This window comes from Spodoptera frugiperda, chromosome 25 (assembly GCF_023101765.2).
Source record: "Spodoptera frugiperda isolate SF20-4 chromosome 25, AGI-APGP_CSIRO_Sfru_2.0, whole genome shotgun sequence".
NCBI classification, from domain to species: Eukaryota; Metazoa; Arthropoda; class Insecta; order Lepidoptera; family Noctuidae; genus Spodoptera; species Spodoptera frugiperda.
This window is the reverse complement of record NC_064236.1, coordinates 5,789,967-5,899,612: the sequence shown is the minus strand read 5'-3', so window position 1 is coordinate 5,899,612 and position 109,646 is coordinate 5,789,967. Positions and strand designations below refer to the sequence as shown.

Here is a 109,646-nt window from a genome sequence, read left to right as displayed (position 1 = left end):
CAAAGTTTCAGAAACCCGCGATCCAGCGCAAACAAAGCATTGACCTTTTTTTTGAGGGGGCGATAATCGTCCAACGGCTTTTCCCGCCTAGGGTGAAGTGAGAGGGAGTGTCAGTGTGTAAAACCATGCACCCCGTTGCACCCCGTTCCTACCTCTGCTCTTCGAGCCGGAGCTCCAGCAACAGCTCTAGTGGGCCCCATCTATGGTCTTCTGAAGGCTCTAGAGCGCGAGCGCAACTCATCAGCATACGCTCTGTTTTGATTCAGGTGGTGAAATTTCGTAATCTTGAGTTAAAAGACTACACCATTGCATCAGTATTGCATGGATATTGAATGAATTAGATGGTATTGCGTTTAGTTTTATATTCCACTGAATGCTACTATAATAGACATTATGGTTGAAGCTAGCCAGGTTCGCCGTTTGCAGATCTGCACTTGCAGTGGTCATGTGGCATGATCCCGGCTGCCCAGCCAGGAGTGTCCTCCTGTGACGGCGTGAGGAGGTTCGTTCCCACCATTTCAGCTTCGCAGAAGGAGGAGACAGTATTCCAGTGGCCGTTACGGGCACAGCGGCTTTATAGTTTATGTTAAGACAAAATGTAGGTACTTAGACAAAATAAATAAAACAATGATAACAAGAACGATACAGGCCCAATTTGATGATGAAACTAATGATGATACTGGATAAAAATACGATTTTGTGCTTTGCTAAGTATCTTACTCTATGATGACTACATAGGTACGTCACAGGTTTATTTCCTATACGATATGTAGAAAAGATTAAAGATCCTATCGAATCACGGATCACACATCCTATTTTCTTGTTCATGGTGATACACAAACATAATATTGGTATTCTAAATAATGTATGGATCCCTACAGGAAATAATAAGATTGTAAATTTAGTATGACGACAATAAAACTGGACAATATACTTTATATATTTGTTTCAGTAGGTTACATTCATAAGCTCGGGCGATAAGGCCCCCCTACTGTACAATATAACGCTGAACGTTTCATTTCTCTTGTGCAAGTGATCTAGAATAAAATTTCCGTATAATCATCACATCAACAGCCGACAAGTGGCCCTTACTGACCAAAGGCCTGTTTTCATATGGAGAAGGTCTCAGCATTAATCACCACGCTTGCTCAATGCGGGTTGGCGATTTCAACTTATAATTTGATATTAAGTATAAGCAGGTTTCCTCACGATGTTTTCCTTCACCGTTTCTCAGTGGTGTCTAAACATGTTTATAAAGTACATTGGTGCTATATATAATTAGAAAAAAATCATTGTTCTAGTAACGTAAGGTAACGTAAAAGAAATAAATATGTGTTTCAATAATTTTAATTTCGTGTACTTTAATAAGAGATGAATAAGGATTTAAAGGATGTTGTATAATCAAAAACGAGCAAATCCGCGGAAAACAACTAATAACTAATCTTTACTAACATACATGTAAAGCTGAACAGTTTGTTTGAACGCGCTAATCTCTGGAACTACGGATAAGAATTAAATAATTATTTTCTGTTGAATAGTCCATTTAACGAGTAACGTTGGGGCTATATAACTTATATAACACCACACTACGAACAATACGGGCGGAGTAGCAGGTGGAACCGATATTTTGCAACAAACATACAGATTTTACAATAAGTATTTTTATTTATGTAGGTATAAAACGGCATACCTAGGACCATTTTTCTATGTGAAATGGAATATAGAATAACCGTCTAGTTAAAATGAAATAGAAAAGTAAATGTAACATACCAGTTTACATTCCTATTCACTAGATGACGCTAGTAGTATATTTTTGTACATCGCTTTATTTTATAACTAGCTTTCGCCTGCGACTCCGTCCGCGCGGATGTCGGTCTTCGCGTGGATTTTTTTTTCTCCATTTTGACTAACTCTGACAATGACATCTTATAAATATCTATTGGACCCAAATATGGCTAGGCCCATAATAATTAAGGAGATCCCTCTATTGACTTACTGCTGTTGAGCTTGCGTTCTGTAAAACTGAAAAATTAAGATGTTTTCTACGTATTTCTCCAGGAAAAAAGTATCCTATTTTATGCCCAGGATAATTGGGGTATATACCAAGTTTCATCGAAATCGAACCGTTAGTTTTCACGTGATACATACAGACAGACCGACAGACAAAAAATGTTTAATCACATATTTGGGTTTGGTATCGATCCTGCTATTTATTTTTTCAATATTTTCAATGTACAGAATTGACCCTTATACAGATTTATTATAATTATTTCTATGATTCTTTTTTTTATTAAATAGGTAATAATGTTAACATTTTTTAATTAGGAATGAATGAGAGTGTTATAAACGTAAGAGTAGACAAATATAATCAGAAAGCTCCGAACTGCTAAGCTATCGGGAGTTATACGTGTTATTGTGAGTTAACCATAAGAGATAGACATTTGCTGTCGTAGAATATTTTTTAAACAATTTTAAGGAGAATATTTCCGTCGTATATTATTTCTGTGTAGCTTTAACCATTAAGGCTGCACACGCGACGGAAGCTTAAAAAATTGAGTAAGTTCTCCTTTTTTCCTAACATTTCCCTTCACTGCTCTGCTCCTATTGATCGTAGCGTGATGAAAAGTATACTATAACCTGCCCAGGAGTATGAAGAACAATTGTACCAAGTTTCGTTGAAATCTGTCGAGTGGTTTTTATTTCTATAAAGAACATACAGACAGACAAACAGACAGACAGACAGACAAAAAATTTTCTGATTGCATTTTTGGCGTCAGTATCGATCACTAATCACCCGCTGATAGTTATTTTGGAAATATATTTCATGTACAGAATTGACCTCTCTACAGATTTATTATAAGTATAGATGTTATGTATGTAGCACATATGTTATGTTAAAGTATATTGGTTTATATAAAGAAGTTGTCCTATAATTTGTATACAGTATTAGAGCTACTTTCGCCTGTGATACAGGAATATTATACTACATAGGCAATACATGCAACATCTTCTGATTTGTTTCGTTGCGGGATCCAAGAAAGTCATCCATTCCCCTGGGACGCGCCGGATTTCAGTGTTCCGGTGTTTTCATGTTTTTATCTACTGTAGATCCTGGCTTACAGGAGTTCCAGCGGTATGGGAGGATGTCCCAAAAAAAAGTACAGGCAACATCACGTGATGTTAAGATGTGCATTATTGCATGTCGTGGTGGCCCAGAGGCTTTTGACGCCCGTTTCTCATGGGTGCCGGTTCGAAACCTACCAACGGCTAGTACTAATTTGACTTTTTTCGATGTATATTTACTTTCTAAGCATATTGAAACACCACTGACAAACGGTAAAGGAACACATCGTGAGGTAACCTAGGCTTATAATTTCTAATTATTTTGATATCGCCAACACGCTGTGAACAAGTGTGGTGATTATTGCTTAAATTTTCTTTGTATAAGAGATGCCTAGATGTCAGCTGTGGTTATTTACAGGCTGTTGATTTATGTATGTAATAAACAAATAAATAAAATTAACAAGCCTTTTATTTCTTACTTAGAAAATTTGCGTAATGCACCTATGTGTGTAGGAGTGATGTAACGAATATTCACATTCGCATTCCCTTATTTGGTTATTTTTAATTTACTATTGTTTTGATTTAACCTGACTAGAAGTTGATGCAAACAATTACAAATGTGTGTTGCGACTCGCGCGTCTAGTAAACTCTCAAAAGAGAGCCATAGAAAAATTAGTCTAAATTCTTAGGTCAATATTAGCATTCGCGTTCCCGAATGACTAAAATATGACTTTGGTTACATCACTAGTAGATAAGTATGCATAATTGCACATTGCTTATTCATTATGAACAAGGATTATTTTTTTTAAATAAATATATAAATATTATTAAATTTTAGTGAGTGCTCGATCGGGATCGATCCTCCTACATCTTGACTAGTCCCTAAGCGATAATATTTGCATCAAGTTTGAAACCGAGGGTCACGAAGACTCACGCGATATATAGAGTCATTCAATAACATAAATATACGATGAGTATAATATATATAATAAAGACATTTCACAAAAACTAAAAAATTGACCCGCTGGACAAATCTTTTGTTGCTCGGGCACCTAGCTACTTACACGTACCTATTTAATTAGGAAGGGTAAGTACATAAATCCTAAGTAATTTCGTTTACAGTTGATTCGTCGGATTAGCTAAGGCACCTGTGTAGTTCCTCTTCTGTGGACAGATGTTGAGGGCTGGAGCACGACTGGCGCGGTGCTAGCTGCGCGGCCGCGGGCTCTAGTGAAAGCCCACTTTCATTGGAGTGGGGCGCCACCACAAGCACAACAAAAGTGAACGGCGTTGCGTGCGCAGACGACGCCGTAAGTCGGCGAGTGGCCGTTGTGACAGTAGGTTTCGAAGCGTGAGTCGCGCGTCTCGTGCATATCGTGCTCTCGTGATGTCCAGGTGGTGGATGGTGGTGTTGCTGGCGGGCGCGGCGGCGGCGGGTGGCCGCTTGCCCCGCACCTGTTGCTGGCGGGCGCGGCGGCGGCGGGTGGCCGCTTGCCCCGCACCTCTCCGCCCGCGCCCCAAACCCCGCCGGCGGCTTCGTCGGCGCCGCGATTACCCCAGAGGAATCTCACCCTCGCATCAAGATCTTCCGTACGAAACAGGTCAGTTCCCTAATTAAATGACTACGTTATTGTTACCCATAACTTTGCAAGAAAACTGTTCACCATCAGGTGACTGCCGCTACACGATGTAAAAGTTTACAAAACTTTATAATAATTAATCATAATATGTTCCTATTTCAATTTGCACAACTTCACGTTTCTTAAATTCCAAAGTTAAGCGTTACCCTTTACTTTTCGTTGCATGATAGTGATTGCACATCATCTTGGGCTTAATTTGTAAATGATTGTATTTAATGTCATGGCACTTTATATTTGTTAAATTTGCTTAACATTGAGGGAGTATTATGTGATACTTGACAGAACCGTCCCTAGTTAAGCAACAGTAAGTTCGTAGCAAGCTTTTGTGCATGAGTCGTCAAGTACAACAACTACGTATGGCTCTGGTGCGGCACTAGTGGCACTACGGCGTCAACTCGCTATCAATGAGATAAGGTACTACGGCATCGGCCCAGTTTTGAAATTATTGGTGATATAACTTTTTTGTTCGCCTAGTTGTTGTAAGAACGGTTACAATCTCGGATTAATAATCTATTATTATGAACCTCGTATGAACCTCGGGCTTATCTGTTTAATGATGAGTTGGATTACTGTTTATAAAAATGGTCTACATAGTTCTCTATTGGAAATGGATAGTGGGTGCTGTGCCGAAAATGGTTACCAAAATTACTTTTCTTTTCATATTTACTCAATATATCTTTTATTGTACTGTTTAGGTACGAAGAATACAATCAATTTCTTGGGCCCATTAACCCTGATACGAGTACTCAAAGATACAACACGGAAACCTCCTTTCCGTAATTCGATTATTAATACGCAACAGAACAAAACAAGAACCAATTCTATTTAGGATATTTTGCAACGATCGTAGTCATAGCAAACACTGTTCGATAAGAATTTCCATAATTATGAAATGTATAGATATCCAATGTATATTGAACATCGGCACATCTAGTTATATACTTTTGAAAAGTCATTGAGAATATAATAAAACTATGTTTCAAATTCAAAAAGACTTACTTCATAATCCTTATTTTTTTTTAAATTGGTTAACAATTAAATCTGTTAATACACTTAATTCTGCTACTAAGTGTAATAAATACATTTCCGAAAACTGCATTAAAATCGGTTCAGCCAGTCGCGAGATAATCGTGGATAATCAGACATATTAATTACAAACACATAATAATATTCTGTAAGTACAGGTCAAATTGAGATTCTCTTTCTTTTTGTAAAGTCGTTTAAGAATATTCCATTACATGGGATTTCGGTTGACTAAAATAGAAGATAGTTGAAACGTTTAATGGAAAAGCACGATGTAAGTCTTAAAATAATAGAATACCTACATTAAATATAAATTTCTAAAAGGCCGATTTGCAATAATTGTCGCTGAGCTCTGTAATATACTGGTAACACAAGAAAATCTATCTTAATAGATTTTCTTAACGTAAAAATATATATCACAATTTTCTATGCAATTTTTAAGGGACATAAGATAATAATCCTTTTATATTTAGTGTTACAATACAAGACTGCCTCGTTGGCCGAGTGGTTGCAAGTGCGAGGGGTCTCGGGTTCGATTCCCGGGTCGGGCGAAGAATTACTGGGCTTTTTTCGGTTTTTCGAAAATTTCTCAGTGGTAGCACGGAGTCTGGAAATGTGCCCGGTATATGGCAATAGGCTCACCACCTATTACGTGGGACTTACAACATAAATTGTGAAAAGTGGGTGTACACAGTGGCATTACGTGCCATAATGTGCACCTTTGCCTACCCCTTCGGGGATTAAAGGCGATATGTATGTATGTACAATACAAGTATATTGTACCACTTTATAAATACTTCGGAAACATTATTGCAAACAATACGTGTTTACAATGTATTTACAGTACATAGTAGCCAGGTGCTGGCAGCAGCCAGATATCAAAGCGTCTGGCTATTTACTACATTTCCATCGGTTTTCTTTATTATCACTGTGAGTGACTCAATGGTGACTAGAGCTGCGAATTCCAATAATATGTACTATTTCTATGTGAGCCCCATGATTAGGAAATAGGAATACATAAGTGATATGATACCTATGCTTTGCCACAATGCTCTTGAAGAAAATGTATTTTTCATTTGATTTGGAAAGGAAAAGTCCTTTTATATTCTTTACGAATTGTGAACGTAGATGGTACAATTGAACATCATTGGGAATAAATAATTGTTTGGAGTAACACTATCTTCGTTGATACATACATACATACTTGTATTATATGTATGTCGTGATCGGACAGAGCCGCAGGCGGATTGCTACAAATTAAATAAGCGCCTACGTTTAATGCGATATTTTGTGCTCAAAAGGTCTACGAGGCAGTTAAGAGCAGGCAACAATACAATATGAGTTATTGGGCCAATTTGGTTTTTTATACAATTTCAGAAACCAATTTATTATTAATAGAGCCAGTTCGAAACCGACAAAAAATTTGCTCAGTCGCTGTTTCTTGATGCAAATGCAAATCGGATTATTTATGTGGAATCCGACCCGAAATTATCCTTAAAAGTGTTTTTCTTTTTGTTTTACTATTACATATACACATTCGTAATTATATTATATCATTATAATTAAGTTGTATTATGCACTGCACTGAGATCGAGAGGTGCACATGCACCTCAAGCTGCATAGCTTGCAACCTTCTAAGATATATATTTTAACAAACTTAAAGATAAATCAAGCAAAATTGTATATAGGTACAGTACATTATGACAGTTACAGAATCTTTGTTATGACTTGATATTATTTCGTTTTTCGTTAGTCGATTAGGTAATTCAATAATGTAGCTATGGCTATTACCTCCGTGTTTACCTGAGCCTAGTAATATTACAATAATTGGTTCTTAATACACAAATAATATAAATAAACAAATAAGCAGTTGCTTTTTCTACTTCATATTTTTTTAGATCTGGTGTACGACGTACACACGTAACATAGGTTTATAATCTGTAACCTAAAAATAAGTCGGTTTTCCTTCCTGACACTATAATTCCATAAACCGATTTCCACGATTTTGCATTCATTGGAAAGGTCTCGGGCTCTGTGAGGTTCATAGCAGAGAAAATTTGGAAAAAAATTAACATTGGTTTGGAGTTCGCCGAGTTTGCTAGTATAGAATATAATATATATAACCACAATTTTTTTTAAATATGCTTAGTACTTACATTTCATGCAACAAAATTCCCTGACTTTTCCCAAAGCTTTCATTTTCATTTCAAAGTTATATTGTAATTTTCCTCATTTACGTTATCCATAATAAGTGTTTCTAATAGAGAATTGACTGAAAACATTGTATCCAACTTAATTTGAGAAAACAAATAATCGAATTCGATTATAATGATCGTTCAAAATATATTTACTGTAACAATGAAACAGAATGCAGATTATTCAATAAACTTCGTTCACATTTACAAAATGTATAAAATGCATCTGCGGAGAGAAATGTATAAAAGAGCACATAGTCAATAATTACATAGGTACTACATATTTGATAAATACTATCCATGTACTTTTTCGTTAATGTTCAGTTTTTAAAACATTTCGAAGTGCTTAAATCTATATCTAAAATTCTACATTTTCATTTCCATTGATCTAGAATAATTATATCGTATCAAACGTATAGTAAGTAAGAGATGCCCAAGTTGAAATAGTTCATGTATATGCGTGCTGCAAACAAGCCGGCCGCTTTCCACATTTTCTCGCGATATCAGCCAATCGTGTTGATTCATTGGAAACATATTTCTATAATAAGTATCATTTACTTAAACTACTTATTCGTGCTATACTCATTCTGACTTGCACTATATCATGGCCACATTTACTTCCTCTACCGACATATAAACCAATTTCTGGAAGCTCGTTGTTTAATTTCGGTTTTATGTAAAATCAATCCTAATCACACGCTTTAAGTTTTATAATCACAATATCATCTTCAATTAGTCTCTCTACGACATTATATAATTGATTGAAGCTTATTATAGTTTTATTTGTTCATATTGTAACTTTTTCTTTATACTTTTCTTTACACAGAGATTTTATATTATGCCGGTATCGTTTGCACAACAATGTATCATTCCTAAATGATAAATGATGGTGTACCTGTAAGATTTACCCGTTGCCCGTATAAATATAATGCAGTGCATATACGCCTTCAAGTAATACGACGGCGTTACTTAAAGGCGCGGCGTCAGACAAACGCGGGGCCGCCTCGGTACTCAAATAATTATGAAACTTCGATTTTGATCGCAAACGAAATTGCTCTTAATATCGCGAATAAACACGATGTGTAATTTAATGAACGTAAATACACTTATGACCCGCTAGTAACTTCAACTCCAGTGACACTAATTACATGTTCACAATCCGAGTGCATACATGTACCGTGTTCTATAATACTCAAAATAAGGCAGTAGTTGGTAGGTAGTAACCTTTCTAGAACGAACTTGTTGTTGGGCGGTTCCTTCTAAGCTCCAAGTACAAACAGGTGGACGCTAGTGGCACAGCTTGCGCTCGAAACGAGATCAAGGTCAGGAGCCGTATTGTTACTATTCCGGTGCTAATTACGAGCTCTAATATGTACAGATACGAACACTGGTTAGAAGTACTATGTCGCTCCTTGCCAATAAGGCACAAAACTAATAAATAATTAATCGATACTTAGGCATCTTCCATTCAAGTACTAATGAATGGATTTGATACACAGGGGCATGTCGCGACGGCATCTCCGTTCGCATAGGGACAGTCGACCGGCCAAGGACGGTAATCGAGCGAATGCATGGCATGCCGCAGGTACATAAACTTTGCAACTGGTCTAAAAATATATTATACAAAGACCATTTTTCAGTCCAAGCGGCCTTTCGTTACTCGTTGGCGGAGCAGTGTGTAGAGGTGCGCGGCTGCACGGGCCACTGTGCCGTCTAAATGTCAATGTCGGCTTACGTTGATGCAGGAAGAGGTCTGGGCGTGTGACGAGGTAGGCGACCAGTGCCGTATCTATGTATAACAAGGACATAGGCCGTGACAAGGATATTGTTTTGATTGTATCACCTTTCGGAACAATTGCGTTCCGACCGGCTTGCGCCTGTCACTAACTTGTAACATATACATACTTTATTAATCTGTTTATTCTACCGCTAAGTACCTGTAGAGCCTGTTGCCACTACGGCAAGGGCATTTATTTATTTAATAATTAGGAGATCCATACTCACTAACCTAGATGCATGTTAAACATTCAAACACGTTCAACGTTCTCCAATAGAACGTGTATAAATGTTATATCATTAAGATATTATGTTGTAATTTTAGTATTAGGTTTGAACGAGGTGTTTTTAACAATAACTCTGTTGCCTTCTATATGAAGTTATGATTTACGAATTTGACAGTGCACACTAGTGAAAATGTCATTATGACACCATGAAACCTACCAAATATCAACGAATTTGACAGTGTTCAAAACTAAAATTTACGCGATGTACGCCATGACTACGCGACAGCCACGCTACGGCTACGCGATGGCTACGTAGGACTACGCGACAGCTACAGTACGTCTACGCGATGGCTACGCCATGACTACGCGACGGCCACACTACGGCTACGCTAGGACTACGCGACAGAGCTACAGTACGTCTACGCGATGGCTACGCCTTGACTACGCGACGGCCACACTACGGCTACGCGATGGTTACGCTAGGACTACGCGACGGCTACACTACGTCTAAGCGATGGCTACATAGCGTTTTAGTTTGAGATGCAATCCAGCTACGAAGTTTCATGGCATAAAGACTCGCGGGTCTTTTTTGTCCCTGTTAGACTGAATGGGAATGCTAGCCTTGAAATGTAAGCCTTTTTACCACGTGCACTCGTCCAATCATGACCTATGCATGTCCGTCATTCATGCATAATAGTGATCTAGGATTATGATGCAATTAGCCTAAAACGTTTTTCTCCGGAAGGCTGTAGGTGGGCCTTTAATAAATAAGCGTCACTACGATGACTTGAAACTGCCAATAGAAAACTGTTGAAGGTAAATCCTCCGCTAACGTCGGTCACCGGTGACCACCATGGCGTTCAATGTGTTAATGAAATGTCACCAACATGAATATTCCAATATGCACCTGAATCCCTTCATCGTAGCGGATACTCGATAACGAAAATAAAGTAAAACTTTCATTAATGAGTCTAACCGGAGTTCGCAGACGTGTTACAACATGAGGTCAGAGAGGCTTTCAGTAAAGGGTACGGATCATTATATTGTGGCATCATGATGCGACTGAGTGAGTGGAGAGAATTACTACGACTTGCATAATCAGGATCTTGTTCTGTAACTTGTGCCCGGTCAGAAATTTGTTATTAATCGGATTATACCATACCTAGTAATAATAATTTCCTTATCATTCAAACAAACTTTGACCAAAACTTGCAGTGCACTATTAAATTTGGATAATACAAATAAGTAATATTTAACCTCCGTACTGCGTTAGGGCTTGTAATGTTCTCCATGGCTCGTGTATATATTTGCTCAAAATATATAGGAGCTAGGTACTTCTAACTTTAGGTGACCCTTGGCCTTCAGTACCCTTAGTACGAGTTTGCTTTACGTTAGACGTAAATAAAACCAGAGCGCGTTCGGCGCTCTGATTGGCTGGCTCGAACAAACCAACCAATTAAAGAGACGAACGCAAACTCGTGCTAAGGGTACAGATTGGTACCCCGTACCCAAACGGTGCATTTACTCACCTAGAAACAGAAGATACTACTAGTTTTTATGTTCTGATCATTAAATACCTATTTAATTTAACTATTGAGTAGAACATGCTATCATTAGATAGGTTTTGATAGATCGGTCGCAATAAACTATGTAATAAAACACAAGAACCTGAATTACACATTCTTTCACCAACAACTTAGAGTTAGAACTAGGATATTACTTTGTGTTATCTACATATTTAAAGCTGTTACCACTTCTCTACTGAATGATTTTGCAAAAGACAGTTTTTTTTATAACACTTTTTAGTCCAAATTCTTCACCTTCTACGAGTAATAAAGTCAGTGTGTACGTATGTGTGTCAGTCGCACACGGAAAAACACAATACTTAGTTACAATGTAAGTCTAAATTCTCATTTGAAATTCGTTTCCTTTTTTTCATTTCGTTTCGCGATTGTTTTTGTGAGAATTGTTTTACTACAAGATAATAAATAGCAAAAGAAAGATTGTACGAAAATGAATCTTAGTGCCTAGATTATAAAGTGCGTTTGCGAGTGAGAAGCTAGTGTCGTGTCTATTTTAACGGGGGAAATTCTCAGTTTATTAAACACATTGTTATTTTAATTGATGTAGGTAGAGACAAGAAAACAATACCTACTGATTATTTTTTTAAGATCAAAACGAAAGTTGTCCTAAATATTATACTATACCTACTATATTTTTAATCTTTCTTTAAGAATATTACCACCCTTGTGTTTTTTCCTGAGCCATGGTTATGTTTACATGCACATTACACCCGATCCGAACCAAATTTGTGCATCACACAAAGAGCATATATTAATTCATTTATTCTATAATTTAACAACAATATAGACTTACAGTAACCACCAAATCGTGTACATCTTTGTTAAAATTACATTGAAGCCTCCCGGCCCAAGTCGTAGATTAAAATAACAATGGAATATTATTAACTGCATAAGAGAAACGAGATAAAAGCAAGTCAGTTCACATTCAATCAACAATTTATAAGATTACATAAAACAAGGAACCTAAGTGACCATATTTATTTACAATTATGTATTATGGCAACAACTTAATCGTAATAGAAGTGTTACAAAGAAAGTTATTCAATCTAAGATACTGAAGTTATGTAGTTTATATGTATTACAGACTTATAGGTTCTACCAGCGGCTTGGACGGTGTTCCTGGGTTGAAAATTACCTCGTATGTGTTATTGTACACTATTATATATCTTTGTATCAAATTTTATCTAAGTAGGGTTACAAATATACCGACATTGTCACAAACATTCGTATTTATATATTAGTAGGATAATGTCGCCTGTGAGTATGTATTTAGTCGTCATGTGGGTTTTGATGCGGTCGTTCCGCATCGTTTACTATCGCGCAACTCATTAAGCATTACGGGGAAACAATGCGTATAAGTGTGTTATTTTCTTTATTGTCTACTCAAATGTAAATACTTTCCAGTTATTTTTATTCTTCTTTAACAATTAAGTATTAATGTCGTGTTCGCAATACAGTGTGTTACATCTTTATTGTCAGTGCATACCTTAGAATGCTTTCAACGAAGCGAACTAACAATAAGTTGAAGCAAACAGTTACAGTAAACAATTGATTACACAATAATAAATAATTGGACAATTATGTCAGTGTGAACAATACATAACTGGAAACATCCAGTACAGCTAGTTTCAAGCATTTGTGAGTCTGGACACGAATCGAGTCAAAAGTGCAGTAACAAGTCGATGTATTGCACAGTCGGTACTAATCGCTAGACTGTCTCTTTACGTAACCGCCTCGATTGTAGGGCGGAAGCCTACTTATGGTAATATTCTACTCTTAGCCGTATGTCTATTTTCATTGACATGTTTCGACGTAGAATGACATGTAGAGCCAGCAAGTGGGCAGCAATAGTCGTTGAACACAGATTTAGGAACGTTACTTACATAAATGGAGCGCAGCGAATGTTTTTGTACGAATCTAATGTGTATTTATTTGATAGTTTGATACTAAACCAGCTGTAAGTACATGTGTGGTCTAGTTTCCTGAAGTATTTACTAAATTGCTGGTGCTCTGGTGTGTCCTTATCCAAAATCTGTTCTTAATACTAAGATCATATACCCACTACAGTGGAATAATGCTATCAATGTGAGACAACTTAGCATTGGTTTGGCATAACCAGACGTGGAATAAGTTCCATCATTCTATTAGGGGTGAGCCTATCGCATTTGGATCTACTAAACAAATAAATACAACTTTGGTCGTAGCCGGGCCCAAGAACAATGAGACGGTGACTATTTTGTAAAACTATTTTTTTTAATTAATTTAGATATTATGTTATAATCAGTACTTAATATTATAGATGCGAATATTTGTGAGTTTGTATGTTTGATGTATAAGTTTGTTATTTACCCAATCACGTCAGTAGGGCTAACGGGATTGGAATGAAATTTAGAACAGGAGTATATTATAATCTTGAATAACATCTCTACTTTTATCCACTACAGAAAAACGCGGCAAAAACTAGTTACAAATATTCAATAGAATGTTACTAATTAAAACTAATACTGAATTATAATCTGAATTAAGTAGTTGCATCCTGCGACCTGCGAAACATTTCGTATTGACGTCTTACTTATTATAACTCTTTCTGTTCATAAATTAACATACCAATATAAATATAAATATTTAATCTTTATACTCTTAATGAATGCAAATAAATGAATATGCTAATATTGTTGATTTAGCCATATTTAAGACAATACGTTTATTGACTTTTAATAACTGATAAAGTACATACATATATTTCGACCCTCGTTCATTAGAAATTTGAGCGCCTCCAATTTAAAATATTCCTTAGAATTTATGTTACCTCTGCAAACTCTGAGATCTTTCTGTCTATCTCTCTGCAACTTCGAATTATCGAGAATTTGAAGCCGATGTATTCAAATTACCTTATTTAAATCACAATTAGTTATTACAAAAATTGATTCAGTTACATAAAGAGATTTTTAGGGACCTCGTGATAACTTCGGATTACCGAGATCCAAATTATCAAAAGTTTGAATCATCGAGGGTCGACTGTATTTGCTTTAGACAGCAAAATAAAGTGTACTAAAACATTATGGATAACATGTGCGGTGTTCCTATTAGTATTGATATACATTGTATAATAATTAGCTTCAGAAACCGAAACAGTTTATATTCATTACAAATGAAAAGAACGTCATCTACATAATGTAAACATTTGTCGTGTGATACTTGAAGAAACTGCAACCTCCAACTCAGCAGGGGTCCTTAAGTAAATGCGTTTGTACAGCTTTTGTTTACCAAATTCTTAATTATGTTGTTTGTTTCTTTTAGACAATTTCAAACTCTAACATGCTGGTCGACAAACCTACGTTTTTTCTTTGTTTGTCCGTGTCAAGGCCTATTATGTGTTCATCTTAAATAGGGAATTAAATTAGTAGGTAATTGAAATACCTAATTACTTTAGGTTTTTGTTGAGTGAAGATAGTAGAAGTAGTAAGAATAGAGTGGACATTATAGAATCTGAGGGCCTAGTAGGAGTTTGTTGTACGTTTACCGAGATCAAACAGTCACTGAGTTTAGCTCTCTAATTGGTTGGTTCACACGTTCATACTGATATTATTTATCAATATCACAGTGTTGCAATAAAATTAGTTTGATAACAATTCTCATAATAATTTCGTTTGTTATTTTATACACAGCAGCGTTAACTTTTTATAGCCTATTGATAGAACAGTTTATACAGGAGAACCGTTGAGTCATTTCTGTAAATAGTAGCCGAATACAGAATAATTTATCAATGGCGTAGGCTATTCCAAGACAATATACACAGACAGCTATACATACATCCTTATGGAAATATGGAAGGACAAATACACATAGACACATACATTGTGTGTGTGTCTGTTTATTTATCCGTTTTAATAATCGTACATTATGTTTTTAAATAAAAACCTCATACTCGACCTATAGTAGCCGAGCATCAGGTGCAATTGCGCTGGAGTAATACATACAACAGAGTATCATAGCTATGTACTGTACTGTAAATATTATGCACATAATGTCTTTTAATATATTTTAAATTAATTACCCAGTAAATTTTATCCTGTGTCTGTTTTCTTCAAGATTATTGGCTTCATTTAATGGTATTTCAACTATAAAAGGAAAAAGGTATGACTTAGGTATTATACTTATATACGTCAGAGTTCCACCTAGATAAGAGTGACATTTACGCGCACCGTCACTACGAATCCTAAAATACTTTTATATATTCATAAATGTTGCAAATATTTAGAATCTCGTTTCGATTTTGTTGTCGATATTATATTGTTTGAGATAAACGAAACACAATGGAGGTTGGTAACCTTGGACGAAGAATGCAAACGTAGACGATTTGTATACGTACTATAACAAATAATAATCACTATAACTACTGTATTTCCAGCTTCAGTCAATATTATCAATATCCCTCGGTCACCATCATCAATCCACCTTAATTAATAATTAATCAGTCTCTTACATCCTACTCTATGAACCATTTTCTTAAGCATTCTTTTATATCCTTCGTACATTGCAGAACAAAAAATTTGCTCCAATCTTATAGTAAAGCAAATTAATAGCTTTTTTAACCTCAAAATTAAAAGTCATAGTGAACGGAAACATTGATATCGTTCGTTTTTTGTAACAAGCCATATTTAATTACTCAATATTTTAATCTGAGTATAACATCTTGTTCAGACTCATTGGCCTCGACGGTTTGCTTAGTAAAAATGTATGTTCACAACAAGTCAGTTCCTTGACAACACGACATTAGCTACGAGTTATAATATCGTAAGCAATTGCGAGCAAAAAATGTTATTGAAACGGTATCAGTAGTTGCACACTCCATTGTATAACTTTATGATATTTTATTTTTCACATTATCGCCGTCCCTTCTTTTCAATGTTACGATTTAACTGCTCTTTCAAGGCTCCGGCCGGTTAAATATCAACCAGGTTAGTCCAATCTGTAGATGTCGCATTGCGTAAACTGACGTAACTTCAGTAACCATTTAAATCCTTTTAATAATTTTTAAAATGAAGATTTAATTTTACAGAAACGCTTATTCTAAGCTAGTACGCCATGACAAAGGGACACAATGGCCAATATATCATAAAATTGACGACAATATAAAACAGTAATAAAAAAAAAATCTAAAGGAATATTATGTTGTGAAAACATTAAAACATTAGATGCATTATAGGTGTATCTACGATAACCAAGTAGAAGCGAGTTACGAGTACACTGTCGAAACGATGTCGAATATAATTTCTTAAATTGCGTTCGACGAAAGGTAATTTCGACACTAGTGTTAGCTTACAGCTTGAACACGACAATTCGTGCCAACAATTGTTTAAACACGCGTTTCTTGTTCACAACGAACCATAACAGTAAGACTAATTGTCGTAACAGCACAAACATAAGTGCAGAAAGTTGGTTCGCCGTGGTCCGTGGGCAGTTTGGCAGACATCATACATCTTTCATTCATTTGTCACAAGACTCGCAGTCCGCTATCAGCCGCAGCAGTCGCAGTATCAACGGTTGTTAATACACACATAAATCACAATTATACGAGCAGACCGGCATATAACCGAGCTGCAGTCAGGTTTTATAAAGCTCGAGGGGATTACATTTCAAAACTGACGACCTTCAAACATCAGATTATCTAAACTTTTACATTCGAGAGACCGACATCTGACTGAATAGAGGCTGCTACAGCAAATTAAGTTGACATTGTGTGACTGACCCGCTTGAGTAACTCACGAATGTTAAGCGTTCTTTCTTCAGTATTCGTTCATAATTGATGACAAAGGACTGATTCATCCACTAGGTCTTCTCCGCAAATAATAGTTACAATGTATTTGCTTGCACGTACTAATTTCTATGATTTATTACTCTATCTTGTTTGCGAAGAATGCGTCGAAAAACCCCGACAAGGTTTGATCAATTTATTTTTAATAATAGCTTATAATGAACTCTATCTATTCCCTCGCACAGCTCATAGATAGGCTTGTTCATTTTGACATCACAACCTTGTGGACGCAATACATTTTTAACAACACTTGACATAGTAATTGAAATCGGAAAGCCGGTGATCCATGAAATTCTACGTCGAATTACAATATTGAAGAAAATGTTTGTCGAATGTAAAATAATGTGGTGTTTACAAGCGCCGTTAGAGCTCGAAAGTCAACGCTCTGTCTGCTGTGACCTTTGATCAGGGGTCAAGAGTCGTATACATATATATTGGTTTTTTACACAATATTCATTAGTATCGTTAGATGAATACTATTTGGGTTAATATCTCATTGGCAGAAACTCCTCGTGTCAGAGGGTCACCAGAGCTTCACCATAGTTCACGGAGTTCACTGTTGTCGATGCAGGCCGCCTTGCTTTACACACCAACCGCGACCCACCCTTGACCTCTTATTGATGACGCTGATTTCTTGGTTCGTCACAAACGTAACCAAACGCATCGTTACCTAATGTTTAAAATCTTGTGGTATTTCATTAAATCGACAGCATAGTAGAAAGAAAGGTGACTAGGTGTGAAAGACTGACTGCATGATGACTCTGCAATTGGGCATCATCATCCAAATTGGGTTGCGAACATATAAACAATGTTACTTATATTGGTGCCTTATTAAACAATTATAGCTCCTATGTTAAGACAAATATTGGAACTGTGTCCTTCACAGGGTTATGTCTAGTTGGCCAAACAACATTCCCCGTGCTTGTAACTATTAGATTAATAACAGCCACACAATAAACATTACTATGCGACTTCGGCCGTATTGCTGAAGGCTGTAATTGTAGCAAATTAAATTTTAGTATTGTTCATAATAAAATAAAATACTAGTGGTACATACAATGTTACATTGGATACGATTATCCAACACAGAAATCATTTGCATGGCTATCAACTTGTTGTGATAAAAGTTAGTTCTAAATGGGTGATATATTATGACACAAAAATTCGATAAAAAAGTAATAAAAAGTACTATTCTATTATAAAAATGAACTGCTTAATTAAGCATTAGCAATGCTGAGATATTTAACGTTTTACATTGATTGCTAACTTTCCTATTGGTCTGGGATATGAACCGATTAGCTGCCATTCGAAATAATTCGGATAACAACTCAACACCAAGTCAACACCTGGGCCGACTAGTCCGTTGTTGCTTGTTGACCCTGTTTTACATATTATATAATTATTGGCTGATTCGGCTGATTAATACAAAACATTACATGAACAAATGCTCACATCACACGTATAAGAGATTGCGATATTCTTAAGTGTTGCTGAATAGTAATACATTTCTGATAATTGTACAAAAAGTACAATGTGTATTGTTTTATGGCATGCGATGGTCCGGCAGCGCGCCGGGCTGGCCTCGGGGCCGGTCGGTGGCGCCCTCTGCGCATACATTCGATAACAATACGATTGTTGAAAACTTAAATTATGTTCTCTAAGTTACGCCAAGGAAGGTTATTTTGATCGTATCATTGTATGAAAATTGTTGGCTCCGTATACGACTGCTTATCAACCTCCGCTTAGAACTTTTAATTATAATGCACAGCTTATTTTTATGTTCCCAGATAATTATCTTACTAATAACCCTATTAATAAATATTTTCTTTTGTTAAGTGGTTTATTCAACACGTTTATCTTTGAGTGCTTGAGCTAAGTGAAGGCAGCGCTCAACTTGCTGGGTTAGGTATTTGTCTCATTCTAGGTAGCCGTGCAGTATGTGATTCAAGTCGATAGTCGTCTGCGATTCCAATCGAAATGATAACGACCTCTAGTTGCGAGAGCCTGGCCAAAATACAAGTTTCCCGATAAGGTGGGAAGCGACTAGTATTTATAGGTTCATTCTACGTCTATGGTTGACTGACCTTGCCAGGTACGAAGACGGCGTGGAACATGATGAGCTTAGTGATTCAATTAAAAGATATAGAAAAAAGTAGTATTAGGTTATTCTGTCCACATCATCACTGTTATGTAACATTCGCTTACCCACTCCATGTATACTGGAATGCCGTTTATAATAATGCACAAATTAGCAATTTACCTTTAAAAGTATACAAGCCGATACTAGTATTTGAAACACCTACTCAGTATACATAATGCGACAATAATCAACATGATATGTATAACTGCATGTATCTGTACAATGTTCGCATACGCATATATTCTCTAAAACAATTTCTTCAAAGTATTCCCGTGTACCGATGTAAAAGGCAATGGGTCAATCATATATCATTTAAATGTTGATGTCACTGACGCCGGATAACTCTTAGATAATCAAACCATACGCCATGCTTAAATTATACCGTCTTGTTTTATTAAGTAATGTTCCAAATCACTCGACCCTTTTCCCTACTTAATTTCAAGATACAAGGCAAAGTTACAAAGAGAAATCGAATTCACTCGCTTCAAATGCTTTCTGAGTGTTACAATTAGCAGTAAAGTACCACTGTCACCATTTCCTCAAAACAATAGGAATTAAATAATCATTGCGTAAAGAAAACCGTTTTTTCTACTATCTTAGGTGTACAAAGTTCAATGGGACTTTCGTTGCTACATTGAGGTGTCGCTGTTTTACTGAGAAATGTTCGAATTTTTTGTGAGAAAAGACGACTGCATCAGATTATACTGTTGCAAGAGTGCATCTTGCCTAAACTTTGAGAAACAAATATTTCGGGTGCAGTTCGTTGCAGGCACCGCCGCGCAAGCGCAGCCAGGCTATGCGGCCCCGGCGCTTACGAGACGGTTGACGGCGACGGTTTTTTGTGCCCTAAATATAGTCATTCAACCTGCGTAACCGCATCAGTAGTCATTGAGAGGAAATCTGTTTAGCTGTAGTTTGGATCTGTCACCGTTGGAACTATTACACGGTTTTTCTAAACGTGTATCAAATAAATGATTTGACATTAATTCTCGATCGAATTTTTGTAATTCAATTTAGTCCTATTTTAAAGTAATCGGTTTATTGAAAAAATAACGTTTGTCCATTTCCCACGGTAGTACATACATATACATAAACTAGATGATGAATATACAACTCGATACAGATTTATAAACTGATATACTTGCTAGAAAAACTGATTGAAATTATATTTAATGCTCGACCTGATTCATTTTTGCCGTAATAACTATTACTTGAGTGTTGTGGCGGTATGGTTAATTGTGCAACAGGGCGATTAGCTAATTACAAGTAGGTATTGATTAGCTGTAGAGTAACCGCGACAGTTTAGTTTCGTACTGAGGCCGGTTCTGATGCAGGATACGAGCCGGTACTTAGCCACCAGACCACCATGTTCGGTATCAGTTCGACTAGGCGACGTACTTACAACTTCAAAAAACATATGCAGAAAAAGGTGTACAGTATAACAATGTATAAGTAGGTATGCATGTTGCACGACATAAAAAAAACAATATTCTGTAGGTATTCGTGATTGTCTATATTGTAGGCATGTAAAGGAAATGGAAATGCTTACTAGAATTTTCTTTTTATCCACAATGTGGTTACAATATATGACAACGCACGATAGGGATATTACTTAACAAAACAAAAAGGAATAATAATATAATTGTTGTTTATGATGTTTCTAAGTATATTTTATTTATAATTTGTTTTCCTACCTTCAATTAAGTACAATAGAGTCAGATGATAAACTTCTTAAGAAAGCAGTCACTTTTCTTTGGACAAGTAGTATTACGCCATCAACTGGTTGTTGCTCTAACTAAATGTATATACACAACGTATTTACTCCAAGAGGTAGGAAGTTTACGTAAACATGTCCAGGAAATTCTGTGCATTTATAAGAATGGTTACACATTATCTAATGCTATAATAATATTATTGTAAAGTTGTTACAAGGTGTTAGACATGATGTTTTGGTCTCTAGTCGTTTATATACGCAATTCCCCTGTGAGTCTGTGACCGCGACATTTAAGACCAGAGTCCACAGGAAATACCTAGTCGGTCTATCATTACATAGGAACCAGTACTTTAACGTTATTTAAAACTTTAGTTGAATAGGCAGGATGACAGAGTAGGCAAATTAAAAATCTATTAAGTTCGTCAGTTAGGTTACCGAAAAAATATTAGACACACGTATCTTTTTATTATTTTGTTATATAAGATAACAATACTTAGATATAACGAATCAAAGTATAGGAATGGGAGGAAATACGTCATTTCTACTTATAACATGTACCTAGCAATAACGTCACGCGATATTTCAAATCAATCTATCTTCGAAAGTATTTGTTTATGAACGAAAATAAAAAATACGTGTATAACGTTTTAAAAGAATCTACAAGACGGGCATTAAAATAAACATTAGTCATCTAGCTTTTTTATAGTAATTTTCTTTTGATCACTCACTTATGTATACTAAAGAAACAATTATGTATGTTTATTGTAGTTGTCATGCTCAGTGGGTTGTAAAAATGTTTACCACTGGTAGTAGTGGTGTCAGACTGTCAGTACGAGTCTGAGGCAACATCGTGGGTGCGTCTATGAAAAATGTATTAGATCGAACGCAACTGACACAGTGTGGCAACTTTGACAACATTTTTTTCGCTACATAAATGTGGATTTTCTATGGCGACAAATCAATTCTTAGGTATCATATGAAATATATTGGTATTACATTTCATAAATAAGTTAGTTATTAATTTTAATTACATTAGTCTTACTTTATCAATTCAGTAATAGCTTTCTTGATTGCTTACAAATATTGCAGTAGTTTGAATTTTCTATAATATTTATACTAAAGAACATTATTAAAAGACTACGGTATTTAAACAATACTCTTCATACAGTCAGGTAAATTTATTGCATAATTTATGCAAATATACTACCTGAATTAAATTAAAGAGTTCTACATAAAATACCTTAAAATGATATACAAGTGTAAGTGCTCTGTGCTACCATAATGCCGGATGAAGCTGCGAAATATTAAGAAATATGTCCGATTCGTGTGAAGGCTGGGTGCGGGGCCCTGCGCGTACGCACTCAACACGTGCGACACAAGGCTAAGGTGATATTTACTTGCATGTCAATATTTCGTAAATTGCCTATTTTAAGCGCAATTTACACTTGGCTACTGACCAGTCCGGCCCGGACTGTTGTTTCCTCTTGATGTTGTCCTATGTGACGTAAACCATGTTTTGATACGGCTAATGTTTAACTATGCTTTTGATTATTATGTGGTTGAGCCATCGTCTCTATGTGTTTTGTGTTAATTCCGTAATTCAGTTAGTTTACATACGACATGACTATACCATCTTTTTAATTGAAACTTGCAACTTGTTTAGTATCTGGTTCTACCGATGTTAGTGCTACATTGTGTCTACATGTTGCAATATAAAGATTATAATTTTGTAGGATGTGAACTTCCTGTCGCAGGTGCCAAAGGTGTCTATTATCTCTCCCGGTGCTTAGTCACCAGTCAACAATGTGCTGTACTCGTACAATCTCTTTAAGCAAGGTTTGTATTGTAATATTAATATCCGATTTTTTAAATGTTGTCACAAGTCCTATGTTTAGTTTTACGATTAGCATACAAAGCTACATAATATTATATGTGATGTGCTCGTATAAAGTAAGTAGCGATGCTGCTAGCATTGCTACTGGCGTTACGTAGTAAATTCTTATGGTAGTGTACCAATATACCAATTCCACTAATACACTAAAAGTGATCTAGTTACATTCATAAAGGCAATCAAACATAAGCAGGATAGGAAGATATATATAATTGCACAAAGAACATGGAAGAATTGAGTGGACGAGGAGAAACGTTTTTTAGCTAGAAGCAGAATTATTTATACAAACATGTAATCAACTGCTAGAAGACTACAATCCAAGACACAGTACGAATGATTAAATTATACTTAACAGTTTTGATCTGAATTTAATTTCAAGTGTCATCAGGTGTTATTAAGTCACAAAATCAAAGAGCAAACAGCTAGTGACAGCAACTTAATTTGTTAGATATGTACGACAAAAACGTTAAACAATTTTAAACCCTATGTACAATAACAATTGACGAAGACATATTGCACCGTATGACATAAGTATTTCAGTAACTTTATCTGTACGTATCGGTGTTACCATCTCGGGAATGTACGAACAAAAGAAAAGCATTACATAGTAGGTAATTAGTTTGTGCAATATTTTTCTAACTTCCTTACTTGTTGAAGATCTATACTGTGAAATTATATGCTTGCGATTTTTTATTAATTTGTTTTGTAACTTATGTAGGCCATTGATGTGTTCATTCAAGTGACTTATTGCCGTACTCAGAGACGTTTAATCATTACTCAAACTATTCCTTCGTAACGATTTTGTTCCAAAAATAATTGCTAAGGACTATCATCATCATCATCATCAGCCGAGAGACGTCCACTGCTGAACAAAGGCCTCCCCCTTAGTCCTCCACGTAGAACGACAAGCCGCCACCTGCATCCACAATGCAATGGCTAAGGACTATATTAAGTAGTTAATAAATGACTCTGAGTACGGCGGCTAGACATTTTTTTGTCATTATGTTTTTGCTAGGAATATATAGGAAGCTCTCGCTAATACGAGTAATCCAAGATTATTTCACAGAAATATGTCTTGTAATGTACGGTAACTGTTTCGCAGTACTAACACTTTCCCATATTTGTAATTTTCTTAAAAGGTAAGGTAAGCTAGCCTAAGAGACCTTGTTTAATATACTAATTTACGTTAAATTAGTACCGAGAATATACATAGGCCGCATGCGTACTACAACAATTTAAGCAAACGACTTTCATTGCGATTGCGATAGTAAATAGTGACTAAAGTATATGCCAGTAGTTATCTACAACTGTATTTTACAAAATTAGAGTAATTTAGCCTCATTTTAGACTGTCTTTGATCATAAGTATATGCTGTAACGTTGGTAGGTACTTAATTGAGATTGTACCAATGGTGTTTCTATTTATGTACGAAATTGTTTACTTTTTTTATTTGCATGTGGTTGTTACTTAGATTTTTAATTTTGAGCTCTATATTTCTAGAATTATTGTTCTCTTATTACCATATACGAGTATATACCCTTAGAAATAAATAGGTAAGAGTACTTTGTAAAGAGTAAAGTCAATACATTTACCAAGTCTTATTTTCTTAATGAAAAGAAACTGACTATGAGTACCTAAGTGGCCACCTAACTTCACTTAATAATAGTATTGACAAATTCTTTGTTATCCCAAATTACTAGGTATTGAGGGTAAGAGCAACAAGATTTCTGTTGTAACCCTATTTTTAGAGCATTAAGCCTCGTCCCAACTAGTAAAATAAACCACGCTAATTCACGACATTGTTGAAACTGTTCCTTGTCGCACAGTCAACAATGTCGCCCGACATCGCCTGATGTCGCCTGGGGACACATGTCGCTCGACAGATGTTCCTAGTGGATACGAGGCTTTACAATATCTCCTATACTTTTAATTTTATTTAGTAAACTTATGTTCTTAATAATAGACGAGGACTTACTCTGTGTTATTTGCGTGCGTGTGGCTACACATAGCACATAGCTTGTAAAGAACGTGCATATGACCTTTCCGTGAACTCGACTATACATATCGAAGTACATAATCTTCACATGGTCAACAGTAATCGAATTCGTGATACGTTTCTTTCGTGCTTCTTTGCAATGAAAACTAATGACACGTACATACGGCCAAATGTTTGCTGCTAACATTGTTACGATGAGTGATTTAGAGTTTCAATTAAGTTAACAAGTTATGAGATTACTGTGACTACCTAGCGGGTTACCGGGGATCCGGCTCGAAGGGGAGGAGTAAGAACGGGTGGTTTTTAGTCAGTAAGAGTCTGACACTCCCTCTCGCTTCGCCCAAGGCGAAAGAAGCAATTGGATGATTGTCCCTCCTTAAAAAAAAGTTATGACATTAGAAGTTATGCAAATGGTTTAACTTACGTTTAACTATAGATGCGTTATGGACTATGGTAAACTACGATGTTAGTATTACTTTTGGTAAATTATATTATAGTTCTTTGCTTAAGATACCTAATGTCTATTGTTGGAATAAAATACCAAGCGACATCATGCATTTGTTTTGCCGCTCTGCCAAACTAGAGTCTTTAAATCTTTCGTAATGTTTTGACGGAAACTTTATACGTTTCACAATACTTTCCGTGGTTCTAGATAAAGTATAAAATGCGTCTAAGTTTCTACATAATTTAGAAATTAAAGGCGTTTTATTTTTCTATTTCTATATCTTACCATTGAGATATACTACTGAGAGACAGGTATATGTTAGTGCAGGATATACGACCAATTACTTTTTAGATATCGTCCAATTAAAAATGTTTATATTAATTACTGTTAATTAGAGATAGTTTATCTGTCAGAACAGGAACAGTGGATTACATATTTCTTTAATAATACGTTCTACCATCCTTGAAGAATAGACAATTTTGTAGCACATAGACTATTCATTTGTAAATGACCCTTAGATTTAAGCAATTTGTGGAGACTGAGAGGAAAATAAGGCACTGCAAAAAATGCATTATTTTGATTACGTACAAACATTTTCTATTGTCGGTATTGGTAAAGGCAGGTAGACACGTTTGCGTTGCCTAATGGTATAGTTGTCGCCTACCCGTAGACTCACGTTTCTCTCCATTTAATATCCATAATGTGTAATAACGTAAGTGCCAATTATGTATCAGAACAATCTCGGTTTAATTAAAGTCTACTTGGTAAATTTGCGAAGCTTATTTCGCGTTATTGTTAGTTGGAGAGACGTAAGAGAATGTTGCTTACCGCTGAAGCTGCGTACATTAATCTTGTTGCATCACTTTGGGCTATTTTCATAATGTTTCGAGCTAAGTGCTGCAGGTTGATATATATTTAATTCAACAGCGGATATGCTATTGCGTTGTTCATATTATATCCTATAGCATTATTTTATACTTATAACACTAAAACTGGATATTCGTGAATCAGAAACAGGTTCTATAAATTAGATAGTTGTGGGAAATCGTATAGATAGGTAGGTAATAATACTTACAACCGATCATTCATAAGTGTTTGTTACAAAACAAAGAGTTTGTTATGTTACCATGTACTTATCTAGGGAATGTGTTTATTGTGGGTACATACTATACAATATTTTCGAAAAGTGTCCACACTGTATATTGTGCGACAAAGACGTGATAAAAATTAAGAATGCACCAATGCGGTAATTGGTCGTCGAATATACTAAATATCATTACCTATCTGCTTTAGATTCTATATAATTTAAAAATATATAAATAGGTTATTAGTAAGAAATAAAATATTTATCATTTTCCTTGTTACCCGATAGCATATTACCGTTCCCCTTAAATTAACCTTTCCTCATTATTCCATCATATATTAGGGAAAATCTTAACAAAACCCGACACGTGGTTTGACAATTTGTAATTGGGACAAATTGGAAAAAAATCTTGCCAGTTTATAATACCAAAAGATCTGATACATATTGCTACATAATGAATAAACTTACAAATTATTTTCGTATGGATATCGATACTAAAAATCTTGTTTAACAGCTGAATTGAGTTAATTAATCATAATAGACGCGAGATTGTTTGTGTATAAATATTAATTTATTCACAAATCTTGTTAATTTATAATTTAAATGTCGGTTGGAAATCAGTAACTTATACATACTAGCTGTGCATATGAGTGGAAGAGATGATCGAATGTCTAGTAGTTGCGAGAAATGGCGACGTGAGGATTTCGTCACTAAATTCAGTAGGTATGTAGGTACTAAGTCCCTGCTCAGTTTCCTTATATGCATCGTCACGCCTTTTATCCTCGCAGGGGTAGACAGAGGTGTACATTACGGCATGTAATGCCACTGCACAATGTACACACACTTTTCACCATTTGTGCTATAAGTCCCATGTAATAGGGGGTGAGCCTATTGCCATATACTGAGCACAATTCCAGACTCCGTGCTGCTACTGCGATGTTTTCGAAAAACCGAAAAATTACCCAGTAGTATTTTGGCCTACTCGGGAATGGAACCCGAGACGCCTTGTCCGGCAGTCGCACTTTCAAATCACTCGACAAATGAGGCCGGTCTTATAATGTAATCCAAATATCTTACTACGAAAATTAAAGAAAACTAGATTTTGTTGTTGTTTTGTTACAAAGATTGAATAGAAAAAAATATTGCATAATTTAGTCCTTTTATTAGCACTTTTAAAGTACGGTACGGTATCTATTCTAAAAGGATGAACATTTGTATGTAGTTAACGTGTAAACAAAACCTGTCTAACTTCCTAACTTCAGATGTTTTTCACCGCGGACGTTACGTTCTATCACTTTCCACTAGTCTTTAATGTTTAATTAACATAATGAGCCAATACTGGCTTTACATAAATCATTAAGGTTTTATAACATTCCATGTATACGGTATACACGTAACTTAGTGTAAATAAATACATGGAGAACGTTTCCTTATAATTAGATGTTCGCCTTATTTTTATCAAGATTTCCTTCATGTTCTTAAATCTTACGTGATGTAAACATAAGTTATGTTACGTCTTCCTTCAAGCCTATTAAAAATGGAAAATGGAAAGATAGCGCGTTATGAAAATATTAAGTAAAATACAATATATTAATAGTATTGTAATTTTCATGCACATTCTTCATGTCTTATCACAATTAGGCTCACTGAACCACGTGCACGCAACTTAAACAAGAACGCAACGTTACGGTATCATAATTACTACGGTATAAATAATAATATGCATATATCAAAAATTCAGATCATAAAAGTGAATTCATTTGCAATTAAATGTAATCTCACCTCTTGAACTGTAGATGATGTCGCAATACCGTTTCGTATTATTTGCAACAGAAACAGATATTACAAACGACGATGCAACAGAGACATAAATTAGTGCGTTGCATTCGCATAAAGAAAATTAATTCGTTACAATGAAAACCGATTCGATGGCAATCGTTATAATGATGATGGGGATCGACCTTCGACGAACATCAAAGACAATTGCTGAGATGTTCGCAATAAAGAGGATGATTGTGGAACCTCGCGGAGGCAGTCACGTTTCCTTCCATTCCCATAGAGAACTACCGCACGACCGGCGCCCGCGCCGCTCGCTTCCTCACGACTCGCCACTAGATACGCCTAGACGTAATTTGCTTATCTTGTTTATGAATTGAATTGATATATTTTATGAATATTCTTCTCAAACATTTGCTATTGTACAGCAACTCTTAAACGGATCTGTTTACATTTAAAACGGTTTCGTAACTTTTAAATAAATATTTGACAACATTAGTTTTGTAATTGCAAGTAAGCTGCTAGGTATGTAAACATATTTTTTATAGTCACTAACATATAAGTATAGAAAATTATACAGATTCCGGGAATTTTGAAAGTTTTTTTAAAAATGCCAAGTCAAAAGTCTGTTGTTTTATTTTATGTGCACTCTTTCTATTTCATCTCAAACCAGGGCAATTAGTAGTATTTTTACACTTATTTTGTGTGTACAATGAATCTATCATCTTATATTTGGTTAACAAAATACCCCTGATAAGTAGATTTTATTTTCTTCAAATATGATTTGTTCGTGTTGGCCCACTCGTTAGTCACCAAGCAATTATTTTTATTTTCTGTGCAAAAACAACGCAACTGCTTTACAAAAAGATCTATTGCCCGCCATTGCACTATTTTATGCAAATGAGACTGTTTTTTGTTCTACTTTTAAGAGCTGTGAGCCAAGAGACAGGCATGTCAGGCAGACGTGATCCGATCACTTGTATGATCACAATGTACTTAGTTAATGCTTAGATATCTAGTTCAATGACGATTTTTTCTAATTACCTTCATGCAAACACTAATGACAGTTGGCATATAAATGTTTACACATGTAGGCACTACAGCAACGCACAGTCAACAAGGAAATCGACGTCATAAGGTCACTCGTTCGGTAAAAGTAAATTCAAAGTGGTTTAGGATATTATTTTACTTGTGGTTGGTTGTACAACGCACAAGGATTAAACATACAATAGAGGGCATTTTGTGAAATCGCGAGAAAACATAAAAAAAAACAAATGAATAAATTTTATTTTGAAGAAATTATTTGCTAACTAGCTTTTGCCCGCGACTTCGTTCGCGTGGAATAGTGACTTCCGGCAAATTTTTGGTTTTAACCACATAATTCCCGATCTCGCGGGATCTCTTCAAAAATGAGATGTGGAAGATATTCCAGGGAACTCTTCAAAAATCAACATAATGAGCTCTGCGTTTGAATTTATTAGATGTATACTCACTTAGGGCATTGAAAAAATAGTTTAAAAACTGACTTAAACTAACTTAAAACTAAAGAAAGCTACGAATTACGAATTTATAACAATTAAAAAAGAAACTATATTACAACCTATCCTCTATGCTATAATAACCAAGCTTAAACTAAATAATTTAAAAGAAACGACTTAAATCTAATTAATTTATAAATTATAGACTTACAATTTTATTAAACAAACTAACTACAGTAACTACTAATAATCGATATCAAACTAAACCTACGTTAAATAATTTAACCAGGAAAACCCAACTCTTTTTAATAGACAAATACAACGAAACCAATTTAGAATATATGAAACAGCAGGACCACTGCAGACAAATAATCATACGACTTATAGTACACTATTTCCACAACAGTACCGAAGCGCTCGGCCGATACCCAACAAATACTAATAATAAAAACGATAGAAAACAAATAAAAATCCTCTATCCTATCCTATGTCCTTTCTAAGGTTCTAAACTATATCTGTACCAAATTTCAACCAAATCCGTCAAATAGTTGCGGAGATTAATGGTATAAGCATAGAATGTTCGACGTGATTCTTTAATTTGACATAACTTTTTTATTTATGAACCGATTGACATGAAACAATCACTAAATGTAAATTTAAGCATCCCACAATATATTCGTGAAAACCGCATCCAACTCGGATCAGCCGTTTCTGAGATTAGCGCGCACAGACGAACAGACAAACAGACAAACAGACAAACAGACAAACAGACAAACAGACAAACAGACAAACAGACAAAAAAAAGTTAATTACATTTTTGGGTTCGACATCGACATAACAATAACCCCTGCTATTTTTTTTATTTTTATTTTCAATGTACAGACAGCACTTTTCTACGATTTTATTATATGTATAGATAGATATAATATGCCAATAGCTCTTCATGTGAAGTTAAGCTTGTGTTGATGTGTTTGTGAATGCGTAACCATTGTTAACATTTCACGATTCTTTTTTATAAATTACTTTCGGTACAGCTTTCGGTTTCAATTGTCGTACAAATATCTTGAAGCTTGAGTTGTCGTGGTCAGTTCTATTCTTAAAGATACAGTTATCGATTTGGAAAATTTTGGTAGATTTGTGAATAAGTCTGATGCCTTTTTATGGTAACTTTAGCGAATAGGGTTAAGATTTCCTTCCAAGTTCCTTCATGTTACAAATTGTAAAAAAACTAAATCCAAACTCCTCTATCTACTATACACCTGGTGAAACAAGAGCTCTCACTTTAATGTCCAAGAGTTGGTCATTTTAGATTTATCCAATTTCAGATGCTTCACAAAACAAAACGATAAAATAAAACAAGTACTTAAGTATAAAATTGAAACACTCGAGTATTTGAAAGTTAATCCAAGACAATTAGAATGCATGCTTTTGTGCAAACTATTAGCAATTTAGTGTGACTTAAGCGCTACAAATTATACATTAGCTGCTTATAAAGTCCGTAATGACTTTTGTAATAGCTAGGATAGAAATATTTACAACAATGCGGCAGTTTAATTGTGCAGTAAGTGCATTTAATGCGATACTGTTTCATATTAATACGTACTAAGTAAACGTGCTTTATTCCCCGCTAAAGTGGAACACAGTGGGCACTTATATACAATTTAAAATTCTGCACAACCTCGATTAGGTGGAGAACGTAAACACATACTAGTCAAACTAAAGCTCGTTTATTTGACTTATAAGGCCAAAGAAGCGTTTTAATGCTTTAAATGATTCCAGCTAAGACCAAAATGTTTAATTACTGCTCGGTGCAATCAGTTGAGATGTACGTAGACATAGATTGAATTCGGGACATAAGCTAGTTTTTTTACGAAACACAGCCGGTATACGATCTGACGCATCACCTGATGGTAAGCATTCGCCGCCCCCCATGGACACCAAACTTTTTTGGGGGTTAGGAAATTAAGGGTTGTTGGGGAACCGGGGATTGAAAAGATTGGGAAGGAAATTGGGCCTCCGGTAACCTCACTCACATAACGAAACACAACGCAAGCGTTGTTTCATGTCAGTTTTCGGTAAAGCCTTGGTAGTGTAAGAACATAGTATAGTATCCTTCAAAATATACGCCTTTATGACGTAAGTAGGGAAGGACCAATGAGAGGGACTTTCTGGTTACCCGCCTCAAAACACTTTTCCGGTATTAAATAAATTATAAGCTGTTGCATGCTTAATTAAGTATCTGTGTAGTACCTACATGTAATTAAACATTGCCACCGAAATACACTTGTTCACAAGCCAAGTAATTAAAGTAAATAGCACGAATTACATGCAATCCAGGTGATTAAATAAATACTAGGAAAGTGGTACTGGTCACTTCGACCCGACCCGCTTCTTAGATCAATATTGCATACAATTATATGCAACGAAACTAATTTAATAGTTGTTGCTGCAACACGAAAGGTCCGCGTAATTATAATGATTTGAGAATATAACGAAATATTACCCGCCTACTAATATACGATTTCAAATATCAAAATGTCTCACGAAAGTATACTAAATAATAATATTTTCTTATAAAGTTACAATGCGTTTTAAAATGCATTTAGGTTTAAACCAACTAAAAATAGCAATCATACGGTCTTAGTACATGTACGAATGATTGTTGTTTTTTTAAATTATTTTCCTTTTTTGCAGGCTGTAAAAATAGACAATAAACTTTGTATTTTTTAAGGTTTTATATTGAAACCCGGAATATACGTGTGGCATAATACCTAAGGAAATCAAAACTGCGACACATTGTGCAGTGGCCCATAACCAATTGAAGTACTCAAAATGTTTTAAGTAGCATGACATGCATACAGAGGTGTATATAAAGTGGTCATAAAAGAGACTGTTTATTTTTATTAGCAAAAAAATGACGTAGCTATATAATAATAACGTTCGTTTTTTATTGAACTTTAATCAAATTGGGTTTACTTCCTGCTCGATCACATACTATTTAAAAGACTACCTATAACTACCTATAACTGGATTTTGTACCTAAATGGCTAAGTGTTATAATATTTACATTCAATAGGCCAAGATATTTTTCTTCTATGTTAAAATGTACAAGATTTCTGTCAGCGCAGCGCACAGATCCTTTTAGAATATTGACATTTATTGTATCCTACGTTATATATAACATATATGTTCTAATCGTAGCAATTACAGGAAAAGAAACAAACAATCAAATATTTCCTGATTACTCGTTACAATACATTTGTAAGTATAGATTTACATTGAATGGCCGAAGACATTTTATTCAAATATATCATTCATAAATGCACTTTTTTTCTTATTTTCTCGATATGGTCTTGTTATGATTTAATTGTCTTGGACAGACTTGGCTGTCGAGGTGGCAGTACTGAACAAGCGGCTTCGGATTTTGAATCCTTGCTAAAATGGAGATTCTATTTTTATTGAATAATAATGTCTAACCATTATAAGCACAATTCGTAGTAATAAATTTCACTACAAAAACATGCAAATGTACAGCCTATTAAGTCACAATAAAACAAACAAGAAATTAACTCGTTAACTAAGGGCTTGTCGACATATTCGCTGCCTTGTATGTAAACTGGTGACCGGTTGCGTTAATTGCCGCTCTAACACTATATGGCTAAACCACAACGGTCAGAAAATACACTTAGAACAAGCCAATCAATTAAATATATCAAAACATACGTCCGTTTCGAAAATGGTTACCCCAATTTCGGTGGGACATAATAAATTTTGTATCCTTTATTCATAATTTTGCCGCTTTAGGTTTTGTAAAAGTAAAGTAGATTATGTTAACGCGAGTGTCGGCCGTGGCCTGTGGAGCAGTGTGGACGCCATGTCGTGACTCACACCTGTCAAATGACACTCTGAAACTGGATTTAAGAGCAAGTGACGAGTTATTGAGCTGTTTGTAAAGTAATATCAGTACATACTTGTAATGTAATGTAAAGAGTTCGTATGGTAAAGGCAAAAAAGCTGTAGTAGGATGGATAAGACTAGGTAATAAGTCTTATATTCTATATCTAAATGTACTTGAGTGATATCAATGCGGTATCATCGGCACGTCAATTCAAACAGTTCGACAGCTAAACATATATCAATATGTTTTAAAATTTTAATTTAATTTTAATTTTAATTTATCAGATTTACGTAAATATATATATGTAGTATGTTGACTGCTTACAAACGCGCATTGATCTCAACTATAAATACTCAATGTAGTACAAACTGTGCCCTTAACTAAGTTAATTGAAATCGAATCATAATTTTCCGATTATTATGATTGGCAACCAATTTGTCCGAGTTGTTCCGATGCAAATCGAACAGTTTTATCACCGACCATCTGAATACATAATATCATTACACGAACGAAACTATTGATGAAACGATTACTATTAACTATAATTGTCTATTTATAGTAATGATAAATTCATAACTTGCTTCAAATTATCCGTCATTATTTTCTTGATATTAGTAGTTCTGCTAAGCCTCGTATTTACTACGTATTAAAACTAAGATATAATTATGTGTCTCCTGATCGATTACGACGATGAATCCGATAAACAAAATCCATAAATATCATCACTAAAATATAAATCAAACATATTTTACGATGTTCCGTGAATTCATCGTCAACCGGACTCCATCAAACCTATTATAGCTCACAATAACTATATAACAAAATGATGTATTGAATTAATTCAGATCACTCAAGGAAAACTAATATATTCAATCTAGTTTTGTAGCGGAATTCGGAGGTTTTTTATTTAGAACGGACTTCCAATCTAATATGATATTATAATGTTCGATTATTGTATTTAAATGTAACATTTGCACATTAATGAGGAGTATGGCATATGGATTATAATCAAATTAAGTATTCATTCTTGTCCTATCAATCAATACTGGCTGTAATGGACATACGCAATGTTACAATATAACATCGTAACATTGAAGTCACGTCATATACATTTCGAAATAAACATTTCAATGGGCGCACGTACCACCAATGTACATACTCGTACATAGTAACGATCGATGTTAAGGACAGTCTTTTACTATTCATGTAGTAGATGCCAACCGAAGATAAACCTAGGACAATACATCGAAGCAGCTGCGTTAACAGTAATTGTAAATAAATTAATCTAATCTCATCACAATTTGCAGAAAATAACTTTAAATATTCTAAGATAAATATACAACAAAAATGCGCATTAAGCTATTCAATTTTAATCAAGATGTTGGGAACAAAGCGTTTCCAAGCAATCTTCATGCTTTGGGAACTCATTACTGTGCTAGGTATCTATCTACCATCAGGCTTAAGGCCAAGTGCGTAGTTGAGGCAGTGCCGCGCCCGCAGCCGCCCCTTGCATAAGCATGCAGTCACATTGTCACGTCTATGGTCATGCTCGGAACACTAACTGACTGCATGACGCCCGACATTCACGAAAATGTACGTCACATTCCATTCATAATCACTTACCGCATATTGTACGCATTATTATCGTTATTATGCAGTTCAATGCATAAAAGGATATATGCAATTATACACTAGGTGTGTATTTGTTAATCCATAACATATATGTAAGCCCAATTAGCGGTTTCACACTTTGTTTTATGAACCGCAGCTCCGTAGTTTCTAAGTCCCCGATCTAATGATACCCGGTGGGATTTGAAAGCCTAATTAATAAAGTTTTAATTGCATTTCACAATACGTTATTCATAATAACTGCGATTTAATGTCCACAATTATAATGTACTTTCTATAGCGGTCTGCGTACAGAACAAGATTGAGTGGAGCCGACAACTGTGCGAGGTACACAAAGCTATATTTATGCAAAGTTCAGAAAGATTTCTCTAGATGAAGCGGTAATGAATTCCCAAGCCATTGTATGATGAAAATGAACTTTCGCTTCGTGGTCATTGTCGCGATGATGCTAAAGGCCCCAGTAGACGGCTCACTGCTGGTGTTGCAACATTTTAACGAATAAATTACCAACTAAAACCAATGTCAAGTCGTGAATGTTAGTTCGCGTGATTGAATCTCTGCTCTGATATTGTTTTGTTAAATTGAATTCACTTCGAGATGAATTATTTTAGTTTTTGTTTACCGACTTGCGAAGCTTTGCTTTGGCGTTGTATTGCTCAGTAGGCAGTAGCTGTAGTAAAGGCCAACCTGCGGCCTGTGCACAAACATAGCATGTGACAGAGCCACACGGCTATCGAAAGTGTTTGTTTATAAAGTTTACGTAATTATGTGCACTCACCCACACACGCGCAGACAGCTTAGCTGTGTGAAGTCATTACATTAAGCACTTACTTACCACTAATACTGAAATAATTACAATAAGTTACGTCGGCACAGATTACAAACAGCGGGTAACTGCGCGTGGCAAATAATTGTATTTATTCATTGTGTTACGTTTTGTAACGGCATTTCATGGTATGATATATTTACTTGTAAAGTTAAAGATGTCGATATAATTTATGTAAATAATAAAAATTAAAAGAATATGAATAAATAATTTTAAGCCAATAGCGTAACCTTTTCGAGCTCATCAAAAGACGTCTTCTCGAAACTATTGGTTATTGTATAGTAAGGTTCTCTTTTAGCGAATCAATGTTCGAGGTTGCCTCCGTGGAAGGTACTTCTAATTGTCGATGGACAACTGTAATAAATAACTCAGCTCACGATTTACTTTGAAACTATTTGATGTAGTGGACGCTTGTAAGAACAAGTGCGACAGTAGCACGGTTCCCGTGGCCGTGCCAGTGCAATGCGCTGAGTGCGCCTACTGCAGGACAGACAGTGACGGTGTTTGCCAACTGCACTCATACCAGTAGATTGCGCAAACGAGCTTCCACTCGACTGCAACTGATTTGTGGCCACTAAGATGTAGTTCGCAGACGCGGAAGCGGTACCTGGTATCTTTGCACGTTAGGTAATATAGGGCACTGGCGAATTACTGGTGCAGCTAAATGCCACGCAGCGACAGAGAATGCTTTTATATAAACCTGCTCTGTTTTCATTAAGTAGAACGCAACTTTATCTTCCTAGCAGAACATGACTAGTTTGCGATACAATAGCCCGTAAATATAATCGGTTTCCTAGGCACTGTGCGATAAGGTTGCGCCTCGCTGAGACTCATGTAAGAGGGTCTGTTAACGGCGACCGCAATGTCTATACGATAATGAATGTTTGCAATACGTTAACGTCAATCCCTTTAAAGAGTAATCGCCTTGAGCTTCACACTTCACAATGGCCACACACTTGTGAGTCAATTAAATTTTCGTCTGCCTTAATGAGAGTTTAAGAGTCGGCCAATCGCCATCGAGAATACAAGTGTTATGATGTTTACAAAACCATGTTGAACATAGAAGATGAGTGCGTGTTCCACGTAACGTGACATAAAAACAAGATCCGAGGTTACCGTTTAAGTTCTAATTAAGAGCTTATTTGTCATGATCTTTTTCTACAGGGATACTCACATGACTTGAATTTGAATGTCATAGGGCATAACATAACACACAGTGTAGAAAAGGGTCATTACTTTAGTCATCAAATGAATACTTTAACGAAAAGGAATGACTGTGTATGAGTGATATTTCGCCGGCGCATGACATTGTAGGCCATCCCACAGTTTAATATTAAATGATGTAATTTAAATAGCGATGCAAATGGCCCCTTCGGTCCGTAAAGGCTACAATTTGTAACTGCAATACGAGATGCTTAATTGCTCATCGCGTTCGTTGCATCGGTTTTAAAATAATTTAGAGACTGGTATCACACGTATACCGGTCAAGTACTGTGGGTTTGTATAAACTAGAACATAAACTGCATAATATTGTGTGAGTAATGACTTTTTTTATAGTACCGGTAACCTTGATTGCCACTCACTAGGCTGTATCCATGGTGTTCACCTAAAGAAAATGGTTTTCTACTCTAAATACACTATCGTTGCCTAAGAAAATGCAAATGAAAGTCTCACAAAGCAATGTGTAAATTGTAAGTTAGATATATAACAAAACGCATGAGTTACGCACTTTAACTATAGGGTATTAAAATAAAATTATTCAGAGTACGCACTTTCTCCGTGATTCAGTTCCTAAGGTAATTGTTGTTAGTCCATTGAGACCAACTCTCTACAGTTGACGAGTTCCGTTTCCTGCCTCCCATATTAGTAAGTTGGAAATTGAGTTTCGATATAATAATAATTGTTTTTTTATAATGAAACTCTGATCAAAGAGAAATAAATAGTAATTTCTGCAACTTTGCTATTTGGATTTTGACGGTGTTCCTTTCATTTTAAACAACTAGAAGTTGGCGGTAAATACCGTGATAAAGTGATAAGATAACTCTAACTCAAGGCTAAGTAGCAGCTTAACATAAGTAGGTAACTACAATAATTCAATACATAACGGGCATGTAAACAAGGACATAAAATAAATCGTAAGTATAAAACTGTGAAAAGACATATTACATGATATTCCAGTTGACCACATGGAAGCGCTTAAGGCTAAGACATTAATGGGGGTGAATGATTTGTAATGGGCGGTACGTTAGAATGAAAGAAATGACATAGTGGCGCCGGCTCCATATAATTGACAGTCAGATGATGATAATCACCAAACGCACATCAGTCTTCGTCAATTTAAATGTCAAACACAATGAATGACATTTCAATTTCAACCATCTTTGGCGCTAATTATGTTTTGGATATGAAAACCGCAAGTCAATGGTAACAATAAGATTTTGAAAACACCTTTACCTCGTTGTGTTAAGATCGATTTTCCTTCTTCATTTCACTGTTGACTTGTGGTCTACCATACTTCTCGCCTTGGAATGTTATGTTGTAATTCTTCTGCAAATAAATCTGTTTATATATTTAAAGATTCGCCGTACTATTTTAGGCGAACATGTTTTTAGAGTTGCTGTTCTATGGTACTAACGAAACAAGCCTGAACACTTACCTTTGGACCAATTTTAACTTTTATCTGGATTAGGAACCGGAATGCGAACTTAATATTGCCTAAATAAACATTTTTTTCAGGAATTTTGCATGAATGTTTAGTTATACTAATAGTTAAATCCATCCCAAAAGTAAGATTTTATCATAATTTTTTTCCTAAATTTCTTAGTATACGTAAACGTCTAAAACATAAAATATAACTTGATACATAAGATTACATAAAACATTAAGTTATCAAGCAATAATATAATCTAACATCTATCATCTCCTTGCAGCTAACAATTTTGGGAACATAATTTTATCATCTAAGTAGGCGTAAGTTATTATAAAGATTAATCTTTGACGTTGAAACATTTATCGACCATTAAATTCTCTAGTAGGTACTTATAATTATATCAATTAGAATCACGTTCTACTTGAAGGCCGTTAACAACTTGTGAATATGTGTTTATTAGTAGCAATAACTGTGTGAAAAAATGTAGTTTCTGGAACTAGTTGTATGACCTGATTGATACATATTTATGTATTAGTCACTAGGTACTTAGGAATTATTGCTTAAACATTCTAAGAACCAGCAGAGACAAGGATGCTGTCACTTTTTGGAAAGGCTTGATTCAAGTAATTAATTGAAAGATATAAATTAATCTTCGATGACAAAACTGTAACGGACATCACCCGGATGCTGTCACTTTTTGGAAAGGCTTGATTCAAGTAATTAATTGAAAGATATAAATTAATCTTCGATGACAAAACTGTAACGGACATCACCCGGGGCGGTTACACATCTTGATCAGCCGCCTGCCGGAGCCGCCCGCCGCCCGCCGCCCGTTAACATTGGCCTGTTACATACACAATGTAATCAGAGACCACTTACACTTCACATAAATATGTTCTCATAAAATATTATTGGTATTCTAATTAATTTTACGTTTACAACGTTTACTTCGCAATATTGTGATTTCGTCACATTCACGAGCTCTATTTTCGGTAGTTATCATTTTATTAGCAAAGATTTTTATCTAAATCGAGACAGATTTGTTCATTCGGAGAATTGTATGTTATGCATTTAGCAGTTTTAAGTTTGGCTGGTGCCTGCGGCGACTACTGTTGAAATGCGGTTATATGCCAGGTGGTTGGCGTTCATTCTAATCTTTCTATTTCTGGAGTGGCGGCCATAACACACGGTCCATTAAATCGGGACGACAGAATAAGTAATCATGAATATGTAACTTGTGCACTTAAGCCGTTCTTTGATGTCAATCATTCTTAAAGAGACCGTGTGTTGACGAATATGTGCATTCTCGTACACTCGTACGCAACCTGTACACATTGATTCTAATCGCTGTCGAACTCCTTGTGGCTTCAGGGTGATACAGCATTCGTAGTCGTACGCCTTGTTTTTATTTGAATCAAAGTCAGTGCATGTTAATGGCTTCAAGAGAAGTTGAATAACTCGTCTGCGACTGAACCTCGGCTGCATATGTACGCATATTACAATAATGTAATGATGATTACTGCGCGTGCGAAAATGTAAGCAAATGAGGCGCGAAATTTCTCAACGTATTTAGTTGTAACAGATAACATACTGAATACCAAACAAAGTCTTTAGTTTTGCTAATTAATTTTAGTAATTATGTTATTAATAACTTATGAATATATAATGTTTAACACACATTATCTTTATGTCTACACCTGATAATTAAGCACTGATAATTACACACCACACCATCTCTATTACTTTACCGTTTTGTCGAACCTTGGCTACAGTTAACGTAGTATTTAAAAACGCGAAACAATGCAACTCATTAGAAAATAACAACAATGCAGCGAACGGTTCTCTGGGTCTATTTAACACTCGTTAGCACCTTCTAATTAGAGAAGCAAGATTTACAACCTTCCGCCCTTGCGGGAAAAAGAGCGAACAATAGAGGAGAGACTTATTTTAATGAGTGTACTGGTAGTGCAGGGTCGCTGCGATATACTCGGTCAAGGTGGACGGTCAGCAAAAACCCGTGTTCAGAAACACTTTGCCACCTCACACCAAATCAGCACCCGCGCCGCGCCGCGCCGCAGCCTGCGCGCGCTGCAGCATGGTGGCAGCCTCGTTACGCGGCACTTGATAAAATACCTTTCCCGGTATTTATTATTACGAAACGGTTGGAGAGCACATTGTGAAACCGGGCGATTCGCTAAATGTCCACTTGAAAACTTTCACCGCAGGGAAAGGGCGTTTATCGTTCCTATAAATTTCTACCGCGATTTAATATCGCAAACATTCAACTTCTAATCTCAGCCACCTTGCAGCCCGTTACGAAATTATCAATGTTAAGATCTTAATAGGAACAGACTAAGTGTCAATCAAAACGTTGCTGTGTACCTGCTCTCTCTCGAGAATTGTTTGAACATTACGATTGCTAAATTCTTATTGTTTTTTACTTTATTATTTAAGCGGTAGCCACTCAGTGAAATAATGTTAGTATAACATTGTTACATAAAATAAAACGCCGACGTATATCTATATCTAATTTGACCATTGCCATTTTTGTATAATTTAATTCGAAACCACATCTTGCAACGCATTGCGTGCCATGGCATGCAATATTAATTTGGGTCGCTAAATAAAAATTAAGAAGTTAATGTATACGAGAGAATAAGAATTTGTTTAAAACCGCATGCGTGTGTCGATGATGACATTATGTTTGTAGAGAGTGCCAGTGCGCCAGGATGCTGGTTCTGTCTCGTTTAAGGAAAACCGCGTAGTCAAAGATTACGTATAACCATTTTTAAACAACAGGTATTGTTGTGACAGGTGACACTGGAACAAAATAATAATTTTAGGGCATGGAAAGATGCGTGCTGAAACAATCACATAGTTCCACAGCTTCTTAGTATTTAGCGCATCCCTGGTGGGAAAACACCCTGAATGTGTGGCTCAGAAAAGATGATATTTACATTAATTATTTACAGTTAAATCGGAACAAGGGCTCGTGGCCAGACCCCAGCATGCGATGCTCATACGATCCACAAAGTTGCATCACTGACATCGACACTTTGCCCATGACTAATCAATCAGAAACTAAACGATATTTTGCAAAAACTTCGCCTTGTTTACGATTTTCTCACGGGGGCATGACAGCGCGTATCTAAAGCAGTTACATAAATATATTTAAATATAATGTCCCCGTCCCGTGTTACATAAGTTATTAATAGTAATTATTAATGTAATCTCATTCATGTGTAGGTGCTGGTCGTGAGTAAACACAAACATATACAGTCAATTCTGTATTCTGCCTGTCCAAAGATACGAGTTAAGGAACTGGTTTTAAAAAGTGGTTTTCATACAAAATAGGACGTTGAACTTTTTGTTCCAATCACATTATGTAATCGACAGCATGATATTAATTTGTTTTCTCTCCATTACTGGGTCATAATCATAACAAAATAATGTTAACACATTAAAAATTAATAAATGTCCTAAGCTTAGTTTTTATTTAGATATTAATTTAATTTATTATGAACACACCCATTCGATCGTTATTTATTAATAAGTTACCTTAATTAGGAATTCATTGATTAAATATATCTTAACCTACATAAACAGTGACGTTAGATATGAAAATTCATAGATTTTCTACAGATGGCCGTGTATCGTAAGTGACCCGGTTGTGGCCACTTTAAGAATTTTGTCGACCGGCTTTCTTAACTTATAGTTTTTGTTATCACGAACATATTTATTGTAAAAAGTCATTTAACATGTATTAATCTTGCCTAAGAAAACCCTTTTTTTAAAGAACGTCCAATGAAAAATAACTGTATAAAAAGGAAAAAAAAAGGAGTTTGTGCCTTTTCTGGCCAGATTCGTGCCATTTCTGGCCACGGTCGTGTGCCAGTTCTGGCCATCAAAAAATACAATAAAAGTAATAAAATTTATTAATTAAATTTGACATTTTAGAAACAATGGTTTTCATTTAGTCTGGAAAATATGAAATATTATTACTTGACTTGAATTTAACTTACAAATAAAGAGATCAACATTTATATGACGTTGGTAAAAGCTGCAAAGTAAACTGACCTCCCTTTGTGTGAAGGCAATTTATTGCATCTCTGAAAATGAAAAATATGTATTTGTTGATATGTAAAGCCAAGGAAAATAATAAATAAATTACGATAAATGACTAGAAGTGGGGCGTTTATGTACAAAAGTTTTGGCCAGCCGTGTGGCCAAAGATGGAGAAATTCATAATTTTGTCTCCATTAGTGGCCACCTTCTAATAATCCCACTTCAGAAACATATGGCGACAAAATAACTTTAGTTCCACTTAGAAAAAATATATTCATCATGTAGTATTAACATGCCATCCAAACAATAAGCAAAGATTAAAAAAATAAAAACCAAATCCTCACCCGCTCGCCTTAGCCTTTTTGTTAAGATCTTAACATTTTCACCCTCAACTAAAAAGAATGACTTGTTGCATCGAAGTGAAGTTTGACACATCAAAGCTGCCAACGGTTCAGTGTCTCCAATATTCAGTATTTTAAATACTGTACATCACAGAGTAATTTATTTGTCCATGCCTTAGTTATAAATATTTGAAGGCCCAAGTGGCCACAAAGGGGTCGATGGCCACAACCGGGTCACTTGCCCTATTCATTAATAATCTTAAAATTAAGTTGTAAATGAAATTATGGGTTGCTCTTATTAGGAGTAAAGTAATTAGAAATAGTGTGTCATGTTTTTTCAAGCAAGTAGATAAGTAAATGAAATGTATTGGTGGTACATATTTGTACATAACAAGGAAATGCATGCGTGTCTGAAATTCTTTCTGTGGCTTAGATTGTAATAGTTTGAGAGCAATTTTGCGGGGTGTGTGCTAATATCCGCTTGTGTAATGAATGTGCAGATAAAATTATAATAAAATATTGATCTGAAAGGTCTAGAATTAAGTGAGAGCCTAATGCAGTGGTCAAGCGGTTTACAATAGTATCGAACAGTTTAGTATCGAGGTAACGAGTAGATAGCGATCGAGTTATCCGTATGAGTCGATTGTCGATTGAATCGAGTTTATTGCGAAACGTGCGCGTGCACCGACGGCGTTCGTTGCGTATCGACATCGACTTGTCTCATATTAAAATTACTAACTTCGCCCCGCGGCAATGCCCACCCGTCGTTTTTTGCTCTGATTGCCTTAACACGTTATTACTGTATCCGGGACTTATCAAAGTATATTAACTCTTCCAGTAAGTACTTATTGGACTAAAAGCCATGTCTTTACTGCCAAAACTAAGAACCTTCTGACCTTGGTGTATAGGGACATTAAGATTTTTTTTACGGAATTATACCATTCTATTTGATAAAATGCTAGTTCAGTAAGTCTATTAGAAAAAGATTTAGCCTGATAATGCTGATGAATCAAATTCTTAATGAGCAAAATTGAGAAGAATTTAAGAAAGTCGTCCCTGAGTAACTCGCCCACGCCGCTTTTATGCTATTGTTCTAACGAGCTTTCATTACATGCCTTCGTCACCATTGCAGTAGCTAAATATGCTTTACTATTGGTCAACAACACCTACCTTTGTTTTAATTCTGCCTGGTGGTTAATTTATAATTCTATTTGGTGTCTAGTAGTCATTGGAATACTTAACTAGCGCATACACTTAGTACCACCTAAGTATACACCTCGACCTTATAGGATTTCGTAAAAAAATACGCTTTGTAAGCAACTCTCAATGCCTACCCAAGGCGTCGGCAATAAATGCCTAACATTATAATCTGCGGTTAACAGATTACAAGAGAACAAATATCAATATGAAATATAAACTCATTTTTTAAAAACTGACCAACTTAACCAATAATTATGCATACAAAAGTCTCCTTGTAATCGTTTTCTGTGAATATAATTTTCGCGTTTAATTGCTTCAGCAAGGAATAATTGTTTATATGTAATCATTACCTGTTTTAACTATAAAAAAGTAAATAATAAATATAAAGGGCAGCAACATTTCTTATTAATTCACTGCAAAAAGGTTTGATATTCAACTTTAAAAAGAGAACTAACTCGGTTTATTTTTAAAAACGCATCTGTGATTTTAAATATAGAACATGCGATTTCGTAGAATTGGACGTTAATTAAGTAAAATATCGAGAATGCACGTATCGAGTCGGCGCTGGCTATAATCGATTTGATGCACCCATATATCAGAATTTAACTAGCATTGCATTTTGACAGTGAGCGTCTAGTCCAAATAAAGGTCAGCCGCAACATTCTGCGAAGCTACATTAGCATTAGATTGCTTTAGTATTTTAGGTATTTTACTTGATCTTAAGCATGTTGTTAGATATCTAGGACTAATCTATGGCGTTTTAATTTCGAAATGTGGCGTATTAGTGTGCTCAAATGTAGTTAGCGCAAATTGGATAAAATTTTATTACAATTTTGTGCATCATAAGTAGATATTTATTAGGCTAGCCCAGCTAACTTAAAACAGTTGCAAACTTAAAATAAACAGGGATTGTTATTTAGTACGAGCTTTTTATATCCTTGACAGTTTGATTGTATTGCATTATTATCTACTTACCTTACATACAGCATGTATAAAAAGCAGTCGTGACAAAAACTGACTGGTATCTTGCTGGCACTTTGATTATTTTTCTTGCTTTAAATTCAGTTCTAATTAAGCCCATCTTCATGTTTTTTTACTGTACATGAATCCACTTTACACGTTATCGAGTTACTTTTATCGTATGACACTTACATTAACACTTGAAAGCTTTTCAAAGATAAAGTAATCTCTTAGATAGGTGCTGAACTAAAATTGATATTTAATTAATAAACCCTACAACTGGTATTTGCATTAAAGGCCATGGAAGCGAAGCCATCTTCAGATATTAGTATCTTATCTCTAGGTAAGAATTGGTTCTGTCGTTTAAAGATAAGCGTGCACAGGCCCGCATCGTACGCATCGCACGCATTCCGTGCGACGTCACAGTACGCATCGCATGTAGGCATTGCTGATGATACGGTCCGTACGATGCGGATCAGTGGACGCAGTTGTATGAGTTTCTATACAAGACAATATGAAATCCGTTGCGTGCGGTGCGTGCGATGCTTACGATGCGGGCCTGTGAACGCGTACCATAAGTGTATTTAGTACATTTTATAAACATGTTATACTTTAACAAAGGCTGGTAAGAAAATAATTTATAAATTCATATTCAGAGCACCTATGTATATAAGTACATACATGTATGTATGTATATGTCGACTAGTGATTCAAGTATCAAGTTCCTTGCATGTTCAGATAAAATATCAATTCCGCATAACAACACCAGCGGAGCATAAAACCAGTCGTCAGAGACCTTTTATTTATGCCACGAATAAATAAGTAAATAATTTCAACAAATCATATAATATTATCATATTCGTATTACTTGCGTGCAAATTGCACATTGAAATCTGTTTTATATAACTAACGCAATTCCCCGTTGGACCTCCTCAACGGTTGTAATATCTTGATCTAAATTTCAGTAAACAGTATAATATAAAAATAAGTCGGGTTTTCCTTCCTGTCTCTGTAACTCCAGAACGCACGAACCAATTTCCATGGTTTTACATTCGTTGGAAAGGTCTTGGGCTCCGTGAGGTTTATAGCAAAGAAAATTCGGAAAAAATTGCAGAGGAGGAAAACTGCTAAAATCGTTAATGGCGAAACGGAGTTCGCCGGGTTTGCTATGTTATAACTTATAATTGTATTAAAGACAAATCTTATAAATTCGCTATTAAACAAAAGTAATACTTAACTACATCATGTTACGGAAAATTTTGCTCCAAATCCCAAAAATAAATCTATTAGGTAAAAGCATATCCAAGAATAATGAAACCTTCGAGTCTGAATACAATTATGGCTGAGCGTTACTAACGTAGACTCACGACCGGTAGGCCGAGACGGTGATAAATAAAGAATGTGTTAGAAGTGACCCAGAACCGGCGTATCACTACCGCGGGCCTAGTTACGTGTATTAAGCCATCTCTCTTATGAAATAATTATAAAACTGTCATTGACATATATTATTTCACAGTAGATAAACCAGTATATCAAGAACGTAGTGTCCCCTCGTTGTAGCACTCGTGCGCAGTTCGATGACATCAATCAGAATAGCTTAATATTTAAACAGTAAGCGCAAAACGTTGGTATACAGCTTCGCACGTTTCTTAAATCAATATTCGACATGCTAACTTTGTGGAAAAACATCAATTAATGTTTATTTAGTCTTGTCCCACAAATGTAAGCAAATGTTTCTGGTTTTTTTGATACAACTGCCGGTTGTTTTGTTGTATTTGGAGTTCGGTATTTGTTATTACATAAGCGTGAAGTGCAATAGCCAGTAAGCAACACGCGATGTATAAGCCTTGGTATTGAATCCTGTACATTGTATTGACATAATCTGTATCATAACAATTGATACTTCAATTTAATCTGGTACAACTAAAGTAATTAATGATGACCAGCCTCATCTAAACCACGCCTTATATCGAAAGGAATATGATTCTTCTTTGTTCCCCACGAAACCTATCCTTTCGTTTTCATTCCTATCAAGAAATTAATTCATTTATTAAAATACATTTTAAGATGTATGGTCAGATGCAGTGCATAATGTAATGATAACAAGTAGCAATGTAAACGGCTGAGACCTTGCGGAGTTTGATAGAGTGCTCATAAACACCGCTCGCCGACCTCAGCGTGAGTTCCGCTCAGCGGTCCAACTCCACCCAACACACACCAGCCCAACTACTGTAATCATATTATCGGTTCACACTCACACACTCATCGTGTAAGTTCACTATTATTAACATTGCTCAATAGCAATGTTTGGTTCAATTGAATCGTATAATTGAATCTAATCACTAATTCAGTATGTTTTTTTTCTGAGCTTAGTCTAGCTAATATCGTATCATTTACAGCTCTGTTTGGTAACAATGAGGTAAGTGTTTTTTTTATGTTTTTGTAGCTATTATAATGGGATGAGTTTTAGTGAGTGTACGATAGGTACTCGTCAGTACAGCCAATTCCCTTCTTGTGAGTGTTTTTAACCCCTGTTTCTATCAACACGTCTACGTCTGGTCTCACGCCATTGAACCCCGGGAATCAGGTTAAAGAGAAGATGTCAAACAAACCGTTTTATCCGTGGAACCGTAAACCACCGCTACTATGCTATAAAACAGAATGATTTCGCTAACAACTATTTCACATGAAACTACTAGGTCTCTTATCATTTACCACCACGCTATGCTCTTAAGTACCTATCTATCTACCATAATGTAAAATAGTCTATTATCTTCTACAAACATTGGGCTATTAAAAAGCTAAAAAACATATGAAATCCCACTCACAGCTCTATTCATATCCGGAGCTGCGGACTACCTAGCTTATTTACCGGCGCTCCGGCTCGAAAAGCAATAGTAGGAACGGGGTGGTTTTTCGTCAGTAAGAGTCTGTCACTCCCTCTCGCTTCGCCCCTTAATAAAGCTCCATTCAAGTGAGATGGGCAATAACAAGCATATAGAAAAAATGGAATGATGAAGTAAACACGCAAACAAGCACATAGGAAAACGTGTGACACCAGGTGGCACTATACCTAGACAAAAAATGGCGTAGGCAGAACTAACAACGTAGTAGTTTTTTATATTATAAACCTTTAGAAAACAGGCAGATGGAGCACGTATGCGGTCACCGCCTCACTATGGAAAATTTCAATACAAATCATCAAAACAAATCTATAAATCCTGAGAATGTGTGAACTATTATGGACATGAAAATAATTGAGTATACCCAAACTCAACTGCGACTGTTAGTGTATACTAACAAACAGAAATAGGTACTTTGCTAATGATTTTTATATAAACACATGATTTTGATAGTACTCCATTTTAAAAAGCCAATAACGCACCTGTGATTCCTCTGGTGTTGCGGGTATCATGGGCGGCGTTGATCGCTAACCATCAGGTGATCGGGTTGCCCCCTGTTCCATAAAAATGAAGAAAATCGGGGTCTTCCTACCCATATAAGCTTATTTTCTTTTGACTTCTAAAAGTGCCACACCTCTATTTTACCACATTATCAACTTCTCACAAGGAAAGGTGAGAAGTTCACAATGCACTACCATACTGCAAGTTTCTTTAAGCTAATAACACTCTCAAACACTAGAATAACCAGTAGCAAATAGACAAGAACTAAACGATCCTTAATTTTTACATTATGAATCACACAAAACTTGAATCCTCATATTTCCATAGTTGTTTGTATCTATCTGCCAATACCTATTCTATTTACCTACGCGGTTCACAATATTTTGATAGTAGCTCATTAATTAGACCCAGATTTGTTTGGGTAATTATGCTAATCGTTATAGGCATATGCGAAGCAAAAACCGCATGTTTTGCCGTAACTTTAGACTTGGTAATCTTAGCTCAATTACCTAATCATAATGAGAACATTGAGGTTCTATTACACAGGGCCCTAATTATGACGTAAATTGAACAGTTATAAAGCATAGCAATTATGTTTTTACAATGCAACCACAGAAGCTTTGATCAAGAACTAGTTTCTATATATCTTGTCGTCTTTACCTATAGAGATATTTTTGGAAAATGATAAAGTAAATAAACATTTAAATGCATCCGCCAGAAATAGCTGTTCATTCCTACATCCTAGGTTATTGCCCCCAACTCTAATCAAGATATTATAAAAACAATCAAAAAAAGCTAAACGAACTTCACTTAACAAGTTTTTTATGAAAACTCCGTTAACTTATTAGGATTCGCAACGCTAAATTAAAATAAAAATACAAAACATAATAAATTATTTAATAGATTTAATGTGTATAAACACGTGAATTTAAATATATTCAACATTTTTTTTTTTATCTTTTCAATAATTCCGTCAAGGGTTAATACACTTTGTAATCATTAAATTAATGAATACATTAAAAACTAGTTAAGTTGACATCCGAATCCGAACATTTCCTTTTTAGATAAATCTGTATATTACTGTCATATATTAAGGAAAGAGGTTAAATTTAAACGAAAATGACGTGAAATTATACAACTGCCATTGTGGGAATTTGTTGTAATTGTTTAATATTCAAAGCAGTTGCCTATTTCCTATTTGCGACACATTGCATTAAGTTTACGTTCGTTATTATGGAAGAAAATTACATATTTTTATTAAAATTAACTAATAATAATAGTTTACTCACGTAAATATATTGAGAAAGGCTCTATTAGTTCCGAGTCACAGAACTCTTCACCATGAGCAGACGTGGCGTGCGCAGACGCGGCGACGTCGCGCAGCCTACCGTTTTTTTTAGTGAGTTTATGTGTCACGATAGTTATTATAAAAATATTAGTATCTACGTAATTTTTATTTTTTATACATACTTTAATTAAAGAAAATAATACTCAAAATGTTGCAGTGTTTTTGCGGTCCTACACTTGTTAATGAGGCAATATGTTTTAACCTACGTGAAAAGCACAATCATCATCATCGTCTTGACTACACAAGTATCGAGAATATTGTAGTTCAGGCCAGTGGAACAGGACCCTGTAGTTTCGAACGAAATAATATGAAAGTAAAACACATTATCAAGAGGAAAATCCATAAGGAAACCAATTAAATATGTCTTCATACTTACACATTTAGTTAATTACATAAACTTTAAAATACTGATTAATGATGTGACCTTTTCATAAAAACATAATTTATATCTGCTCGTAGCGTGCACCACATTAGCTCTTTAACTAAAAGTTATTTTAAGGCACTGATTTTTTCATTGCTAACTTTAGTTAGGTACCTAGGTATTTATCAATATTGCGAAACGTATGATAACCGCGCTATGCATTAAAGTTTGCAATTCCTTTAATGGCGAACCAGAGGTTAGAGACTGACGATTTGAAATATTGCGCCAGAGTTGCAATCTCAGATGTGGTTTGGTAAAAAGTGGTTTAATTAATTGACGTGACAGTGCAGACGGCAGTGCAATGTATGCCAGAGATAGGGATCTCTCGGCGGAGTGCCGGAGTCGCAATGAGCCGCACTGCCGCACTGCCGATATCGGCCGAGCCTCCGCTGCAATCCCGGTACGGTACCTCACGACACCAAGTCTCGTTCATTTTTTGCTTACAGTTCGTGATCAAATCGTCAGCTGCAATACGCAAACTGTTACGTGATACGGTATAACCAACCACGACCTTTTTACTAAAGCCTAGTTCACACGAATAATTTGTGCTACTACTTTATTAATTCAATTGCTAGCTAGCTGCTTAATGCACATCCTTATTGCTATTATGTACAAGAAAATGAATGGAAATATGTGATGAAACGCATTATTTCTTGTAACATTTTATTTCGTAATGCTCCGTATTCTTCAAATTGGGTGTTTTATAAAATAAAGTAAGTAGGTAGGTACTATACAAGCACATAAACGATAATATTACGTAAAATAAGTGTACGGCGCAGGTACGTACATACCTACGAAGCTTTCCTCAAAACTCCAACGAGCACTCTCGATTACTTACATAGCTCTAGTGAAAGAGTGAAATGTTTAAACCTTCGATTGCGTAACTGCAGTTGGGACGGACTATACCGATAATTGTTAAATTGACAATGATTACAACTGTCGAGCGGTACAAGTAGTACCTACAGACCTACATGAAGTAGTCACGTACTAGGTACTTGGTAAAAATAAGGTTGTTGGCTCGCCCTGCTCGTAACTAGTCTAACAAGAGTGGGCCACGTAATGTAACGTATGGTAAAAGACAAATACTCGTTCATTATACAACTGGCATGCACTAATGCGTCGGTTGATCGTTATCATATCACACGAATCGAAACGCGGCTAGCTGCACTGTTACACTCGTACTCTATTACATTTGCCACGATACGACACACTGGAGGTGCGAGTTCATTAGTGTTATAATAACATAAGCCATGCTACTTACAGCATTGAGTGATTCTACGAAATAGTGACAATGGACAAACTTTAAATTAATCCCAAATGATGTCGAAACTGATGCAAAATTCTACATACCTCCTGTACATATGAAAAAAAGTAGTCAAGTTTTTATTTTTGGAGTTTTGATGAAAATAAAATCGTACTATAGCTAAGTATATAGCTTTACTAAACAATACAGAAGGCGAGAATCATCATTTCTATAATTAGCTCACTAATACGACAGAATTGCACCATACTTAGCGGATTACGTGGATCCAGGAAACAATAGTGATTAACACATGATAAGTACTTCTAAGTAAACATCGGAGTACCACGTAGTGGTTTCCACGAACCACGTAAAGAAAAGTTGAAGGCGCGTTTAAATGCGATGCCTCGTTTGCATTACCCAACAATAGTGTCATCTAGGTTTAGCACAAGGTGGAAATGCTATCGCAGACTGAATACACAAGACGAAAACCTTCGTCACAGTAACTGGGCCCTAATCAACGGTAATTAGAATCAGTTTCACTTTTCTGTGACTCCCAAGTTAAATGAATCTGTTTCCAATTTGCATAGATATTACATGATTACGTTATTGACGACATTAGAGAGTTTAATTTTATTTTGATGCTTAATTTAATATGTGGAAGAAAATTTTACACGTAGGAAATAAAAATGTTTTAATTACTTCCCGATGTCCGATTGTATCAGGTTCTGTCGATGTAAATTGAGAACGAGAAAATTTTATACGATTATAAAATTTTCTTCTTATATCGTCATCAAGTTACTTAAAATTTTCATTTAGATAGTCACTCTGTCTTCGTAGACTTCGACAGTCAGTTATTTAGGAATAAATACAGCGTAAATAAGTCTTATCTTAAATTAGCTGTGCCTAATGTGGTTAACATATTTGTTTAATGTCAGTTCTTGACTTGAGACATCGGAAAACCTTTAAAGGAAATACTTAGCCCTTTAGATGAACTAAACAGTGAAGTCAAAGTCAATACTCGTCGGAACATTTTACATTACTTACATTTATTAAAAATGATACTGTGCAATATTTCATTTAGCACCATATTATCATAAGCCAAAATTTTAAAACATATTTTGTTTTCAGTTTACACTGCATTCTAATTAATTTTAATGGCGCGTGCTGTTAATATGACAACTATACGATATTTAGATAAAATAAAGCAACACCAACATATAAAAACGAAATACTTATTTTATAAAATACATATCATGTATTTTAATCCACACAGCGACTTAGAATTATTGAAAACGTTATTTTCTAAAATAAGCTTTCATGTTGTCCCATAGCTCTCTAGATGGCGTTGGGATCGAATTAAAAGTCGCTATGGTTTCGTTACACGCGTTAGGCTAAATAGGAGGCCGATCGATGCCACTGGCGTTCGCTCGCCGACTATTCGACAATCTATTCCATTTTTTGTAAGAGGGTATCCTTTGGGATTCACCCTTTTTATCATACACTAAAATTTATAAGTTTGATAGTAGGTAATACTTTGTTCATTCCTGCTACATATAAATAATAAGTATTATCTAATTTGTAAGCCAATACTAGATGTTGTAGGAAAATTTGGTTTTATGACGAAATTGTAACTGTAAAGTACCTTTGAGTGTGATTGATATGTGTACTTTAGAGAAGAAAGATTTGTGATTAATTTGTCACCAAAAGTTTTTATCATTTCATTTATTGCATAAACTGTCAATAGGTATTTGAGATTAGATAAGATAACAAAACACGGCTGTGTTAAATAACTGAAGATTAGCTTTTATACTGGACCACTGTTTGTCATGTAACACTCACAAAAAATCAAGAAATCTAATTGAAAAATACAAAAATAATACGAAGTAAAATTCTGTTTTAGCCGATTGACCGCTAGATGGCGTACTAACTCCCCTTAATTTGGGGTCCTTGCGGACGCTGGCCGGTCTCATTGTCCCATAGAAAACAGAACTGGTACAAACACAATCGTCTTACTTTAGGCAAATGTAAAGGAACATACTGTTTCGTCATTTCAATACAATTCAATAATGTGAGTTTTACGCATCGACTTGGTCACAATCACAATTCCAGCATTAACAAATAATCCGGAACTGCGGACTATCTAGCGGGTTTACCGGGACTCCGGATCCAGAAGCAGGAGTAGGAACGGGGAGGTTTTTTAATCAGTAAGAGTCTGACAATCCCTCTCGCCTTGCCCTGGCAAGAGAAGTTATTGGATGATTAACCCCCCTTAAAAAAAACATTAACAAATGATCGGACTACCTATCTACTTAACTACTGTATAATCTAAACTATATATAAAAAAAAACTAAAATATTAATGTATAATATTACTGTCAAAACATATTGAGTTGCATGTCCAATGTCCGTTGCATTGTTGGTAAAAACCTTGATGTCAGTTCTACTGAAATCTATGCAACTGAGATACGATCACAAAATTACAGTTTATAAAACGTTCTAAACTTAAATTAAGTGCTCTAAATTCTAAGATAAAAACAATTTAAAAAGATTTATTTTTATATTGGAGCTGTTTCGTTGTGCTAATGAAAAATGTTGAGTTTGTAAGACCAAACACACGCGTGTTTGGACTGACCATAGTTACTAAGATTGTATTGGATTATCTAAAAATCGTGGTTTAATTACGTACATTAATACTATTCTGTAGCACGCCACTCATGATGAAGAGTCCCTCTGGGACTCGAAACTAGTAGAGCTTTTCTCTAATCGTTTAAAGTTAATTTAGTATTTCTCACGACAGTTATTATAAAGATTTTTTAAAAGATTGTTCATTATTTAAAAGGTAATAAAATAATTTAAACGAACACGAAATTAGGTTTACAAATAATGATAGAATTGAGCGCTAGATTACGTTAAATCGAAGAGATCAGCTAAATGTACAAACATTAATCGAAGCGTTATTTTCTTTGTTTATTTTTTAATCTTTTATTGCATTTATCGCTTTGCGAATTGAATGCAATTTTATAAATTATAAACGGTTCACAAATTTCATGAAATCATTCTACCTTACACTTATCATTTTGTTGCGAAATTTCAAGAAAAAATATAATCATTGAGAAACGTCATTACAAAAATGTTTCTGCAATATACTCAGGTACTCGCACACAAAAAAATCTTCAAAACTTTACACTTTATGTATATGTATGTAGAAACTAAATTATCAAACTGTTTATCCCACTATCTCTAATACAATTAATCATATTTTTTAGAAATTAATTTAGTGTACGTTACGTATGTATATTCATATGCATGTAGTTAAAAGCGGTTATTTCAATAATACAAATAAACATTCCAATTTTATTTATAAGTATAATTTTTTTTTTATTTATAGGTATAAGTAATTATTACTCCGTATGACACTAAGTACTTAATTTTCATGAATAATGTTATAAAACACAACTGAATTGAAATGTAACACCAGTAAATTGATGTGTAAACAAGTAATTGTTGTAAACAAGTAGTGAATGTATTTATTTGTTTTAAATCGACTTTTACAAGTTTTAGAATGTGTGTTACAAGTTAACTGGTTTACAATGCGTGTGAAGTGTATAATTATCTAACAAAAAAAGTATAATATACGAGCAATATTGCTACTAACTAGACATATTAACACATTTTGATGTATTCATTGAATGAACTAGTAATAAAATATTGATTTGTTAAACGGAATTTGTTCTCTAATCCCGAAAAGTTAGGAAATAAAAAGAGTGACAATGCATTCAGAAATTCAGAGTTTGGGTACCTTAGAAATATCTGTCTATAGTTTTTTGAGTAGGGAAAAAGATCATCAAATGATTTCTCCCGTCTTTATTATGGCGAGACCGATACTGCCTGTATTGGTCTTATGCCGACTGAAATCACCCCGAATATTGCTCCGAGCCGGAGCCATGGTTGCCTCTACGGTTGTCTACAGCCCCGGCAAAATACCTATCTAAGATGCCTACATAATGTAACACCCACATTTCATTCGTCTATTATAATAAGTCAGTCAGTCTTATTAAATGTGTGTCTAATAAAACGTCTTATTTGTTACAGGTAATAAACTCGTCTGAAATATGAGCCGCCTGCTTCTAAACAAGCGTGCATCATTAATGTCGGCTTGCTTACTTCTACTTCGGTAAGATTGTGATCAAACATAAACATAATATTTTATATCATACAACAACTGCATATAAATACTCTGACTATCTCGTTTGTGGAGTACAAGAGGTCCCGGATTCGATTCCCCAGGTGGCCAAAGAACTGACTAGGCTTTTTGTTTATTTTATCGCTTCTAAATCTATTTATATCAATGATTAAATTACTACACGATTACATTATTACTTATTTTTAGATAAATCAGACCATTCTCAAAACATTAAATTAGTTTTAGTTCCAACTATCATAAAGTTGAGTTTCATTTGCAATAAATAAAGCGACTTAGCCCAATAAACATTAAATATATACCTGACTGAAATAAGTAATAGTAGGTAACTAATCTGATTCAGTTCAGTTTATAATACCTAGATATATAGACCCTCTATAGTGTATTAAGAATCTAAATGTTTTCAAAATTAAAGAAACATTAGGGGCCAGTTTAACTTAGCCTGATTAGGTAGTAATTAACTCAACAGGCACGTCATATTTCAAAACATTTTGTATGGAAAATACGTTAAATGATTAAACTAGAAGCTACTTAATGAGACATAGTAAACAAGCTTTAATGCTCTTAAGTCAAAACATTTATTTCCATTTATCCTAAATTAAACGTTAAATTGAATTGTCTGTTAGTCTATCTTAATATTGTCCCAAATACTGTCACGCCTTTAAACAAACATATTGAACAACAAAACATATTTTGCTAGACCAACAAAAAACCCGAACCACTTAATTATTTTTTCAGTCAATTGTGTTTATCACACTACACCACAATTCCTCACGCTTTTAGGAAAAAAAATTAACTAAAAAAGTGATTTCAAAAATATTCAACCAAGGTCCATAGTCATTGTGAAATTGTCAGCAGTTGATGTAAAGATAAAAGAGCACGTACTTATAGTAACTGTAATAACTACGAGACGTGTCTGTTGTTATTACAAAATATCTATTAAATACTGCATAGTCTTTTTACTGGGTGATGAAAACAAAAAGAAACATAATGGACACTTAATTTAATAAATTAGACTAGTTTATTGAGTGTTTGACGGAAATAAAACACTCCTTGCTTGCTATTGCAAGCAAGTAGTTCACTTAACTTATGTAAGTTATTTTCAACAATAACAATGTCATATATAAATAAAAGAACAACATTCATGATCCGTCTCATCAACTGATGTCACAAATATCAGAGTATCACGATTAAAACATGAAATATATAGATGACATTTGTAACCTATTTCCTTATTATACAGTCATTTACCATCCATCAATTTTCAAAAGTTAATAGCACGACACATAATTAAAAATGAAATATGTTTGCCTAAACATAAATCTAGATCAAGTAGAGGTCGTTCTAACATTGTGTGTTAATTTGTCAAAGTCGTTTCTAAGAAAGAACTGATTTTAATAACAACCATATAATATAGCCAACAGTGACTTGAGTTAGTAGAAAATATGTAATTAAATGTAATAATAATTGAGATAGTTTTATAAACGAAGTACTCCCACTTGTAAAACAATAAACATATACAATCAATATCGAGTGTATGAAAATGCAGCATCATCATTAAAGTGCGTTGTAACAAAACTAGCCTCCTTTATACGAGTAGAGTTCGTCATCTTATTCTATTTGACAATTACGTAAGTCCGTGTTTACATTTTTTATGATGTGGTATTTGATTCACGGACGCTCCTCACCGCAGTAGTCATTTTAAGTGATTACTAAACACTCAATGAACATCTAATTTCACTTTCTGTACGTTCGGCGCCGTCGTGTCTAGTCGCAGACTGCAGTTATTATGACTGGCTCGGAACAGACTGAACTATATTAACGAGCCGTGTCGGTGCAGCGCATGCCGTATCATTCATCACCACCGTATTTTCCTCGCGTACTAATAATGTGACATTACGTAACCACCTTTCCCCGGTGGACGCAAGCCGTCAATCAACTCCGAACTGATCGTATCGCTGACTGAACCCGCTCCACATACTCGTTCTGATCTTCATCCTATTTCAAAATGAGTCGAGTTTGTCATTTGCCAACATCTGTGGCAACATCTTTCAAGTTGCCAACTCCTTCGTCGCCGTGATAATACAATGTTTACGCTTCGTAAACCTCGCAGCTGTATCTGCACAGTATCAGAGATTAAATACTTCTTTGTTCAAGGTAATTTAAGCTCAAACAATCACCCAAGCACCTAAATGAAATCATAAATAGTAAAGTTTAAAAGCGCGTTGTGTGGCCAATCAGTTATTTGTTTAAGCACACAATCATGTCATTTACTGATACGATGTTAGATAAAATCAGAGCAGGCTGAACATGGTCGTAAAGCACGGGCGCGCGTGTGCGCGGGCGCTGGTGACTGCACATTAATTTAACCATGTGTTTATAGCTCACCGCATACATCTGTGTCGTGTGACCGTATTAGTCAACTCGCGGGCCGAATTCTTAAACAGATTCAGATATAATTATTCAGTCGTTACGCGATAGAATTATGGCGCGGTACGAATACTTGGACGAGATACGTCAGTCATGTCAAATACTTAACTTATGTACATGTCTGAAGATTTATCATACGTATACCTGCTGCCTGCATCTGCGCTACCGACGGACATTTTAAAATTATTTTAAAAGAGTGAAAGGCTTCTATAAAACAATCGCCGGCCTATTATGTAGTAAACTGTAGGCAATTAATACGTTGTGATTGTGTAATATTTACATGCTTTCTATTAATATAAACTGTTATCAAATTACAGGAAAGTTGTCCCTTTCTCAAGTTAATATTCTGAATAAATAAATACGTGATATAATAGAGACATATGAGCATAATTATAAATTACGAACATGAATACAAATCGGACCGCCTGCTGAGAGAACAACACGAAGTGATACTTACTGATTGGCCCATGGTAGATAATATGCTGTATAATGTTATAAGATCACGAATGTTGTGACTTGTGACTGCGACCGAGTTCTAGAGCTTTCAGCTGTACAAATGCAGTAGTTGTTATTCATTCAGCTTGACATGGACAAGGGTCCTTCCAACAGACAGATGCGGATTTAATCCTTTCTGAAATTCTGTAACATTAACAAGATTTACTAATAAAGTGCCTGTCTATGCTGATTCTAACATTATCATGTCACATGCCTGTTTTATGGTCAATACTCTGTTTAATTTTCAAATCTAATATTAACAAAAATTTTGTTATCAAATATAATATTAAAAAAATAAGTGAAAAGCAAATACTTTTTCTTCTCATTTCAGAGTAGACGTTTGTGATAAATTTTACAGAGTATTTCGTTCTAAAAATTTTTAAATAGTAATTAAGACCTTTTTATTAATCTTGAAACAGAATGTTCTCGACGGTACTGGTACTAAATCATTCCTCGGTTACAGAGGGTTTTCATAAATCCAAACGTCCTTGTCATGTGGGAATGCCTCCTTTACATAAACTGTTCCGCTCTCTTTAATGTAAATTGAACTGTCAGTCGCCACAATTTTGAGCTAAATTCTATAATTTGAATTTTAATGAACATGATCAGATTGCGACAATTTTCCTTCGGCTTTCGTAGGTAGTTATAATATATCAAAACATTGCCTAATCATTTGAACATATTTGCGGCGTGGTCACCTTATAATACGGGTTGCTCTAGACGAGTTGTCATTAGATAAAGTTATGGACAGTTGCAACAAACGTAGGTACACTGCGCAGCCAATCCATCATTGGTGGACGCTTATCTACAAATATAGACCTGTAATAATCATACATTCGATAAAATCGTGAAATTACTTGCAAGTTTAACTTGACAAGTAGTCTGCGTGCCTTTAAATGTTGCAAAACGTCCAGTCAAATTACTGTGCGCGGTAATTATTGTATCATTTTCCCAAACAAGATAATTTCGCATTTAATTGTCGAGTTGATTATGTTTATTTGTGGACTGTCTTTCATGTTGTATATCAATTTGATGTAGTATTATAAATTGAACACGTTTTATACAGTGACACTTAATGTTACTAGCAATAAAGTTTCTTTTATGTTTATGTTTATTGGTGTTGGTGTATGTTTACTAAATGCCTGGGGCTTGAGAATATAAATATTTTTTGTAGTTTTACTTTCGTAAGATGGCAATTCAAGTCTATTCTGTTCTCTGTGGTATTTTTAATCATACATACATAACCTCCCGCCTGTCTCCCATGGGGGTGGGCAGACACAAAGGAACGCCAACTGCTACGAATCTTACATACCTCTTTTGCTTCATCAACAGTCATCTACATATCATTACATGCAACATAGATCACCAAATCTTTGCACAGTTACGCCTGAACATTATTTTTTCAGTAAATGACAGAGAAAATAATATAATGTACTTTGTCAATTGTTTTCATAAGAATATAAACTCAACGGTTTTCCTCTTGCCTTTTGCGCTACGTTTGCGGTTGGTTTTCGAACTGAGCCAATATTTGTTTGACCTACAGATATGCGTAGTGTTCCGGGTATGCGTGCGAGATCAGTGTTTGCAAACACACCTACGACCACAGGAAAATTTCCTTGAAAAATAAAAAACCATTACGATATGGAAATACTCTGAATCTTGTAATTGATCTTCTTTGAGCAATTTTTTTATGATTTACTTTGTTATGAGGTAGGATTCGATGATCACTCAAGAGTGTTTTTTGTTTCTATGATAGCTTGATAGTCATATACTGCTATACTCTGAAGTCATTTAATGGTTACCTAGGCCAGTCCTTAGCAATTGTTTCCGAAACAAAATCGTTACTAAGGAATAGTTTAGGTAATCAATAATTTTGTTACGGTATGGTAGATTTTATTAGAAATTAGTTGATGCGTGCGGCTTCACGTGGATTACCTACAGGCTCACTATTTTTTTTTTCTAAATAAAAGTAACCCGAATTACTGCTGCATCTTAGCCACCCGTCAGTAAAAGCCCCGCGTAAATCGGTCCATCTATTTCAAAGATTAGCCGGAATAAAGAAAGATTAGAAAAATGACACATTGGTACTGTAACTATCACAGAATAGAGAAGTGGTAACTATCATGTTGTATTTATTGTAGTAGCTACTTATATTTATTTATTTAATCTTTAATGTACAGAATACAATTAAATAGTGGTACATAAGGTATATACCTACTCTAATTCTATCTGATTTAATCTCAGCGTGTATTAGTTGCCTAAGATGGCGCCGTGCTAAAATGTTTTTTTAAAGTCAAGTTGCAAATGCGACATTTTATTTTATGGATGATTTCTTCAATAGTCTTGTCAACCAATAGAAAGTTTTAGTATCATGTTTCGAATCCAAATATCATAAACTTTAAATTTTTTCTTATTTACATAAGAATTAATTCTTTACTTCTGTTCTTTTTAGTTGGACATTCAATAAAATGTGGTGTTTAATTTAATTAGTTTTTGTTTGTGTGATGTAGGTCTTGGTACCTAACTTGGAAAAAACTGTCCATTATTTGTATGATTCGTAACTTTTGAATGAAAAGAAATCGACGATTGGCGATTTATAGCGAAATTATACAAAAACTATATTTTAAAAACAAACCTTGCTAGGATGGGTATTTACAAAAGGCAGATGTATATACTAAAAAAAACATATTATAGATGAGTTATATAGAAACTCTTTAGATAAAATACGAAAAAATCTGTTAATTGTCGATAAAAAATATCTGCTCTTTTGCGGTTACACGTTTTTAGTATAATATTAGAAAAAACCATTAACCACTGACCGTCAGGAACACTTGAATTTTAAAGAGACAAACAGACAAAAATACGTGGAAATTCAAAGGGACTTAACTAACAAATATTGGTATATATGTAGATATTGTATACGGAATTTCAATTGAAAAAAAAATTTGATAAGGAAACGTAGGAACATTTAATTTTGAATTCAATAATCAGAGTATTATAGTTCACTTTGCAATAAGTCAGCAATAAATACTAACTGCGTATTTTTAACCAACTTCACTGGTCGAAGAAAACTGTTCCTGAACTGACGCATGTGACACGAGGTTTAGGTGATTAGAAGTGCACGAGAACAGGATTTATGTTTTTTTTTTTCAATATGTCAGATATATGAGCATGTTACACATTTTCCCATTATAAAGACATCAACGAGCGTTGTCGTTAAAGCCTACCTACTATGTGATCTCCAGGCCAACCTCGCTCAAGCTAATTACTATTGAGTACAAGATAAACATTTACTGATCGATGGTATCTTAGTTGTAACGTTTATATGGTGTAGATACTGTTATTAATTTCCATTTATTAACCCTATAAAGCGAAAGAATACTGTTTCGTTAGTAAAAATTAAGATACCATATAACAGTTGGTGTTTTCTCTACCCAACAGCAATTAGTTTAACCTGAAGATCACTTAGTAGTATGCATTTACGGCAACGCGCGTTTATGTCTTTATAGTAGGAAAATTGTAGATACATAGATATGCACATCTACCTCGTGTATCGAAAGAATTTGTATAGGTTTTGACTTGATGGACTCCGACACATCTCATGCTTTACTTCAGATCAGTTTTCGTCACCTATCATTTTCTATGAAATTATTTAAACAAAAAAAATCCGTCTGTCGCTCAATCTCTAGTATCATTAGGCTAAAACATATTATTTATTTAATTGTTCTGTACAATTACAACAGCATATAAGCAATGTCAGGCTCTAAGTATATAGTTCGAACACAGCAACAACCGGTCCCCACTACCCACATTGGCAAAGAAACTCATTTCTCAACTCACATGTAATAAAAAAAGAAAAAGAGATGGACTAATTACTCTTGCAAATTGGAAATGTTTCAACATTTCTGTGCTAACTAAACTGGAAAAAAATATGTTGGTACATATCTACATATACATATATATGTTGTACGTAAAAGGTAGAATAATAAAACTATTTTTGGCAACTTACGTGATACAATTTGAATAAGAAATTGGCGTTAGTCAAGCTTGGGTATTATTATCTAGGAAACTTTTGATATCTCTCTACTTTTTTGCATTTGCAGTGCACGATTACTTGGTTTATCAATTACGTTTGGATCATCATCATCATCGTCATCAGCCGAAAGACGTTGTAGTCCATTACTGTACCAAATCCTCACTCTTGACTCCCCCTGGTTATCACAATCTCCACGTTTGTAAGGTGGCTTAGGGATTTTTTTTTAATGAGACTAGCCCGCTACATTATCTCATATCACTGCAACTCCTGTTAGCTAGGATACAACCATGAAAACACCGAAACATTGAAGTCCGCGCGTCTCAGGGACATTAATGACTGTCTTGGATTCCGCAACGTCCGCTTACTTGGCTTTTGACTATGAAACTATGGTTTCAGGACATAATAACGTTTCGCAGATAAACAAAATAAAATATTTTTTGAGCTCTTACATTAAGCCAAACTATAGATAATTACAAATAGACACGTTGGCAATAGGTAGTTTTCAGATCATTGTAAGTATAAAGAGTTCAGTTCCATGTATTGGCAAACTATATCATTTCCTAGTTTAACCCACAATAGTGAGTAAGTTAAACACAACATGAGCACGTAACATAACAAGTCAGGCATTAAAACAATAACACATATTTCTAAAATGTTGAATGTTATGTTATATCATCAAATATATAAAATAAAAATCTTTATTACTGTGTGAACTCGCTTTCTACTTGGACAAAATAACATTTGTTCGTTCAAAATATAGATACGGAGATTTAGACACTCCTGGGTGGCAGTAACTAGTATAATTTTACAATAATTAAGTCCTTCTATCTTTGAGTGAAATTATACACCGATTTCGCCGTTCTTGCAGAATAGACACAAACATAAATACTTAGATGAACGATAAAGACTTATAAAAGAAATGCCTTTCATTGCATTAAAAACCAGCTTTAATAACTCTGTACAGACGTACAAATTGTATGCTTTATTAGTGAAGACGTTTGTTAAGGTGCGTGAGATACCGCAGAGTCACTGTTGCGTGTTCCTCGTAGAGAGAACATCGGCACAAAGTGTCTATACAAACAGACCGATGTAACTGTTACCAGTCACGCTCCGCAGGCTCCTATAACATACCACGGCTCGCTATCGACACGACTATAGCGTGAAGATGTGTCAAGAATTGCTTATGTTTCTTATTACCTATATAGCCTATATTAATACCCAATTTCAGTGCGTAATATTTGATCGAAATCATAGGCAAAGTAAAAATAATTTATTTTCAATTAGACCAGACAGGCGCGTTTGAACTCGAAACAAAAAAAAAACATTGTCAATTTGTCGGTCAGTCAACGAGGGAAGCTATCTACGCTCCAAGTTGTATTGATTCCTATGGAGAAGAACGAGCAAGATTTCGATTTAGATCGATTTTGACTTAATTACTTCTGTTGAATATCTGTCAAGAGCCTATAAAATAGGTGAATAGATATTATATCATAGATGTTATAGAACAAATATTAAAAATGGTTGTTAGGCATAGACAATCAGGTCTCTAGTTTTACATACGACGTTATCGCGTGCATCTAAGCGACTTCATAGTTTTCTTTGTAGTGATGAAGTGAACATATACTCGTAGTTTTCACTCCCAATATTCATTGTTCACGATTTCAGATGCATATTTAAGTTCAAGTTTTACTTTTTCGTTGTATTGTGTCTAGTTATGATATAGGGTTTGAATTCATTATTTTGTTCACTTCGAAGCGTCGTTGAAATTAACTAAACATTACCTACTAAGTAATACCTAAAAGAAAACTGAACTGAAAACGAGTATTTTCTTTCGTTTTTCGCCATGGAACTTTGTTATAATCCCTAAAGATCGAACTAAAGCGACGATTTCATCATATCTGTAACTTTCAAACGAGTCATGTGTGAAACTCATTAGCTAAATGCAAAAATCACGATAAGCTATCCGTTTCCTCATTGGTGTGTGAAAGGGCAGAGCGACAACAATACGTCTAACTGTTTAGATCCATATTTACATATTACAATACACGTAAGTAAATAAATACGACATGTACAATGTGTATTACGTGAGGAAGAATTAGCATCTTCAGGTGTACCGTATTGCCGATACCAACGCTTGTTGCAATATCAATTAAAAAGTGAATAAAGTTAATTAAGCAACAGCTTTAAATATCACATTTTATTCGAAAAAAATAATACAAAATAACTACACGATGTTATGTAAACTGACTTCGTAATTGTGATCTAATTTCATCTTACGCAGACGAAATGCACGAACAGTTTTCTCATGCTCTTGAAACAATGAAAATGTAGTAACCAGTAAACATTTTATAATAAGTAGTATCAAGACGCAGGTGTGCCCTATACAGGCGCATGTTGGCCATAAACCTATGAACCCGTTATTATACAAACATAAAACTGCACGTCGAGTGTAATACAAGAACATTATCGCAGCCATATTGAGTTATCATGTCACTTTAAAGGTCAGAAAGCCTCTAATATTACGTTGTCAATATTTTTTATGGGAACAACACGACCCCGCTGTTATTGTTTCTAATCCTAATTATGTTGTCAAAACAATATAGAAACGCAATCGGCAACTAGATGGTGATGTAACGTTGTAACAGAATATCTGGGTGTATCGGCAGCAGCCGCAGCCTAGACGAATGATCGGCGCTACACGCAACGCGCCGCGAACGCAGCGTACGTGGCGCGTGGGTAGCGCACAGAGCTCCTACATGGTCACACGAGGGTCAGCGTTCATTTAATCTCAAAGTCGCCGTCAAAATATTCGTACGAAATGCTTAGCTTACGACGGATATACCCACTGCTTCACACAAGGTCCCACTGTTCGAGTGCGACTCTTGTAATTCCCATGAAAATATTTGTTGTTTTTTTCTACTTATAACATACCTGGTGACATATTAGTGCTCCATTGTCGATTATATCTCAGCTAAGTTCCAACTAATTATATTTACCTAGATTCTTATAAAGTCCTTGTAGTCGACTCGACCATAACATACATCAAGCGTGTGCCTGTCGATTATAATCGTGCTGGCATACTATCTGATAAGGTGCACGCAATAACAATGAACTAGAAAACTTAATTAATTAATTGTTATTCTCACCATAATTCAAGTGTAAATTGGACAAATGTTTTTGGTAGTTAGCTGAGTTATCGCTTCAAATCACGAGATAATAAGTTGTTAATGAGGACGAAATTGTATGGTATAAAAATGTACTTCTTGTCAGTACTTTTCAATACAGATCTTTCGTGTCATTAACCATAATGATGTCATAATCTCGGTCTGTTGTCAGTCGGGAGATGTGGGAGACTCACGACTCGGTATGGGAGCCTCACGATATGGGAGACCATTCCTCATATGAGTCGTGGAATACATATTCTACTTTTTTCAGATTTTAACCGATAATAAAATAATCACGACATATGATCGTTTTTGAATAACGGTACATCTAAAATGGTATTCAAATGTACATGTAAAAACCAACATATAACATACCATATAAACATACCATTATGTTTGCTAATCTCATTCAACCAAAATCACGACTGACAATGAAGAACTGACCAAGCCGTCTTCAATAAAGATGTCCATACATTGACGACCTCAAGCTATGTATTGTTCTAACTAAACAAGCAAACAAATCTTTTCGTGATTAAGTGATTGTAATAGTGTAAAAAATTACAGTTCGTGGGACGTTGGACGTCGCGGACAGACAAAGCGAGTTGTATTACATTATGTACGGAACAAATAGAACAAAATATTCGCCTGACAATGGCCCCTCGTATGCACAAAGCGTTGCGCGGGTTGAGCGCGCAATATCACTGTCCCACACAATAACTAGGGACCATGAACCACATTTGAATCGAAGCAAAAGAATGTTCTGCCCTCGGATTAGTCCTGCACTTTAAGGAACACTACAATGTACCGCTAAACTGGACCGTGAAAGCCTGACATCGTTCGGTAAGACAAAGAATAATTGATTACTCCGAGAGCGAGGAGACCACACATACGCATTTGTGTAATTCATTCAAAAGTGCTAGCTTTTGTGTACGAATTCTCATTCTAAAAACCGTAATTTCCATCATTATCCGCGATACTATGGCAATGGGCTTATGTTACATGGGAGTCATAACTAGGAAAATGTAGGCGTTCAGCGATCAAAATCCGTGACGTTATTTCACGATGATGTTATCTGTAAAAGTCTAAACTAAAAGTGCGATATATCTAACTTGTAAGACAGAACTTGTAAAGACAAATAAGACCTCTTTGAAGAACTAATATTTAAGTCGATGCTTATCTAAGAACACGTCCATTAACGTCTAAAACAAAGAGAGAGGTGAAAGCACTAAACTACATCTAAGTAAATCTTAGGTGACGTGACATCACGCCCATTTTTACCAACGAAAGATTAGACATTGACATAATAGACATACCTAGGTAACCTAGGTTTATACTGCTTAAGTAAGAGCTCATTAATTTTCTACTAAAAAATGTATACCTATGTATCTACTGTAGCTACTTATACGCCTGCCTAAATTGTGGTTTGGTTACCCGTTAACTCAGCCTATAGGGACTGTAGGTAGTAAAATGAAGTCTTGACAACCTGCTGGGACCGGGACACTATTCTTGTGTCAAGTAAACCAACGATCAAGTATGCATTCAAGTGAAAATGTCACCTCTCTCTATCAGTATTGAGGAAATTGCTCAAGTTACTGAAGCAGTAGATAAGTGGCATAGATAATTATTATATCTACCAGAAACAACTATTCTCTAAGGCCCTGTAACCGCCATGTTTTTTTGATTGACAAGGAAACAATTTGTGCGTAGCCTACTACTAGTAAATCGAAAACAATCATTTTTATTACATTCTTGTATAATTCGAAGGCCCATTTATTTTAATTGTCAGAGATGGTTATCAATTAACAAAGCATTATATAATAACATTAATAACTAATATTCTAAATCCACCTCACACGTATTGTATAACGCAGTAACGGAACTTTATTTTACATATTATTATACAATTTTTTAGATGTTCAATAACTTAATAGGTGTGTTGATCAGATTGTGGTTTTATGAGGTAACAAACGATTGTCACGATTTTATCAAGAACTCGGTTTTGTTTACAGTTTTTTCATCACAAGTTTCTAGCTTTGAAGTTATTTTTACTGAAATTCTTTCCTTATCTGTCCGTCTGTAACCGTTATATATACTATTTTCTAGTAACCCCCTGAGGGTTACTAGACAACAGCTCAACAGCAAACTTTTCCTTAGATGAAAGTAACAAAATATACATTTGTACGTACAGATACAAACAATTATCTTTTAATTACTTATTCATCGCAATGTCTAGTTTAGTACGCAGCGTTAACAATCAACAATTGGTGAAGTATTTATGGATTACCTAACATATGTATAGGTAGTAGGTAAGTCGGTAACAACAGAACGAATCTCTGTCGAATCAAACAAGTTGGTAATTAATGTGATTGATTAACACACTAACTGTTAGCATAGGAGCCGGATTTCTGGCAAAACATTGGCATCACGCGAGCCGCGAGTAGCTACGAGTGCCTAATAGCTAACAATCTACAATCTACGTCGGCAGACAACTTACAAAATACTTCCACGTCTGTCGGCCCAGGCGGTGGGCACCAGTAGCAAACAACTACATTGAATGCTTCATTAATCAACACCAGTTCGATTTAATTTCTAGAACCATTCCCTGGAATATAGAACCTATAATGCGTTGGAAAGGAGGCAGGTGTTGCAAAATCCTCAATGCCGTTGGTTCACTTGAGCAAATGTTTCTATTTCAGGAAGTTTATTCACGTATCGGATAGGACAGGTCGTAACAGGCTATCAATTTAGTAAAGCAAACACTGCTAAAGTGGGCCGGTTGACCAAACTGCGACTTTACACTGGATTTGCATAATACCGGCCGATAGCCTCTCGCTTCACTTTAGGTCGATGTGGTGCGAGTTGCGACCGACAGTCTGTACATACATATAATATAATAACAGGTTCGTTTGTGATTTCGAAATGAATTTATGTCGGCGAGCACCTTGCTGTTCGCAAGATTAGTGCTAGCTTCGAAAGTTATAATAACTGCGATTATTGTTGCTCAAATATATTTAATTGGTTTGGAAGTCGTTCACTGTGACGGTAAAACTAAATCACGTCGTCATCGAATCTATTTCGATTCTAGTTTATAGATCCCATTATCCATTTACGTGTTTAATTATTGCTTGTTATGTAAAGTTATCAAACACATGTTGTTTGTCCTCCAACTTATAAAATTGCTTACTTGTTGGCATTTTAAGCTAAAAACTTAAAGATGAGTCAATGCTTCAGTCAAACATCAAGAAGAAAGTTGTGAGTAAATATATAAAACTTGTTTATTTCATTGACAACATCGTGATTAATAATTCCCATGTAAATGTATTACATAAATATTATATCGATTGGCCCAACGCGGCTCGCGATACCGTTCATAGGTATTTATTAACATACTAATGATGCCTAATGAATTTTGTACAAATATATTAATGATTTCCATCATTTTCCTATATTCTTGGAAATAGAAAATTTTCCTTTACATATAATATAACATGCGTTGAATGTCACTACTATTTTGTTTTGATTTATACTGTACTTGTAGCGTTGTACGACGTGTATGACGCAACCCATTATACATTATACTGTCACTGGACATAAACACACGCGTATTGTTTTTATAACACGTCAACTCTGTCAGTATTACTATCAATACTAGCTACAACTCTAATAGACGTGCCAATAGTAAAAAATAGGTACCTATGTCATCACTCACTGTTATATGATCAAACAAAATGTACCGTAGCGCGTAGACCATTTGAATGAAGTCTAACGAAAAAATTTACTATTACATAGGCTCATAAACTGGTTCGACATGACGTTTAATTTACGAAATCGCTGGAACAAATTGCTATATATTTTATAGGTTCGAACACTGTCAGAGTATCGCAAGTGTACCTAAATAACTCTTAACAAGAACTAACTTATGTTCAATGAACGTCGTGCGCCATGTCTGCATGAGTCTTAGGTCTGTGACACGATTAAACATTTTGTGGCACGCACGTAGGTAGCATGTATTTAAGGTTTCTATTTCTTTCCTTGCATAACAACTTACTATGATGCGAGATATTTCAATTTCACTAGGTTTATAGAAGTAAATAAACATAGCTACATAATTTATAATTGACTTTTGTATTGTATCTATCTTCTAAAACCCTTTATGGAGTTGATAGTACCTTGATCAAAACAGATTCTAAAACAATTCTTTCTTGTTGTTTCAGAGAGCAGTACATATTCAACGTTTTTGAAGTAATAGTGAGCACGTTAGAGACAAAACTACAAAGGATAGAGAACTTGGACAAGGCCGTCGAACATTTAATGAGGAGAGTGGAAGCGCTCGACTCGAGAGTAAATGACAACATACACAAAACTGATGCTATCATATCAAAACTGGGGAACCTCGACCTAAAACTGTTCAGCCACATAGGCCAGAGTGACGAGGAAAGCGTTACCGAAAATAGCGCTAAAAAGCAAAACGAAAATAAAAACAAGATAAGTGACGCACAGTTGCTTGACCGAAAACTGGAATCTTTGGATCAAAAAGTCTCGAACATCGACACGAAACTGGTAGGCCTTAAAAATCAGATCGACAGTAACTTTTTGCCAGTCGATGACATCAATGCCGAGGCCAGTGAAAAGAAACCTATCAATTTGAACGTAATAGAAATTGCAAAAGGTTTGAACACCGAGGTTATCAATGAAATCACTAAAGAAGTAGATCAATTGAGAAGCTCTGTATCCACAGTCGATCGAAAACTTCAGTTCCATATCAACCTCGTCTCAGAAAACTTGGGCAAAGTACTTTACATGATGGCCGATGTACACGCTGCTATAGTCGAGCCTGAAGATGCTTCAATCAATGTCAACAGTTTGTTCAAGAATCGTACAGCTACTAGTACTCAGGCTCCTATAACGGCGAAAAGTAGTAAAATAGATACCCTTGTAAATAAAATAATACCCATGATGAGTGTCTCAGAAAAAATGGATGAGGTTTGGGACGTAGTAGTCGGTACCAAGAGCTCCGTAGATGACTTAGTACCCAAGTCAGATGAACTACTCACTCAGACGCAGCGTCAGGAGCGTGCTATTGGACAAATCCACAATGATCTACGGTTAAAAACAAACCTCATCATAGAAAATTTGGATATGGTAGAAAAACGACTGAAGAAACAGGAGGACGACGTCGCGACGCTGGCTCAGCGACCGGTACCTGCTGAACTTCTGCTGGACCCAACCATCGACCGACTGGTAGAGTACGCCCCCAACCGATACAGAGTCGACGAACCCTACACCGACCCGACTACAAGCACCGTAGCAGCAACCACGATGCCGCCCTCGTCCACACTAAACAACAGGTGATATCTTTCTATTTCCAATTAAGCCTATGCGATTGTGCGATTGCTTTTGTCTGTGCGATATATTTTGCGAGCCCTAGCGATTGTGGTGTGTTACTGTTACATCCTACACTAGCGATATGTAATTAGCGATCGAGGTGTAGGGGTGTACGGTGACTAATGTTCGTGTCGCCTGCAGCCCGAGTACGAGCACGAGCACCTCCAGCACGTCGAGCACGTGGAGCTCGACGGCGGGCGCCGGCGCCACGGTGACGGTGACGCCGGCCAGCACGGCCAGCACGGGCAGCACCAGCCCGCGCCCGGCCAGCCGCAAGGGCGGGATCATCTTCCCCAGCGTCAAGAACAAACCCATCATCGGCAATAATACTTTCGCTTCGGAAATCGTCGCCAACTATAAAGACGTGAAAGTGAGTCAAAGTTACATAAAGAATATTATTACTCATTATAACACAACACACCTATCGTTGTCGCTGAACAAATCTTAAGGTGTAATTAATAAAATGTGCTAACCGTGCGAATGATATAACTCTTAGATGTAGGGATGTACCATGTGTAGTGTGGAGTCATGTTTCATAGTTTCTTAGCTATTAATCAGCGTTCATATCGACTTTGATATAAACATTTTAAACGGTTTTCTTTGGTCATCGTGATTGATGAAGAAACATCTTTTGCGTCTCTATCTGAGTATACAGTAGTTAAATGTGTTTCTGTGACGCGCGTAGTCGTCGCAGCAATATGAATCATAGCGAGAGACAAAAAGTTGATTACAAGTAGCTGGGGCAATATGTCTTAGTTAAATGGATGCTTGTCGAGATGTAGGTTGAGTGAAGTAAGGCGATTGCATTGACTAGGAGAGGGAATTGGTACAAATCAGACTGGCTAGGCGGTGGCTCGGGTATGTTTCTGTTAGTATTTAAGCTCTGTTGTCGGAATTTTAATCAGCGCCCGTCGGTCTGGTTGTGCGCAACTCGTACAGTCTCCGATACACTACCATTTACGTCTCCCGGTGAAGCAATAAGGAACACAAAATGCTGTGCAATACACGCTCTGGTATGCAGTTACCGGAACATACATTCGGACTAAACGCGTATAAAGTTAATAGGTATTGCTCGTATAACTTAACTAACTTGTACCTGTATATAACGTTCGATGTCTACTGTTTAGAAGCAGTGTTTGCGTCTGTAACAAACAAAGTAGCTATCAAATCATGGACACGAACAAGTGTTAATGAAATGACTAGAAATGGTATATACGTATAACGAACCAAAAATTTGTAATTTAGGTCCCAAGTCCATATCCTACAGTTCAACATGGCCAACCAAAAAGTATGTAAAAATTACGCAAAAACAAAACATTAAAGACGTTTAAAAATTGTTGGCTCATAAGTAAACTTCGCAAGAGCGAAGCTTTGCAATTGGTGCGTTGCTGTCATCGAAAAAGCGCCAAGTTGAGACTCGCGACATTTCCGTGCAAGGAAAGTTGCGTGGCTCTCATTACGTAAATCTGGTTCGGCATCGCACTCATACACACTGGGGCCACGCTTTCCGCGGCTTTGTGAGCGCCCGCGCAAAAACCTGCCGTTCTCACCACGCGACAATTACCAATGATTACAAGTGTTTATTGTTCTTCGCGTACGAGAACTGACGGTTATGTGGAGCTGCATGATGCAACGTTTTATAACATGTTTACCTATCGCACACGACTTGCACCTGTGCAAAAAATGTCGCTCCAAATACTTACGTTATGTTACGAACGCAATCGAATGCTTGCATTGTGCTTACCGTTTGCTCGCAACAATTCCGAAATACTCGGCATTTCTTACAGTACTGCAACTATGTATAACTTAACTACGTATTGTATAAGGCGTGTTTTATTGTTATACTTCTTAGATTTGGCCACATGAGCGTGCGATATTTGAAGGATAAATTAAATTGACCGGAATAGGTGTGTAGAGATATCTATTAAAAATGTTAACAAAAAAATCGATATAATATAAACGTATACCTATTGCAACCAAAGTAATTAATAAGTATTCGATACCTACACATAATCTACATGAAACGGCATTTATTTCAACTGTAGCAGGTTGCTGTGATTTCGCAACTTACCTAAGTTAAGGTAAGTCATTAATTTTGCGAATTAACTTCCTGTACAGGTTGAACACCCACATAAACTCTGTTGAAACTTCAATACATTTACAAGCAGGCATTACAGTTGGGCAGGTGACTGAATAAATATTATTTTAGTACCCTGGCATCTAAACTAAACTAGACATAACAGAGCGAGTTAACTTTCCTAATCTTAGATTGTTATTGTGTCGTATTAACTTTATAGGCGTAAACTGCCAATTAGGTTCTTATTACAACCAAGTCTATGAAATTAAGTATATACAGAGTGTAAACGGAACGCTACCAAAAAACACTAAAATTATTTTTTTTATAAGGTCAGTCGTTTTTGTTTTCGCGTTATTTATGCAACATCAGCCTTTAGTAGTTGTTCATTATTCAAAAAAAATTAAGCTCGTTTTTACCAACATCTGTTTTCGGCGTTTCCCTCTTCACCCTGTATAAATATTTGTGTATTAAACCTAAACCAATCCTTTCTACCGTTTCAAAAGGCCACAAGTTGTTCCAAGTTGAATGTTTTATGAAATAAAGAAGAGCCATTACCTTAACAACGTTTATGACAAGAACTTGTTCAACATATATTCAAGTATCAAACTTATAGGCCCATTATACAATCAAACACGTATCATTGAATAGCAGAGATCATTAAGATAGAAAAGAACATCTTGTTAACAAATTACTTGAAGTCCTACTTACCGCGGTATTGTAACAATGACATCTGATAATGTAGTCGGCACCACTCGGCACCGACAGATCGTGACCGCCTTGTCAGTCGAAATGATGAAAACAAACCTCCACTTTCATTTTCCCCGTGGGCTGCAGCTGTATAACCGAAGACTGTATTAGGTACGCTTATGCAAATCAAAATAATATCTATAAATCAACGACTGCACCATAGCGAGGCATAGATAGTGCATTATGATTTGTAACCACAAGCCTTACCGTGAAACAGGAAGTCATTTCCCTATAATGCACCGCTTAAGACATCACTCAGTAAATCGTAACAAACTTCTTGAAAGTTCCTAGAAACGTACGAGTAGAGGCACCCCAATGGTTGTGTCTAACTCGTTTCATTTACTCAAACTTAATTCTAATCATTTACCAATAATACCAACCAACCAACCAGGGAGCTATGTGTCTGTCCTACCATTGTATTTGTTCCAAAATATGGCATGAACTTTAAACGCGCATCAAAATTAGCCAACAACTCGTCTATTGTCAGGAAGTCACGTTAAGAAAATTCACCTTTGAGCTTCGACTTATGTCACTCATTGAAGTTACCGCATTTCTGATAGATACAAAGTAGGCTTTAACTATGAGATATTTTGATTACATGCATACTTTATAAACTTTTGTATCGTATCCTTTTGAAACCCATAGATTCTTCCAAACTTATTATTTTATCATGTTAATTATGGTCAAAATGTTGCCAAACAGTTGGCTAACAAACAAGACAAGAGTTTGCAACGAAAGCGACAGATTGTGACAAAAGCATTTTGACGGCTATTGTAAAGTGTACGGTCAGTTAATTAATTACACTGTCACACTGTCACATTACACGTCCAACTAGCAACTACTTACTAGTGATAAATTAATGACTTAGGTCCGCGTCCACTGCTAACGAACCAACACATCATGATATATGAAATAGAATTTGAAGAATGACTGTCTGTCTCTCAAACTGCTATCAGATTCGTTTTGTCTTACGACGATTTCTATCTTGGTTTAAATGAGTTATTTGTTGATTAGATACTTCATAATATAAATATTAACACTCAGCTCTATTTTCATTTTCTTGAATTGACTTTTCCAAGGAAGATAATTGAAATAACTTTTTAGATGTAGTTTCTACGTGCCATATTTGCATGATAAGGTTACTAAGTTTAAATATGAAACGATTGCTAAACATAGTTTCTAGAGTGTAAGTACCTAATTATTGTGTCGTTAAGTGATTTGGTCGATAGTTCAATACTGAGAAGGCAGTTAGACAACAAAATCATACGGTGCGGTGTAGCAATCCTGACTGCTATATTGTATGTACATAGATATTAATGAACCGTCAGTTGAACAGTCTGTAAATGCCAACGTAATTGACATTCCAGAAACTGAATGAGTTCCAAAGATTTACAAAAATGGATGTAAGTATTTCATATGAAAGTGGTGCGTACCTGACTGTATGTAACATCAAATTTTTTTTGGTTATTTAGGTATTGTTAGGAAGTACTTTTTATCCTATTTATATGTATATGTATATTTTCCTGTTGTTTACAAGCGCGGTACTTGCTTTGATAGTTTTGTCTCGATATGCAGGTACTTAAACATGGCGACATGACAAGTAAGTCGGTCGGTACTACTGAGACACTCGCGACACTTAGCTACCATAAACGGAAAATTACAATAGCGACAAACAATCGAAGAAAACGGTACTTAGACAAATGGCAATTATTGAGAAAGTTCCAAACAGGCCGGTACCGTAATCAATCTCCCTGTAAAACTAAAAGGGAAAGAAAGTTATTAATATTGCGTAACGATATACATAACGTAGCATTAAAATTGATGGCATTGTTTGAGCAGTACTAAAGGTTTGGTACACGCCTCGTGCCATTCCAACGGTTATTCTTTATTATGCACAATGAAATAATGTGAGTTATCATTCCGAAGGCATCGCGAATATAATATACGCCTATGCGAATAGAATGTTATAAGGCGTTGCACATTTACATTTATTTACAACGAGCACGGGCCGCACTGCAGATCATTTCCGCAACTTCGAGATAGCTAAAATTAATGCAGTGATCTTACCTAATAAGTGCTGCGCTTACACGCTATGTGCCAATGTGTATCTGGTGTTTAGGGCGTATCTATAATGACGTTTGATATTTTTCCAGGGGTACTCGTGCGTGGACCTGATGAACGGCGGCATGCGTGAGTCTGGAGTGTACTACCTGCAGATTAGAGGAACAACCTACTGGTTCCTGAAGGTCTTCTGCGAGCAGAATGTTGCTGACGGAGGATGGACTGTGAGTTGCACACTGTTACCCAAGTACACCTTTCTCTGTGAAGTGCCACTTGGTGCCTCAACAAACATGCCCTTGTTGAGAGGCACTACTAGTGGCGCTTTCGTAATGTTCGTACGTCTATGTGATCATGTGGTTTTCGAAATCCGACACGATAACGGATAAACTTTCTTAATGTATATTACCTTGACTTCTCATCTTACTCTGTTGAGATTATTACTTACTAAATGAAATTTTTAAAGGTAGCAGAAATAGGCCCTAATTAGCCACTTGAATGGAACTTCTTACTTGTCAGGTAGGTACTCGATCTCTGACCAAAGACTAAAGTCTCGTAGGTTAAAAACACCGTTATTTTTGCTGTATATATTATATTTCGATTTAATTCGTTGTGAGATCCAAGACAGCGGTCAATATCCCTGCGACGCGCTGGACTTCAATATTTCGGTGTTGTCATGGTTGTAATCTACTGTGGATCATGACTTACCGGAGTTACAGCGTTTTGTGAGGTTATGACAGACTCTCACTGGCAGTCTTCGCGAGGGGGACTTGGTCGCAAAGGTTTATCCGGTCTCCCAGACTTAGGCCGACACAGATGTGCTCCTGGGTTTTTAGTGGGTTCTCCTGGAGAGTCCCATATATCCCTCTCGTCCACCGACTGAAGGACGATACATTAAGTATTTTTCCTAGAGTGGAAAACAGGGTACTCTATAACTAGTATCCCCTAGTTAGGTCACCTAAACCCAATCTTGGCCGTGGAGAACAAAACGTAAATATCAAATGAAAACGTATTTTATCTTATAGTATTAAAGTCATGTTTTATTTGCCCAAGGTTGAATCGAATGCACGATTATGATTTGATGGTTGACAATCAGTTTATTCACATACCTATAGGTGGGTAAATATTATGTGAATATACGTAGATTATACTTCCTCAATTTTCGTAACAATAGAAACTGCAATCAAAATTCAACAGTGACTAATTAAAAAATGAATTGCTCATAGAAGAAAAAAAATATTTATTCTTAAATACACACAGATATTACAAAGAAGCAGTGGTTGAATCAACAATATCTTAATTTTGGTGGAGCGCTTTGTTTACATAAATAGCATTTTAGCATAATACATAGGTAGATACATGTTATTTTAAATACACTGAATAGTTATAAATCGAAGAGACGCTGAAGGATGGTTAAGGTACATCTACGCTAGGAGAGCGGAGCACGGGCGGATCCCTTTATGTTCGTCATAAACCGACAACAGGCGGAACGCAGCCGAGCACGAACGAAATGCTCGCTAGCGCGCTCGTTCGAGGCTTGTAAGTTGGTCCACACTAGACGAATTTTGTTCGGCTCGTGCTCGGTTCGTCTAGCGTAGACGTACCTTTATGTTTTTAAAGACGCTCATGTATTTTATACTATTAATTAGGTAAACATAACAGCTAATTTCTAGGTACTACTTATCAATTAATGTAGTGCAAAAACAATCTGTTCTATTGAATCTTGGCTGCTGTTAAACATATTTATAAAGATACATTTTCATATAATTATGTATATCATACCCAAACTCGGAACAATAATGTGTCGATCACACAATTGAATGCGGGAATTAAGCCCGTGTGTGACACATTGCACAGGAGCCGGTTGCCAACCCACTGTGCCAATCCTACGGTCAATTTCCATTACCCTTCAATATTCCACCTTAAAATACATCATCATCATCATCATTATACATACATAATTATGCCATAATATCACATAACATTAATTTCGATAATTTTATAGGGATGACGATAATTTTTTTAGTATTGTCATCTTCTCAATAACAGAATATATTGTCGTCTTTTTTTTATGGAGTCAAACTTTCGCCGATAGTCACATCTTAGTATTTTATACTGAGCGATGGCGAGCTCCCGTATTTCTAAATTTTAGTTCAATATAGGTATACCTATCTATTTTTTTTTATTACGACAAATAAGTGCATCTCTAATATTTTTTCATTACCAGACTGACGGATAGTTTAATTTTCATACCGTAAGCTCATCCCTATTTTTTGTGCCAAAGTTATTCTTTATAGGTACATTATTTAGACATCACATTTTTAAAATGATTCATACGTTGCCTTGAATTTAAATATACTGTCGAAAGACACGGTTATCGATCATACTCGACCATAATTCAAAAATATCAATAGATTAATTATTAAATGCGTACATACATAGAGGATGAAATAGAAACTTGGTACATATTTAAATTATAAGTAGACGTAAATATGAACCTATTACATATAAATCTTAGTATCTAGACATTACATTACACTATTCCTAAAACTGGGCTGTCGTCTGTCCACACTGACTTCATCTGAAGTATTAAATACAAATATAATTCTAGATGGATATACGTAAATATTCTAAGTAATATTTTTATAATAACTATCGTGAAACAATACATGCTAAATTAATTAAAACTCGGTTGTCGTCTGTCCACACTGACTTCATCTGAAATATTAAATACAAATAGGTATAATTCTAGATGGATATACGTAAATATTCTGAGTAATATTTTTAAAATAACTATCGTGAGACAATACATGCTAAATTAATTAAAACTCGGTTGTCGTCTGTCCACACTGACTTCATCAGAAGTATTAAATACAAATATAATTCTAGATGGATACCTATATGTAAATATTCTAAGTAATATTTTTATAATAACTGTCGTGAGACATGCTAAATTAATTAAACCTCGGTTGTCGTCTTAAAATAACGGTTTACACCGTTATTTTAAGTAATGATATCCTTATCGAGAAAATGTTAGAAATGAATAAATGAATGAATGAAGGAATAATGAAAGAATGCAATATAATGTAGATGATTACCCAACATACTAGCGATGTAAGTATGCTTAAATATGAACCTATTATTAGTAAACTTTAATATTTACATATTATATAATATAATTCTAGAAGGATATATATAATTATACAAAGTAATGATGACTTATATATCCTTACCAAGAAAATTTTAATTTAAATGCAATATAATACAGATGGATACCTATAATATCTAATAGAGATGTTGGTATGCATAAATATTATCCTATTAATATTATTTCTTAGTATTTACACATTAATTTTAAAACCTTATTTCTAACACTACGCTTTCTGTCTGTTTGTTCCTAGTGTATTCATATGTAGTATTAACTACATTTATACATAATTCTAGAATACATGTAAATATACTAAGTGATGATGATTTATAGGTATATCCTTACCAAGAAAAAAATAATTTAAATGCAATATAATACAGATGGATACCTATATATATAATATTCTAGCGATGCCTATATTAGATTTTTTAGTATTTACGCATTAATTCTAACACTACGCTTTCTGTCTGTTTGTTCCTAGTGTATTCATATGTAGTATTGGCTACATATTATATGTAATTCTAGAATACATGTAAATATACTAAGTGATGATGATTTATAGGTATAACCTTACCAAGAAAAAAATAATTTTAATGCAATATAATACAGATGGATACCTATATATATAATATTCTAGCGATGCCTATATTACATTTTTTTAGTATTTACGCATTAATTCTAAAACTACGCTTTCTGTCTGTTTGTTCCTAGTGTATTCATATGTAGTATTAACTACATACATATATAATTCTAGAATACATGTAAATATACTAGGTGATGATGATTTATATATCCTTACCAAGAAAAAAATAATTTAAATGCGATATAATACAGATGGATACCTATATATCTAATAGAGATGTTGGTATGCATAAATATTAACCTATTAATAGTATTTCTTAGTATTTACACATTAATTTTAAAACCTTATTTCTAACACTACGCTTTCTGTCTGTTTGTTCCTAGTGTATTCATATGTAGTATTGGCTACATATTATATGTAATTCTAGAATACATGTAAATATACTAAGTGATGATGATTTATAGGTATATCCTTACCAAGAAAAAAATAATTTAAATGCAATATAAAACAGATGGATACCTAAGTATACCGGGTGACTGGTGAAATAGGCTCAATACTTATAGAGAGTACTCGGTACTCGATTCTCGTTAACTTGATATAAAAAATAGGTGCTTAATTTTTTATCGAAATGTCTCTAAAAATAAGTGAAATTGGGATAGGTCTCGATGTAGGTAGGCAACAGCTGTACAGTGTAGGTACCTATGTATTCTGTGTTGATAGCGCGCTGCGCAACCCAGGCGTCCGTGCGGTGTCCAAGTATCCCGCAGTTAAATAAATAAATACTGGACTCTCGGTGTACTGTGTACGAAGTTTACTAAGAAGTTATTTAATATTTCATATTTTTGTTATTTTATTTCATGATATATGTTCGTATACTATCACGTCCTCAAATATTGAACGTATCTCACCAGTCAGTCTGTATATTAAATATTATAGCGATGTTGGTTTGCATAAATATAAACCTATTAATAGTACCTATTTCTTAGTATTTACACATAAATTTTAAAACCTTATTTCTAACACTACGCTTTCTGTCTGTCTGTTCCCAGTGGATTTTTTATAACTATATTATATGTAATTCTAAAAGGATATAATATGTAATTATATCTACAAAGTACCTAATGATGAGAGAAAATTTTAATTTAAATGCAATATAATATAGATGGATACCGAACTATAACGGTAAAATAAATAAATAAAAATGAATAGAATTCAAAGAGTGAATAGACACAGGAATGGGGTGAATAGATGTTAGGACATTTTCCCAACGTTAATTCATCCCTCTTCTGTATGTATTAACCCCTCGGATTCTTTTCAGTCTGTTTTACGGTATATGACTAGCATATACATAGACTTGATAATAATTTAGCTAAGTATGTATGTCAGTTCTATAACAAAACTTTGTATTTTTTCAAAAATCGATTTAGACAACTTAAACTAAGAAATTAAGAATACACTTAGCTTTAGGTAACTAACTTTGACCTACGTATTCCTTAACAAATTGTGAGGATGAATAATTACACTTATGATGATGTTACGACCTAAATATTATAACAATACCTTACTGCCACACTCAGAGACATTTAATGATTACTTAAACTATTCCTTAGTAACCATTTTGTATTGAAAACAATTGTTAAGGATTGGGTTAAGTAACGTAACCATTAAATGACTCTGAGTACGGCAGTTAGTAAGATAAGTAAAAATAACGGTTTATTACCGCCAACATACTGAGGAAAGCTGTGACTCGAAACTAGTAGATCTTTTCTCAGTATATTTGCGTGAGTAATCCGTTCTTTTTAGTTAATGTAGTATATCTCACGATAGTAATTATAAAAATACCTAAGTATCTCTAAGCAGTAGATGTAATATACAATTATGAAAATATCTCTAGTTTTACCTGTACAATTTTTTTTAAATAGCAATTAGCAATGCAAAGTTTCTAAATTTTATTACAAAATATTCCAAGATAAATACTTTCTAAGCTATTTTTCTGCGTTTACCCTATAACTGTAAGAACTTGTAAGCAACGTAATAGATTTTTGAATACTAGCATAACATTACCTACTAATAATAAATACCTATAGGTACCTACTAACTACCTCACTCATTCTATCAAAAACACTATGAGTTTACCAATCCTTTTGCTTTTCCTAATAAGACCAGATTATCCACCCTACCCCCTAGCCCTCTATCAATTAGACCTATTTCGAAGACCACTGAATCACACAGATCCATAAAAAAGCTACAAGAAAAAACTCGCAAGGAGTTTATGCTGAGCACCGAATGCTTCTATCAAACATAACATAATTATAACGCCATTTCATCCCGAAGGAGAAGGCGGTGCACGTTGCACTTATATAACGTAGCGTCTGCTTTAACCAGTTAATGAGTTCTATCATCCTATGTATTGGGTACAACGATAAATCCTTCTTTCCGTCGATCAGGTGATACACCGTCGTGACGACTACGGGGTACCCGCGGAAAACTTCAATCGAGATTGGAACGATTACAAGAACGGGTTCGGTGACCCCAGCAAAGAATTCTGGTTGGGTAACGAAAACATCTACATGTTGACCAACAATGATGACTACATGCTTAGAGTGGAACTTGAAGATTTCGACGGGAATAAGAGGTAAGATCGAAGTCAGTAGACAGTCATCAAACTACCCCACACAGTCAAAATGTCCAATAGATATTTGACCTTGTTGCAAAACAATACAGTTGAAAATCTAATAAGGAGATTGATAGTTTGATGTGCTGTTAAATGCTGAAATGTCGGTGGTGATTCCAACGCTCAATAATATGTACCATCGTAGGTGTTGCGTGGGTGAATATACTTACTTAGTTTTATCACCTGCTTTGTCATCACTACAGTTGATTGAGTGTTATATAGTACGACATTAACCTAATAAGCTAGTACTTCAATTGGCTGATTGCGAGACTAGATCAGTAACGATCTGTTTTTTTATATGACATCACACCCTAGCTACATAGAACGTTCTAGAGTTACAACTGTTAAAAGCACAGACTACTGACATGGAATTGCTATTCCATAGTTTAGCCTGAGTAATATTCATGCCATGGTTTACCATTTAGCCTGAGTATTATTAGTTACCATTATACTTAGAAGATCATCAGACATTTGTGATAACAGTGAATCTTCGATACAGGTACGCACAGTATTCGCACTTCAAGATTTACTCTGAAGCGGAATACTACAAGCTGGAGATTGATGGTTACGAGGGCAACGCTGGTGACTCTCTCAACGACCCTTGGTACGGCTCCAACAACAGCCCCTTCTCTACATACAACAGGTATGTACCCTGACTTTTTTACTTCTTATACTTTGACAGATGGATCGTCTGATGGTATGGTAAGCAATCTGCGCCGCCCATAGGTGCTACAAGTGCCCCTGCCAACCTTTAGAGGAGGGTAGGATTAGGTCTCCGGTAACCTTACTCATTCATACGGCGAAACACAACACAAACGTTGTTTCACGCCATTTTTCTGTGAGGTCGTGGTATCAATCCAGTCGAGCCTATTTAACTATTTATATTGCAGCTCTACTCTCCTAGCTCATCATTATGAATAAATTAATTAAGACATTTGAATAACATTATATTAGATACTAGAACCTTGTGCAAAAGTAAATGTATATAATAGGTAAGTAGTTAGTAGATAGAATACATGCTGAGACATAATAAATGCAATATGAAAATACAAGTAGGTATTAATTACATTAAAGTATAAATGTTAGTAATAAGTTTGTTAGGTGTTTAACCATAGATTTACAATAGGTACATAGTCATCAACACCATGTTAGTTTTTCCGAAATAGAAATAAAGAGTAACTACAACATTAACATTGGAGTTCACATTTTACACACAGAATACACATTGATAAAATATATATGTTACACATACAGGTTAATCCTCACATAATAATATAAGCATTATTATAATAATTAGTAAAATGTTAAAACTTATTCTATGTTAATTCTTAGCATTTTGCTAGAATACAGAAAACCAGCTACCTGTTTATATAAGCCATAATCTATTGACGACGCATATGTAGAACAAAGAGTTAAAAATTCTATCCATACAATCTTTTTATTTTTATTATACGCCTATTTTCTGTTCCTAACAGGGATAATGACAGATCGTCGCTGAATTGCGCGTCCATGCTCAAGGGAGGATGGTGGTGGAAGTCCTGCGGCAGAGGTCTGAACGGCCTCTACTTGCACGACCCTCAGGACCTCACTGCCAGACAAGGTGACATACAAATATATACATACTTTTTAACATTATACGAGTACAATGAGTAGCTTAACAATAAATGTTACCACTGCTCTAAATTAGTTATGTAGAAGAATTGAAAATATATGTTTGGTGTAAGTTTGTGTACCTATGCGCCTATATAACTTGAATGTGTTCCAGGCATCGTGTGGTTCCGTTGGCGAGGCTGGGACTACACACTGAAGCGTGCATCCATGATGATAAAACCCAAAGGCTTGCTGCCCAACACGTGAAGCGCGTCCCAGTGACAACGCAACACTACAAAACTTATCCAGCCTCTGTTCACTCATTACCTGGATTCGACTTACAAACTATAACGATAACTCCTAAAGCTTGGCCCAGGAATACGTTTTAGTCGAAATTGAACTGAAGCAACTAATCTGTGATACTGTCCAACGATTTAATCGACTCAAATCCAACGGTCGTACAAATATAATTGTAATTTGTCAGGTCGACAGGATTGCTTTCCGAATCCATGTAATGACATCGAACATAGCAGGCAGCTAAGCTCAATATTGTACCTATCTCTGTAAATAACTACTCGTAAATCATCGTTCATGCCAATGTCACCGCATCTTCGCCATTGTACCAGTAAACGTACCCCGATGTAAATAACAGATGCTAGCCTATGTTTGAAGTGCCACATCACACCCCAAATTCATTAATTTATTACTCATGTAAACTTGATACATAAAAATCTTTCGTTAATTAGGTTTATAATGTAGATGTAAGTAAATTTCGTAATAAGGTGTAAATAATTACTATTATGCAGCGGTCTATAAGAAGCAAACAAAATGACAACATTACTTATGTGTAACATAATAATTTCACAGCTCGGAGTTAACGAGAATAAATTGATTTTGACTTTAAATAAATATAAATGCACTTTCGAAATATGATATAACATTATTATAGTATGCTTTAATATATAATTTTAATAACTATGTTATAAATGTATACTAGTACATTGCTGTAATTAACCAGTAGCACATACTATGTACCTGATATCTACCTACGTAGCGACAAGTTGGAGTAATCCCTACACAATACTATTTATAATATTATGTACTTATAAACACAAATTACATGAATGTTAGGATACTATTAACATCAAATAATTTGCACAACTATGTAAAGATATTATACTCTATGACTCTGTAGCTTGTTACTAACAAATGCCCACTACATAGAATAAGATACTATCAAGCAATGCTCAGTGACAATCCTACCTACTTATTGCCTATGTTTCAGTATTGTTCTTGAGACATTGCTTGGCGTGAACTGTGCTCAGTTATAAGTTACATACACGAATACTGTTAGTAAATAAATGTACGTATTTTTAATTCTGCAGTTTTATTATAACCAAATACATCAATACCCCAGACGTATATCTTATACTTTGATGAATTTATAGATACATTACAATTTTGTAAAGCTTTTTTATATACAAAGCACGCAAGTTTTAGCCGAATACACTCAACAACACTATGTTATTACTAGGTAATGTTCGTCAATGTATTTTTAATATAATATTTCACTTATTTTCGCACTTTTACACTTTAAACTAACACTGCCTACTGGCAAGACTTTAGTCCGTATCAAAATCAGGTTCGGGTGGCTTCACGTCCAACAGAGGATCGATTTCTTGCGCAATGTCTGTGTCAAGTTCCATGTCTTCAGTTTCAATGTTATCAGATATTAAACCGGTTTGTGAAGTCGAATCACCTAAAAAGTCTTTACTATCATCAGAGTCTAACACATGATTATTACGAGTCACCGCGTGCGCGAAAATGGAACGATCTAACACTTCATGGGATTCCACCATGGCTTGTTCTAAAATTTGCTGTGGTTCTATATTAAACAATAAGTCTTGGGGATCTCTATATATGGAATCTAAATCTGCTAGAGAATAATGTTCGGCGGCGGGCAACACGCGCGAGGGGCTGGACTGCGAGTCACGCCGCGAACTACGCGCGCGTTCGACCCGCTGTCCAGCCCCAGGCAAATGTTATACTTTTTGTTTCTTCGGGCCTTTTTTATTAGCACGCTCCTTGGCCTTCTCGAGCAGTGGCAGCAGCTTCTTCTCTTCTGCTAATATTCTAAGAAGTGTAATTATAAATGGCAAGTAGTTATGCCTCCTACGAGCCATTTCTTGTTTATACTTCATCATTTTCACATCTTCATACTCAATCAACATTCTGAGTCTTGGAATTTCATTTTCCATCTCATCAGTTTCCATTCCCATCATCTGAGATTCGGCCATTAGGTCTTGAAGCTGCCTCTCATAGATCATCTTCCTGTCAGATACAAGGGCCATGAGATTAAAGTGAATCTCGCCCTCAGTGTATCTGAAAACCAAATAGATCAAGTTAAGAAAAAATCTACATCAGATTTAAACCAAAGTAGAGAGTACTTCTACCAGTTGACCAGGTCCATGGTTCACAAGAATTCCAATTTTATTTCATTCAATTTCAATAACATGCAAACAAAATTCATAACTCTTCTTGACAGATAAATGTAAATTTATATTATGTTTAGTTTGTATACATACACGTTAATCCTGCGCACAATAATTGGCCGGACAACATCGAGCCAGTCCTGTTCCGGGGCAATGGGGCCGTGGTCAATGGGACCTTCGCGAAGGCCATCCAACTCGTAGAGGCGCCCATCTATTGGCATGTAGCCAACGAAGTGATATGCTTCGTCATCCTGAAACAACGCCATTAGGAATTACAGTTGCTATATAAATGCTGCTCATTTTTCAACTAATAATTTTTGGTATCGGGAAGCATATACATATACAGTCTAAATGTATGTCTGTCACACACTATAGGTAATTATGTTCACTTTGATTACCTTTGAAGCTGTTTTTGGGTCGAACTCAAAGATAGTCTGTTGTGCCATAGAGTTGTGAGCACTGCGTATAGTCTGAGAGTTGCTAAGTGTCAGGCCACGCATCTTGGCATCAAAAGACATGCTGAATTCCTTCAAGCTGCTCAGTTCTGGACCCAAGTCAACATCAGGATGATCGCAGTTCAAGAGCAGACTAATCACTGCTTGTGTAGCACAGGCATTATTTATAACCTAGAAACAAAATACAACAGTTTTAAGATTTGTAAATGTTCTAAAGGATCTTAGACCAAGTGATATAATGTTTGATTATAATGCAAACATAACTAATTGTGTAATGTGATTATAATGATCATTTAATGGCAAAGAATAAATAACACATAATTTTTCTATTTTGTTACTACTTTAAGAGAATAGATGAAGAAACAAACCTGTTTGGCAAAGTAAATCTTGTCGAGACGACTGTCAGTCACAATTGGACCAGCAGGTTCTTCATGTTGTAGATACTTGAACAAGAATATGAGTCCATGCACAGGCCTAAAACAATTACAATTATAAAATCAAAACAATCTCTCTTTATAAGTTGACCAATAACATGTGTTTGGCTAGGAACTTTTATAGAAATTTAAACAAATCATCTAATATTTTCTTTCTAAGCTCAAACCTACCTCAGCGTTTCAAATATGCCATCTTCAATTGTCCAAAGTTCCTCAACTTGAACACCGCTGGCACCTAATGGGTGAAATAAACAAAAATTAAGCAAATATGTTACAAGTGTTATACCTAATGCGCTCTAAGAAGGTGCGGCTGACAGATTCAGTAACGTTTCGTATCACTCTTGAAAGTTGCTGCGATTTAAAAATTATGCCTTAATATTTTAGCTGTATCACATTCGTATTATGTTAAATCATTCGGATGCGTAGTTAATTAAATTAAAACCAACCGGAATGTTCTAGTATTCAATTAAAATCTAATGAAATGAAAAATAAAGTAAAGTGTTATGCGTATAACGTAAAGCCATAGTCGTGTTTAGTGATGGGATGTACGGCTACGATGGATGGAGTCGATGTTTTTTTAGAATAAAAAACGAAAATCGTGCGTCGTTCAATTATCATTCTTAAAAAACCTTTAATTATGTGGGTAAATCCACTGTAGACGCGGCTCTCTCTGCCCAAACCACAGTGACATTATCTAAGCAGAAATATGTAGTAGGCATTTTTCTAGACATTTCCGGCGCCATTGATAATGCGTGGTGGTACTTAATCTAACATATACAAACTAATATATCCTTGTTTTCTTCACGGTTCTGTAAAACTGTAACTCTGAAACACCTCAGGGCTCGGTCATAAAATATTTATTTTGACAAGTATATACACGTAGTTAGACTGCTCAACTAAATAACACACACATTTAATAAAAAAATTCAACAGAATTAAATGTATGCTGCGAGTATCGATAGCGATAAAAAAAGATTTTTCTAATGTCCATCACTAAAGAGAGACGTCAACGTCATACTGGCATCTGTCAGCCGCACCTTCTTAGAGCGCATTAGGTATACAAGAACAAGTTGTCTTAATTACATTAAGACAATAGAATGTCATTTTGTCAGTAAATATAACTCATATTACATCATATCAAATTATGATCGCAAACTAGAAATCTTTAAACTATAGATGATACAGAAATGTGTTTGTGTAGATTATGTTAAACTCAAACAGTCACAATTATGATTATTATAGGTAGCATTTAAACAGCAAAACGTATTGTATATAAGACCAGTAATTAACAATACAAATATAAGATTAGCTGAACTTACCAAATTTTCTGATGAGTTGTGTGAAAACACCCGGGTCACTTTCTATAAGACACCAATCACCAGCCGACTCCATGTTGAATTACCACCTGAGAAAGGTTAGCCACTGAAATGTAACACACTAAATGCCAACACCATGGGGTCAACAGTGACCAACGTTAACGGAGGATTCACCTACAACAGTTGTCTATTGGCAGTCCGCAGTAAAAACCATAACCCAACATTGGTGAACTATGTCTGTGACACCAGGTAGTTTAAAATCTAAGAATATTTTTACTATAGAATTACGTTGTGATGTCGAGTAGTCCTAATGCACACCTACGGTCCACCCCGCAACAGCGACACAGGTATCTTATTATTGTGTCCTATCTATGTCAATGGCTTATTTTATATCCTTTCAAATTTAAAATAGCATACACAATATATAGCATACATATTAAAAAATTAAAAACATCGAGGAAAATACCATGGTGCCGGAGAGACCAGGATCGCCTACTATGTAAGACAAATATAAAGAGAAATACATGGAGCCCAAACCATGGTACAGGAGACCAGGGTCAATGACTATGTAAAATAAATACATGTCACCAGGGGCATGTTAAACAATAAATACATACTGACACAAAGGTATCATGAATGCACAGGAAACTATTTCTTGTTTACGAGTTCGACTTCCAAAATTGATTACGCAGTTAAATGGGTCGCACATCTGGATCAGAATGAAACATCTTGTGTGATCCACAAACTGTTGTATTGTATCTTTGAACAGTCATGCTCCAATGACTCAGGACAAAATTCTTCTACATTTTATTTGAAATGTAAATAGATAACTACTTTTTGTGACATTTGTATATGCATTTCTCCTTCAACGTGTAGAAAGCATAGAGTCGTTAGAGAGCTGATAAATGACACGCTAATCGCGCATAATCGCGGTGTTTGTACTTTCACAAAACGTTTTCAAATGAAGTTGCTCATTTAATAATCACAGCACACATCATACCGCGACACATATAAACTCATGACATAAGTTGTTTTGGTCAAAATGGCACGATGACTTGAAAATATTATCAAAACAGACGCACGGAGATAGCGTCTGCTATTTGGTTGTGGTTAAATTTGAAAGCATTATTTTGATACTAATTTACGTAATGATAATATAGAATAATTAAACAACACTAAATTACTAAGTTAAAAGCTAAGAAATCATTTAGAACGTGTTTTAAGCCTCGTTACCTTTGGTGCAAATGCCGGCAAAAGTTAATCTCGTATGTTAAAAGAAAAACAAATAAAAGAAAAAAAAACTTAAAATAAAATATTGTTTAGCTATTGCTTATGCTTTCTTAACTCTCTCACAATCACTTGGCTTCTATTAACATTTTTAAAGGATCTCGTATAATCACAAAAAGAAATCAATAATCACTCACCAAAGAGTAATGTCCACAGACAATGTCAATCTGTCACACACAGACAAGATTTTTTAACACATGCAACAAAGATACCATAAAAAACTCATATTTTTCGAAATATGAAGATTCGTGAAAAAAAGGCGCATCATAGGTTTTGCATACACGGAACTGTGGATAACTGCCCTGCTGGATATTATAATACTTCGGTTTGTGTTTCGTCGGCTCACCGATGCAAACTATAGTCTATGGTCATGGTCACAGCATAGTGAAGGTCTACCCTGTCATGTCATTAGTTGTCACTTTGTTAGAAAAAGATTGTATGCTCTTTGGTCAGGGAATAGAAATCTTCAATTTTTCGTAGGTAACGTTACGTTGGTGGTTGGTGTTGCGTATACGAAGTCTTCTGAATATTTGCTGTATGTAAGTATTTTAAGTTTACTTACAACAGCGCACTAGTTAAAATTAATTATATCACAACATTGCTTTTTGATTTTATTGTGTATGATCGCTTTACGCGATTTCTATATTTTTACGTGAACTTCCAATCTTTGTTGTTGAGCTGAAGCAGTATGAAGTAAATTTTTAAAGTCATCTAGATTACTCATGGGTGTATCAAAATAAACAGATCTTAGTATTTTTAAGTCATTACATTTAAATTTAGAATTCTTATTGGAAAGATATAAGATAAGTGTCTGGACCAGGCTATGTCTGATTTTGCAAAAAGCATTTCCTATTTTTCCCACATCATAAGTTGCTGAATATTGTGCCAAATATAAGAAAAAACTTATGTATTAATTACTAACTGCCCTTATTGTGCCTACAATGTGAGTACAGTAGAAGTAGGTACTTACATGACAAAAATTATGCAATTACAATTTATAGACAGTCATCAAATTTGAGGCCCAAATTTTATATATGAACCTTAGTTTGCAATTAAGCATTAAGGCTTCATGGTTGCTTGCTTCATGTATTAAACATAAGTAAATCAACATAATTCTTATATTTGAAACATAAAAAATGCTGCTTTTGTGTTTTTGCTTTTAATATGATGGTAGCAATGCGAAAGTGTAATATTTATGTGTACCCTACATTATAGCTAGAAAGTAAAAACTCTGTGAAAACACTTTTCAAGTAAATAATTTGTGGTTCACATGATTTACATACTAATTATCTATTTTGACCTCAATCAGAAACATATTTGGAAAACCAGCGCCTTATCTTTTACATTTTCCTTCCTCTAACTTCTATCTTATAGATATCACCTTGAAGCTCAGTAGTGTATGGTTGAAACCCATTATACTATTAAGATTGCACTTCTTGAACTAGGTCTATTGTGTGTTAGTTTGTACCCTATTCAAATGCACTTAACCAATATGGGGAGCTAGGCTAGTTACATGCAAATTGGTTTGTTATCAGTCAATCCTGCTGACATCTCCGACCTTGTTATCCTATAACACCTATTAGAGTGTTTGCGCACCAAGGCTTGCTGTAGGATATTGTTCATCCTGAACGTTCTTCATCAATTATTATTTCCTTTCCCATCTATCTACTATGTGCAACATTGAATATTGAGTTATATACATCATTTGATGGTGAAAAATTAACTGATTTAGAAAATCGCAAAAAAATCTGTTTACCCTCATTTGGCAGTTTACAAATATCAAGGTTTTTCATTTCAAATCTTGTCTTATCTCAGTTCGAGTGTTTAGTTGTTTGTTTATCTCAAATTCTAGATAGATAAAACTGCATAGGTACTATTCAGTTCATCTTGAACAGTGATGTGAGTATTTCATCTTCGTGTACTTAGATTTAGATTTTTTATTCTATCACTTATCAACTAATTAACAATAATCTTACAAGCAACATTAATATAATATTACTAATTATAATGATAGTTAATTGTTATACTACATACTTATACATATTATGCTTGCAATATTAATATTAATTTTATAAAAACAATGCCAAATTACGGTCAAGTTTAATATGAAGTGGATTTCGATAAATAGGTACATCTTATTATGATAATGAGTTACTAATACAATAGGTGAAGCTTATTACAATGAGAATAGTAATTAATAGTAATGATGACTGGATTTGTAATTACTAATATATATGTATAACTTTGCTTATATTTAAACATTGAAATATGTACATTTATTTAATTATTCATTTATAGATGTTGAAAAAGTTTTTTTTTTTTATATGTGACATGAATTTTTTAATTTAAATTGAATAGTTGGTCTTAGTTTGCATTAAAAGAAACCTTTGTACTCAATACAATCTTGCTTTTATTTTCTATTGTTTATTTAGATTGCGGTACTCAGTACTATAACTTTTAATGATTAAATCTAAATGATAGTGTGTAGGTATATAAACTGCATTTAAATAGAGCGGGTAGTCTTAATAATTTTTTTTTTAAAAAACTTTACTTGTTGTAATATACACTTCCTACCCACAACCAGGTCACACCTATAACACTTTGTGCCGTACATTACACGAAGACTTGCTTCATGCATGTGAACCTGCTACACATTGCATAGCAACCAGTTGCCAGCCACTTCAGCAACGATTTAGCTGTCTAAATGTACAATCACCAACGAAAGTACCAAGAAAATATTTTAAATTAGTTGACTATATACTACTACATAGAGTAATCAAAATAAATGTGCTGTATACATATTTATCGTTCTATAAATAATTCGTTAAATAGAGTTATAAAACTAGTACATGTCAAAGTCTAAGGTTTACTTTGTCTTCTATCAAAATGAGCAATGTGTAATAAACCCATATTATTACTTTTCACTCTTATCATCCATACGAACAAAACATAATATGAATCAATTTATTTTATCAGAACATACAAACAACTTGTAAAAATATTTTTTTAACTAGCTTCTACCAACGGCTTCACCCGCATGCCCGTGGGATAAAAAGTACCCCTATGTGTTTTCTTCCAAACGATAATCTACCCCTGTTCCAAATTTCATCCAGATCCCTTGAGCCGTTTTGACGTGAAAAAGTGACAAACATCCAATATCACAAACTTTCGCATTTATAATATTAGTAGGATTGTTTATACCATTTTTTAGGTTAAAGAAGCAAAATGTAATATTATTAAATGAATTCGGAATCATTCTTTTTTTCCAATACCAATGCTAATATCAAAAGTCAAAAGATGTTATAAGATTTGCGTTGTCCAAATATGTCTTGTCATCAATGGCACACAACTTGGCGCCACCTCAGTGCAACTTACTGCAACACTTGCATAATAATTATTTGGCTTTCGTCATATTCATGCATCTGTCCATACAAGCCTGCTGGTTTGAATGTCTACAGTATAATTTACGTTTGTTTACAGATTTAACAACAATGTTTGGTTTGCTACTCACATTGCTGGGCTGGGTGGGGCTGAGCCCCGTGCCCTTCCTGGCGGGAGTCATAGGGGCAACTGAACCAGCACTCAAGCTATTGATATCCATATTGATAGCATACCCACTTGCTATTGTTTACCACAAACATGTGCGACAACATGTGGAATACAGGAACTTATATTTCATAGCAACGGGGTTAGACATGGCTTATTACAACTTTGGTATCTCTATGTACCATAATGCCATACCAGCTCTAGTAATATATCTTACCACCAAGTTCTTTGGTCCAGGAAAGATAAACGCAATTATCACCTTTGCTTTCAATATGACATACCTGCTTGCTGGCTATGTGGTGACTGAGTCCGAAGATTATGATATTACATGGACTATGCCCCACTGCGTGCTGACCCTCAAGTTGATTGCGCTGTCCTTTGATTTATGGGATGGAAAGAAGATGCTAAAAGGACAGGAACTATCAGCAAACAATAAGCTAACAGCCCTAGAGAGCTCACCTTCATTTTTGGAGCTGATTGGATTTGTATATTTCCCAGCGTGTTTCCTAGTCGGACCCATATTTTCGTTCAGGCGTTATAAAGATTACATCACTGACAAGTTTCCTTTGGATAAAGAAACTGCCGTTTACGAAGCACAAGCCATCAAACGACTTGTTCAAGGATTGGTCTATTTGGTTGCATATCAAGTTGGAGGTAAGAATCATTGATGTATTATAATGTAATGTAAATTAGAGTCAATGATTGTAAAGTCAGTAGTCTTGTAAAAGTCTATATTACGTATTCGGTGGTAAATGACATGTCATTATTTTTTTGTTTCAGTTACTGTATTTAGTATGAAATATATGCTGTCGGACGAGTTCAGGGAAACGTCTATTTTCTACCGTCATTTCTACTGTGGACTTTGGGCTCATTTTGCTTTGTACAAATACATTTCCTGCTGGCTACTCACCGAAGGTAAACAAATCAGCTATTATTATTCTTATCATAGAACATATCTATGTTAGTTCTATGCTATACCGAATATTTCAACATGTGACCTAGATTATATCAATAACTAAAATCCGGCGAACTCCGTTTCGCCACTGATGATTTTCCGTTTTTCTGCTTTTCTCTTAATATTTTTTTAAATTTTCTTTGCTATAAACCTCACGGAACCCGAGACCTTTCCAACGAATGCAAAAACGTGGAAAACGGTTTGCGCGCTCTGGAGTTATAGCGTCAGGAAGGAAAACCCGACTTATTTTTATATCAATAATAAAATAATAATTGTGGGTTGATGACACTCCGATTTTGTTATTGATTACGTAACTATCTGCTGATTAGGAATAAATACAACAGTCACCATATGGAATTGTAATTCTACCTAGCAGACAATGCAAATCGTTTTGTTTAACATAATAATATGGTTGTAAACCTTTTACTCCAATTTCAAAACAATACAAGGAAGGAACAATCGAAGTACTTAGTTACTAAAGCAGTATTAAAATGTAAATGAAGCAAAGAGTGCACTAAGGTCATTTCACTTGGCATAAATTAGTTGAAATTACGGCAATTGATATTGTTCTCACTAAATATGTCGCATGTCTGGCAATTTATTGCATCCCAATCAATTGAGTGAGTCAATAATATCAAACTCAATGTTGACATCTGCTTCCTAAATTTAAACAATTTTCTTTTACTCTCACTTCATATAAGACAAGAAAAAAAATGTACTATATGTACTCTATTTCAACCTGTAAATGGACCATAACTGATTATTGTTACAGCATCATGCATCCGATTTGGGCTATCATACAATGGAATGGAGACCAAGGGCTACCCGCAGGTGAGCAAGTGGGATGGTTGCAACAACATCAAGCTGCTGCGGTTCGAGGGCGCCACGCGGTTCCAGCACTACATCGACAGCTTCAACTGCAACACCAACTACTTCGCCGCGGAATACGTGTACAAGAGACTCCGCTTCCTCGGTAACCGCAACCTCAGCCAGCTAGTCACGCTCGCGTTCCTCGCGCTATGGCACGGCACTCAATCCGGGTACTACATGACGTTTTTCAATGAATTTATTATCATGGTCATGGAGAAAGATGTCGAAGTTATGCTTACCAAAACACCGTTTTATAATAAGATATGGGATAACACCTTCCTGAAGTATCTCTTGTACATTATTCTTAAAACGTACACGATAGTATTTATGGGCTGGAGTTTGGCACCATTCGACGCCAAGAGTTTCTCGAAATGGTGGTCCATATACGCCAGCTTATATTTCTCAGGATTTGTCTTATTCTTGCCGTGGGCTTTTGTCTATAAACCGCTTATCAAATCGGGATTAAAATCCTTAGAACAGAATAAATCAAAAACTCAATAATTTTAAGTTCGATAGTTTTAATCATTAATAACAATGCGTTAGTACCTTTTCACGCGCTCCAGTTGCCGGGCATCCGGCGGAGAATGTACATTAGAACGTACCGGTACATATATAATTAATCTAACGTGGCTATACTCGCCGGGCTACCAGCCCCGGATACTGGAGCGTGAAAAAAGGCCTTAGGGTCTAAGGTTCTTTATGAAACAGTTATTGTTCTACAAGGTACCAAAATCGTGCAACTCAGTATAATAAACAATAATAGCTTTATTTTATTTTTACTGTATTGCGTTACTCGATTATGATATCACATAGGGTAATTTGTTAGATTTTCGCATTTAGCATAATACTGATGGTTCAAAGAGTTAACTGTCGCTTGTCGTACATATACATAAATAACAAAAATTGCCTAAGTACAATTCGGAGTTATTGCGCAGGATGCGCACGACCAGACATGTGCCGTCTATGAGACGCTGATACTACTACATTGGGCTCGGCTGCTGGTCGTGACGTTTTAGACATTTTACATTATAAATATTAATCATGGTTGTATTTATTTGTATTGTTTTTGACGGAATACATAAATAGTTGCCACGTCAGTGAATCTTGTTGATTTTCTTTATTATACAGTTTGAAATGAGATCACCCAGCTTCCATACATTTTTGAACTAATTCCAAAAATCAAAAAATAAACCTATTATTTGAATAGTGCAGCATACGAACATGTTTATTATTACACATACGAGTCGTTTGGCAATTAGCTGAGATCGTATCAATTCGCAAAATATAGTACAGTACATTCAGTATACAGTTATGCAGAATAGGATTAAATTACATAATACTATTGTTTTACAAAATTTTATATGCGTGGGCCCAATTTGGGCGATTTGCTTCAAAACAGTCCAATAATGTAGGTAAATTTCGCCCAATCAATGTATGGATTCTATCGGTAGATTCGTAGATTCTACATAATTACTTAGGCAGATATCCCTTATTTCTCTGGGTATCTCGACAATAATATTGATGGAATTCTTAACTAGACTGTTTATTACTGCCATAGTACCTACTACATACAGGACCCGGCGATAAATATTAGTTTACTTGATTGCACGGTTGGCGCGGTGACTGAGTTCGATTCCTGCTCGGAGGAATTCAGCGTGTTCACAAAATGTTGTTTCGGGTGTCATGTGTATGTGTTGTATGTTAATAAATGCCCCCACGATACAGGAGGTTATCCTAGTGTGAGTCAACATGGTATTTCAAAAAAAAAAGATTACTCCTGTAAACGCAGGATGATATTCCTAGTGTGGGGCAAACAAAAAAGAAGTGTAACATCACACACAAAATTGTCTCTTTCTAAAATTGGATGTGCAATATTTATTGCTGGGGCCTGTACATAGTAGTAGCCATAGTAATGTATACCATTTTTGCCTGTTTTACCAGTGTCTTAAGGTTATTTATTTACACTGCCGCTGAATAAGCCTTTGCGAAATTAATATTAAAACTACTGATTTGCCGGTAATAATCGTGATAGATAGACTCCTGGTACTCCCATAATATTAAAAAAATCATCTTCATCGTAATTATATTGGACTATAAAAGGGCACGACATGCATTTAGTGGACTGCTTACGCAACATTAGCGCTTAGGTATTCATATTTTACACGGTATGTATTTTTATACCAAAATTGGATAAGTATGTATAGTAACTCCTTTCGCACAATTTCTATTCCTTATCAATTTGTAATATTAGATTATATTAATTATGTATTTCTTTAAATTTCGTTGCTCAAAATTGTTAGCTTCTAATTCTTCTGAAGTAATAAGTAATTTGATTGGATTAAGTACCTCATTGGTCGAGGTGTAGCTGGCGCTTCTACAATTCCAAGCTAAGTCCGATTAAGGTTTGCCGTTTCGAAAAGTGACTGTTACACCCCATCTGAACACCTGTCTACACCTTCGAGGATAAAAACATCCTACATACTATTGAACATTTCGGCTACCTACTTTATTAAGCTTTAAACATAATGCCACTTCTAAAATATGTAGAAAATGTCATCACCTTTTTACAGCATGCTACCTTCAGTACGATGCCCAAAACCCTGGCAGATGTCATATTGAAATGGGACCAATTTTGAAGTATTTGAGAAGAGTATCTTCAAAAGCGTACTGTTGATTCTAAATTAAATATATGCACATCAGCTGTTCCCTATTTAAATTAAATGTTTCTGTACATTATTCATTACTTGAATAGTGGCCAGTCTCTTATTATCCAGCACTATATGTTTTCCAAGTTGGTTATTTAAAAACGGAATGTTCAATTAGAATGTATTCCCACATCGTATGAAGTTTAATAAGATTTCGTTAGAAATTTCCTTCAATTCATTTCTTATACTTATAAAATTCAACCCACAAAAATGTTCTACTGCATTACACAAACACCTTTGATATTTATGTATTGTATGACTACTATGTATTTTTAAAACGTTCATTAATTTGTTCCTTCAAAATTGTTAGATTGTAGCACTTTAATTTGGCACGGTAAATGACGCAGAGTATTGAGTTTTCTCGGTTTATCGAAAAATTCTTAGGAATAAACTTGATTTGGAATATTTAAAATTTCATGAAAAGTGGTACATTATGGTATATGTTCACCTCCCTTTCGAGGATTGGAAGGCGTGATGTTATGGTATATCTAACATATAATTATAGATTCCAAAAGATTACAAGTTGAATGTTTATCCGTAATTAAATAATGTTTAATAGTATCTGTTTAATATATTTTTATTTCACAAAGCAGCTATGTCATGCATGCTCTGTTTGCTTTCGACCGTAATTATACGAATCAGTAATTTTTCCATTATGCTTAAGTACTCGATTTTACTATTATTGCCCATAAACGTATGATTTATTATCGAGTAAATGAAAACCGATATTCCTGGGTAGTAAAACAGATTCCGATGACTTTAAAACCTCTTGCTGGGAAGTCGGTTATTAAAGAAAATTATTAAACACTTCACGTCTCGGTGTGATTTGTACGGAAGAAGGGGGCATCTTAGAACAGGTCTACATTAGAAATTGTTAATTATGAGTAAAATTAAACAAACCCTAATATAAATCGTGTTTCCATATTAGGTAAAATGTAAAAAAAAATATATCACGGCGCCTCCTTCTCCCCGAAAATCAAATACTAATTTGTTCCTATTCTGTCATTTTAATTTGATCATTACTTGAAATCGCGCGACTTTTCATTAACATGGCTTTAGTCATAGACTGACAGATATCATTCGATTGCGTGTCTTATGCATCAATCATCGCCTTCTCATTACTCATTATTCTATATAGTAAACATTTAGATAATAATATTTATCTCCAACTATCTCTTCCCTTTTCAATAAATATAAATGTAACAAGACATTAGTATTCTCACGTACAATTAAATACATTGATCAATTAAAAACTTTAAGAGTTAAGTGTAAGTTATTGGATACTACAGTTTGCTATTAAGTATTTCTCAATACAAAATGTTTCCTATTTCCTAGCTAAACAAGCGATGTAGCACGTAAGTTCCCTCGGATATTGCCTAGCCTACAGATTAAAAACTTGTGCTCTTAAACCGTTTGGATTTACCGTAGATTGTTAGGTTAGAAACTAGTCTGATAAATATAATAATTATAGTATATAAATAAAAACAATTCAACTAAATAGTGGAAAAGGGCTGTAATAGTTGTAGCCTTATTTTTTACGATTGTTGCTTAGTTAGTAGTAAAATATAACCTTACAACGCCAATTCAGCCTCATAAATATATTGTCCAGTTTATATGTTACAACAGGTGATAGGTAATTACATACGTATATAGTGGTCCAGGGATTGGAGGATAACTACGTTATGCAATTAGTGTATTGCCTTCTGTTAATTAAAGTTATATTGTGCAACATGATAATAGAAAAATATAATCTGCCTGGTTGACTTCAAGTTAGGAATTTATCAGAGTAGCCAAATATATCACACGTTAACATATTTTCTATCGGACACAAAAACAAAACTACGTGAAATGTACATTTGCTGAAGGATATTCTATTCTATACATTGCTTAGGTATTGTACGGAAACGGATTATACAAATTGCGTATAAGACATAATATATTAATCCAAATTCTTTGATATTATAATAATTTTATTTCTATTTTATTTCTCTTTCTTTTGCTTTTGCTAACTGTAAATGAGTTATTTTAAAAACATTGTATCTCTCCATTTTTGTGGATAACTTGCATGATTACATGTGCTACTTATCTTACCATCATGGGACCAATTAGATATTATGTGGAAAACGTTTATCTAAAATTTAATACAATACAACCTTCTATTTGAAAAAAATATAGGTCCTTATGTCCAGAATAGCCACAATGTTTATAATGTTTTTAAAATAACATGCTTATGAATAACAACTGCATAAATGAAAGAACATAATATTTTCAAATTAATTGTGATTTCATGTACCTTATAATTTCTATTTTCGAATGATAATGGTTAAATGTATGTTATACGTACATAAGAAGTAAGTGTTAATTATTATTATTTAGGCCAATGAACGGGTATCTATTGAAATTTTTGAAGGTATAACCTTCCTTTTGGGGTTCGACGCGGTCGGGTGAGAATATCTACAATTATAATGTCAATGTTCGTCATTGTCATATTATCAGTTTAAGACGTCGACTGCCGAACATGCCTTCATTATTATACCTCTCAAAATTTTAATAGATACCCCAAGATCGTTTTGCAAATTAATGTTAGTTAAAAGGTTGACATAAATTATTATTGTCCATGCGGGATATAGGATTGGTAAAAAACGTATCTATATAAGTATTTGCATATTGTTCGGCTATCTAGATAATTTGAATCAAACTATCACAGAAACTTTGCAGTGTATTTATTTGCGTTACTTTGAAACTGTTGAAGCATTTGACTGTTTAAGTAATATTTCTCAAATTATGTACAGTACAGTCGTGTATCAGTTGTATTGTTAACAGCGTTTTGATTTTAAAAGTGTATTGTTGTTATGACATACTGTATGAAAAAGCAAACCTGTTTGCCTTCAAGATATTATTACTTATTTGGTCAAAATGTAAAATACCATTGTCAAAACAGTGGATTGATCGTATTGTTGAATTAGTATTGATATTTCCAAATGTATGCAAAGGTTCTATATCTTATTGTAATTATTAAATCACGTAGGTATATAGATAGAACAATTTACAAGTCGAATACCATGAAACCACGTTTATTTAATTATGAAAAGTTTATATTATAAAGAGAATACAATTATAATTGAATATAATGAGTTTTATTTAACATCGATTACTAAATGCAAGAAGTTGCATGCCTACCCTACTTCCTTCTTATTAAATGCACCTGATATAACGATTTTAGATGATAAATGGGATTAAAAGGGTTGTCAATTTATCAAACATCATATATTTTTCTCAAAATTATAGGTAAGTAAAAGATCAACTCTACTTTGAATTCTCATTGTAAATTCGACATGTAACAAAGTATTTTACAATAGCTACAAAAGTCGAAGGTAACTACAAAATTATAATATGAAACATGCATTGAATCGACTTAGCATCTAGATTTCTAGGACATCACCTTGAATATAAAATGTAGGTACGTACTTAGGTACCCAACCTGCCTATGTATAGCTTGTTAGCGTTACCTAGGTATGTACGATCGATTCATGGACTGAATTTTATATGAAAGTTAAATTATATGTGTAGGTATGTCCTGTGCTCAAACCTATAATAGACCTAATAGATAGCTGGTTTTAAGATCATACAGCAAGAATAAAAAACTAAATTTTTTACATCTTTATTTTTTGTCGTGGTCGTCGCTGATCCAAAAATATTTGTAAGTATTGCATAATAGGTATTATTGGTTTTGTTTCTGTTGTTTATTAACATCGTCTGTATTCTCATCCTTGACAAAAAATGAAACTTGTACTTAATTGTAACAGTCGTAATTTTGTTACTCATATAATTACTAGGTTTCCCTCGTGGTTTCATGATTTCAATCGCTCTGCTCGACTCCTATTGGTCGAAGGGTTATGAGCCTGTAGGTTTCATCGAGAAATGGACTGATACAAAATATTTTTTCCAAATCGGATCAGTAGTTCGAGAGATTAGCGCGTTCAAAGAACTAAATAAACTTTTCAGATTTATTATAACAAATTATTAGATAGGTATCCATAACATTGTGGTACCGGTATGAATTTACATGAACGGAATTTCAGTTTTTCTCATGCATTGTGCATCACTTTACGTAGGTAAGACACCCAAGTAGTAAAAAATGTTGCTACTAGATCTACTTGATCCATTAGGTACCTATTTCGTGTTGTGAGAAAAGTGTAGGTAGATAGTTAAAAGTATTTTCTATGTACTTACCTACAAGTAAAATGGTGTGCAACAAAGGACGCAAACACCAATAAACAAATTACCCTACTTTGATAAAAATCACTGCGGTTATTGGCTCACAAGAGGTTGAGATAAATTCTTTTGTGATTTTAGTCCAATAAAGTGACCTTATGCACTTATTGTGTCAATGCACTACAATATAGAACGTGCGTGCAGCGTTATCAAATCAAACAAGGGCGAGACAATTTATAGTAGAGGTCAAATTCATACAACACATCTTGTAACCTACATAAGTACTACCTATCTGTAGTAGGTGAGTGAATGGGTTATTTTTCTTTTGATGCACATGTGTAAGTAATGTTAGTAATGTGTTATAGACAAGAGAACGTTAATGGGCATACTATAGGTAATGATATAGGCCTGGACTAGATGAGACCATTTTGTGGGGTAAAATCGTCTAATAACTTCTCGCCTTGCGCGAAAATGTCAGATCCTTGCTGATTAAAAACCACCCCGACTTCTCTCGCCTTGGGCGAGGCGAGGTAGTAGCGTGTCAAACTCTTACTGACTAAAAACTCTCCCGTTCCTACTCCTGCTTTTCGAGCCAGCGGAGACGTGTACCCGCGCCGTTTTAGAAAAAACGCAAAATTTATAAAATATTTGTTTGTCCGGTCTTTCACCTACATTTTTATTTGCATATTTTAGCAAAAGTATAGCTTATTTTGACATGGTTTTGCCTAAATACTAAGTTTTGAGCAATGATAATATGATAAAACTACCAGATTTGTCTACTACCTCTGTAGGCTGAAATCCGGTGTTACCCATGTCGGGTAAAGATCAGACAAAAATATCCCTATTCCAAAATGGGCAGTGATTGTCAAACTTTTGTTACAAATGATTTTAATTTAATTTTAAATAATTACTTAGGGCTGATTTTCCAATCTTCAGTTGCCACGTAAATACTCCCGAACCTCTTCGCGGGCCACTTCTTATACAAAAGAAGCGCTGGAATTAGCCATGCAGCAAATAAATAATAAAGAACTCACGTATGCAGCCACTTCAAAAATGCTTGTGAATAAATCTAAACTTTGAGAAACTCAATTTCTTTGAAATTTGCTATGCGGGGTAAGTCGGGTCTATATTTGTTGTATTAGGTAAATTTTTGTGATTTCATGTTAAAGTACAGGAAAGATCGGTTACGTTCCTTTCATAGGTAAGTAGGTACTTACAGATCGATTAGGAGATTTTGGTAAGTGTTAGAAGAAGTAGGTACCTAAGTTCCTTCAGATACAAAAGCATAATAAGTTTAAGACTAAGGAAGGTAGTCAACATCATCAAATCATAAAGTTCGAAACATATTACAGTTCGATTATTATTTACGCGACTAGAAAAGTTTCAAACTTTTAACTAGACTTTGAAAAGAAAACTTAAAACGGTCTATAGTATTAGTGTCACCATTACAGCTGAATTATTTACAAGCTGGTATCCGTCCTAACCGTGCAACACAGAAAATCATTACTTTCTGCCATTCAATGCCAGTTTTCATAGAATATTTATGAACAACTAGTTGAGCACTTGTTAGTGTCAATGTTACGAGAATTTGTTTACATTATACCTGTCTAGACTATAGTCTGGGCTGAAATAATAAATTAATTTGTAAATACAATATTTATTATATGCAACTCAAGATTTTACACTGAACCCATTGGTTAAGTACCTACTTACAGTGATCTATGCACTTACTCTTGAAACCAATCTCTTGAATTTCAGTCCAATATAGGTAATCTGAATAATTATTTTATACAAACCAAATCGTAACTGTTAAAATACCATTCAGAGTAGGAAGTATAAAACCAAACTCAATATCATTTAGTTCAATCAATATCCACGCAATACGCATGTAATGGGCGCTAGTGTTGCAACTCACGAGTACCTACTTAATTTCACAATATCAATGTCTATCGAACAGAATTGGATTTAATAGAAACTCCCTTAATCGGGATGGACACAGATATAGCTTTCTACTTAAGTCCTAATAAGTCTAACACGTGTAGCAGGGCGTTAGTAGGACATAACACAATTTTAAATTGTCTGCATGAATAAAAAACCTTCAGCAAAAAGTTGTTGAAATACTTTTTCCATTTTAGCTTTTTCGCTATCGCAGCCAGTTTCAAAGTGAGCATGATATGAGTTTTGTTTCCACTGGAATGCCGTGGCAGCGGTAGTGTGGGACGGCCGTGGGAATAGACATTTGCAACCAATCAGGATCTGCCGTACATATTGATCGTGTTCTTGTGCCGCCCTAGAGCCTCAATTTTCACTAAGGTTAAGCATTACAGTAAAATATTCAACTACATACCCATTAAAAGGCGGCGTGCCGGCGAATGGCGTCGGCATTAATTTTGAATTCTCTGCAATCATTTCAGACTTATGTTGTTCACAACATGGGTTCCCATACCTACGTTTAAGTACTTAGTAACTTATTATTAATATATCTCATATAGGTATGTACTTATCTTACCTTGGATCTAAGTAAATAGGTACCTATATCTTAAAAAAATCTCTGTTTTCATTGCGTTTAAAAATAGTGATGGCAATAGGGAACCTATTTACGCATGAAGATGACATTGTGCCGAAAAGTAGCTTGGGATAGGAACACGAAGAATTTACAAATTAAAAATTAAGTTCCTCCCCCCGGGTAATGACCCTAGCCTTTAGCGTACAAGTGTTCATACATACATATAGATAGGTACGGCCACACTCACATCCTCAACATCCTGCAAACTACGTTAAAATAAAGAATAAACTGGTTTTACATAACAATGATCAGCTGTCCACTGTCTTTAAGTTTTCACATGACATTGCTATGCATAATTAAAGGACGGACCTAGACCGTCCTTCAGTCAGCAAATAATAGCTTTAGCGAAGCAGAAAGTTACAAGGTTTAATGCATAATTTACTGGAACATCGTATTGTGCGCGTAGGTAATTGGATATTATTACATCTATAATCAATAATTTTATTGTAATACTTTACAGTGAATGAGCTTTAACAAGGTACTTAATGTATTTTTGTGACGACGGCATAGCCTTCAAAATGTGTCTAACTTTTTGGGGATAAAGACTAGGGAGTGTAGGATTTTTATCTCGTTAAAACCACCCCGGTAGCCTCAGCATCTGTAAGGAGAACCGAGTCCTCTAATAGACCAGATCCGGAGTCATCTCCATAGGAGTTACAGCACATCGCAATGGAGATGTGGGTTGCCCTTGAATCTCGCTGTGCAGTTACACGGCAGCTCGTGGTCACTGTGCTACCGTTTTCTCTTAGGCCGCAGGATGGGCACTGAGAGTCGACCCATGCCCGCGGGGCCCCGAAGATCCGATGTGACGAGCAGGTTCAGCACTCCCACGATCCGCAGCAGCCTCATTTTGGGACATTACAGTCTCACAAAAGGAGGCTAGTTTCCTCCAAATTTCTGTCAGGCAGAGACAGGTCTCGTCCGATCCTGGTAACCAGGACCCGCCACTCCGAGGCCCACGCTGGGTACTCCTTGAGCGTGTGCTGTGCGGAATCTAGGTGACCATCGACTAGGTAAAGGTAAGGTTAATAAGTACCTAATGATAATAATGTTAGGTTAAGTTCCTTAGTATTCAAAAGTTAGGATTGGTCCTTAGTCCTTACCTACCTAATTTCGTTTTTCAATGTCCTTGATCTAATTACAATTAAAAACTCAAAAGTATTAATCAAAATATATCTAATCGCACTAACTTAAATCATCCTCCGAATGTTTAGTACACGCTACTGTACCTATATCTTCTCATGTTAGGATGGATATGAATCCTGCGAAAGTTATCGTAATGTTATCGATAACGTCCACTAACCCGTCCTTTGAAAGTTAGTTAATATTAACAATTGAAATGAGAGAATGACAAAATGATCCGCCTTTTTAAATTGAGCAGTAAGTTTTGCAAAGTCTTCCAATAAAGCACTGCAATATTCAGAGTTCAAGAAAATTGAACATTCGGACGTTTCGTGGTTGGCATTTAAACTAAATTATTAAAAAACATGACAATGGGAAATTGTATATTGTGCTATAAAACATGTATTTACACTTTATTCATAGTTGTGATTTCCATTTACGAGAGTGAATAATTTGGTACCAACTAAAATAAACATCAGAAAATCATGTTCCCCATCTTTATATATATAATTCTTCTGTAAGTGTGTATGTCACTGAACTTCTCTTAAACGAGTGGATCGATTTTGATGAAATTTTTTGTGTGTGTTCAAGGGGATCTGAGAATGGTTTAGATTCACAATTTTGTCCGCTGGCCAATGTTTTTTTAATTAATTTTTAATTTATTACCTAGTAGTTGTTGTTTTTGGATTGTTTTACAGTGGATTCGATAAATTTTCAGATGATAGACAGGACAACGTCTGTCGGGTCCGCTAGTAAAATATAAAAATACGCCGCGTTAGCCTAGACTGTAGCTTTATTACGAGTTGGAATATTTTGTTGTTCATAAGTATATAATATAACCCAATACTTACAAAACCAGTAAGTATTTCCTAACTGATTTTTAAAAAACTCCTTGCTACTGCAGAACAATTTTGAACTACCTATGTACGTAGGTTAACCACGTAGCGAGTACCAATAGTCGTAGCTCTTTCTCGAGGACCTAATGTAACATTAAATAACTATTGTTTAGGTATTATTGATGGAAAATTGAAGACATTTATTGTTGTAAATGCTGAAAAATGTTATGAATTCTTTAGTTCAGTTACATAGGTATATATGTTATATGTATTTAGGGTATATCTGTTATTATCCACACAGAATGTCTCTATTTTTTGGTTTTAATTTACCAGGGTTCTAAACATACAAGGTTTTGCATCGATCGGTGAAGATCTGAATATCATCGTTAGAAATGGATGTGGATTTTGATTGAAATGGTCAGTAATATGGTCTATCGACCACTTAACGCAGCTAAGTACCTATAGAAAGTTAATAGGAATCCAAAAATATCTGATCCACTTCGTTCCGAGTAAGACACAAATCGTAAGCAATTAGAGCAAGAATCAACTCCATTAATTGCTGAATTAAAATAATAAATGGAGCAAATCATTCCTAGTACTCTTTGTACATTTCCTAGTAATAAGTGTTTAATTTATCACCTAAGTTGTTGTTTTTGGATTGTTTTACAGTGGAAGCATAAATTTTCGATGATAGACGGACAACGTCTGTCGGGAACGCTAGTAACACCTGTGTAAATACGCCGCGTCAGCCTAGACTGAAGCTTTATTACGAGTTTGATTATTTTGTTGTTCATAAGTATATAATATAACCCAATACTTACAAAACCAGTAAGTATTTCCTAACTGATTTTTAAAAAACTCCTTGCTGCTAGAACAATTTTGAACTACCTATGTACGTAGGTTAACCACGTAGCGAGTACCAATAGTCGTAGCTCTTTCTCGAGGACCTAATGTAACATTAAATAACTATTGTTTAGGTATTATTGATGGAAAATTGAAGACATTTATTGTTGTAAATGCTGAAAAATGTTATGAATTCTTTAGTTCAGTTACATAGGTATATATGTTATATGTATTTAGGGTATATCTGTTATTATCCACACAGAATGTCTCTATTTTTTGGTTTTAATTTCAGGGTTCTAAACATACAAGGTTTTGCATCGATCGGTGAAGATCTGAATATTATCGTTAGAAATGGATGTGGATCTTGATTGAAACGGTCAGTAATCTGATCGACCACTTAACGTACCTAAGTACCTATAGCCTTAATAGGAATCCAAAAATATCTGATCCACTTCGTTCCGAGTAAGACACGCGTAAGCAATTAGAGCAAGAATCAACTCCATTAATTGCTGAATTAAAATAATAAATGGAGCAAATCATTCCTAGTACTCTTTGTACATTTCCTAGTAATAAGTGTTTAAATCACTAACTTAATGGGTAGGTGGAAGCATAAAGCGCCGATCGGCCGCTCCCCTTGGGAACCTGGATATGTATACCCCCTTTTTGTTACACGTTGTATATCTATCGATATATATAGCTATCGATCAAAATACAGGAGAATTCCTCGATACTCCAGTGAGTATTTAAGTTATATCTTTAAACCTTCCTTAGACTTCCACTGACTTACATAAAATTAGCCAAATTCAGTCCAGTCGTTCTTGAGTTTAAGCGAGACTAACGAACAGCATTTGATTTTAATATACAGAGAAGGTATACCTAATCGGCATTTGTGTAAATCCAGGCTGATTTCAAATCCAGGCTAATACTTACTACTCCTGCTTCGAGCCGGAACCCACAAGGTACACAAGGTACCTACAAGGTAGTCTACAGCCCCAGGGGGAGGTAGACCTGGGGTTCTTTTAGGCCTCGGTCTCACTAGTCCGTTGCGTCGTTGTTAACGTTGTGTCGTCACAGCATCGTCGCACCGTCGTTTTCCTTATATTTTCAACGGCATGCCCCATTTGTCCAATGGTGGCGTGGCCGAGACGCAACGCAGCGCAACTGAGAAGTGGGGCCAGGATCTAAGTCAGTAAGTGTCCAACGCGGGAGAAGACATTTGATAATTTTACCCCTCAAGAAAGGCTGATACTTACTATTTCGTACTTAATAATTCTTTTGTAACTTCTCTGGTGTTGCAGGTGTCCATGGCCGGCGTTAATAGCTTGCCATCAGCAAGCTATTAACATATGTATGCACGTTTGCCCCATGTCTCATAGGAAAAATAGGAAATAATGGCTGGTTCATTCATCTCACAAAAACAAACTCATCAAGGAAATCGAACTGGTAAGTAACAAGAAAAACATCCCAAAAAAATAATGATAATAAAATATTTTATTGAAAAAGAATATCTTACATCTAGATACAACGTCAGTGTAAATTGAAAGTAGAGATACTCGTATTATAATGAAGTTAAGGTTACTTTA

The 109,646-nt window shown here is 35.1% G+C and overlaps 3 protein-coding genes and 1 long non-coding RNA gene across 8 annotated transcripts; 2 read left to right on the top strand and 2 right to left on the bottom strand.

Moving 5' to 3' along the window:
* The first annotated feature begins 4,525 nt into the window (after nucleotides 1-4,525).
* On the top strand, nucleotides 4,526-85,798 carry LOC118267158 (angiopoietin-related protein 2). The gene is made up of 8 exons (XM_035580978.2): nucleotides 4,526-4,664; nucleotides 70,374-71,507; nucleotides 71,686-71,914; nucleotides 76,522-76,653; nucleotides 82,605-82,792; nucleotides 83,331-83,474; nucleotides 84,307-84,431; nucleotides 84,597-85,798. The coding sequence occupies exons 2-8, from the start codon at nucleotides 70,471-70,473 to the stop codon at nucleotides 84,686-84,688; spliced, it is 1,947 nt and encodes a 648-aa protein (XP_035436871.2). The 5' UTR covers nucleotides 4,526-4,664; nucleotides 70,374-70,470; the 3' UTR covers nucleotides 84,689-85,798.
* LOC126912458 (uncharacterized) lies at nucleotides 77,643-82,598 on the bottom strand. Its single transcript, XR_007707171.1, has 2 exons — nucleotides 80,192-82,598; nucleotides 77,643-79,962 (listed from the first exon to the last, which is right to left on the bottom strand). It is a non-coding gene; the product is annotated as an uncharacterized LOC126912458 (long non-coding RNA).
* Nucleotides 85,792-90,597, bottom strand: LOC118267217 (ubiquitin carboxyl-terminal hydrolase isozyme L5). Of its 3 annotated transcripts, none has more exons than XM_035581092.2 (7): nucleotides 90,543-90,597; nucleotides 89,122-89,207; nucleotides 87,974-88,037; nucleotides 87,737-87,842; nucleotides 87,312-87,539; nucleotides 87,007-87,164; nucleotides 85,792-86,803 (listed from the first exon to the last, which is right to left on the bottom strand). In XM_035581092.2, the coding sequence occupies exons 2-7, from the start codon at nucleotides 89,192-89,194 to the stop codon at nucleotides 86,464-86,466; spliced, it is 969 nt and encodes a 322-aa protein (XP_035436985.1). In that variant the 5' UTR covers nucleotides 89,195-89,207; nucleotides 90,543-90,597; the 3' UTR covers nucleotides 85,792-86,463. The 3 variants fall into 3 exon arrangements, with proteins under 3 accessions (XP_035436985.1, XP_035436968.1, XP_035436977.1); XM_035581075.2 differs by having other exon boundaries at nucleotides 90,352-90,546; XM_035581084.2 differs by lacking the exon at nucleotides 90,543-90,597 and adding an exon at nucleotides 90,352-90,536 and having other exon boundaries at nucleotides 89,122-89,224.
* Nucleotides 90,598-90,784: 187 nt separating this feature from the next.
* Nucleotides 90,785-101,612, top strand: LOC118267183 (lysophospholipid acyltransferase 5). 3 transcript variants are annotated; one of them, XM_035581013.2, is made up of 4 exons: nucleotides 90,785-90,944; nucleotides 93,886-94,605; nucleotides 94,732-94,866; nucleotides 95,679-101,612. In XM_035581013.2, exons 2-4 carry the CDS (start codon nucleotides 93,897-93,899, stop codon nucleotides 96,275-96,277), a joined length of 1,443 nt encoding a protein of 480 aa, XP_035436906.2. In that variant the 5' UTR covers nucleotides 90,785-90,944; nucleotides 93,886-93,896; the 3' UTR covers nucleotides 96,278-101,612. The 3 variants fall into 3 exon arrangements, with proteins under 3 accessions (XP_035436906.2, XP_035436916.2, XP_035436924.2); XM_035581023.2 differs by having other exon boundaries at nucleotides 90,806-90,940; XM_035581031.2 differs by lacking the exon at nucleotides 90,785-90,944 and adding an exon at nucleotides 92,286-92,304.
* The last annotated feature ends 8,034 nt before the right edge of the window (nucleotides 101,613-109,646 follow it).

Bases quoted from the DNA above. Each gene is read 5' to 3' on its own strand.
- LOC118267158 (XM_035580978.2), top strand. From the start codon at position 70,471: ATGAGGAGAGTGGAAGCGCTCGACTCGAGAGTAAATGACAACATACAC. The intron at 83,475-84,306 runs GTATGTACCCTG...TGTTCCTAACAG, and splicing joins CCCTTCTCTACATACAACAG to GGATAATGACAGATCGTCGC. The intron at 84,432-84,596 runs GTGACATACAAA...AATGTGTTCCAG, and splicing joins GGACCTCACTGCCAGACAAG to GCATCGTGTGGTTCCGTTGG.
- LOC118267217 (XM_035581092.2), bottom strand. From the start codon at position 89,194: ATGGAGTCGGCTGGTGATTGGTGTCTTATAGAAAGTGACCCGGGTGTT. The intron at 87,843-87,973 runs GTAGGTTTGAGC...TAATTGTTTTAG, and splicing joins GGCATATTTGAAACGCTGAG to GCCTGTGCATGGACTCATAT. The intron at 87,165-87,311 runs GTAATCAAAGTG...GCGTTGTTTCAG, and splicing joins ACCCAAAAACAGCTTCAAAG to GATGACGAAGCATATCACTT.
- LOC118267183 (XM_035581013.2), top strand. From the start codon at position 93,897: ATGTTTGGTTTGCTACTCACATTGCTGGGCTGGGTGGGGCTGAGCCCC. The intron at 94,606-94,731 runs GTAAGAATCATT...TTTTTGTTTCAG, and splicing joins GGTTGCATATCAAGTTGGAG to TTACTGTATTTAGTATGAAA. The intron at 94,867-95,678 runs GTAAACAAATCA...TTATTGTTACAG, and splicing joins CTGCTGGCTACTCACCGAAG to CATCATGCATCCGATTTGGG.